At 39.6% G+C, this 144,179-nt stretch overlaps 6 protein-coding genes across 12 annotated transcripts; 3 read left to right on the forward strand and 3 right to left on the reverse strand.

Annotated features, from left to right (window-relative positions):
* Nucleotides 1-23,143: 23,143 nt before the first annotated feature.
* LOC121979405 (zinc finger MYM-type protein 1-like) lies at nt 23,144-25,038 on the reverse strand. The gene is made up of 2 exons (XM_042531397.1): nt 24,441-25,038; nt 23,144-24,357 (listed from the first exon to the last, which is right to left on the reverse strand). The coding sequence occupies exons 1-2, from the start codon at nt 25,036-25,038 to the stop codon at nt 23,144-23,146; spliced, it is 1,812 nt and encodes a 603-aa protein (XP_042387331.1).
* A 4,757-nt stretch (nt 25,039-29,795) lies between these two features.
* Nucleotides 29,796-46,736, forward strand: LOC121979974. Of its 4 annotated transcripts, XM_042531940.1 has the most exons (10): nt 30,046-30,089; nt 31,007-31,103; nt 33,109-33,226; nt 34,119-35,290; nt 39,812-40,664; nt 42,592-43,050; nt 43,123-43,451; nt 43,775-43,870; nt 43,979-44,104; nt 44,787-46,736. In XM_042531940.1, exons 4-10 carry the CDS (start codon nt 34,319-34,321, stop codon nt 46,560-46,562), a joined length of 4,611 nt encoding a protein of 1,536 aa, XP_042387874.1. In that variant the 5' UTR covers nt 30,046-30,089; nt 31,007-31,103; nt 33,109-33,226; nt 34,119-34,318; the 3' UTR covers nt 46,563-46,736. The 4 variants fall into 4 exon arrangements, with proteins under 4 accessions (XP_042387873.1, XP_042387876.1, XP_042387875.1 ...); XM_042531939.1 differs by lacking the exon at nt 33,109-33,226 and having other exon boundaries at nt 29,796-30,089; XM_042531942.1 differs by lacking the exon at nt 31,007-31,103 and having other exon boundaries at nt 29,796-30,089.
* Nucleotides 46,737-48,845: 2,109 nt separating this feature from the next.
* LOC121979975 (cyclin-dependent kinase inhibitor 3-like) lies at nt 48,846-50,391 on the reverse strand. 3 transcript variants are annotated; one of them, XR_006111439.1, is made up of 3 exons: nt 49,827-50,385; nt 49,288-49,493; nt 48,846-49,170 (listed from the first exon to the last, which is right to left on the reverse strand). XR_006111439.1 is itself a non-coding variant. In XM_042531944.1 (3 exons), exons 1-3 carry the CDS (start codon nt 50,132-50,134, stop codon nt 49,101-49,103), a joined length of 552 nt encoding a protein of 183 aa, XP_042387878.1. In that variant the 5' UTR covers nt 50,135-50,391; the 3' UTR covers nt 48,846-49,100. The 3 variants fall into 3 exon arrangements, 1 of the variants encoding a protein (XP_042387878.1); XR_006111440.1 differs by having other exon boundaries at nt 49,288-49,688; XM_042531944.1 differs by having other exon boundaries at nt 49,288-49,461; nt 49,827-50,391.
* Nucleotides 50,392-66,450: 16,059 nt separating this feature from the next.
* On the reverse strand, nt 66,451-68,059 carry LOC121982614 (3-ketoacyl-CoA synthase 12-like). Its single transcript, XM_042535753.1, has 2 exons — nt 67,152-68,059; nt 66,451-67,070 (listed from the first exon to the last, which is right to left on the reverse strand). The coding sequence occupies exons 1-2, from the start codon at nt 68,040-68,042 to the stop codon at nt 66,573-66,575; spliced, it is 1,389 nt and encodes a 462-aa protein (XP_042391687.1). The 5' UTR covers nt 68,043-68,059; the 3' UTR covers nt 66,451-66,572.
* An 18,058-nt stretch (nt 68,060-86,117) lies between these two features.
* Nucleotides 86,118-92,955, forward strand: LOC121979981 (probable methyltransferase PMT3). Of its 2 annotated transcripts, none has more exons than XM_042531951.1 (8): nt 86,118-86,314; nt 86,415-86,896; nt 86,981-87,145; nt 87,269-87,451; nt 87,612-88,206; nt 91,415-91,527; nt 91,666-91,886; nt 92,107-92,955. In XM_042531951.1, exons 2-8 carry the CDS (start codon nt 86,627-86,629, stop codon nt 92,438-92,440), a joined length of 1,881 nt encoding a protein of 626 aa, XP_042387885.1. In that variant the 5' UTR covers nt 86,118-86,314; nt 86,415-86,626; the 3' UTR covers nt 92,441-92,955. The 2 variants fall into 2 exon arrangements, with proteins under 2 accessions (XP_042387885.1, XP_042387886.1); XM_042531952.1 differs by having other exon boundaries at nt 87,003-87,145.
* Nucleotides 92,956-95,310: 2,355 nt separating this feature from the next.
* Nucleotides 95,311-97,165, forward strand: LOC121979982 (cytokinin riboside 5'-monophosphate phosphoribohydrolase LOG3-like). Its single transcript, XM_042531953.1, has 7 exons — nt 95,311-95,867; nt 95,951-96,048; nt 96,122-96,152; nt 96,218-96,317; nt 96,424-96,494; nt 96,591-96,734; nt 96,818-97,165. Exons 1-7 carry the CDS (start codon nt 95,688-95,690, stop codon nt 96,905-96,907), a joined length of 714 nt encoding a protein of 237 aa, XP_042387887.1. The 5' UTR covers nt 95,311-95,687; the 3' UTR covers nt 96,908-97,165.
* The last annotated feature ends 47,014 nt before the right edge of the window (nt 97,166-144,179 follow it).

Raw genomic sequence — 144,179 nt, forward strand, 5'->3', positions numbered from 1 at the left:
ACATAAATTTATGTGCTAAATTTTATAATAACTTAGTTAGAGTAGATGATCTTACTTATGCTACTAGGGTAGCTGGTACGGATATTACAATATCTCCTACCACTATTCAGGACTTCTTAGAGTTATGACCATCTACGTGTCATTTTCAGTGTTACCCTCCTAGGGATCTACCATTTGGTGATCCCTACTCACACATTACTCTGGATAATATTTACTCGTATTTTTTTGGAGGGGAGCGAGTACCCACTGTGACTATATTTAGGTCACGATTATGCACTCTATAGGGTTTTAGTTTTCTGCATCTTACCACTATCCACTCGCGACATAGCGATGATGCGTCCATTTCATTCCTTTCTCTTGTATGCCCTTTGCCATAGATTAGACATAGATATTAGTCTATCTATCTTTCATACCATTATCTACTCAGCTGGAGTCACTACCAGCGCTCGAGTTCATATGTCGTATTGTCATATTTTGACGGCATATTTCGCCCACCTACATATTGACGTCACCCGAGGTAATGCTCGAGCCACGACTGAGTTCGATGTCTTAGGACCTAGGAGCTTCTCTTTAGGAGGAGTCCATATAGATGATGAGGGTGTCATGTCTTGGCGGAGGGGGGCACTGTAACGACCCGACCCTTTGGCCTCTTGGGCAGCCCTTGTGGCGCCCCTTTTGTCGTCGGCCCATTTGGCGACCTCTAATGTTGTCGACCGACGACTCTTTGGCCGTGCCGTTACTCACTAGGACTTTCCACCCCTGGCAGTGGATTTTTGCCTCCCCCAGGATTCGAACTCTAAACCTCCAGACTTAAGTATTAGAGTTTATGAATCCTGGTAGCCAAGTGAGATTCATTATAACGACCCGGCCCTCTTGGCCCATTTGGCGGCCCATTTGGCGACCCTCGGGTCGTCGACCGTCGGCCCTTATGTCGTCAGCCCATTTGGCGACCTCTCATGTCGTCGACCGATGACCCTTGACCATGCCGTTACTCACTAGGACTTTCCACCTCTGGTCAGTGGATTTTTGCCTCTCCCAGGATTCGAACTCTAAATCTCCAGGTTTAAGTATTAGAGTTTATGAATCCTGGTAACCAAGTGAGATGACCAAATGTCTGACACGAAGTCCAAACGGGTTGTCGGGCTGACCTGATGTCTGACACGAAGTCCAGCTAGGTCGACAGGCTGACCGGATAGCTGGCACGAAGCTCAGACGGGTCGAAGGGCTGATCAGATGTCTGACAGGTAAGTGAAGGTAAGTCACTGGAGGGGAGTGACTGTGAGGACGCGTTCCTGGGAAGGGAACTTAGGCGCTGATCCGATTTAGAACCATTTCAGAACTCTAAGTCGAGATTTTGACTAGATTCCGGTCTCGGAGAGACGGAATCTAATTAATATTCTGTTTAAATTTAAACTGTGCTAATATTCTGTGTTGCAGGATATATATATTTTCCTCCGGACTAACATTTTCTTGCAGGAAGAAATCTGCTGGAAAATGAGGGTCCGGGCGCCCAGGAGGGTTCCGGTCGCCCGGAGGTGAAATTTTATCAGCAATGTCATTTCGCCACATGGAGCGCCCTGGTTGGCTTGACTACATCATACTCAAGGTGCCCTGGAGGTTCCAGGCGCCCCGAACCTCCTATATAAGGAGGGTAGAGGCCGAAGCTCCAACAACAACTCACGATTCGCTCTCTGGTGGTCCTGCGACGCTGCGAAGACAGTCTGACAACGCTCTGCTCTTTTCATTCTTCTTTTTCTGTCAGTATTGTTTTTTTTTTCATTAGCTTTCGTATACTTTAAGTTGTATACAATTATTTCGAATTGCTAGTGAATTTCCCATCGAAAGCACCCTTACGTGCGGGCCTTGGAGTAAGAGTCGACACAGGCTCCAAACCAAGTAGAATTGCTCGTATCATTCTTTTCGCATTTATTATTCTGCTACTTACTCGAGAGTTTTTTTTTATAAATATTCACCCCCCTCTATCTGTTGGAGTGTATACTTAAAAGTTTAGCTTTTGTACACATTTATTTTGAAATAAAGATTCACATTGGTCAAATGTTTACATTTATTTGTTAAATGTAATTGTTCAATTAATTTATATAGTAGATAACATGGAGTGTGGAGTCACACTTAGAAGATCATGTTGTCGGTTCTCTATAAATTATAAACAGTTGCTCATGACTAAGATGGAAATGAATGAACCATCAGAATAGACGTAGTGTCATTAAGTATTAGTTTATCTTGACTAATAAATTACACTGATACACTTTAAGTATATTGAGTAGGATCATTTAGGTAAGTTCTTTTTGTACTAACTTAGTAAAAGAACTAGACCTTAGTTATTATGGAAGTGTGTGCTCTTAATCCTGATATAATAACAAGCATGTATATTTAATATTTATTTCTTTGACTTATCAAAGGGTGAGGTTTAGCTCGATAAATCAATATGCCCGATAAGTTGGGAAATGATATTACTTATAGTATGTGTTGTTGATTATAGAAGGAATCTGTGTCCTAGTTATCTAGGTTGAGAATGTCCCCAAGAGGAGCTCATAAGGATTGTCATGTTAAACCCTGCAGGTGGACCTAGTCCAACATGACAATAAAGTTGAGTGGTACTACTCTTGGAGCTAGATATTAATTAAATGAGTTGTCAGTAACTCACTTAATTAGTGGACATTCGTAATCTTAAACACAGGGAGACTAACACACTTATGATAAGAAGGAGCCCATAATGTAATTTGGAATTGGTGCGGTAGTGCGGTAATAACTCTCTAGTGGAATGAGTTATTATCGATGAACTTGAGTTGTGTGTTCGGGGCGAGCACGGGATACTCAAGCTCATCGGAAGGCCAAAACCAATTTCTTCTCTAGGCCCCTGTTGTAGCCTCAATAAAGCCTCAAGTCCATCCAAAGAAAAACCTATCTTGGTGTCCAAGAAGGGGCCGGTTCATTGCTTGGTGACCAAGCAATGGCCGACCACATATTCTCTAGAACTGGCCGGCCCTTGCCTTGGGCAAGGGGGCCGACCGCAATATTTAAATTAGAAAGGTTATTTTTGAATTTTTAAATTTCCTCAGATATTTACAATTTGTAAAAAGAGAGATTTTAAAAAATTTATAAAATTTTCCTAATTTAAATTAGACCACAAGGTTTTAAAAGAGAGTTGTAAAATTTATAAAACTTTCTTTTAAAAAGAAATATTATTAGAGATGTTTTAAATTTTAAAACTTGGTTTTAAATTTTAAAACTTTCCTTTTAATATCCACATTATAAAAAAAGAGAGAGTTTGTAAAAATTTTATTAGAAGTTTTCTTCTTTTAAAATTTTATAAAAAAAATTTTCTTTCTTTTCCTTTTAATAAGTGGCCGGCCACCTTGCTTGGTGCCCAAGCAAGGGGTCGGTCAAATAATTAAACATCAACAAATAGTTGTTTAATTAATAAATCAATCTAGGATTGATTAACTAAAAGGAAAGAAAAAGAAAAAAAAGGGAAATAGGAATGAGTCTAATTTTTTATAAAACTCTTTCCATAATTTTCCGTTGGGAAACTAATATAAAAAGGGGGGTAGGGGAGGCCTTGAACAAGATAACAATTGATATTGTGTTGTTGGAGATCATCAAGTGGCCGACCCCTCTCCCTCTCTTCCCTTTGCTCTCTTTTGCTCCTTTGTGGTGGTGGTGGCCAAATTCTAGAGAAGGAGGAGAAGCTCTCCGGGTGATGTTCGTCTTGGAGGATCGTCGCCCACACGACGTCCAAGAGGAGGCGAGGGATACGGCAGAAGATCTCGAGGTTTTAGCATACAAGGAAGAGGTACAACTAGTATTTAATTTCCGCATCATACTAATTAATTTTTCTTTGTATAAATACCAAATACAAGAGGCATTCGATTCTTGTTTTTCGAATTTAATTTCGATGTTGTGTTCTTTTTCTTTTTTCCTTGTGATTTGATTATTCCTTTTGGTTAACCTAGAGTTATACAAGGAAATTAAATATTAACTTTCCTTAAAAGGCTTTGTCTAGTCGGTAGTGGTTGCTCCCATATCCAAGAAGGCCAAGTGCCTCGCCATGCAGTACTGGAAGCCAATTTTGAAAACTAATATTTAATTGAATTTATAACCTAGGTGATTTGGATCAAACGTGTTAAGTTCCGCAGGAGATCCAAATCTAAACCTAAAGGAACATATAAGTTAAACTTGGAATCAAACGTGTTAAGTTTCGCAGGAGATACAAGTTTAACTTAAAAGAACACATGGTATCTAGGAAAGGTTTAGATCACGTACAAAATTTTTGTACAGTGGAGCCATTGGGTTTTCTGAGTAGCAACCAACAAGTGGTATCAGAGCAGGTTTTGCCTCTGTGTATTTGGTATTAGTTTAATTATGCACATGTCATACATAATTTAGGCAGGTTAATAGTAGGATGTGCTAACTTTATGGATGCAGGATCCAACTATTATGACTTATAGTTTTTATGTGTGTGATTGGACCCTTGGACATGTCAAGGGCATTTATTATGTGTGCATGATTGTATTATAAAATACAGCAGGAGCTGTATTTAGTTTTATTAGGATTTTATTTTTTGATCTAGTTACATGTACATTCCGTTTATGGAATATAGGATCGATGGATGTAAATTTTTATTTTATGTTCGATCTAGTTCACATGTACATTCCTTCGAGGAATATAGGATCAAAAAATGTAAAATTCCATTTATGTCGCGGATCGAATCTTGCAAGGCATGGAACCTTTTTGAGGACCAGAGACGCAGCGGAACAAGGAGCAAGATGGATGCGACAACTAGACCCGGTGGCAGTGGCCAAAGATGACAGCAGCTAGGGTTGGCGATGTTAGGACCAAAAGTAGCTAGAGGGGGGGTGAATAGCTCGTCGCGTGCTCGTTGCTCGGTGTTGCTTGTTTCTTCAAGAATGCGCAGCGGAAAATACAGAAACAAACACAAACACGCTAACACTAGGATTTTACTTGGTATCCACCTCACAAGAGGTGACTAATCCAAGGATCCACACCAACGCACACACCCTCCACTATGAATAACACTCCTTTATGGTAACTACCAAAGGCGGAGAAGCCCTACAACACTCTCAATACAAGAAGAAGAAAGGGAAATACAAGTTAAGCAAAAGCTTACAAGATGTGCCGTAAAAACCCTAACCCTAACTTCTTCCTCTTGCAATAGATCCGCCTCTTGACTTGGAAAGCCTCCAAGAACCTTCAAGAACTGGCGATCACGTGCTTGTAGAGAGCTGTGGAGGAGCTGGAATGAATCTGAGAAGCGCTCGTGAAGAGATGCCGAAGACCACGCTCGCCTGCGGCTTTAAACCCGACGCAACGGTCGGATCCCGATCGATTCGAATGTTCTCAATCGATCGGGGAGGCTTTGGATCGATCCACGGATCGATCCAGCGCCTATCTCGGAAAGCGCTGGATCGATCCACGGATCGATCCGGCGCTTATCGCGCGAAGCAGCCGCGATCGATCGGCTGATCGATCGGGACCTCTGAATCGATCCACGGATCCGAAGCTTCTGTTCGCTGGGAAGAATCTGGATCGATCCACCGATCGATCACGCTGAATCGATCCACGGATCGATCCGGGCAGATTTTGCCCAAAACCAAGTTCCAAACCTCCCTAACCAACATCCGGTCAACCTTGACCTGTTGGTACATCATGCCTCGCATCTGGTCACTCCCTTGACCTGCCAGGACTCCCCACCAAGTGTCCGGTCAATCCCTTTGACCCACTTGGACTTTTACTCGTCATGCCAAGTATCCGGTCACTCCCTTTGACCTGCTTGGACTTTTCTTTCATGCCAAGTATCCAGTCAATCCTTTGACCTACTTGGACTTCCCAGCACCAGATGTCCGATCATCCTTGATCCATCTGGATTTTCCCTTGCCTGGCTTCACTCACCAGGACTTTCACCTAGCTTCACTCACTAGGGTTTTCATCTGCCTAGCTTCACTCACTAGGACTTTCACCTGGCTTCACTCACCAGGGTTTTCCATCTGCCTAGCTTCACTCATTAGGACTTTCATCTGCCTAGCTTCACTCACTAGGACTTTCACCTGGCTTCACTCACCAGGATTTCTATTTGCCTAGCTTCACTCACTAGGACTTCCTTCTGCCTGGCTTCACTCACCAGGACTTTTCTTCTGCCTGGCTTCACTCACCAGGACTTTCATTTTGCCTAACATCCCAGTTAGGACTTCCCAGTCAAGTATCCAGTCAACCTTGACCTACTTGACTCTTCTTCAATCAATATCTTATTGTCAAACATCTAAACCCAAACCAAGACTCAGCTTGGTTACCCAGGTCAACCTTGACCTGAGGGATATTGCACCAACAATCTCCCCCTTTTTGATGTTTGACAATACCACAATAACACTTACAATCCCATATGTAAGTTAGGCTAATCCCATAGCCTCCTTCTTCATGCCACTAGGTAATGAAAGCATAAATTAAGCTCTTCATTCTCCCCCTAAGAGGGCAATCTCCCTCTAGGTAATGAAAGCCTAACTTACTCCCTTTCATGAGTCCTTTCATTCTCCCCCTATGACCTTCCCATAGGAAATGAAGGACTAAGCTTAACCATACATTCTCCCCCTATTGGCACACATCAACCCATCGTTGGACACACATCAACCCATGCTCCAATTCTGGGCACACTTCAACAAATCCATTTGTTGAAGACTCTCCCCCTGAAGAGTTGCTCATCGTTGTTCACAACATCACTCGTTGTGATCAACACGATAATGAAGGTCCCATACCCTTCATTTATCCTTAACCTCTCCCTCAATGTTGACAGATACCCCAACCTTGAGCATTTTCAACCACTTGAGTGTCCACTTGAAATAATGAGGATATCCACTCCCCATTTTTCCCATTTCAAGTTTAAATGCTCAACATTGAGCAAGTTCACAACAGAAGGTTAACCACCTTCCAAGGTTCATGAAAAATAATTTTCATGTCTTTAAAGAGTCCCTCCCCCTAAAGACATGGTGATAACTTCTGTCATTGCACCAACAATGACTTGGAATCCCTAAACCTTTAGGAAACCCAAATTTAGAAGTTTTGAGGTTCAAATATTCAAAATTTTGAAACGACCTCAACCGAAACTTCTACTTAGTCTTCGTTAACCAATCCATCCTTGTTTTCAACATGAAAACACCCTTTGTATGTATACAAATGTATTTAAGGGGTTTGGAATGGTTACCTAGACTCAAAGAGGTTCAAAGATGCTGAAATCAGGCCTTCCGCCAAAATCAGCAACTTGGATCGATTGAGTTGGGTTCCAATCGATTGAACCTTTACGAATCGATCCACGGATCGATTCAGACTCCTGATCGATCGGCTGATCGATCCGGTGAGTCTCCTCATGCAAGCCGTTGAATCGATCCATGGATCGATTCATGGAACTCAATCGATCCATGGATCGATCGAGACTCTGATAGTTGCTGAAATTCCATTTCAGTCAACTTCAGAAACCCCTAGAAAATTCTACAAAAATTCAAAAATTATGAAATTTCGTGTAAACATTATTTAGGGCATACTTAATCATGGAAAAATAGATTTCTATGAAAATACATCATATTTTCAAAGATTGACACAAACTTGAAAACTTGCAAAAACTTTAGTGTTTTTCTTCAAGTTTGTGTCTAACTATTCAATGGTGATTACTATCAAAAGATAGCCTTCACCAAGGTTTTCCAAAAACATTTTAAAAACATTTTCAAAACCAATATCCCATCATGTTCCTTGGGCATAATGCACATGACTTGTACATTAGCTTTCCCAATGATGGGAAAACACATAACTATATGTTTTGATGAACCTAAAACTCAAAAGAATGCACTAAATCAACATCTTGAGTTTTGTTCATCATCCTAACATCTCACTTGTATCTAATGTGCACTAAAACACATATAAGTCACCTTATAGTCTTTGTGAGATGTAAAATTTGGTTTTGCCCTATTCTAGGGATCATGCATATCTATCTAGGCATTTTAGAAATATTAGACATCCACCTAGGATGTCACTTGTCAATAAGTGTCGTTAGATGCCATTCGTCCTTAATTACAAGGAATTAAACTTAATGCATGATTATGTTATGGCATACATCAAAATAAAATAGCTTTCAAAAGAAAGATTTCTATAACTACATGATGTATGTATGGCATGACATGATATTTTTGTATTTTTCATGATAAGTCATGAATGCAAAATCCAAATAAGATAAAATATGATGTCATGGCATATTATGAGCAAACAATCATGGCATGGTTTAGCATAAATAAAATATACCTAGATTACCTATCTAAGTATCATTAATCTTAGCTAATCCTAAAACTTAAACCCTAGATTGCCCTAAAGTGCTTCAAGAAAAAGCCAAAGCCTAAGTTTGCATTTCTTATTCCCTTGATTAATTTATGCCAATTAAAATAAACATGTCCTCAAATGTTGGCATATTCCATTTTTCCTCAAGAGTAGCACTTTTAAATTTAAGGCCCGGATTGCCTTAAATTGCCTAAGAACATACCATAAACCCAACTTGATAGTTCTTATTAATTTTCCAATATGTGCCATTTAAGATAAAATCAATACTTCTCCAATTTGGCACATTTACTCTTTCAAGGAGTAATCATTAATTCCATTTCATTTTCAAATGTTAACTAAAACCTTGAAAATGCTCCTTGAGTGTCAATTTCCTCAAAGTTGGGTTAACTACCCTTCTAATCGGAGTTGACACTCTCTAACCCATCTATGGGGTAGAGAAGATGCTCCTAGGAACCCAACACCTATTGGTGCTCCTTGGATGCTCTAGGTACTCACTAGGGATAACTTCCCTAGATACCTTCCTAGTGACCTTGTTGGGCTTCTTAGAAGCCTTGGTCACATTTTCTAGGTCAACTCTAGGGATAACCTCCCTTGTGACCTTGTTTGTGACTTTCTTAGACTTCTTAGAAGTCTTAGTCACATTTATTGCAAAAATACTCTTAGGGATGACTTCCCTAGTATTCTTGGCTTGACCACTAGACCTAGGGTTTGTTCCATAACTATATGGAACTCTATGGTAAGAGGGCACATCCTTCTTAGCCTTTGGTTTGTATCTCAAACCTCTATGGCCATTGGATGACTTTTGTACCCCTAAACCTAGGTTATGCTCATTTTGCCCTAATAGGATATTTTCCATCCTTTTTAGGGTCTTTTCCATTTTATCAAGTCTTGACCTCAAGACTTGATTTTCCATCACTAAGTCCTTAGTTTTTGGTTTTCCATTAAGTTCATGAGCATTTTTGTTTCTAGGCTTGTAGCTACAATCCTTAGAGTTATCGCCTAGGTTTTTACCTACATTCCTAGCCTTAGGGATAGTAGTTTTGGCATGTAGGGCCACATGCTTTTCCTTAAAGCCCTCATGCTTCCTATTCTTATGGTAAATCGCATTAAAATGATAAAAGTTAGAACTATCATGCTTTTTACCATAATGTAAAGGGATAGGCTCAATAAAGGTTACCTTCTTCTTTACCTTGGAGGCTCCCCCTTGCCTAATGCCTCCTTGAGCCTTGACCATCTTCTTCCCCTTGGGGCATTGACTTCGGTAATGCCCTTTTTGTTGACACAAAAAGCACACAATGTGCTCCTTGCTCTTCTTTGTCCCGGGGGTGGTCTCCTTGGGCTTCTCCTTGCCCTTTTGTGCCACTTGGCCCTTCTTCTTGGCCAAGTTGGGACACTTGCTCTTATAGTGCCCATGTTCCCTACACTCAAAACATATTATATGATTTTTATTATTAATTGAAATATTTATACCTTTGCTTGTAGGGGTGACATCTTTTTCTTTGGATCCGGAGGTAGAAGCTTCCTCTTGATCGGACCTTGATTCTCCTCCATTTGATTTTTCTTGACTTGTGGAGGTAGAATCTACTTCCTCCTCTTCGTCTCTTGACCCGGATGTAGAAGCTTCTCCTTCATCTTGATCCGGCGTCACCAAGGATTGCTCCCCCTCAATCCTAGAGGTGGAGGCTTCATCATCTTGAATATGAAACAAGGAGTATGCTCCCTCCTTGTTCCCTTCGTTGCATTCCCTTGAGGATGAAGCTTCTTGGATTTCCTCTTCTTGGGAGGTTGAGCATCTATCAACCTCGGAATCCTCCTTTTGGTCTTGCTCCAAAGAGTCACCCTCTTTGGATTCTTCATGATCTTGTACAGTGGAGGGGATCTCTTCATGAAGCTTGGCCAATTTGCTCCAAAGCTCCTTGGCATCTTTGAATTCTCCAACTCGAGCCAAGATGTGGCTAGGCAATAAGTTGACCAGAAGCTTGGTCACTTTGTCATTTGCCTCGCCCCTTTGAATTTGCTCTGAGCTCCATCTGCTTTTCTTTAGAAGCTTGCCCTTGGAGTTTGTTGGAGCTTTGAAGCCTTCCATTAGAGCAAACCATTGCTCTATCTCCATCATAAGAAAATTTTCGATTCTTGATTTCCAAGAATCGAAACTCATAGAAGTGTATGGTGGAGCCACCCTTGTATCAAATCCAAGTCCATCTTGGAATTGCATCTTGAAGTTGAGCTTCTTGAATTCTTTGACTTTGATGAATTTGCTCCAACTTCTTCACCCTCTAGCTTTTGTTGTTATGCTTGACCCTTCCGGCGATGATTCCGGTGAAGAGCGGCCTCGCTCTGATACCACTTGTTAGGACCAAAAGTAGCTAGAGGGGGGGTGAATAGCTCGTCGCGTGCTCGTTGCTCGGTGTTGCTTGTTTCTTCAAGAATGCGCAGCGGAAAATACAGAAACAAACACAAACACGCTAACACTAGGATTTTACTTGGTATCCACCTCACAAGAGGTGACTAATCCAAGGATCCACACCAACGCACACACCCTCCACTATGAATAACACTCCTTTATGGTAACTACCAAAGGCGGAGAAGCCCTACAACACTCTCAATACAAGAAGAAGAAAGGGAAATACAAGTTAAGCAAAAGCTTACAAGATGTGCCGTAAAAACCCTAACCCTACCTTCTTCCTCTTGCAATAGATCCGCCTCTTGACTTGGAAAGCCTCCAAGAACCTTCAAGAACTGGCGATCACGTGCTTGTAGAGAGCTGTGGAGGAGCTGGAATGAATCTGAGAAGAGCTCGTGAAGAGATGCCGAAGACCACGCTCGCCTGCGGCTTTAAACCCGACGCAACGGTCGGATCCCGATCGATTCGAATGTTCCCAATCGATCGGGGAGGCTTTGGATCGGATCGATCCAGAGCGCCTCTGTGCTCTGGAAACGCGCCTGGATCGATCCACGGATCGATCCAGCGCTTATCGCGCGAAGCAGCATCGTCCCGATCGATCGGCTGATCGATCGGGACCTCTGGATCGATCCACGGATCGATCCAGAAGCTTTCTGTTCGCTGGGAAGAATCTAGATCGATCCATCCACAGCCTGGATCGATCCAGCACTTGGTTTTTGCCCAAAACCAAGTTCCAAACCTCCCTAACCAACATCCGGTCAACCTTGACCTGTTGGTACATCATGCCTCGCATCTGGTCACTCCCTTGACCTGCCAGGACTCCCCACCAAGTGTCCGGTCAATCCCTTTGACCCACTTGGACTTTTACTCGTCATGCCAAGTATCCGGTCACTCCCTTTGACCTGCTTGGACTTTTCTTTCATGCCAAGTATCCAGTCAATCCTTTGACCTACTTGGACTTCCCAGCACCAGATGTCCGATCATCCTTGATCCATCTGGATTTTCCCTTGCCTGGCTTCACTCACCAGGACTTTCACCTAGCTTCACTCACTAGGGTTTTCATCTGCCTAGCTTCACTCACTAGGACTTTCACCTGGCTTCACTCACCAGGGTTTTCCATCTGCCTAGCTTCACTCACTAGGACTTTCATCTGCCTAGCTTCACTCACTAGGACTTTCACCTGGCTTCACTCACCAGGATTTCTATTTGCCTAGCTTCACTCACTAGGACTTCCTTCTGCCTGGCTTCACTCACCAGGACTTTTCTTCTGCCTGGCTTCACTCACCAGGACTTTCATTTTGCCTAACATCCCAGTTAGGACTTCCCAGTCAAGTATCCAGTCAACCTTGACCTACTTGACTCTTCTTCAATCAATATCTTATTGTCAAATATCTAAACCCAAACCAAGACTCAGCTTGGTTACCCAGGTCAACCTTGACCTGAGGGATATTGCACCAACAGGCGACACACGGAGGACAACAATAGATAAAAGCCATAATAGTTGAAAATTAGTTTTTCTATTTATTGCTTTTTATCCTGTGACTGTGTGCTTGTTAGTATGCATGTTTAGTAGGCTAGCATAGTCAAAATTCCTCACTTTAAATAACTAAGTGAGAGAGGGATTTATTTTTAAATAAATTCCACGGTCTCCATTACTGGTTTATAAGTGATGCAACAAGCTTGCGCGTTGGCTCTGAGTGCCTTCCTCCATATCGGATGAGCTTGTTTGCGGATCACTAGATTAAACTTCCATTCTTAGGATGACTATAGGAAGTTAATTAAGAGCGTGTGATCTTCCCCATCGGAAGGGGCACAATCTTATTAATAGACTTAGTGTCAAGTAATGGTACACACTTTAGCACGTCTAATAGTATCCTCCCCATCGGAGTCACTGCTATTATTCGTGTGACCAAAGTAAACCAACTATTAATTTTATTTGTCAAAAAGTTAGGTTGACAAGATAATAAAATTAATGGGTAAAACCCTCCTTTTACAAATGTTGAATTTGTATACGTCCACACTATCGTGGCATACAAAATTCACGGTGTTTTGAGGTGTTGGTTAATTTAAAATAGTATTGTTTGAGGAATCAATATTATTCTAAATTTAGAGTTCTGACCAAAAGTTATTTGTGATTCTTAGGATGACTTTCAACCCACTGGCCATCATACTAAAAGAGAACAGACTTACTGGTCCTAACTACATAGATTGGAAAAGGAACCTGGACATTGTTCTTACTGCTGAGGGCTATAAGTTTGTACTGTCAGAGGAATGCCGAGAAACACCTAGCAATGATTCTACCCCAGAGGAGATTCAGTATCATAGTAGATGGGTAAAAGCATGAGATGGCGCGGGGTTACATCTTGGCTTCGATGTCAAATGTATTGCAACATCAGTATCAAGACTTACCAACAACCTATGATATAATGAACAATCTCAAGGAACTCTTCGGACATCAGAATCGGGCTGCTAGGCAAGAGGCAATGAGAAAACTGATGACAGCCACCATGACTGAGGGGACTCCCGTGAGGGATCATATTCTCAAGATGATGGCTTACTTAAACAAAATACAAGTTCTTGGAGGGGAAATTGATGGGGAAACCCAGGTCGATATCATCCTCCAAACGCTGCCCAGAAGTTTTGAGCATTTTCGCCTGAACTATAATATGAATAAAAGGATGTATTCATTGGCGGAACTTTTGACAGAACTTTAGGCAGCTGAAGGGTTGTTTCGTCAACATTCTCAAATTCACTATGCTGAAAATGGTTCTACTTCTAAGCCGAAAGGCAAGAAGAAGAAGAAACAAAATGACTCAACAAAGAAGGTGAATAAACCTCAAGGTGCAGGACAAAAAGCTGGAATGAAGAAGCCGAAGGGCAAGTGCTTTATTTGTAAGCAGACTGGACATTGGAAGGCAGACTGCCCTCGTAGGAAATAGAACAATAAAGGGGTTCCAGGAAACCCGACGACTATCTGAAGGAGAGATTACCGTCTACATGGGCAATGCTACTAAGGTGGCGGCAGTTGCAGTGGGAGATGTCTACTTATCTTTTAATAGGAATAGAAATTTGGTTTTAAAAAATTATTTTTATGTACCCAGTTTTAGAAAGAATTTAATTTCAGTTTCTAAACTGTTTTTAGATGGATATTCAGTTTCCTTTAGTAACGATGTAGTTATTAAGAAAAATAAAGTGATTATCTGTTCTGGTGTATTAGTTGGCAATTTGTATACTTTAAATCTAATTTCTCCCACAAAGCATAATATGGAAATTAATAACACATCTTCTAACTCAAATAAGAGAAAAGAACCTTCGGAAATGAACCAAACATATCTTTGGCATCTAAGGCTTGGTCATATTAACTTAAGTAGGATTCAGAGGCTTATAGCCGATGGACTCTTGGGTTCATTAGAGTTGGAAAATTTTCCAACTTGTGAATCTTGCTTGGAAGGTAAAATGACCAAGAGGCCTTTTAAGGCCAAGGGGTATAGAGCCAAAGAAGTGTTAGAATTGGTTCATTCTGATTTGTGTGGTCCTATGTCTGTCCAGGCAAGAGGTGGTTTTGAATATTTTGTCTCTTTTATAGACGATTATTCAAGATATGGATACATTTACCTAATGCGCCGCAAGTCTGAGTGCTTTGATAAGTTCAAAGAATACAAGGCTGATGTGGAGAAACGTCTAGGTAAAAGTATCAAGATACTACGGTCTGATCGTGGTGACGAATACCTCTTAGGAGAGTTTAGGAATTACTTATCAGAGGCCAGGATTCAATCTCAATTATCCGCACCTGGTACACCCTGACAGAATGGTGTGGTAGAACGAAGGAATATGACTCTTATGGAGATGGTTAGATCGATGATGAGTTATTCAGAATTACCAAATTCGTTTTGGGGATACGCTTTGGAAACGGCAGCGTACATTCTGAACTTAGTACCTTCTAAATCAGTTTCTTCTACTCCCACAGAATTGTGGAATGGGTGAAAGCCCAGTCTAAGACATTTTCGAATTTGGGGTTGTCCAGCACATGTGCTGAAACCAGATGCTGATAAGTTAGAATCTCGTACAGAAGTTCGCGTGTTTGTGGGGTATCCCAGAGGAACGAAAGGTGGTTTATTTTATAGTCCTAAAGACCAGAAGGTCATTGTTAGCACCAATGTCCAGTTTTTAGAAGAAGACTATATAATGGATCACAAGCCAGTAGTAAAATTGTTCTAGAAGAACTTAGAGAGAACACGTCTACTTCAGTACCAACAGTACAAGATGAAGTACCACAAGAGACTGCAACACGTGTCACACATGATACACAACCACAGACAGTGCCTCGTCGTAGTGGGAGGGTTGTAAGGCAGCCTGATAGATTCATGTTTTTGGGAGAGTCTTCAGACTTGATCCCGGGTAAACATGAACCTAATCCCCGAACATATGACAAAGCACTCCAAGATATAGATGCAGCATCTTGGCAAAAGGCAATGAATTCTGAAATAGAGTCTATGTACTCTAATAAGGTCTGGGAGCTTGTAGAACCACCTGATGGTATAAAAGCCGTTGGATGCAAGTGGATCTACAAAAGGAAAAGAGGGACAGACAGGAAGGTGGAAACCTTCAAAGCTAGGCTTGTTGCGAAAGGGTACACTCAGAAAGAGGGAATCGATTATGAGGAGACCTTTTCACCGGTAGCTATGCTTAAGTCTATCCGGATACTCTTATCCATTGCTGCTCATATGGATTATGAGATTTGGCAAATGGATGTCAAGACAGCTTTCCTTAATGGAAGTCTTGAAGAGAACATCCATATGAAGCAACCAGAAGGGTTCATTGAAAAAGGCAAAGAGCATCTAGTGTGCAAGCTCAATCGGTCCATTTATGGACTGAAGCAAGCTTCAAGGTCTTGGAACATCCGGTTTAATGAAGTAATCCAGTCATATGGATTTATTCAGTGTCCGGATGAGTCTTGTGTATACAAGAAGTGTAACGGAAACGTGGTGGTATTTCTTGTACTATACGTAGATGATATTTTGTTAATTGGCAACAATGTCAAGGTATTATCGGACGTAAGGGTATGGTTGTCCAAACGATTTGATATGAAGGACTTAGGAGAATGTGCACACATCCTTGGGATCAAAGTTATAAGAGATCGCAAGAAAATAATATTGTGTCTGTCCCAAGCTTCATATATAGATACAATCCTTGCTCATTTTAGCATACAGGATTCCAAGAAAGGTTTCTTACCTTTTAGGCATGGAGTAGCTCTATCTAAAGAGATGTCTCCGAAGACATCAAAGGAGATAGAGGACATGAAAGCAGTTCCTTATGCTTCGGCTGTAGGAAGCCTAATGTATGCAATGCTATGTACGAGACCTGATCTCTGTTTTGCTGTGGGCATGGTTAGCAGATATCATAGTAACCCTGGACAAGGACATTGGACTGCGGTAAAGTATATATTAAAGTACCTGAGAAGGACTAGAGATTAGATGCTAGTTTACCAAGCAGACGATTTGCTCCCTGTGGGTTACACGGATTCAGATTTCCAATCAGATAGGGACAACAGTAAGTCTACATCAGGCTATGTGTTTACTTTAGGAGGTGGAGCCATTGCATTGAGGAGTGTTAAGCAGAAATGTGTTTCGAACTCAACCATAGAAGCTGAGTATGTAGCAGCCTCTGAGGCGGCTAAAGAAGCAGTATGACTCATAAACTTTCTAATGGACTTAGATGTGATTTTTGGTTTGCCCAAAATCATCATAATTTATTGTGATAATAGCGGTGCAGTTACAAACTCAAAAGAACCACGATCCCATAAGGCAAGTAAACATATAGAGCGCAAGTACCACCTGATACGAGACATCGTCAAGCGAGGAGAAGTTGTCGTTGCCAAGATAGCATCAGCAGATAACCTAGCAGATCCTTTCACTAAGGCCCTTCCGGCGAAAGCTTTTGATCGGCATGTGGAGGGGATGAGAATCAGATATATGGCAATAGATATGGCAGCTTAGACTTTTAGTATAAGTGGGAGATTGTTGGAGTGTATACTTAAAAATTTAGCTTTTGTACACATTTATTTTGAAATAAAGATTCACATTGGTCAAATGTTTACATTTATTTGTTAAATGTAATTGTTCAATTAATTTATATAGTAGATAACATGGAGTGTGGAGTCACGCTTAGAAGATCATGTTGTCGGTTCTCTATAAATTATAAACAGTTGCTCACGACTAAGATGGAAAGGAACGAACCATCAGAATAGACATAGTGTAATTAAGTATTAGTTTATCTTGACTAATAAATTACACTGATACACTTTAAGTGTATTGAGTAGGATCATTTAGGTAAGTTCTTTTTGTACTGACTTAGTAAAAGAACTAGACCTTAGTTATTATGGAAGTGTGTGCTCTTAATCCTAATATAATAACAAGCATGTATATTTAATATTTATTTCTTTGACTTATCAAAGGGTGAGGTTTAGCTCGATAAATCAATATGCCCGATAAGTTGGGAAATGATATTACTTATAGTATGTGTTGTTGATTATAGAAGGAATCTGTGTCCTAGTTATCTAAGTTGAGAATGTCCCCAAGAGGAGCTCATAAGGATGGTCATGTTAAACCCTGCAGGTGGACCTAGTCCAACATGACAATAAAGTTGAGTGGTACTACTCTTGGAGCTAGATATTAATTAAATGAGTTGTCAGTAACTCACTTAATTAGTGGACATTCGTAATCTTAAACACAGGGAGACTAACACACTCATGATAAGAAGGAGCCCATAATGTAATTTGGAATTGGTGCGGTAGTGCGGTAATAACTCTCTAGTGGAATGAGTTATTATCGATAAACTTGAGTTGTGTGTTCGGGGCGAGCACGGGATACTCAAGCTCATCGGAAGGTCAAAACCAATTTCTCCTCTAGGTCCCTGTTGTAGCCTCAATAATGCCTCAAGTCCATCCAAAGAAAAGCCTATCTTGGTGTCCAAGAAGGGGTCGGTTCATTGCTTGGTGACCAAGCAATGGCCGACCACATATTCTCTAGAAATGGCCGGCCCTTGCCTTGGGCAAGGGGGTCGGCTGCAATATTTAAATTAGAAAGGTTGTTTTTGAATTTTTAAATTCCCTCAGATATTTACAATTTATAAAAAGAGAGATTTTAAAAAATTTATAAAATTTTCCTAATTTAAATTAAACCACAAGGTTTTAAAAGAGAGTTGTAAAATTTATAAAGCTTTCTTTTAAAAAGAAATATTATCAGAGATGTTTTAAATTTTAAAACTTGGTTTTAAATTTTAAAACTTTCTTTTTAATATCCACATTAGAAAAAAAGAGAGAGTTTGTAAAAATTTTATTAGAAGTTTTCTTCTTTTAAAATTTTATAAAAAAAATTTTCTTTCTTTCCCTTTTAATAAGTGGCCGGCCACCTTGCTTGGTGCCCAAGCAAGGGGCTGGTCAAATAATTAAACATCAACAAATAGTTGTTTAATTAATAAATCAATCTAGGATTGATTAACTAAAAGGAAAGAAAAAGAAAAAAAAAAAGGGAAATAGGAATGAGTCTAATTTTTTATAAAACTCTTTCCATAATTTTTCGTTGGGAAACTAATATAAAAAGGGGGGAAGGGGAGGCATTGAACAAGATAACAATTGATATTGTGTTGTTGGAGATCATCAAGTGGCCGACCCCTCTCCCTCTCTTCCCTTTGCTCTCTTTTGCTCCTTTGTGGTGGTGGTGGCCGAATTCTAGAGAAGGAGGAGAAGCTCTCCGGGTGGTGTTCGTCTTGGAGGATCGTCGCCCACACGACGTCCAAGAGGAGGCGAGGGATACGGCAGAAGATCTCGAGGTTTTTAGCATACAAGGAAGAGGTACAACTAGTATTTAATTTCCGCATCATACTAGTTAATTTTTATTTGTATAAATACCAAATACAAGAGGCATTCGATTCTTGTTTTTCGAATTTAATTTCGATGTTGTGTTCTTTTTCTTTTTTCCTTGTGATTTGATTATTCCTTTTGGTTAACCTAGAGTTATACAAGGAAATTAAATATTAACTTTCCTTAAAAGGCTTTGTCTCGTCGGTAGTGGTTGCTCCCATATCCAAGAAGGCCAAGTGCCTCGCCATGCAGTACTGGAAGCCAATTTTGAAAACTAATATTTAATTGAATTTATAACCTAGGTGATTTGGATCAAACGTGTTAAGTTCCGCAGGAGATCCAAATCTAAACCTAAAGGAACATATAAGTTAAACTTGGAATCAAACGTGTTAAGTTTCGCAGGAGATACAAGTTTAACTTAAAAGAACACATGGTAGCTAGGAAAGGTTTAGATCACGTACAAAATTTTTGTACAGTGGAGCCATTGGGTTTTCCGAGTAGCAACCAACACTATCGACTCTACGATCCAATAAGAGGGACTTCAGCGCGGAGCAGAATTTAATCATCTGGGCGGAGATAAAGACATTGTTGGAGGCTGGCCATATTAAGGAAGTTCAATTCCCGAGCTGACTAACCAATGTCGTGTTAGTCTCCAAGCCAGGCAATAAATGATGGGTCTGCATCGACTTTCGTAATTTGAACAAGGCGTACCCAAAAGACTTCTATTCATTACCCAGGATAGACCAGATGGTGGACTCAACGGTGGACTGTGAGTTGATCTGCATGCTTGACATATACCAAGGGTATCACCAAGTGCCGCTCGCCCGCGAAGACCGAGAGAAGGTCAACTTCATTACGGCCGACGGAACATACGGCTACAACATCATGTCATTCGGACTCAAGAACACCAGAGCCACTTACCAGAGGCTAATGAATAAGGTGTTTTGTCGGTAGATCGACTGTAATATGGAGGTATACGTTGACGACATATTAATAAAATCCCTCTAAGCTGCTGACTTGTGCACATATATCAAGGAGACCTGTCGAATGTCGAGGATGTATGGAATAAAGCTGAACCTGAACAAGTGTCTATTCGGCACGAAGAGTGGTCACTTCCTGGGTTACATCGTAACCGAGCGAGGCATTGAAGCCAATCCAAGCAAAGTTAAAGCATTGCAAGACATGCCGCCTCCTCGGAACTTGATGGTGTTGGACCATTGCGACCGGCTAGAAGGGGGGTTGAATAGCCTGCAAAAATAAAACTATAACTCTTCTGGAACTCTTAAACTAACATTTGCATAAATTAGCTAAACAGAAAGTAAATTAGAAAAAGATAAGGCACACCGGGATTGACTTGGTTACAACTAGGGAGGTTGTTAATCCAAGAAAGATGATCACACTAAAAAATCCTTCAGGCAGAGAAGCCTCGTACAACGATGAAGTGCACAAAAAGAAGCTAAACTACAGACGAAGTACACAAGTGTTGAAAGAATTGCTTGAGTTCTGATTGTTGAAAAGCTTATGGACCAAGACTATATTTATAGCCTTGGTTGGGGTGCCCAGAGGGTTCCAAGCGCCCTGGGGGGATAAACTTTATTCCCCAACATTTAGATCGAGTCAAAACTCGATCCAGTGAAAAAGTCAACCCCGGACAGCTCCGAGCGCCCCGGAGGGAAAAGTCAACCCCATTGACTTTTCCAGCCCGGGTATTCTGCTTCGGCTCCGTTCGCCTCAGACCGAGTCTTCCGCTCGCTTGGGTGATCTCCGTCATCCGGAATAGGGCTCATCCGAACCCAACTTCCGGTCTTCTTGAGTAGGCTTTCGCTTGGCTTCTCGTCCCTCAGAATCGTCGCGTGCTTCCTTCTCGTCTGCCAACGTTATCATCTGTAGTCTTCATCCCTCGGTCGCACCCCGTGCCAACCTTCTCGCTAGCTGCGTCTCTTGCTCCTCGAGCAGTCTTCAGCTCCGGCTTTTCGTCCCTCAGAACCACCGCACGCTTCCTTCTCGCTAGCTGTGTCTTCCGCTCGACTACCTGTGCTCCTATGTTCCTGTACACTTAGACACAAGGTTAAAAACACACATGACCTAACTTAACTTGTTGATCACACCAAAACAACCTTGGGGTTCCAACAATCTCCCCCTTTTTGATGTGAGCAACTTAAGTTAAGATAGGGTAAAAATAGACATAATAATAAACTAATTAATTTTGCAATTAAGTGTAAAAGGATAGAAAATTTAAATTTTAGTCTAACTCCCCCTACACTTATACTTTTTCTTCTCCCCCTTTGATCACATAAAAAAAGGGGTTCCGAAAAAATCTAAGGGTTAAAAGAAATTTCTAACTTTCTTAACAAGAATTCTAAGTTAAATAAATTTTAAGTTAGAGAATTTGTAATATATTCAGCAAAAATATTCTAAGTTAAACAATTTCTAAAAGCTTTAGGTAAGAAAATTTTCTAAGGAAAAACTCTAAGTAAAATTTTTTAAAGAAATTCTGACTTAGGAAATTTTACAAAAATAAAAAATAAATTTAAGTAAAAATTTAAGCAGAAATTTTTTATTTCAGAAGAACTTTTTAACTTATTTTTCCAAGTAAAAGTTTTACAAAAGAAAATTCTAAGTGAAAAAATATTTTTGAAAATTTTAAAAAATGTTTAATAGACTTTTTAAAGTATTATTAAATTTCAACTTTAATGCTTTATCAGAAAGCTAATTAAATATTTTATTTCAATATTTTAGCTTCCAGGTCATGGCGAGGCACTAGGCCTTCTTGATTATTGGAGCAACAACCACTTTCTTAGACAAAACCTCAGAAAGAAACTCACTGTTTAATTTTCTCACTGAAAGCGCTAAGTCTAAAGTTTTAATTTAGATCAAATTCTCTAAATTTTACATTGTGATATTTAAATTTCCACTTTAGTTTATCATAATTTCTCAAATCATAATTTTTCAAATTTGAAGCAAAAAATATTGAGCATACAAAAAATTATATAATCTGCATTTGTTCCTTTAACATGTTATTTTCTATTTTTAGCTTGTCTAAATCCTTTAATTGACAAGCTATTGTTGGAATTTCTTTTATTTCAATATTCTTTGTTTTATTTTGAATTTCTAATTCATAGAAATGTTTCGTTAATATATCGATCGAATTAAACAGTTGGTCAGGAGGTGAAGGTCATACCTGACTTACCTTTTCGACTGTTAATTCTCCCCCTGCTGAGCTTCTTTCTCCCAACGTTGCTCCCCCTTCATCGATGCTTTTTGAGGAAGAGCTGATTGTGTCCTCTAGTAGATACTCGGTGGTGAGTGTTGTTCCAACAATTTCCTCCGTCTTGGATTCTTCTGACGGTGGTTCGGTGTCGATCGAGGAGTTGGATTCGACTTCAAGTGGTTCTTCGTAGAGCTTCAAGAACTTTTCCCAAAATTCTTTTGTACTTTTGTATTTTTCGATTCTGTCGAGATCCTTTGTAGGTAGTATGCTTAAAAGACTGGACTCGGCCTTACCATTTGTCATGAATTCGTCGTGCTGCTTGTCAGTCCATTGATGCTTCTCAAGTTCTTCTCCTTTTGCATCCTTTGGAGCTTCATAACCAAATTCCATTATTAATAACATATTAAAATCAGTTTTAAAGTAAACTTGCATTCATCGCTTCCAAAAAGCGAACTCCCCCTTGAATGTTGGTGGGTAGATGCTTGGTCCGGCCATTATCTTTGCTTCGATCGGCGGTTAGTTCTCCTGAAGCGCCTCGGCTCTGATACCACTTGTTGGACCGTTGCGGCCGGCTAAAAGGGGGGTTGAATAGCCTGCAAAAATAAAACTATAACCCTTCTCGAACTCTTAAACTAACACTTGCATAAATTAGCTAAACAGAAAGTAAATCAGAAAAGACGAGGCACACCGGGATTGACTTGGTTGCAACCGGGGAGGTTGTTAATCCAAGGAAGATGATCGCACTAAAAACTCCTTCAGGCGGAGAAGCCTCGTACAACGATGAAGCGCACAAAAAGAAGCTAAACTACAGACGAAGTACACAAGTGTTGAAAGAATTGCTTGAGTTCTGATTGTTGAAAAGCTTCTGGACCAAGACTATATTTATAGTCTTGGTCGGGGCGCCCTGAGGATTCCGGGTACCCGTTGAGCTTGTCCAACCGGATTATCCTTCCTAATATCAAAAAAACTATCTATTCCACCATCTTCAAAGGATTCTTGGTTATAAGATGCACTCAAAAGTTGTTCATAATTTTCAAACATCAAGCCAACATCATCGACATTGATGAAATATGTATAGAAATATAGCTGCAAATGAATAAGACAAATTAGCACTTGCCATGAAAATTCAAAATGGAAAGCTAAAAATTATACTTATGAGTGATAACATGACATATTCAGCATTAGTAAAACTACATGATTTTTTAAAGAATAAATTCATTTCAAAGGAGAGTTGTAAAGAGTTTAAGTCAAGAAGCTAATTCTTTTGTTAACAAAGCATACAATATGAAATCAAACATCACACATAATTACCTTACAATTGTTCTTTTCGAGTCTTCATATTTTGAAACTTTTGTATAATAGCTTCATTATCAACCGTTAGAAATATATCTTTCTCTACATAGACAATAAGACTATCATTCATCCAATCGTCACTCATTCGATTGCGCAACCTATCTTTCACAATTCTCATGGCAGAAAACACTCTCTCTACAGACGCAGTCGCAACTGGTAAAATTAATGCTAATGTCAAAAGCTTAAAAACCAATGGATACACCATACTTTTATTTGACATAACTAACTTCTCTGAAAGATCGCCGAGGTCTTTCAATCCTTGAAATGTTTTGTTAGAATGCATATCACATATATAAGTTTCAAGTTGATCATCAAGTACGAGAATATCAAATCTTGAGAAATCTTGTGGATAAAACTTAGCCAGTTGCAACAATTTTTTCTTGTCAAAAGCTATAAAAGAGTTTTGTGGACACAAACAAGCTACACAAAGAAGTAACTCTGTACTTGCCTTTGAGAAACGATCATTTAATTCTTGAAGTTGCATATCAATAACACCATAAAATAAATCAACTCGATAGTGATGTAAATTTGTCACTTCTGGTGGATTACGATGGGGACGACCACGTGGTGCCCAACGTGTGAACATATCATCCATTTTGAGATAATCAATGTAATGTTGTTGACAAAAATAGTGAACCTTTTCTAAAAATGAATCCCAACCATCTTCTCTCATATTTTGGAGTCGGTGTTTGCATACTTGTACCAAATCCATTGCATTTACAATATCCTGATCTTTCTTTTGTAATGCTGTCGACAATTCACTCGAAATCCCTAAGGCATGTTTCATCAAGTGTAAATTGAATACAAAATCAAATGAAAGTATTGACTCCAATAAATTAAATGCCTCAGTTTTTTTATCAGGAGAACTGGAATCATCTTCTGAAATCATTTCAAGCACATCACTGACAGCAGAGAACATAGAAATCAAACTGTTCAAAGAATTGTAATGTGACCCCCAACGTGTATCCCCAGCACGTTGAAGGGTAGTTTCTTGATTAAGCCCTCGACTACTTGAAATTTCACCTCTCTGTAGTGCCTTAACAATAAAATCTGAATGTTTCTCCTTAAGAAGATCAGAACGTTTGAAGGATGATCCAACAACATTTACCACATCACCAACAATACGAAAGAAATTAGAAATTGGAAGATTTTTCTTGGCCACAGCTATAAGAGCTAGTTGAAACTGATGGACAAAACAATGTATGTAAAATGTGGGTTCTCCTTTAAAATGAGTGCTTTTAGACCATTAAATTTACCTTGCATATTACTTGCTCCATCAAAACCTTGTCCTCTCACATTAGATATGCTCAAATTATATTTAGTGAACATCTTATCAATAGCAGCTTTAAGTGAGAGTGCTATAGTATTAGTAACATGTTCAATTCCAATAAAACGCTCATTTATATGCCCACTACTATCCACATAGCGCAAAACAACTGACATTTGCTCCTTCATTAACACATCACGAGATTCATCAACTAAAATAGAGAATAATGAATTACCAATATCTTTGATAATAACATTAATTGTTTCAGTTGCACAAGCCCTTACTATATCCTTCTGAATATCCGGTGATGTTAACTTGCAATTTTTAGGAGCATTTTTCAATATCACATCATTAATCTCTTTATTATGAGCACCTAAAAACTCCAGTTGGATAAGAAAGTTACCCGGATTAAGAGAACCTTCAGTCTCATCATGACCCCGAAATGAATTCCCTTGTCGCAACAGAACTCTAATACAATCAATCGAAGCAGTGAGATGGATACGATAATCACTTCGCATTTGCTTTGACTGTTTGTGCAAAATTGATTGGATGTGTTCATCTTGATTCATCAAAGCTTCACAATTCATTCGAGCTTTATGATGTTCACTATCATGTTGGCCAACATGAATATTTAATCTATCTTTACCCTTCCAATTTGTGAATCCTTTGCTAACAAAAGCCTCTCCTCCTGCTTATTTTCCCTTAGTTGTCTTGAAAAGATAATAATACAAACAATACGCTGCATCTTTTTTTATACTATATTCCAACCAATCGGCAAATTCCTTAAACCATGAAGGATTGAACCGTCTAAATTGGCTTACTCCAAATTTTCGTTTTGGGAATTCATAACCTGAAGGTTGACATGGGCCTTTTTGCAAATATATCCTTTGAACTTGATCCCTAATGTTAGCATTATAAGAACAAATGGGAATCCTTAGTCCAGGATCTGCTGGTAGTTGTGAAAAATCAAATTCTCCAACTGTAATATTTCCAATATTTTGTTCTTCCGGTTCTGGAGCTTTTCTTTTAAAAAATCTATGCATTGTAGACATAGTGATTTCCTAATCTAAATAAATAAAAAATGAATTAACAATCCAAACTTAAACAAAATTCTAAAATTCTAAAATTATATGTTTAATTAACATAGCAGAGATTTAATATTTATCCATACTTTTTTACCCGTGCACAGCCTTGTATATGAATAATTATTACAAAAGAAAAAAAAAATTCTCTCATAGTTAACTATCACATTAGTGGCTGTAGTTTTTAATTTTGTAAGCATTATCAACATATAGTAGAAAACAAAATAATATATAGATAACTTTTTATTGAAAATTATTTAATATGAGTTGTGGAAAGTGGAAACAGAAGTTAGAACTTAGAAGTGCTTCGCCAGTTCGCCGTTTTTTGTTTAGAACATGAAAAAAAGCATTTAGGGTTAAGGCCTTAAGGGTTACCTTGGGTCCTTGGGCTTCTTAGATTGCTATGGAGTGCGAAGGAAGATAAAGTCGAAAAGGAGGTGGCGGCCGCCGGGCGGCGAGGAAAGACTGACTATTGATTATTGAAGATGGGTATTTCGGGAGGCGTTTGTGAGGTTGCCGCAGCTTGCCGGCGTGTAGCCGACGGCGTCGTCGCACACGATACTTTTCTCCCAATTCGTGTTCGGTGTTCCTCTGAGCCTCTGGCTATGGCCTCTGCAGGTTTGGCGTGGAGACGGGAGAAGTCGTTCGTCGCAAGGTTAGAGAACGATTAATTTAATTAGGGTTGAGTGGTTGACTTAGGGTAAAAAAAAGACTAATAATATTTTTTTTTTGTCCGGGCCCAGTGTGGGCAACTGCCCACACTGGGCCCGTGTAAGCTCCGCCACTGTCGCCGGTGATTGACTTGAGCGTCGGAGGGCCAACGCCGAGGGCCCCTTCCCTGGCTCAGCATTGACGTAATCTGTATTGCAGGTGTGAGCGGAGTCTACAGACGGTCAGCAGGAGTGTCACATTCCTAACTTTCCATCTCATCGACTTTCAGACAGGATCAAATATTTTTCAACGTGCTTTTGGAAAAGTAAGTATTTTTAAGTGCATTTTTATAAATAAGTAATTTTAAAACAATGATTTTTCAAAGATTTTTTTTTTTCAAATATTGTCAAAATCATTTTTAAAAATATTTTTGAAAAAATAATTTTAATCAATTTTCAAACTAGATAGAAGAGTAAGTTTTTGAAAGCCATATTTGAAGTATTTTTTTTTTAAAAAAAAATAAGGTAATTTTTCAAAGATATACTTTTTTCAAAATAATTTTCTAAAATTTTTGCAAAACATTTTTAAATAAATTCAACAAATTAGTTTTAAAAATATTTTCAAAATATTTTGATAACAAAGTGAAAATATTTTTTTAATTCTTTTGCTCCCTTAAGTTGACACTCCCCTTAATTCATATTATAGTTTGGGCAAATTAATTAATTTGTATAACATAATTTCAAATCATGCCCTCCCCTTTACCCTAGAATCTTTTGGTTATCTTTGTTGGCCTCGGGGTTATGATGCAGCTGCAGGGCATTCAGGTTGTCACCCAGACACTTGCGGCTGGAGCTCTAGTTATGGTAAATTTGTAGGAATTTTTCTTCCAAATGGGGCACGTAACTAAAGGATGTTGGGCTCCTGGGCTGCCCGCTGTGAGCACTTCCCGATTTATCCTGGTGATCGGTAGAAAATTTTCGTGAGGCCAGGCCGGTCACCCAGGACCTAGCCTGGTTAATCATTTTTTATTATCTTTATTAGTTATAAGAAGTTCTGCCTAAGTATTTAGGAAAATTAGCATTGAGAATATTAATTTTCAAAAAATACATATTATTTTGAAAACTCGATTTTCTATTCGCCCATTAAGTTTGATTAACCATTAATTATTAATTAGTTATCCCTTAAAGATTAATCTAGGATTAAATTAATTAAATTAAATGTCAAGCTAAATGAAATAATTTGTTGCCAACTTAATAATAGTTAATCATTATCAATAATTTATTGATTACTTAACTTAAATTTTAGATTAATTATTTGAGTTAATTAATAAATGAAAGTATTAGTTTTAATTTAATTTTAATTTACTTGATTTAACTTAATTTAAATTATTAATTAAAGTTAAGTTAAAATTAAGATTAACTAATTTTAGAGTTAGTTAGATTGTAAGTTTGAATAAGTTATAATTTTATCTAGATCCAACGACAGGTTAAATTAAGCTAAATATTTTAATTTATAAAATTAAGATTAAATTAAGTTTTAGTTAAAATTTGAAGTTTAGTAAATTTAATTTAAAATCCGTTAGAGTAAAGTTAAAATTATAATTAGGTTAAATTAAGTTAGAAAAGTTAAAATTATAATTAGGTTCAATTAAGTTAAGGTGTTAATTAAATTAAGGTGTTAATTAAATTAAGTTTTCAAGGTTATTTTAAATTATCAATTAATATTAGATTATTACAATTAAGTTTATATTCAATTAGTTGAATTTAGTTAAGTTACATCAATGCTTTGAGTTTAATTTAATTAAGTTTTAATTGTTTACTTAATAATTGTTTAATTACGTTTTAAATTTAAATTAATTAAATTTTAATTGATTTAATTAATTGTTTAATTAAGATTTAAGTTTTAAGTAAACTTTAAGTTTAACTTTTTTTTATTTTAAATTAATGTAAGTTTAATTGGTGTTTTAGGTCTTATTTTATTTTAAGTTTGATTTAATTAATGTTTTAATATAAGTTTTAATTAAATTTTTAAGTTTTAATTAAGTGAGTAAGTTTTAAATAATATTTTAAAAGAACGTTAAACTAATTTTTAAAACATTTAAAAGATTTTTAAAAAATAGTTTTTAAAAATAGGTTTTAATTAAATTTTTAAGTTTTAATTAAGTAAGTTTTAAATAATATTTTAAAAGAACGTTAAACTAATTTTTAAAATATTTAAAAGATTTTTAGAAAAGAATTTTTTAAAGATTTTTAAAATGATTTTAAACTAGTTTTTAAAAGATTTTTAAAATAAATTTTTAAAAGGAACTTACAATTACCAGCAATGTGTGATTGTAAAATATTTATAAAACTTAAAAAAAATTATAAAATCATAATTAGGCTTACTATATTATATGAACTTACACATGGATAAAAGATATGAGTGATAAAGATAAAAATAAAGATGTTATGGTAAATGTATGGACGGATGGATAGAATATAAAATGAGAGCATTAGAAAAATAGTATCAAAACATACATCTATTGAGGGAAAATTCTAAAAAAAACATATTTAAGATGGTACAAATATATATTTAGACGACTAATAAATAATCAAATTAGGCGATGTGAAAACTATGAAAACATACACATCAAACGAGGAAGAGAAAAATAAAAAAAAGACTTAGTTATTAACAATAAAATATGATAAAATTTATTTAAGTATAAATGTACCAAAAGGTGAAATTGCTCGCTCCCAGTGCCCCCGCCGCACCTGACTCTAGGTCATCACGAGGGAGGTAAATCACGGCCGCAGCTGAGAGGGCAAATGGTGGTGGGGTGAGTTGCACAGGGTCTGGGGATTTACGCCCCAACAACCCTGCGGTTCAACCTTGCAACCTCATGTCGCAAGCATGCCAAGTCTAATGGTATAAAAAAATTCATATAACTAACTTCATCGACTTAGAGATGAAATCCTCTTGTCCTAACAAAATCTCTTGTCCTAGTGTCTCATTCAATTTTTTTTTTTTAAAAAAAATTCTTTAAGTTTTCAATTGTGTCAATAAAATATTGTTCGTAAAATTTAAGGATTGAATTATAATATTAAATACATAAAAAAATTTTAAATGATTTTTTTTCGCATGATACCTTAAAGGATCGTACTTCGTACCCATCCAAAAACAAAATTTCAATTTTAAAATTTTTATGTACTTAATATTATAATTTAACTTTTAAACCCTAAAGATAAAATATTATTGACATAACATAAACTTTGAAAAAATTTCAAAAGAAGTTTGAATGAACAGAGGTTTTTTTTTTTTTTTTTTTTTTTTTTGTTAACAGATGATCTCATCTCTAAGACATGTTGTTGTAATAAATTAATTTACAATTATCTATTCACAGAATAAATAGGTATTCATATCATTATTCTACTTGTTAGTTAAAAAAAATAAGTTTTATGAAACTTATTTATCTAAATTATCTTACACGTATCAAACCATATAAATAACATCTTATCAAATTAAATACAAAATTTACTCATCATAAACTTTTAATTATTTTCGCAAGTGGGCCTTAGTGGGGCCACAACTAGGACACATTAGGGCATAACACGTCATAGAAATGGATCGACCAAGTCCGAGACGGGTCCGACCTGATAACATACGATGGTGAAGGATGAGTGATCTGGTCATGAACATTGCCGCCGGAGTTCTGCATCACTTGGTCGCGGAGCGTCCATAAGCCGCTCCGCACCACTCCACTCCGACCGTGCCCGACGAGGCGGGGCAAGAGAGAGGCAACTATGGTGGACGCAAGCGACCTACCCTGGTCGAATTCCGCCGCACCTGCGCGTGCGTTCTCACCTGCTAGCCCTAGCTCCAAATCGCCGAACGCAGGGGAGGGCGAAATTCCGGCTGGAGAAAACGCTGTAGGTTTTCGTGTTTATTCTCCTCATCTCCCTGATTCCGATCAGCTCTCCCGCTCCCTGTTTCTGGGTTTGTGCATGATTTTGCCTGTGTCAATTTGACACAGTTGACGCTGGACGTTTTACTTACCTAATACTGATTTAGCATTCAAATTCTATTTATCTGTTTCTTTTTCGTCTGCTGATGATCGAGTGTTTTGTCATATCAAGTGTAGTTTGAAATTGAAAGGTTTGCGGTGCAAAAACTTAAAGGGTCATTAAAACAGTATCTGAAATAGAAGTTTTATGAAGGATAATGAAACTATCCTGCTACTTTGACCTGGATGTCAAATAGTTAAGAATCAGTATCTGAGATAGCAGCGTATGAAGCATTAATTTAGCTTTTTGTTTCATTAGTGGGAGGGAAGAAAGTTAGTGGCTGTCATATTGAAGAAGATATTTAATTAGCCAGTTAGTGAGAAGACCCTTAACAGAGATGGATAGTGGAGTTGATAGGCAGCAATAAGAGACATTAATGTTTCACATATTGTTCAAGAACCATTGTAACTCGCAAAAATATTTTCAAGAAATAGACATAATAATTGTTTAGTAGTTTAAAAACATCTATCGATACCTTTCTTATGCTCACTTTGTTCAAAATTTCAATTGGATGTAAATAATGTCTGCCATGACTCAAAGTTTTGACCTTTACTTATTTCTCTTCTTCATTAAGTTCCCATCTGGGACTATGTATTTGATTAATTCTGCTCTTTCCATATCTCATTATTCGTATCTGCTTTTAGGTGATTGTTCTAAAACAAAATTTCTTAAATCAAGGGATTTATTTGTATCTTCTTTTAGGTGATTGTTTATTAACAAACTTCCCAAAATATATATAGATATATATTTTTCATAATTTTTAATATGCTTTCTTTATCTAGGAATTGCTTACCACAACTTCTTCATTGAATAACAAAGAGATGTCAGAGCCAATTCTTGTCTCATCTAGAAACAAACTTGTTAGATATTCTCAGACAGGTAAGTTGAAGTCACAACTTTATGTTTTTTCATAGTTGTAAATTATTAACTTAATAATTGGTGACATGCCATGGATTTCAATCTTGTGCCTTAACAAGTGAGAAAGGGTAAGCATATCATTACAGCTCGCTGAGACCGATATATGGGTAGACCTAGTTGATAGACATTTTGATCCAGGTGATATTGAGCTATATATGAGATTTACAAATTTAACAGAAATTTTAGAGAAAGCTATATTATAATCACAAAATCGTGCTTGTGTGAAAAAATTAATAATTTTATCGTATATTATAATGAGAAAGGTAAAAAAGTAAGACATAATTTTCATGCATAGCAACATTGAAGCAGAACAGAAATAGAAAGGAACTCTATAATCATATAAGAAACTAAGACAGATGATAAAATAGAAAAATATCATGGAGAATTTAGTAGGAATCAAAATGTATTAGGTAGGGGATTTGTGTGATAATCTCTTTACTTCAATAAACCCTCAAACTGAAAAGTGTTGCAAATATACTGAAGACAATAACAGAAGACATCAACAGATGTTATATATTTTCTTATTATAGGCCATACTTATAATAGTAGTTTTGTGCCTCTTTTATTGAGTGATAGCCTGATAGGTACTGTTCTGCTAGAATGCTGAAATCGAAACCTATCGAGAAAGGTGAAAATTACATGTTTCATTGCTAATCATGTTGCCCCCTATCTATTGCTTGCATTGGGTGATTTCATCCGTGATTGTGGCCCATACGATTGAGACAAAGTTATACCTTATGGAGCCCTTTTAAATCATTTATGCCCAACTAATACCTGATTAGATCCAATTCCTAATACTTATTCTATTAGAAATGTAATTAAGGTAAATTAAAGGCTTATGTATGATAACTATCTAATATGTAAGTATATAATATAAAATATACATTAAATACTCAATAAGTCCAGCAAGCCCTTGTTAAATTCATAGTTGAAGTTCATTATACTCTAATCTTCCTACTACAATGGTTTTAGACTCTATGATGATTAATCAAACCATAGCTTTGAGACTACTCGTACCATATCCTATACCTATGCATGGTCTAGTTCTAGTTATGCTAGACCAACTTCCAGGTGTTGACAGACATATATTTATAGACATGTGAACCAACCAATTTAAATACTAAAGATCATGAGAGAATATTTAATGTGGGGAATGAAGAGTTAGCGTCGACCTCACTCGGATACTGCAAGAGTTGATGCTCTCATCTATTGCAAGATACTCCTTTTTCTACAAGTAGAAATATTCTTACTAGTAATATAGAACTTCAAATGTTTGTCAGAAGTTTTTCAAGTTGTTTCTTGGAAAGTTTAATTCAATTGACCGCAAATTGTTATCACACTTGTTTTAAATGTAAGCAAGCCTAACTAGAGGCTAGCTCAAAAGCATGGCCACATGATCTTAACCTTGCTTCAAACAACTCGTTTGGCCCTAGGATGACTTGCACAGTCTTTGGGATAGTAGAATGTCTGCAGTAGCTTAATGTTAGATAGACAATCCATCTAGCCCTATGGATGATCTACAAGTTCTTATGTTGATGTCGCTTTGTGCATATTCTATCTCAGTTTTTGTAAATTCAACCATGTTGACTGAATTAAAACTAAAATTTGAACCATTTGTTTGTTTTATTAGATTTAAAGTTAATGAGACAATTTTCATATTGAGAATGGGTTGCTAAAGTTGGAAAATAATCCATATGAAAGAGATTGTTTACATTTTTGTTCTACCGTTGACTGAACAATTAATTGATAAATGCTTTTATTTAGTCAGATCATTGCACATGTAAGGTTGGCAGATATCATAAATTGCCAGAACATTGTAGCGATTTGGTTGTAAAACAAAGGAATATGCTTGATGCTATAATTCTGTTTGAGCAAAGTGTATTTTGCTTGAAAGTTGAGATTGTGGTTGATTATCAATCAAGGGATGTATACTTGTATATTAATATAAAAACACATGTCAGCACAGATACAAGTCAGGGACAAGGCACACACCTTTGTGCAAATGACATAGCTATATTGAAATTTCCTCATTCTTTAATCATCTCTGATACGGGCGTGGATAAGGGATCTTGTCCATGGACCAGGTACCTCTAACATTCACAATAACCAAACTTCTATGTTGCTTGAGTTATGGCTGTCAGCTCATTAATGGATACATGAAAATTCATTGATCTTGTAACAACGCATTTGAGGAAATTTGAATCGTTGACTTTTTCGTTCATTTTCTTTCTATAAAGGAAACAGAAACTGCAATACATGGGTGTGGTTGTACTTGCATCATTTTTCTGCCCCTTCATATTACAAATAAATCTGACCATATGACACCCAAAAACCTACTACAAAGTAACATGTTTTCACAATGTGCCAACCCCACACTGCAATACATCTAAATAAATACAAGTAACTGCATCAACCAAGGCTGCCGTAGGATAACATAAGAAAACAATTACATCTTATTTCCATGCCAGTTGTTGGCTTCACTTGAACTTTCTTCTGCATCCATATCAGTCTCATTGTTAGTTTTTAGTAAGTCTCCATGATGTTCATTGTGCCTATTTTAAAGGCGTGTTTTCATGATATTACACAAAACATATAGTGAAACGACCAAAGGACATATTTTTAAAATATAAGTTGAATAGGTAATTCTTCTTATAATAACACCATTACATCCTTGTGGGCAGTGTTACTTCAAAACTGGACAAAACTGAAAATTATGCTTAGCTCTCCTATGCTTTATAAACCAGACAATTTGGCATATCTGGAGTCTTTTGGAGTCATTTCAGACTGATATGTATTGGCTTAATTTTTAATCGTTGCTTTGGCAATACATTTTTTTTTGGCATTGATAAAAAGAAATTTGACCAGTGGGATAAGGCTTGGTTGTTGTTGTTGTTGTGTTGATAAAAGGAGATTTACAGTTTACATTGTATGGATCTTTAACTTCTGTTTCTCTTACTTTTTTTGGCTGGTTTCTAGGTAATTCTTCCACTAAGCCCAATAGAAAGTTTCATACTTACAACAAAAAGTATTATAGTAAAGCATTGAGGACAAAGCAGTTACCTTTCAAATCAAGCAATAACCGTACTCTTTCTTGGCACAAGGATGATAACCTTGTGATAAGATTTTCAGATGATGACAGTGGAACCGACTCCCGAGATTCTAAATCTGTGGCAGCCATGGAAAAGAATGATCATGCAGCTAGATTAATCAAGTTTAAGATGCCAATGTCCTCTTCGCAGAGACAAGAAATACCTCAACAATCTACACAGCATGGACCAAGATTCATGTCAAAAAAAGGAGTAGCAGGGCCTATGTTTTCAAGTGTTGGAAAAATCAATGGTTCCAACTTTGGCAATCAAATGACTTCTTCATCTGAGAAGGTGGAGCACATTCAAAAGCAAATTGCTGCCTTAAAGACTTCTATAAGACAAGTACATGGCCACCATCAGGATACAAGCTCAGCTGATACTGTAGCGGAAAGTTTGCACCATAAAATTTCAAGGGAAAATGAATTTAAGGCTCAAACGAAGACATTATTTCAAAAAAAAGACATTGTCACTGGTTTTACAAATAAGCACTTTGAGCAGCTGAATGAAAAGTTAGACAACCAAGCAATGAACAGTGATGGAGCTAAAACTGCTAATGCTGAAAGGCTTTCCCTTGGTGTTCGACCAACAAAACGCTTGAGGGTAGATAAACCTTTAGAACCTGTTCATGCCTCTGATGATCCACTACAATTGCAAAAACATTCTGACACACATCTAGGAGGATCTGATCAGCTATTACTTAAGGGTCAAAGTGGTCTCTTTGCAGTGAGAAGTGGGCGTAGCTATGATGAAACAAACAAAACTTTGTCCTTAAATAATGAAGGAATTGATGGGAAGCATGGTCAAATGTATGAAAATGCAACTATATCAACTAAAGTTCCACATATAGGACTGAAAGATAATAAAATCATTATGCCTTTATCTTGTGCTCCATTATCTTCATATTCGGACCCTGATATGAATTCCAAGCCAGAAACCAAGAATGATATAACTGTTGATGCCTCATGCAACTATGCAAAGTATGCAAAAGGGCCTGCATTGTTGGCTTCTGAATTGTTAGATCAAAGCTCATATTTGGCTCAACCGGCACCTGGTCTTGAGGTTAGATTTTTCTTCTAATTGCTATAATTGCATATTTATGTTCATATTGCCCTTGCTCCTTTTGATTTTATTTTGAGAAACCAGAAAAGATACCAACTAATTCATCTATTGGTAATGTGAATTGAGAATCTTCAATACACAGGAGTCCTACAAATCTGTTTATTGGAGATAATATTTGATAAGCATTTTGAGTGAACTAATAACACTCAACATTATGTCTATGTTACTACAAATTGGTTTTGAGTATTCAATACATGTGTGGATCCAAGTGTCCCAATTACCCGATTGAATCCAAGTGTCTCGTTGAGTATGTGACCAAGCCAGTTAATTTAAATGATTCAATTGGAAATTGATGTCTAATCTGGTCTGGTTCCAGATTGGAATGCGTGAAAAAAAAAATTCTAAATTTGGGCAATTTACATTTGTCATTTGACCTTATGTACTTGGCAAAAATCATATAATTTGACATGAGTCCTTGATTTAAGAAAGAAGATAAAGAACTTAAAAAAAAAGGAGAGTGAGAATCAGAATAAAATAAGAATCAAAGCGTGAAGAAAGGAGTCTGGGAGTATTTCCAATCTATGTAAATACATGTGATATATCACCTAAGGCCATAATGTGACATTTGGAATAATAGTGAGTACGCCAATCAATATTATGAAACATTCATATAATATAATGTGTAATATCTTACTCAAAAGTGTCAACATCAACACACAAATATGCAACATTGGAATTTTATACTGCATTCATAATCCTAAGGGCCCTCACTATAGATTCTTTTGTTTTCTCTTTTAATTTCCTTATAGTTATGATGGATCATGGAGGAGAAACATCAATGCACAAATGGCTACAAAACATGTATTTAGCAAGCCATATAATACAATAACACATCTAGGAAGATAAAATATATTCGTTAGTTTTATTTTTAGGCATACTTTTTTAACCTTTTGAAAAGGTGTGTGCCTTAGCACCTTGCACCTAAGTAGAGTCTCCCACATCAAATATTAAAGGTGATTACGATATGGTGCCAGGTGCCTAGCACATCTAACATACCTTTTAATAACATTGAGTCTAGTACAATAAAGCTTGAGCCACCTATCCTATTTCCATTAGTGATAATAATTCAAATGCTTCGTTGAGATAGTTGAATTTTCCTTTAGATGTGACTGCTATCTAAAGAGACACCTTATATGGTTTCATTGAGAAAAATTATAACAAGTCTTGCATAGAAGTTATTAGATTAAGGATCTATTTAATATCTCTTTAACTATGACTATACGTTGATTGCTAACATTTCTCTAGCATGAAAATCTCCAGAATTGGAGATATTTATTTCAGATTGATTGGTGAGTTTAGGTGAAATAATTTATTGTATGAATATAGGCAACAAGGTAAGGTAAGGTAAGGCTCATGACATCATTAAGGGAAGTTTTGTAAATTAATTAAACATTTTATAGATGGAAAGTGATCCAATCAAATATCTTATGGTCAGATCACAGATAGTGGAGTTGGCTAGTACTCTTATCCCAATCTATACCTAGTTTTGGCTTATTGGCTAGAAGTGGTTAAGGCAGGAGGAGGTTGGTTGGATTGAAGTTGGAGATTTTTTGGGCTTGCATGAACTAGTTCATGTTCAACTGAAGTAGTTAAAGGCTTGAGCGAGGTTATCCTAGTTGACCAAATTGAGAAATCAACTGATTAGAAATTTGATGATGTGATTGGTGTTTCAATGGGCGAGGTAGGTTAAGGGTGAGCATAGTAGTGCTGAGGTTGTAAGTGTATGGGTATGGTTGGTTGAAGTGGGGGAAGTATTGGCAAATTGGCTGAATTAAATTTGATGTTCAAGGTAGTGAAAATCTTGCACCTTGTGCTTGGTTGAGAACTATCATTATCCTACCTTCTGTAGCCTCTAGAGCTCCCTCTTCTATAGGCCTTTGAATGAGTGCTTTCCCTATAGGGAAGCATTATGTGGTGAATCTCTATTTATCTTCCCAACTTGATTATGTTTAGACAGTTTAATTGTCTGCTGCCATTTGCTTGGATGTGTGTCAAGTTTTAATTGGCTAGGCTTGATGCACACGGATTGAACCCTAAATCCCTAAACCCTGACCCTGTTCCTGGAGTGAACTATCTCAAAGCTCACTTGTCAACATCCAAACTGCCTATGTTTTGTTAAATTAGTGTAAGTGGTAGTTTGCTTGAGTGAATGGAGGATAATATGAATTTTGCACCAAGATACTTTTTTTTTATTCCTTTTTACTAATTCTATCAAGAACCTACTTGTAAAAATATAAATACAGTGGTCAATTTGTCAATATGTTATTTATTTGATTGTATTATTCTTATTTGTAGAAGGGTTCTATTATACTTAGTGGTAGAAGGGGGTGCCTAGTTTTTTTTTTTTTGAATCATTTCCTCACCACCTGATATGGTATTGTGGCCAACACTCTCAAGCTTGTGTGACTCACCGTCTAGAATAATCATGCTGCTACTATTACTTGCAATCAAGATTGTCAGCAACTTGTATTTCCGACTTTCTATCACATGCTTTCCACTTCTTTGCTTTCTTGCAATCCTGCAGATAAGCTCATTGAATTTTTCTGGACATCTTTGCTCAGATCAGGCCAATGTGTCTGCAAATCGGACCAGATCATTCTCTTTTGCGACACACATATGACATGGCATTCAGATTGTGCAATGCCAGATCTTGAAGTGATCACAACAGAACTATGGAACCTACACATCATGCACATGGCCTCTAACATGGTTGTTAAGATTGGATGATATTGATATGGATTGTTCAAGTTGGATTAGTATCAACAAAAGGTCAATCTGCTCTTTTTCCAGAAATAGGTAATCTCAAATTGATCAATTGAGAAGTTTCAAAAAGCAGAGATTCAGATAAATAATGTAGAAATGAGTTAGGGTCACTTAAAGATATATTAAATTAATAGAAATTAGGTCAGCACAAAGAAAGAATGGAATCAATTAAAATTTTATCAAATTAGATTGATATACAAAATCAATCGATCAAACCATTTTTTTCATTGATTGTGATTTGACTCATGGCAAACACACATAGGAGGGAGAGATAGTCTCTATTGCTCACTTGAATCCAACTTAAATTACTCAACCTCGTTGACCGCTCTACTATTGTTGCTTGCAATGTGCCACTAGCTAGATCAAGCACCTGATCCATTTCACTTGCTTAATATTGATTGACTCAATCCGGAGAGAATATTGTATCTCTCTCGATCAGTTGTAGCCTCAAAAGCCCTTTCCTACATATTAATAATCTACTATTACTTGATACCTTTATATTAGTAAATATGATCTTATTATTTATTTTAATATATAACAATAATTTGATATTATTAAACTGATAATAACAAGATATAATTTTATTGAAATTTTGATTATATATTGTGCCAATAATCTAATTTTGTCAATTTTACTATTTATTATTTATAATATATTATTAATAATAACGTGTTTGTTGAAACACAATGTACATTCTTATTATGGTTAAGCAGCATTTGTTTTCTTATTCATGAAATTATTTTATTTTTCTATTCTTTATTTTTTTTATTTCCTTAAGGATTTCAATTGCAAGATCCTATTGGTTTTATATGACCAATAAATTTTTAGATCATCCAATGCTGATATTAATTCTGATTTTGAAAATTGTGGTGACTGATTTAGTTTTCGATTAAAGGACAACATTTGATTTTTGTTTGTATGTGGGAAACTGCAATGTGTGAAAATCGTTATATCTTTTGTTATATATTGACGGATTTGCCAACCATATCTTCCGGAGGTCATTTGATTGATTATATTTGAAACAAACTAATTCAGTGATGCCATTAATCAGCTTGAGGGAGGTGTTTGGAACCTACCTGTAAATATATATACAGGTAAATCTAAATATCTTCTCTATTCTAAAATACTTATAGGTAGGAGTGACCTGGGTTTGTTTATTTGATTTTCCCTGTTATTTAATACTCTCCTTAGAGTATGGTGCCAAATTACCTAGCATTTAACTTTGTCAGAGAAAAGTTTCACTTGCAAAAGCAGCCAGTCAATTAGTGTTTGGAGTTAACCTTTCTATGTCACTTATTCATCTTAGATCTATTATGCTCTTAAAGTTTCTCTCATTAATTCTCTTGCTTAATTATTAGGGTTCATCACCTCTTCATCTTCTATGTCTCCCCTCTCTTCTAACTTCTCATTTCCTTTTATCCAAAGAGTCTTTGGAACCACGCTTGCACTAGGAGGAAATCGGGGACTACTGGTTATTGTTTTTGGTGAAAAACATTTTGCAGTGTACTGCTTAAAGTTAGGATTTGACACCAAAGGTTAAGTGGAAGAATCATTACTCAATTTCTTCCTTTATGATAGTCAGAGATTCTTATCCTTAACTTTCACTTTATATCATTGTACATATCATATATAGCTAGGACTTGTATGAATAATTTGCTTGATTTTTCTGAATTTTATTTTGTTACTCTCATGGATCAGGTGAGAATCCCCGAATGGGGTATCTTTAGTTTAGAATCTTTATTGGAGTTGGAGGAGTTGCAAGATAAGGAGTTGGAAAAGGCACAGGAGTTCAGACAGAGGTGTGAGCTGGAAGAAAGACTTGCACTTAAGTCTTATAGGAAAGCACAAAAAGATTTGATCAATGCTAATGAGAGATGTGCCGTTCTATATAGGAATAGAGAAACCATCTCCACTAAGCTTCAGAATTTGATGCTGGAGTCTTCCAACTTTGTCTGGCAGTCAAGCAAGCAGGATCATGGTGGATGCGTACATTCTAGATTAGGCTACCATGTACCAGCTGAGGGTCAAACATCAGAACTTTTGTATGAAAGATCCAATCGTGGTTTGCTAGAAGATACTTCTCTTGATGTATCTTTAAGAATGACACATAGGCATGGCTCTTGTTCTAACCAGTACTCAGAAAGTGATGATAGCACGTCGGACCATAGAGACAAAAGCACTACCAATGGTCTTAGCAGTCCTGCATCATCTCCAAATATGTCTACAGATGATGACAGAGAAAATTTAGTTCTTGATAAGAGAGAGGTAGTATCAAATTTGGCTTGCTCACCAAATGTTGACAGTCATGCAGATGTAACTTCTGATTTGGATGTCAGGAAAGAGGGGAATTCACAGGATTATGATCTTGAAGCTGCCCTAAGGTCTAAGTTGGTTGCTAAGTTTGGTATGAGGACATTTTGTAAGAGTGATGGCATGAGCAGTGTTCCATGCGAAGTTGATCAAGCAGTTGTCAAAAATGAAAAGAGATCCAATACTTCTGCCAATCAGCAAATCCAGCAGCAGATGATCATTCAAAACTCTAATTCTGAAGGTATTTTATTTCTATTTTCTTAAGCATTTGTATGGCATTTAGTCTTGAAGATCTCTTTTTCATATTCTCTTAAAAATTTTAACAGTTAAGGAAATCATTTGCTTGACCCACTCAAATTGTGTAAGAGTTATGGTTTACATACTTTATTCTACTTTTGAATAGTTAATGCTCATTTTCAATAGGATGCCCTTTTCTTCTGAAGTGGATGATACACAATGATTTATCAATTTTAATACTTTATAAATTGTCCTAATTTTATTAATAACTTTGTAATTTATTTTTTTTCTAGCTTATGGTTCTTTCAAAAGACAAATAAAAACATTAATTCAACACTTAGATTTACAGTTTTTCATCTTCCATTCTAAGGCGGAACATTTTTAAAGACAATGAACCCATGAGGATAACTCTGAATACTATGAGAGAAAATACCATATGTAGTTTCAACTTTTTCTCCAATAATCAGTTGATGTTCTTTTACTTCTAGATAGACATACAAAGAACTATGAGACCATATTCAAAATTTTGCTGAAGATAAGCAGTTTACCAATCATGTTGTGCTGAGATCTTTAGCTATATGCCAAAACTATCTGGCTAAGGTCTTTATGTTTCAACCACTGAAAAATTTCTGGAAGGAATCAGATTGTGTCATATCATAGATGGATTTCTATGTTTGGGTTCTGTATATAGTTGCCAAAGTACATAGAGCATTAGTTATGCGCAAGGGATAAAGTCCATGTTGCATCCCAAATAGTTGGGACCAACTGGGTATTCATCTTAGAAAAACCAAGTGAAAATATTTCTTGGGTAATGTTTCGCTTCAAATTTCATCAAGATTTTCTCTAGGAAAGGTGTTGAAGTATGCAAGAGTATGCTTAAGATGAATGCTAGAGCCAATGAATTTTGTCGACTGAAAACTAAGTTTTGCAATTTTTTATTTTGATGTTTTATATGGGTTTGTTACTGTTTGATTTGTATGGTTAATACGATATGTTAATAAATAACATAAAATACAGAAAAGTAATACATGTGAAATTTTAAGATTTTTTTTGCTTGTAGGATCTTATGATCCTACTATATTCTAGTCTTGTGTTCTATTTCATTTTGGTTGACTTTTATCTGCTTCTGAGTAGGATCCCTAACTGCCTTGGTTTTAACATTCTTTTCAAATTTTAACTATTGTTCTCTATGCCCCTGTATCTCCAGTTTTGCCACTTCTAATGCCTCCCTGTGAGTGTGACAATGCAAGCAAATAATTTGGTAAAAATCACAATGTCTGTTTACTCTGCTTAGTAAAATTATTTTGAATACAGGTAATGTTGACCTTTCAGTTATGGTGGTTGTAATTTTCTTGCAAATTTTATAACTTGCACTTGGATTTTTCTTTCGTCTTCATTAGCCATTTGGTTCAATGTGAAAATTGTGCAATGTTAATTGCTGTTCTAGTTTCAACTTCTTTGTGTCATTTAACTAATTCCTTGACCTGATACAATGGGTGTAATATAATTTGAGAATTTTCCCCTTGAAATACTAAGCATGTCATAACTGGGTCATTGATTATTTTTCTTAAAGGAAATAATACTTGATAAGGTTATACACTTCAAATGATTTGAGTCATAGAATATGATCTTAAAGAAAATATTGCTTTATAAGTTTATATTCTTCTAAAGATTTGAGTCGTAGAATTTGATCTTAAAGGAAATAATGCTTGATAAGGTTATATTTATATGAGAACTTTCAAACTAGTTTTATTATTATTATTATTCAAGAAATTATACAGATGCCTCAGCTTTTTTGCATCCCATTTTGTGGCATGAACTGCCAGTAACTACCCAACTAGTTGGTGCCAGTGTTTCAATCATGACTGTAGCTCCGTGTTTACTTTTGAACTCTCAAGTTACTTCATGCTGTTATGCTGCAATGTGTGCAGGTCTTTTCAGGGCGGAAGGAATAATGAATTTGAGCTCTGTTAAGCATTGTGGTCAATCTCAGCAAAATGAATTTTCCTATGAAGTTGAAGGAGGCAGTAGCTTTCTAAAAGGATCTTATTGGTTAGTTTGCCAGCCTATTTTATCGCCATCTTCCTCAATTTTGCACAATGTGTTGCCACTTTTGAAGTTTAATGTCTCTGCTTATCCTAATGGGAGAACTGAAGAAAAAGATGCTAGGCCAAAGTCTCAAAAAGTTATTTGTAAGCCAGATAAAACTGATGATAGCACAAATGTGAGTGGTGTGAGCAGCTCGTGTGATAATTCGATTGATTTTTTCTTGCCATTTTGTATGTTTGAGCTTCGAGGAAAATGCAATAATGATGAATGCCCATGGCAACATGTTAAACAAAATAGCAAAAGAAGTTTAAAACGAGGGCTTCTGGTTACTCACAATTCAGGTTCGTTGTTTGAAGTGTGTAATTACTTGGTAAACAGAAATTTCATCTCATTAAAAAAATCTTGTAATGCAGATTCTTATTTTAGTGCTTTGACTGCTGAGATGTCTCAAGGAGGATTGGAGCCTAGTCATGGTCTCAGCAAAAGCTTTCTTCCAATCCCTTCTTATTATATTGGTGCAAGTCTTGTAAAACCTGAGCCACACTTCTATCATTCAATATTGGCTCGCAGCACATGGAAATATTGGCAACTTGGATTTTCTGCCTCCTTCCCTATACCTTTATCATTCCAGAGAATTCATTCTCAAGATGTTCCACTCTTACAAATTGGTGATGGTGTCATGTCGGATTATGATAGTTGGAGTAGGCATTCCTGGTATCTTCAGAGCCATGATGCTAAGATGGTAGGTCAAAAATGTTTGACACTGAAAAGTTTGATTTATAAATTAGTTGACGCTTATGATTAATTCCTGAACAGGTCTTGCTAGTTATATTGATGTTTGCTTTGTCCAAATGTTTGAGTTTTTATTTTCTAGAGTGTGCATTAGGTTCTGCTCCTTAGGACGAGTTTCCTTCAGGACGTTATGGTAATTGCAATTTGTTTATCCTTCAAATTTATTGACTTATTATTGTTATATTATTCTTGTTTTGCATTTTATAGTATAGTTATAACTGTATTTGGTTAGCAAGCATTGATTTACTCTAATTTCTTGTCTAATTTATTTAGAAAAAAATCATACAAGGGTTACCAGATTCTGATCAATCGTTGGAGTTGGCACTTAATCTTTTCTGTGGAAAATTTTACAAATCTGAGATAAAGAAGGTTATGTGGCTTCCTTTGCTTTGGAATTGATCATCGTCTAGGTATTACATATTTAGATATACAGAGAAATGCTGTTAATAAACATGTTTGTATAAAATGTCCTTGCAGGCTTTTACTGTTTTGTCACGAGCAATCGAGTCTCATCCCACTTCTGCAGTCCTTTGGGTTATTTATTTGCATATTTTCTACATGAAGGAGGAGGGCATTGGGAAGGATGATATGTTTCTCCATGCTGTATGTATTGAGAACATTTTTTATTATGTTGAAAGCTAAAAGCTAGTTCTTTTAAATTATTATTTTGTTTGGTCTTATCTGATATTCTCTAGATGTTTAACTATTGGAAATGAGCTTACTCTTTTATTGATTCTCTGCCTCAATTCTCAAGGGTAGAGAAATTTGTTAATCTGATTTAAGCAATGAGCCTAATTTGTATTATTCTGTTTCCATCCAAGATGGGGCTTCTTTTCTTTTTTCGTCATGATACTATTTCTCCATCTGTCACCTCGAGCAATCAGCCTTGTTAGGTGGAGGGTTAGTGCTAATGGATCAATTTTGTAAATATATGCTCAATAACGATATAAAAAAAATAAAAAAGTTTAAATTGAGGAGGCATAACTAATTTGCCTCCTGTTGCCGTACCAACAGTATAGCCACTGCTGATGCAGTACCAAATGAATACTGTCTTGTCTCAGTTGCACAGTAATAGATGTAATTCTAGGTTCATTCCGCTGAATAGTACCTTTCGTTTGGTTAAAATAGTGGCTTTTCTGCATTATTTTTATATGTGAGCATATATGTCTTCATCACTTGCTAGCAGTATGCCTAATGAAATCTGCTCTGAAATGGAACCTTGCATATTCTTCTGTATCATGCTTGTTACACTGGTTACCAGCTTGCTGCATGACTTATTTTTCAGGTACAACACAATCCATCTTCATATGAGCTTTGGCTAATGTATATTAACAGCAGAGTGAAACTTGATGATCGACTAAATGCTTACAAAAATGCATTGAAAACATTGTGCCAGGCAAAAGTGGTATGTGACAAGGGAAAAAGAAATAGAAGTGCACATGTTTTGGATATTTTCCTGCAGATGCTTGATTGTTTGTGTATGTGTGGCAATGTGGACAAAGCACTTTGGAGGATTTACCAACTTGTTCCTTCATCAGATTCTGAGCTTTCTAGTGATTCAATGCTCCCCGATCTTCTGTTTTCTTTGACAGTTCCTGATCAATGCATATTCTGGATTTGCTGTATATATGTGGTGATGTATAAGAAAGTCCCACAAGAAGTTGTACATAATTTTGAGTTAGAAAAGGATTTTCTATTCCGCCTTGAATGGCCTTTCATCCAGCTATCAATTGAAGAAACAAATATGGTAGGGGACCTGATGAAACTTGCTATAGAAAAGGTGGGTGTTGATGTTGATAAAGCTCCTCAGGGAAGAGATAGAGCTGCTCAGAGATCTCTGCACGTCTTAGCAGTTTGTCATGTCAGACTTGCTGCTACACTTAATGGTTTTCAACATTCTGAGGAACTATTGGTGAACTATTTCGAGATATACCCAACTTGTCTTGAACTCCTTTTGTTAACAGTACGGTCACATGAAAATTGCAAATTTGATGTATTTTGGCAAAGTTTTCAGGAAATACTTCATAGCTGGCCTACAGAAGTCCCTGGTATTCAATGTCTTTGGAATCAATGTATAGAGCACGTGTTGTTGCAAGGAAATGATTGCGCAGAAAAGCTGATTGAGCACTGGTTTCAGCAATTTGGGGAGCTCAACTATCCTGGATTTAGAATTTTAGGCAATAAAAATGCTGGTCTTTGCAGGCCATCCAAACAGCAGTTTATTGTTGAATCTGCTGTTGATCATACTGAGGTGGATGAAAATATGTTTGCATTACTAAATCTATCTCTTCACAGGCTATCAAAGAATGATGTTGAAGGAGCTTTTAGTGCTGTGGACGATGCCCTAAAGTTGTGTTCTGCAAAATACTTTGGCCACTGTATAAGAGAGCACACAGCAATTTCTCTGCTAAAACAATCGGAGTTCCAGAACAATACTTGTCTCACTATGTTGCCTCTTTTAAGCAACTATGTAGTTGATACACGTTTTTTACCTAAACCAGAACTGTTATCTAGACAATATTATAAATCCATCAAGAAGCCAAGAGTAAGACAGTTGATTGATGAGATCATGGGTTCAGTTCCTGCTAATTTTTCTCTGCTTAATTCAGTTCTTGAAGTATGTTATGGCCCAACATTTCTGCCTGAAACAATGGAACCCAGGGAGCTTGTTGATTTTGTTGAAACACTAATGGAACTTGCTCCGGCAAACTACCAGTTAGCATTGTCAGTATACAGGTTCACTGCTAGAAGCTTCTGTGATGCTGGTGTTGCTTATAATGGAATTATATTCTGGGCTAGCTCTATCTTAGTGAATTCAATTTTTCAGTCTGTCCCTGCAGCTCCAGAAAATATATGGATCGAAGCAGCTGATCTCTTAGGAAATTCAGACGCAAGGGGAGTTGCTGATAGGTTCTATCAGCAGGCTCTTTCAGTCTACCCTTTCTCCCTTCTGCTGTGGAAATCCTACCTCCATTTCGCCAAACTGACAGAGAAGACAGATGTACTTATAGAGGCTGCAAGAGAAAGGGGTCTTGAAAATAGTATTGTTCCAGATTTCTAGTTTGCCCTTTGCACCAACCTTTCAACACTTCCTATCACAAAATGAGCTGGATGAATAGCACAGGCCTAAACTATTCTGAAGACTCTTTGTGAACGGCATTTAGCTAGTTAGTGTAGAAGTTGCATATGCAAGTTTTTATATTTTAAATTGAGAGCTCGATAATATTTAAATGAATTAAGTTTAAGTCAAGTTGAAATTAAGTTCAAGCTCATAAATAAAAATCAAGTTAAATTTAAATAATTATTTTAAAAACTTAGTTTATTTTAGGCTCAATGGTTACTTTAAATAAATTTGAATACTAGTTATCAAATAAATTTAAATAAATTTGAATACTAGAAAACGACTCGGCAGAATTTGTTTACGGTCCTAAATCTGGCAATGCAACTCCCTGCCTGGTGCAACCTCGCTCCGCCCCAGCAATGCTATATCTCCATTTCATTTAAATGTGTTTAATTACAAATATTTATATTATTTAGTTTTTTCATTTTTAGATTTTATTACCTAATACATGGAAGAAGAACAAAAAGTAAGAATTTTTTTAAAAAAAATTCTAAAATTAGACAATGCTGAACCATTTCATTAACATTATTCATTTTAACTAATTTAAAGTAGAAAAAAACAATTCAATTTTTCATGTAACTTATACTTATTAGACTTGTATTTACTTCTTAATTGAGAAAATACAGTCGGAATCTACATTTGAAGTTCTCAAATTAATTTTACAAAGTAATAAGTATACTTTTTAACAAACTGTGCATTTTCACTAATTGAAAGTAAAAAAAATCTTTTTTAATTCTATCTATAAATAATCAAAAGTTTGAACTTCAGAATTCAAACATTAGCATCCAGTAAAATTGAATAATTTCAATTGAAATATTAGTATCCTACCTTTTTCATAATGATGGAGATGACAAACAAGTGTTGCCCGAACATGTCTTCCCTATACCTTAGCCACTTGTATTAATAATTAATGGTCATCCGTGATTTACTTTCTTCGTGTTGGCCTAGAGATGGGTTGGCGGGGACGCGGAGGTGCCACATGAGATGACAAACAAGTGGTCCCTCAGGACGAACAGTTGATTAGTGTATAGGGTATTATCACTATAAGATTTGGGGTTAATTTTTGACTAGTTAATCAAGTTCTTGTCCTTCTTCATGTACTAGTCATTGCTCGGGTTAGTAATTATTTGCGATTTATCTTCCTTTATATAACCTAGGATGGACTGTGAGGGACGCATGAACGTTATCATCATTTTACCACCACAAGATGACAAACAAGTGTAGAGTAGACTCGACCTTGGGCCAGATCCAGCCCGGGCCTGTAACCGGGTCAATGATAGCTGGTTGCCCGTTGACCTGGTTCGCTAGGCCAAACTAGAACCGACCCTAGTTTGGCTCGACAGTTCACCCTAATTTTTTATCTTTTTATTTTTTGCCCGTTAGAACCGCCACCAACGGTTCCTAGCAATTGGAATTGTCGATTAACCAACGGTTCATAATCGTTATGTTATGGTTGGTATTTTTTTCAATAATTAAGATCATTTGACCGTTTTTTTTTATCAATAACTATAATTTAATGTCTGTTACTATCCAAATTCTATAAATAGAGAGTCTATTTCATCATTATCACACACATCTTCTCTACTCTTAATCTAAATTTTGTATTCTCTATACGTTTTCATCTCTATCCATACATAACGTCTACAAGGATCCTTAAGTTCCACACATGAACTTGAGAATTATTTTACTTCTTTCCTATAGCAAAAATTTTGAAAACTTAAAGTGGTGGTCACAAAACGCTCAAAACTTTCCTATTTTCTCTGTGACCACCAAAAAAATTTTAACTTGTCATGATCAATTTTATCTCCCGACTCATTGGAAACCCAGGTATTACTTAACAATTGAAACATAGTCGAGAAAAGAATTCAATGAATACAACTTTCAAATGACGAAGTTGAATATTTTAATATTGAAGAAACGAATACAACAGGAACGAAAAATGAAATTGAGTGACAACGTCACTTTTAAATATAAAAGAATTACGTAGACTTTGATTCTCCTATATCCTAAAGGAAATAGGTAACTTAAATGAGTGCAAGTTATTTTTTTAATGAATTTTAAATTTTAAAAATTTTAATATAATAATCTTAAACAATGATAAACCGTGAATCGAATCATGAACAGGTGGTTCCAAATCATAAACTATAATCATCTTGGACGATTAACGTTAAGGGTCGACTTGTCAGGACCGTCGAACCAACGTTCCGAACCTTAGGTCTAGTGTAGAGCAACAACAGGGCGATCTTTATTCAGAAAGACACTTCAGTCTTCCCAGTACTTTTAATACTACACACCAACCATACACCCACAAACATCAATCAAACATCGAAGCTTCATTTAATGGATGTTCTAGGATTCTATTCTACGTTACACTAAACACTAGTCCTGGAACTCCAGTGCTTCCAGCACCACTCTGCAATCCTCACTTCTCCGTTTTTGTGTCAGTAGTTAAGTTTTGTCAGACTGGAACATCACTCGCTAGGAGTTCAATTTCACCCATTCATAGCGGCCTGGCAGGGGCTGATCCTTCACAACATCGAAGTTATACCTGACAAAAGATAACAGCAATTTTTGATGCCAATCATGTTCGAAATCACAATTTTAATGATGATTATTCATCAGACTCAAGACCAAGCTAAAACATAGCAGTAGAAACGAAACTTACTTCTCCAAGAAACTTCTTTGTTGGAGTTCTTCTGGACCTGCGAAAAGCGCTTCCATTTCGAGGGCAGATGGTTGCTGCTCTTTTGCACAGCAGTCGATAGGCAGAATTGTAGAACCAGGAGTTAGTGCTTCATAGTTACTCATCAGGCTGCATGGCGTGGTTTCTCTCTCACTCCTGAAGCCAGATGACAGACATTTATAGAAGATCTACAAATTCAATGAAAAGAAGCTTTCGGTGAAGCAGCAAAAGATTGTTTTTGACAGACCAGATCATCTCACATGACAGAATTGGAAAGGGTATCTGATAGTGCTATTAAGCTCCATTCATTTCAATGGGAAAAAAACATGGAAGTTTTGTCGGCTAGAATTGAAATCCTCAGCATTAAAGCGTCTTGAAGTAATCTAAGACTCCAGTTAGGAATTAGAACAGAAGAAGTAATCCAAATTGAACATAAAAGCAAGAATCTTTGGGGGCTTGAGAACTCGAAAAAAAAAGGGGGCAAATAATCCAGAGGATTACGAGAATTCAGAAAAATCTACCTGTTCCTGTCGAGCTCATAAGGATTTCCACCAAAAGAAGCTTGGATCCCAGAACCACCTTCGGCCGTCAGCTGGATGGATATGCGAGTCGCTGGTACCACGGAACCCACAGAGTCCATCCTAGAGAGGTCCGCCATCGCTTCTATTACCTTCTTGCCGCCTATCCGGCGGCTAGGGCCTGCTTTCGGAGTGGGCTTGTTCTTGTCGGCGGCTCGGGACCTAGCAGAGAGGGGAGGAGGGCGAGTCGGCTTCTCGAGACGGCGGCTACGGAGTTGGAGGCAGGAGGCGGGGTCCACCGGCGACGACATCTGGAGGCGCTCGAGGGCGACGTTCCTGGCCCCGGTACGCGCTCGGAGGTAGGGTTGGTAGAATGAGGCTTTCCCCTCTGCTTCCCAACCGGCCCTAGCCTTCCGCGCGTACTTGACAGCTGCCGAAACCTACGACTTCGCCATAAAAATCCGATCTTTCACCATAAAACTTCACAGAGAGGAAGAAGGTGAGTTGTCGGAGGTGTGAGCGCTTGCGGAAGGAAACGAAGCAGCGAAAACCAAACGGACGGCGAAAGGAGACGCACGAGTGGGTCTAAATAAAATAAATAAATAAATAAATAACTTACAAACAAAATCCGGTCAATTTTATCAGTAATTTATTTATTTTATTTGTTTAAAAAAAAATATGTTTTTTTTTATTAATATGGTTATTGGGCCGAATTGACCCAGCCCAAAACAAAAATCGGATAGGCAGGCCCTAGTTTTAGTATTCCATAAAATTATTTTTTTGGCATTATTATTGTGTGCAATAACTTAATCCTTACTTTCTTTAAAATTATAAACCTCATTAATTTTAAAAAATTAAACAATAATAATAATAATAATTCGGTGGAGCCAGATTGACATTTGATTCGTCACTTCGTTTCAGGCATTTGATGATCGTCGCGCTAACCGTCTGCCAGTCAACTACGTATCTAAATTGATTTCTGATTAATTGCCAGCGCATTTTTTTTTCTCTTTTCTTTCGGAAAAAATGGTTTTAATTTTGATTTTCTGGCATGAAGACGATTTATTCTGGCCATTGTGTGGGCGAAGTTATGATCAGAGATTACGATATTGCTTGTAAGTATATGAATCTAATTATTTATCACTTGTTGGCGGATGTCGGCATGTGATGTGACCCCTTCGACGATAAAGTTAGCACTGGATTAGGAATGAAGTTTGCAGGTGCACGAAAGAAAGATCAGAGAATCCTGGGAGAAAAACTTTTTTCCACAACGGTGAAGAAAGTTCACGCGGCTGCCACGTAAAAGGGGTGGCTATCAGGGGACAACGGTGAAGTTGTAGGCCCGCCACAGTCTGATCATTGGCTAGGGATCACATTCGGTACAAACTAATCCGTCAATGGCGGATACATACCATGCACAAGGTACAACGACGTGGTTGTTAGAGAAGTGATCGGAGGAAGACCCGACCTCGAGCTGAGTTTGAATCGGGTCGATAGGTCCTGATTCTTAGGCCGGGGCTGGGGTCGGGCAAGTTACAGTTCCAACTAATTTAAACCGTCGGTTTAATCCACCGGTTAAGTTTTTATTTTTAATTTTTTAATTTTTTAATTTTTTATATTTACATAGATAAAAATTTGTTTAAAAGAATTATGTTACGGGACTTAAATCCTGATCTCCTATGAGAAAATTCAACTATCGTAACCAACTACACTATAACATATTGATATTTTTGTGTGTTTGTTAATTCGATAATTTTTGTTTTTACTCTATTTCTATTCTTAATAGTTAAAAGGAAAATAAGAGAGTAAAAAATATATTTTTTTTTAAATCGATAATAGTTTATTTATATTAGTATAATTTAAAATCTAAAGGGAAGAAATAAAAGCAATTTCAACCAATAGATAGATGATTTTGATTATAAGAAAGGAGGAGAGCTTTTATTTTTTTTTAAATAAGAGTTCTTACTGATAACGATTTAGGATATTCTTATAAAATCATAAGAGATACGTATGCAACTTAGTAAGCGCAAGCTATTCTTTATATGTATTTTTAAAAAATTTATAATTTATAATTATTTTTAAATAATAATAATCTTGAACTGTGACGAACCGTGAACCATTATCGTCTTGGACGGTTAAAGTTAAATGTTGACCTGTCAGGAACCATCGAATTGATGGTTCTGAATCAGTTGTTTTGAATAATCGAACAGGCAGTTCTAAACTATCTAACCGATGGTTCCAAACTGTCGATTGCGAATCGAGGTCAAGTCTAATCGGAGGTTGACGTTGAAGAGAGAGGCTCGGTGAGGACGCTTTCGCCAAGGTGAGTACCTTTGTGCAAGTATTGGGCCTAGAGAGTTGTCTAAGGAGGACTCGGATAGGATATTCTTACATGGGGATGTTTATGCATATGGAGAATGATAGAAAATTTTTATTCAGGGATAATTGTAAGATGCCTAATTGGGGCAGCTAATGACGACAATGATAACAGTTCATGATATTAAAAGATGCTTGGTTTCAATTGCTTATATAATTTACCATATTTGGATTGTAATCATAACTATATCTGTCATGATATATTTATTATTATCATATTTATCTTAATATATTACCATGCAAGTAATTGAAATTAATTTCTGATTAATATCTTGGACTGCAATCTTTGTCGTCATTAGCAATGCCTTCTTTTCGAGGATGTTTCTAAAGGGAATGTTCTCAAGTACGTGTACGACTGAAGTCATGTGCCATTAGCAACGCCTTCTTTTCAAGGATGTTTCTAAAGGGAATATTCTCAAAGTATGTGTACGACTGAAGTCATGTGTAGCCTTTCAGAGAATGTTTCCAAAAGGGATATTATCAAAGTAAGTGCACGACTAAAGTCTTGTATGATCTTTTAGGAGATGTTTCTAGTCAGAGATTTTTTAAAGTGAATGCACGACTAAAGTCTTATATGATCTTTCTAGAGATATTCCCAAAAATGATGTTCACAAAGTGAGTGCACTACTAAAGTCTATGTGTCAATCTTTTTGGGGGATATTCCCAAAGTAAGTGTATGATTGAAATTATATGTGATGGATGCTTCCAAATGAGGATGTTTTCATATAAGAATGTTTTCAAAGTGAGTGCAGGGCTAAAGTCCTATGTGACTTCTCGCTTGGTCATGTGATCGACAAGCCTAAGATTATAAGACCGCCCAACAAGGTGGCTCATGTTATCTATAAAATTGTTTGGCTGTTAGCCGTGTGGTTAATGCGTGTAAGACTATCATCATCTACAGAACTCGGGCGCCCAACCTATAGTTGGCTCGTACAAGGCTATCATCATCTACATAATCGCTTGAGCGTCCAACCATGTGGCTAACACGTATGATGCTGTTGTCATCTACATAACTATTCGAGTGCCCAGCTATGTGGCTGACACATGTAAGGTTATTATCATCTATAGAATTGCTTTGATGCCTAGTTGTGTGGCTGGTGTCTACTGTTGGTGCAATTTGTACTAACAATCTAACTCAGATTTTGATGAATGACAAGTTAAGTTAGGTTCTGTTGTGATCTAACCACATGATTAAGTGTGCAGTACGAAGTCCAGACAAGTCGACGGGTCGACCGGATATCTGACAGAAAATCCAGCTAGGTTAACAAGCCGACCGGATAACTGGTACGAAGTCCAGATAGGCCGACGAGCTGATTGGATATCTGGTGAGAAGTCCAGCTAGGTCAACGGGCCGACCAGATAGCTAGGATGAAGTCCAGACAGGTCGACGTGCTGACCAGATGTCTAACAAGTTGGTAAGTTAAGGTAAGTCACTGGAGGAGAATGATCTAGTGAGAACGCGTCCCTGTTATGGGGACAGTAGGCGTCGGTCCAGGTTAAGTCCATTTCGGATCTCTAATCTAAGACCTTGACTAGTTCCTGGTCCTGGGAGAACAGAAACTAATTAATACTACACATTATTATTATGCTAACATTTGTCTTACAGGTTATCATTTTTTGTTATTGGACTAACGTTGTTTTGCAGAACAAAGGTGCAAAATTGCCTTCAGATGAACAGTGTCCGATGGCGCCTTCAAGCTTAATGGAAGACACTTTCATACTGTTCATAGAAGACTCCTTCCAAGGTTATGGAAGACACCTTTCGCAGGGTAAACTTTGGACGAAGTCGCAGATAGAGGTCGTGCTATTCGGAATCAACTTTCTCAAGTTGGAGGCACCTTCAATGGCTATGGAAGGTTCCTTCAAAGCCCTATATAAGCCAGTCTCGAGGAAGCTTCATTCAATAATACTTATACGAGCTACTACGCATCCAATTGAGGTTCCGAATTCTCCAGGCTCCTGCTACGACTCTGCTGAGAAGCTGCTGCACCTTACGACTATTTCGAGGACTTCTGATTGCGGCCGATAGACAGACATCGATACACGAACAAGCCACTTTGATCCTAAGTGTCGGTTATTGTACTTAAATTTTGCAAATGGGAAGTGCAGTTAATTTGTTACACTTCACCGATCTTTCTTGTACTCAATTCCCTCTTCCGGAGATACCGAAAGAGGTTGTTAGTATATTACCCATTTATATAGGTTTACGGGACCTGAGTCTTGGAGTAGGAGTCGTCGAAGGCTCTGAACCAAGTAAAACTTCTCGTGTTTTCTTGTGTTCTCATTCTGCTTTAATTTTCCATTGCGTACTTAATTTTTGAAAAGTTTTTAAGATACGTGATTCACCCTCCCCTCTCACATGCATCTCGATCCAACACGTGCAAGGTTGCAATTGTAAAACCATTTGAGCACGCATAATAGATTATTAGTTTGCCTGATCGGGGATGATGCATGGTACCTCAGATCCTTGACTTGCACTCAACCATTCGACATTTAGTCAGTGCTCGACCACTCAATCATTCAACATTCAACGCTCGACCACTCAGGACTCGACCACTTAAGTACTTGACCACTCTATCACTTTCCCTTCACTGCTCCATCAATATAGGGTCATAGGCTTTTTGGATGGGAGATCCGACCTTGATTGCTCGATGGGTATTCTCGAATACATTGTCTAGCATGAATATAATTTATTTAAATTAAGTTAGAATCAAATTAAGATATTACTTCTAAGTATATGCATCTAATTAGATGCATCTACTTAAAAGCAATATTGATTCTGTCTGGAAGTAATGAGGATGGACCATCGGTGATGTGGCACGTAGTTTGACTAGCTTGAAAAACTCCTGAGAAGCAAAAGAAATCATTAGTAAGCAAGTCATGGGAAAACCTTGGCACAACTACTTCGATGATCAAGTCAGAACAATGATAGTGGCGTAAAGCAAAGTAAGCAACAACAAAGAGGAAGAGATGTGTATGTGTTTGCGTGCGTATCTGTGCCAACGGAGAAGGATCCCCTTTTATATTGCCCCTCACAATATCTGAATTAATGAGGTATTATCTTGCAATCAGTCAATCTGTCACATCATCATGCTTATACTGCATCCATCTATAAGATCAGCATGTAGGTGGTGTAAGTGTCTACACATAGGTATGATCCTTTGACCAATCCACACGTTGTATTAATATTCGTAATTAGGCTTTTGGGCTATGAGACCTCTTAGGTTGCTAGCTAGGTGGCTTCTCATAGAGCTCGATTATGTATATGACATAACAGGGTCATATCAATATCTTAAAGAAAGTAGGGTTTTGGAGACCCAACAAGTCATTCATTGACTCTTCTAAGGCCCCTCTAATCGACAAGGCCAACTTGGAGAGTGGGAACAGAAAAGTGAGCAAATTAGGTCAAAGTAAGGAAATGAGGCTCACGAGGAATTTGTCCGACTAGCAAGGGCGATCGGGAGTGGGGGTTGTTGGGACCTTGTCGTTGCTAGAGGGGGAGTGAATAGCTCGTCACCCAAATTATTGCTTCTTGCACTTGTTAGTGTACAATGGAAATACAATACAAAACAAACAAATAGAAAACTAAAACTAGAGGCAATAACTAAGACAATCAAATGTCACATTTATGTAATATAGTTTGGAGATCATTTACTCCTACTCCATGGTTGGCCGTAAGGTGGACGATCCCAATCTGTCGGTGGATGATTCCCCGGAAAACTTCCGGTTAGCTCGCGTAGCTCCTTGTGGGCGGAGAAGCCTAACCATAACTCACACAAAACTACACTAGATCACTTGAGTCACCACTAATTTCATCAACCATGCCCAAGCACCCCGAGCTCTATTAAATAGAGCTCGATAAGAAACACCTAGTTGTATTTTCCACTACCAGTCGACTGGTCCTAAGTGGAATTTAACCGTTACAAGCCAACGACTCAATACCAGTTGACTGATGAAAACATCAATCAACTACTCCACATATATTAAGTGAACATAGACATTCTGTTCGCTACCAGTCGATTGCTATAGAAACTATTACAGTATTGTTATAGTAACTGCTATAGTAAAATCCTAAACTTAGAATTTTATCCTGAGTACGATCTCTCATACACTCGTCCCCGCTTAACCTACCTAGACCTAGCTTTTAGCCTCTTCCACCAGCCTCACGTCCCTCGAATGCCTCCCTATCCTTCACGCCTTGCCTTTTAGTGCTTCCATCAGTCTTGTCATTGTTGTCGGGTCTTCTTTTGTCAAAAGGTTGCACCTTCGGGACTTCATCCATTGTCAAGTTACACTTGGACTTACGTTGCCAAGACTACATATTTAGACTTACATCGCCAAGGCTCACCCTTGGACTTTCCTAATTCCTCCTTTGCCAAGATTACACTTGGACTCTCCATATTGTACCTATATCCTACACACTCACAATGTATATCAAATACAACAATAAATCTAACTTAAACCTTTGTCTAAACATCAAAACTAGGGTATCCAGATTGCTCTAATAATCTCTCTCTTTTTGATGTTTGACAATCCGTTTAAGTTAGAGAAATAATATAGTAATACATATGCAAATAAATATGTATATCTACTCATGCATAAGTCATGGAACCTCACCCTAGGCTCTCCCTTCACCTAAGCTCTCCCTTGAACTAGGATTTTCCGTAAAGTTAAACTTCTCCCCCTTTGCCAACAAGTGAGCAATTGCTCCCGCTTCACCTAAGCTCCCTCTTGAGCTAGGTTTTCTTGCAAGGGTGTATAGGTTTCCCACTTAAACTCAACACTACTCCCCCTTTGTCATATATCAAGAAGTGCTCCAATAATATCCCAATTATTAGACTCTTTAATCTCTAGTGACCATAAATATCATGTATTAATCTCCCATAAGATTACACACATGTTCATCATCCTTTTAGTCATTTTCTAGTGCTAAAACGTATTTTTAGACTGTATCAATCGATTGTCATTAGCTCCAGTTGACTGCCCTATTCAAAATGAGCTTACAAAGACCTTTTGTGTGCTTATGAATAGTGTTACCAGTCGACTGATTATTATATAAGTTGACTGATACACTATTTCAGCAAAAAAAATATTTCTGACCAACTTTAAAAATACGCCAGAAATTTCACAGACGTTTAAAAATTCTTAAATTTTGAGGAGAGGTTGTTTTACCAATGTCTACAGACCTTCTTGGCTACAACTCAGGTCACACGGCCATGTGGATTCACACGGTTGTGTCTTGCTTGCTCTCTGGATGAGTGGCACGACTGTGTGGGATCATACAGTCATATTCTGCTCCTCTTCTAGTTAAGTCACACGACCGTGTGGATTCACACGACCTGTGTCTGCATCAGCTCTAGAAAGTTACACGATCGTGTGAGATCACACGGTCGTACTCTGTTTCTCCTCTAGAAGGCCACACAGTCGTGTGACTCCATAGGGCTATGGCTAGCTTCTTCTCTGCTTCGTTTCATGGCCGTGTGGGATCGACACGACCAAGCCCCTTTTGCTTCGTTTATTATCTGGGATCGTCTCTAAGCATTGTTTGTGCTCCAAGAGTGCCTCCTGCCAATTGAAAAATACACAAAGAGAAGTATGCTGAAAGTAAGACAAGAGGTGTAAAAATATATAGATCAAGCATAAGTAAAGTACGTGAATATGCATCAAAACATGCATAAGAGTATATATAATCTACGTACATCAATTTCCCAATGAAAGCACTAAACGAGTGCGGACCTTGGAGTAGGAGTCGTTGAAGGTTCTGAACTAAGTAAAAAATTAATTGTGTTAGCATGTGCTTATCTTCTTCTTTCTAGTTCATTTTTGTTTTCTTTATTCTGCTGCGTAACTCGTTTTAACTTACAATTTTCGATGAACGCTATTCACCCCCTTAGCATCTTTCTAATCCAACATAAACCACTGGCGAATTGAGAGATCGTCCACCTTATAGACAATCGTGGAGTAGGAGCCTAATCTCTGAACCACATAAATCAACGTGTTAGAGGTTTGATTGTTTTGTTTATTGCCTCTAGATTTTATTTTTCCTTTGTTTGTTTGCTATTCCATTTCACTGACAAACGTAGGAAGCGATCGAATAGGATGATCGTCTATTCACCCCTCTAGCTTGACATCAAGTTCCTAACAATGGTACCAGAGCCAAGTTGCTCTTCGTTGTACTAATCGCTGGGAGGGGCAAGTGCTAGAGGAAGAAGATGAAGTCAGAAGGTCCGCTACAATAAGACATCCGGATCCCACCTCCATACGAGGACTTTGACTATTAGAGGAAGAGCTTAGAAATGTGGTTCCAAATGAATTGGAACCAATGAATTACATTAGAGGATCCATTTGAAGCTCCAATGGACAAGAAGAGAAAGTGTCTTCAACCTCGATATTGGACCAAGGAGTAAAGGGAGAAATTTGAGACAAACAAGGAGGTAACAAGAATTTTATTAAATCTTTTACATTCCAATGTGTTGGTTAGTGTAGATGATTATAATAATGCAAGTGACCTTTAAAAAAAGATAATTACATTTCATGAAAGTCTTATACAAGCATAAGAAGTAAAGGAGCCCAAGGAGAAAGACTCATTAGTCCTAGAGGAGATTGGATGTGGAGATAAGTTGAACATCTGAAGAGGAGGAAGAAGTGGATCCGTCCACATCTTCTAGTGAGGAAGAAGAGTCTAAGATAAGTGAAAAAGAGGTCTTGGAAGCTCAACCCTCAACCGCATCTACCGAGAAGAGCACTAAAGCCCACATCAAGTTCTTTGAATGTGGGGAGATAGGACACTACAAGAGTAGATGCCCCTTGCTAAAAAAAGTAACTCCTAAACTCAATTCAATTCATTTAGAATCTAATATGAGTTGAAGGAAAAAGAAGGAAAAGATGCACATCATTTACTCGACGTGGTACGAGCGAGGTCATTACCACATAAAGTTCCCAAGGAAGGGGAAAATAAAAAAGAAGCAATTGAGAAAGTGGAAGAAGCCATGTGGATGCTCGTGTCAAGGGAGAGCTCCAATGGTAAGTAGGAAGGTAATCCCTAACTTGATCTTTAATTCTAATATTAATTCAAGTTTTAGGAACATACATGCTAGAGATAACAATGTAGAATATTATTTACCTATACATAATTTTGGATTTAGGTATAACAATAGGAATAGAGTTAACAAGGTGGATAACCCTAGGAAATTATACCCTAAGGTTAGACCTTATAAAAAATAATCCACTTTATCTAAGGAGAGGAAGGTGGTGGAAAACCTAGGTGTTAATCACAAAAAGGGGAGAAACATGCTTAGGAAGGGTAGGTCTAGGAATGCCCATGATGGACAAGTGAATTCTAGGGTTAGAAATCTAGAATTAAAAAATCAAACTTTGAGGGAAAAGCTTGATAGGTTAGAGATATCCCTTGAGAGATTCAATGTTGGATCTAAGGGATTAAGTATGATGTTGGATAGTTAAAAATCCAATGGTGATAGATCTGATTTGGGATACCGATCTTTATCAAACAAGGGTAAAGGGAAGTTACCCGTGGAGCACTTTGATAGGTATGCTATAGTAGAGTTCCCTAAGGCCAAAAGAAAGTCACATGTAATGATTGTAAGTGCAAATGGCAAGGGGGAATCCCTTAAGGCTAGAGAAGAGTCATATGCTAGGGTGACATGAAACTATAGTAAGGAGAGGTCAAGAAATGATAAGAGAAAACCATTTAAGGATAAAGAGAAATTAACTAAGGATAAGATGTCTAAGGTTAAGACCCTAGTTTACATATTTATTTGCATGTTATTGCATTATATGTTTTCCTAACTTAAATAATTTGTCAAATATCAAAAAGGAAAAGATTATTGAAACAATCAATGTGACCCTAGGTTTTGATATATGGGCAAAGATTTAAGTTAGATTATTATTGTATTTGATATGTGCTTGTGAGTGTGCAAGATGCAAGTACAGCAAGACAAAGTCCAAGTATGATCTTAATAAAAGAAAGTCCAAGTGTGATCTTGACAAATGCAAAGTCCAAGTGTGGATGCTTGGCAGTGTAAGTCCAAGTGTGTAGTTTTGGTAACGTACGTCCAAGTGTGGCTTGACAAGGTTGAAGTCCAGGAGCAAGGAGCTCTTGGTAATGGAAGACCCAACAACAAAGGACAAGGTTGAAGGAAGCTTTTGTATGCAAGACGTGAAGAATGGGAAAGCATCTGAGGGACACAAAGCTGATGGAGGAGACTATAAGGCAAGGTCGAGGTTGTGTGCGAGGACGAGTGCATGAGAGATTGCACTCGGGGTAAAACTCTAGGTTTAGAGTTTACCAGTTGACTAGTGACTTTACCAGTCAATTGGTGGGAGCAAACAGAATATTTCTGTTCTCTTAACTGAAGTGAGTCAAATGATTGGTCCTGACGCCAGTCGATTGATATCGAGTCGTTGGAGTATAATAGTCAATTTTCTATAGAGTCCAATAGATTGGTGACTTTACTAGTCGACTGATAGCAAGAAAATAGCTTGGATGTTTTCCCCCAAGTTATATATAATTGAGCTTGGGATGACTGACTTGGGTGACGACAATGGACTTGGTTAAAGCCTATTAGAGTCTCCAAAGCTCTCAGTGTGATCCTTGTGTGTGATCACGAGATTATGATGATATTTCTCCATCAAGAAGGAGGATCGAGCTAGTCAGAGTTCTGGAGATTAATCCACCGACGGATTGAGAGATCATCCACCTTATGGACAACCGTGAAGTAGCAGGCCTAATCTCCGAATCACGTAAATCAACGTGTTAGAGGTTTAATCGTTTTCTTTATTGCCTCTAGATTTTAGTTTTCCTTTGATTATTTTGGTATTTCACTGCGCTAACAAACATAGGAAGCGATCAAAGAGGGAGACCGTCTATTCACCCCCTCTAGTCGGGCATAAAGTTCCCAAGACAAGCTACCTCAACGTGTTGCATAACACTTCCTCATTGAGCTGGAGGTGATTGAGCGGGGGGCTCGGGAGTCGATCGACGCTCGCTGCACGACAAAGGAGCTAGAGGAACCTTTCATTTGGCTTGAAAAGGAGGAATTGAATTAACCATTTCTTTTTTTGAGTAGCTTGAGCTTCTTCCATGTTAATGTATTTGCCCACCCATCCAAGCAAATTGTTGAAGTCTTTCATGGGCTTCCTCACCAAAGAGCGAAAGAAATCCCCGTCTAGGAGCCCTTGTAAGAAAGCATTTACCAACATTTCAGAGGTGATAGAGGGAACATTCATAGTCACTTGGTCAAATCTCTTTATATAGGTCTTCAAGGAAAATCTCTTTATATAGGTCTTCAAGGACTTCTTTGCTCCATGCTTGAGAGCGAATAAACTTAAGTTGGTCTTGCTACTAGCAAAGCATTGGAGGAAGGCATTCTTGAAGTCCTTGAAACTAGTGATCAAAGCGGTAGGGAGCCGGTCAAACTGCCTTTGTGTCGATCCAGAGAAAGTTGTTAGGAACACTCGACACTTGATGTTGTCAATGTATTGATGCAACAGAGTGGAATTTTCAAATTTGCGGAGATGGTCCTCGGGATTGGCAGAGCCTCCATATTCGTCAATCGTCAAAGGCCTAAAGCGCTTGGGTAATTTATCTTCTTAGATTTCTTATGAGAAGGGTGTTTCCAATTTCTCGGGCGAGCTAGTACCAGGTGGGGCCTTGCCCTGTTTAGGGTCCTTAAGGGGTGAATATCTAGTTGAAGATCCTTGGGATCACTTAGCTCCAAGGCAACCTTCTGCGGGCGTTCAGATAAATGCCCAGGGGAATTCCATTGACTGTTTGGCCTTGGATCCTTGCTCAAAAGCAGGTGGTTCTTTTGATGATGTGACATGTACAATGGATAATTTTGGAGGGGAAGAGACTGTTGCCCGCTGCTTTTGTGCCAGCGCTTGCGCTTTGGCCAGCAAAAGTAAATTAAGATGTTCTTGCGACAAAGTGACAGCCACTCTTCTGGTGTCATCCATCTTCAAGTTCCAGCCTAGGTGGAGAGGTTCTCACAAATGGTACCAAATTTGATTCTATCTGGAAGCGATGAGGATGAACCGTGATGCAACACATAGTTTGATTGACTCCAAGAACTCCTAAGAAGAAAAGGAAATCGTTAGTAAGCAGGCAAGGGGATCCTTGGTGTAGTTACTCTGACGATCAAGTCAGAATAATGATGGTGGCACAAAGCAAAGCGAGCAGCAACAAAGAGGAAGAGATGTGTAGGTGTGCGTGCGTGTACCTGTGTCAATAGAGAAGGACGTCCTTTTATAATGCCCCTCACAATCTTTGCATTAATGAGATATTTTTTTTTGCAATCAGTCAATCTGTCACATCATCATGCTTATATTGTGTTCATCAATCACATTGACATGTAAGTGGCGTAAGTATCTATATATAGGTATGATGCTATGTCAAATCCACGTGTTGTATTAATGGTTGTAACTGGGCTTTTGTGCCATGAGGCCTCTTGAGCTGATAGCTAGGTGGGCTTCTCACAAAGCTCGGTTATGCATATGGCCTAACAAGGCCATAGCAATGTCTCAGAGGATGCAGGATTTTGGCAGCCCAACAAGTCATTCATCGGCTCTTCTAGGGTCCCTCTGATCGGCAAGACCTACCAGGGGAGTGGGAACAAAAAAAATGAGAAAATCAGGTCAAAAGCTGTCACGCCCCTGAGGAGTCCCTGTCCGATAAAATTTCGGCAGCATCTCCCCTGTACGGCGGACAATCTGAAACTTTTCTACATCCTCATATACCTCAGCCACATGCGGCTGGAATAATAACATGTAAATAAACCATCACCACGCAGTTTATATAAATATAAGCAAACCAAAGCAATAATACCATGACTAAAAAATAACCATATTCAACTACACTCGTAAAGTTCAAATCCGACAATAAGATCAACTCACCTCTTCTGCCGTCCAGGCAGGCATGTAGTAAAACATATCCAAACACCAAAAATCCATCAAACGATAAGAATCCATACAATATCCATAAGTAAAACAATACAAAACTAAAAACAAAGTCTGATAGAGAAACTAAGATAAAATAACAACTCAAGACCAGCAGAGGACTAGAACTACGTGTAGATGGGGACTAGCGACTGGAATTGCTCCGGACAGCTTTAACCTGAAAATATCAACAATGGAGGCAGGGTGAGTCCAACACTCAGCATGTACAACTGATATGCAAAGTAAGGAAATAACACCTAGCACTAATCATGCGTACAGTCTCCTGATGTAATAAAGGTGAATACAAACTGAAGTAAACAGGAGAATACTGTACTAACTAGGACCTAGGTATAAAGACAAGCAGTCTGAGAGGTATAGAAATCATGTATGCATGTCAAACATAGGTATCCAAACAATGTGCAACATATAAATGCAGCAAACACAAACACAAACAATAAATGCATCATGCATATGGTGCCAATGTCATGGTCACCCCTGACGCCAGTGAGCCAACTCACAACAAAAGTGGGACCGAGTGGGTAGGGATGTGACAACCGTGCACTCCGCATCACTACTCCTAATGAGTGACCGAGAGAACGGGATGCTGTCGGAGTACACAATACTCCTACCCCAAATCATAAATGGGGGAGCGCAATGCTCTCATCTCCCGGTACACGATGACGGGGAGGGGTCCCTAACGTGCTACACGCTGCGTCACACTACCCATGAGCGGACCAACGGAGCACCGGAAGAGCAAACTGACGTGCTACTACGCTGCGTCACGCTATCCATAAGCGTCACAACGGAGCACCGAACAGTGATAAAACTGGCGATGTGCTCGACAATAATGGAGCAATCTATCACACAGCATGCAATCATGTGAATGGTGCATGTCACTAAGCATGGTAATATAGTAAACCAATCTATGGACATATAACGATGTGCACCATAGTGAACAAATCATATCAAAGTACACTGATCAAATAAGGTATCAAACCTAGGTCCTGAACATGGTGAAACATGGTTATATCACTACCCCTATGAGCATGTGTAATTAAGTACATAACAACACGAAATACAAAACAAATAATCAATCAATCAGGTAACAGGTAATCGGGTAGTGATTAACTGAAACAAATGAGGAACATAATTAATGCAACTTGTTAATTTCATTACTATGCATATCAAAGACAATAAGTCAAAAGTACCCACCTCCGATAAAATAGTTCAATCCGGTAATCGAGATACTCGTCTCGTGTCAAAGTCCTGTGACACAATGTTTAGTTTAGCTAATTATATTATACAACAATTAGCCAAAATAAATCCTAATCCAATTAAGAAGTTCTAAATTGGATCCAACCAATCAATCCAACGAAATTAACGAACCCTAATCCACACATAATCTACAACAAGGATACAATTCTCTACTCCTTACCTCACTGCTCTAAAGCTTCTGTCGATAGCACCACTGGAGATCGTCTTATTGCTGCTAGATCAAGATTTACAGCCGCTATTGCTGTCGACTGCTGGAACAACAGTAAGTGGCGGTGAAACACTCCCTCACTGCCTGGACTAACAAGATCAGGAAGAAAAACTCAATCCACAACCAAGAACCTCCCTGCTGGAACTCACGATGTCGTTCACCTAGGAATCAACCAGTAACAAAACTTATACCGTGACTAGATCCGAAGCAAGAAAAAAAAAACATGAACTGAGATCTTGCCACAATCCTAATTTCCTCAGCTAGGTATGGCCCTTACCTTCAAGATTCGGCTAGGGCAGAGAAAATATGGGTCGGCACTAGGGCTGAGGAACGACACCAAGTGACAGCGTCGGCTGTGGCGAAAACAGGGGTGCTAGGGCAGAGGTGACAGCGCTGCTCTAGTCCAGTGAGGGTAGCGGCTTCGACAGGGCTCAATGGCGGCCGACGGATCGTGTGCGGCGGCGAAGAGTGGCTGTCGAAGATGCGACAGTGAGGATGGGGCGTCGCACGGGCACAAGCACAGAGAGGAGAAAATCGGCAGATGGGGTGAGCGTTGCCAGCGCTTGGGGAAAAAGGAGGAGCGACGGTGGTGGCTTCGATGTCGCGGAAGGGAAGAAGGGCACAGGGACGGCGTGGAGAAGGAAAAGGAAGAAGAAGGAGATGCAACCCTCGACCACGGCTTAAATTGTGAGGAGAAGTGAACTGCTGTGGCGCCGGTTAGGGCACGCGAGGAGGATCGGGCGCGCGAGGGATTTTGGCGAGGAAGAGAAGAAGAAAACAAATAAAGAAAATAAAGAAAAAGGAAATGTAATTATAAACATTTCCTCGCTTAAATGGGGTAGCCAAAACAGGTTTTTTTTCCCAGGCCCCATTTTTATCCCCGTGAACTCGTCCATACGAGCTCCGAAAAATTCTCAAAAAATTTCCAAAAATTCAAGAAAATTCCTTTATTAATATTCGTCTATTTTTCGATATTTTACAAAAGCGGGGAAATAGGGCTCATGGGGAATATATTTGACGAGTAAGGTCAATCGGAGGTGTGGGCAGTTGAGCTCCGAGTGAGTCAAGCCTAGGCCGAGAGTAAAGTACTGGGGTATTGAGATACTATCCGATCGTTAGGGCCTATCGGGAAAGTGGGAATAGAGCTCCCAACGAATCCGGTCCAAGACAGGAATGGGGCACTAGGATAGTGTCTGATCAGTAGAACTAATCGGGAGAAGAGGAACAGAGCTTGAGCAAATCTAGTTTGGACCGGAGTAGGGCTCGTATGGTGACGACCCACTTGGGATTCGCAATAAACCTGTCCAATCGACAGTGCCGATCTGGTGTATGGGGTGCTACTAGGCCAACTATCCGCTCTGATCCTCCATGGACTTTGACCACTACATACAAACTCATTGACCTCTTTTCCTATGAGTTGATCCTTTCCCTATTCACTACATTGAATATCTCTGTGAATAAATTACATTTTGAAATTATATGATTATTTACTTGGTAAGTAATTTACAATTTATGTAGTTAATTCGCTATTTTAATTTTTTATTTGCTTTATTTGTAAACATCAATTTTGAGTCTCTTTACGATGACTTATGAGTGTGAATATTGTTTATTTTTTTTATATTTAGTAAGTTTGAGATTTTAAAATTATTTATTTTAAGTATTTTATTTATTTATATTTTTTATTCATAAATAATATTCATAAAGGTATTGTTTTTTTTTCCAAAAACAAGCCTAACATTAGGATATTGTTTTTTTTTTTTTTTTTTTGTTTAAAGAGATATTGGATGTGTGCATGTATATCCAACAAATTGCCATATAAAATTGCGAAACACTTCATTCCTTACAAATTATTACAAGCCCTCATTAAATTAAAGAATAATGATATGCATTGATATATATATCTTGAATTACTTATTAGTAGTAGCTCGTTACTCTTATCACTCCTCGTTGACCCACCCAAATTTCTTCAAGAACGGGTTGACCATGGTCTGCTGAGGGTAGCGGCCAATGCAGTCCTCCCAGACGCCGCCGTCGCCGCCGTCGAGGTCCCGCAGCACCTCCCACACGCAGCTGTTGCACTTGAACCCCGCCCCGAAGCTTATCATCATCACTCTCTCCTTCTTCCTCAGCCTCTTCTTCGCCTCCATGTACCCCAGCACGTACCACAGGCTGCTCGCCGACGTGTTCCCCCACCGGTGCAGCGTCATCCTCGCCGGCTCCACGTCGTACTTGTTCAGCCCCAGCCCCTTCCCCACCGCATCGATCACCGCCGCCCCGCCCGTGTGCAGGCAGAAGTGCTCCACCCCCGTCTTGAAGTTCACCACCCTCTCGTTCCCTGCCGCCGGCTCCTTCGAGTTCGCCGCCGCCGCCGCCTTCAGTAGCCTGTGCCGGAGCACCCGGACAGCGTGCAGCGCCAGCTCGCCGATCGGCAGCACCTGTCGATTAACAAGATGCCCGGTGGCCAACCTTGGAGAGTGTAGGTACGGTGAATTTAACGGCGGGAAATTAAATTAAACCTTGGGCGCCAGCCTCTGCATGTTCTCGGTGAAGGCCCGCACCGCCGCCTTGGGAAGGTTCTTGCCGAGGTGGAATCCGACGCGGCCGACGTCGTCCTCCTTCTGGATGGCGCAGCCGTAGGCCTCGTCGTTGGCCCCGATGTGCGTCCGCACCAAGCAGTTCAACCTCATCTTCGCCCGGTGCCTCAGGCTCCCGTCGTTGGTGAGCATGAACGAGCACCCGCCGGAGCGGAACAGGCAGTTTCCGAGCATCATCGACCGGTCGCTCCCCGAGTACCAGTTCGGCGCAATCGACTCCGACGTGAAGACCAGCGCCACCATCCCCTTCCGCGACCTGAACACGTTGCTGACGAGGTCGACGGCGATGGGGCTGGCGCTGCACCCCATCCCGGCGAGGTTAAAGCTCTTGACGTCGTCGCGCATCCCGTAGCGGTTGATGATCCTCGACGCGAGGGAGGGCGCGGGGGCGAACATGGAGACGTTAACGACGAGGAGGTCGACGCGGGACGGCGGGATTCCGGTGCGCCGGAAGAGCTGGTCGAGGGTGGCGAAGGCGCAGTCGTCAACCTCCTCGTAGCAGTCCGCCATGCTGGGCCGCTCCTCGCGCCGCCCCACGATGATGCTGCGCGGGCCATACGTCTCCTCGCTGATGCCGGAGTTGACGACGACCTTGAGCAGGAACTTGTAGTCCGGCAGCCTCAGCCGCGGGTTGCGCATGATCACCTCGCTGCACCGGTCCGTGGGAAGCTTGCGGTCGTCCGACGGCTTGTAGCAGACGTAGTCGAGCAGGTAGCACCGCCGGCACAGCCACCGGTCCACCGCCCGCCGGACAAGCGAGAGCAAGCAGAAAAGGAGGAGGATCGAGGAGACGACCGAAAGCAGCAACTCCATGAATATTAATTCTTCGACCAATTATTAAACATGCAAATTAAACATGCTTCCGGAGCTATTTATCTACAATTCTCCAGCTCGATCCATCGATCGATACATCCCCAGCGCCGTAAATGCATCCGCGTCATATCCAACTCCCCAACTAACTAATTTCTCGCGATCATAAACGAACAGCCAACAAACTGGCCGATATATATATTTTCAGATCATTGCATGCATGCCAACTAATTGTGCAGCTCGATCATTAACCAGTAACCACTCGGTCGATCTCTGCAAAAAAAAATAATAATAATAAGCACGTGCGTTCTCTACTAAGTTCACACAAAGTCAAACATCTACGGCCAGTTTGCTAAAAGGTAAGGGAATTAATTAATGCACTGAATTAATTAATTAATAGAAAAAATACGAGCATTATCTACTTTTTGTTTTAAAATAATATATCTGAAATAATCTCTTTTTTTAGTTATTTCATCAGATTCATTTTGAACCGGTTGTTTTGTGCATTTTGGATAATTAATAGCAGTTAATGGTGCAGTTGGTTTGCATTATCAGCAGCAGAAAAACTCGGATGGAGGAAAACGATCCGCTTGATCTGAAACTTAATTCGAGCATCAATGATCAGTTGACTTTTGGATGGGCATAGCTTAAGAGACAATGATGCCTGCCCTAGATGACTCCATGGATTCATAATGATCAAACTCCTCAATTATTATTAATTAGTTCAATAATAAATCAATGGTTTTTATTAGTACAAGGAGTTATGATGAAGGATCAACCAAGGGCTGAAGATTGTTCAGTCGTCATCTAAGTACTCATGGTTCAATTTCTAACTTATGATATATTTGTAGGTTTTTTTTTTTCTAAATGAGATTCATAATAAAGAGATGTTGAGTTTCTAACCCACATTACTTTTCTATTTACTCTAATGACAAATGAGAAATTTTCATAAAATCATTTAATATTATTTAATCTGATTAATTATTTTTTTTAATAAGATGAAGTATCAAATAATAATCATCCAAAAATAATCTTGAGAAATAAGATTTTCATTAATTTGATTAAAAAAAACATTAATTTCGAAATAAAAAACTATTCTCATTTTATTTTGGGTAAGTGGTCCTGGAACAGACGGATTTCCATCTAATTGAATAATAAATATCAGATGACCACAAGGTCAATCCGTTGACTTTATAATAGACGTGTGGCTCTAAAAGACTATTGGCAATAATTTAGGTTGACTTTTCTTTTTCAACAGGAAACAACTTTTTAAAGTAGACCACCTGCTTATGGCCTACATTGAATGCTTTTGAGACTTGCTGTAGTTTTGAAAGTATATAAGTGAATTGACTAAGGCAATAGAGACAATAAAATGAGAACATTTGGAATTGAAGGAATTAAAGGTTGTAATGGAGAATGAGACAATGAAGGAGTAGGATAGCTTTACAATGTGTGTAGAGCTAGGTCGAGCTTGTCGAGGTGGATCTAGTTTGACCGAGTTGGATGGGATTTGAGTTGAAGTGATTAGATTAAAGTGGAGATTTTACGATTACGAGAGGTGGCTCGAGAAGCTCCTTTCGAGAAGCTATTTTGGTTTGGTGAACTAGAGAAGGGTTGTATACTGACTATAACACTAATTTGGCCATGTTTGTCCTTCTTTAGACCTTCAACTTCCCGTGTGTCTCCCATTTAATAAAAAAAAGATAGATCGATTATCTTAATGATCCTCTAATATAGGTCCTATAGATGTAGAATGTCTCCCACTTAAAACTCTGATGGATCCTCGACTTAGTTCAGTTGGAACAAGATACTTTACTGAGCTTCTACTATCTTTTAGCTCTTATCAAGACAAGTAAGGTGTATCTTTCCCCTCCAAAACTATACAATCACTTAAAAGAATTCGTCAACTTCTCTTCCATTTAGCTTTGATTTAGATGTTAAGTAATTAGACGAGGTGGAGCCGTTGGCTAAATGGCTTCACCATGGACCTTGTAATGAATGAAAGATGTTTAGACTAGTCTACCAATGTGTCTGGCCGAGGGTTCCTACTATGTATATATTATATATATTTTATTATTATTTTTTTTAATCTAGGACTCTTACCAACTCAATTAATTTTAGAAGTGGAGGACCGTTTGCCCACCAGATAAAGCTAAAGTGCTTGTGAAAATTTGCTCAATATAGCTAGACCCGGCTCAAGGCATTGGCCAAGGTCTCAATAAAATTGGTGATCATTATAATTAAAAAAAATCTAAGTAGATTTAATGACTAAGATTTACATCTGACATAACAACACTACTGTCTAGACAACATCACATGCACCCAACTATCAATTAATTTCATATTAATTATAATTGTAATATTCTCCTAAAATTCTATCTAGAGCTATAATACAAGATCAAATTTCATTTTTTTTCATTTCATTTTGTAATTAGCTTATCATCTTATCACCTCATCCTCTCATGAGTGATAAGTGTTCCATTTTTCCTCATTCGTGGTGATTCTTTTAGAAGGCGTTCTTCTCCTCTTTGTTCCGGTAATATTTGTTTCGCTTTTTTCTTCTTTCTTGAAATGTCTTTTATTGTTTTGTATAAATGATATGGATGGAATGGATTCAGACATCTTTGGAAAAATAGATTATTAGTAATTGCATGAGAATTTTTTTTTCCTATTTATTCTTTTTCGGTGTAAGCAAATTACTACCAACACAAGCAAGCCTGATTTATGTACTTAAAAAATCATAAAATATGTTCTTTATTATATTTACGCAGGTAATCATTAAATTTTAAAATATCATCAAATTAAAACTACATGAGGTAAATTAAGTTTTATTGTTCATTTAATTTTAAGTAATTTTATTTTGATAAAATAGTAGGAACTTTTATTTTTTTATTATTATTATTTTAATATAAATATATCTAAAAAAAATATGATTATGTATATATAAAACATATAAAAATAGAAGAATTTATTTAATCTCAAAAAAGGTGCACTTGCTTGAATTATTGTTAAGAATCAAAATCAAAACTGAAAAAAAATACAATTGAAAATTTAAATAAAAATTTAATTGAATTTTCATCGGATGATACTTTAGGATAAAAAAGATTCTATCAAGAATTTTCTAATAACCACAAATATAATTCATCTAATATTAATATTAAATAAGAAGATAATAGTAATTAAGAAGAAAAAGAAGAAATAAACATATAATAGATCACAAAGATAATTTTTTTTAATAATATTGATGAAAATGTTATTTAGTATATATATATATAGGATCCAACACAATGAAAAAAATATAAATTCAAATTTAATAGATTTATTAGTTAAAAAAAGGGTTCAATTAGATAAATTAATATTTCTTTTCTAAATGATGAAAATTCTAGATATTTTTTTATGATTCATTATACTCCAAAATTACCAAATGGAGAAAAACATGATATATAATGGTTAATATATTTAAAAGAATTAGATAAAGTATTTTGCTTTTGTTGTAAATTATTTAGTCAAAAATCAATTATAATTCAATTAGCAAACGAATGTTGCAATTGGAAAAATCTTATGTCAGAGCTTAAAAGTTATTAAACAAGTAGTGAACATATTATAAATATGAATATTTAGTTTGATATTAAAATAATATTGTTTAAAAATAAAACCATTGATCAAAATTTACAAGAAAAAATAAACAAAGAAAAAGAACATTGAAAGAATATATTAATAAGAATTATTGCTATAGTTAAAAATTTTGTAAAAAATAATTTGATATTTTGGGGTACAAATGAGAAAATTTATCAAGATAACTATGAAAAATTTTTAGGCTTAATTAAAATGATGGTAAAATTTGATCCTATAATACAAGAACACCTTAAATGTATTCAAAATGGTAAAATTTATAATCATTATCTTGGTCATAATATACAAAATGAGTTAATAAATATATTGGGAAAAGAAATAAAAAATATTATAGTTAAAAAAAATAAAAGAAGTAAAATACTTTTTAACTATACTTATTGTACTCCTAATATAAGTAATTATGAACAAATATCTCTTATATTAAGATATGTAAATATTTCAACAAATCCAATCAAAATAGAAGAATATTTTATAGAATTTTTAAAAGTAGATGAAACATTAGGAAAATGTCTTTTTGATATGCTTATTAGTAGGGCTGAGCATTCGGTCAAAATTGAACCGACCAAACTGAATAGACCGAAAATCGAATAAATCAAATTTTTTTTAACCAACCGAACCGACCGAATTCTCTACAAAAACCGAACCGACCGAACCAATAAAAGATCGGTTAATTCGGTTTTTGACCAAATTAACCGAATTTTAAAACTTTATTTGATTTTAATTAAAAAAAGAGAGATTTTATTTTATTTATTATATTTTTAAATAAAAATAAATTAATAAATATTTTTATTCGGTTTAATCGGTTTATTCGGTTAAACCGAATTACAAAACTTAAAATTGAAACCGAACCGAATTCACCGAAAACCGAACCGAATTTAAAAAAAAATGAATTAACCGAACCGAATTCCTAAATTCAGTCGGTTCGGTTCGGTTAAATCGATTTTACTGAATTTTTGCTCACCCCTACTTATTAGTATAATAAAGAATATTTGAACTTGATGTAAATGACATAAGAGGACAATGATATGATAATGAGGCTAATATAAAAGATAAACAATAAGGCGTACAAAAGATATTGTTAGATATAAATTCTAGAGCCTTTTATGCACCATGTAGTTATCATAGTCTTAGTTTAGTACTATGTGATATAGGTAATTCTTGTCCTAGTGCTATAACATTTTTTGGTGTGATACTTTTTATTTACTTATTATTTTCTTCTTCTATAAAAAGTTAAAAAATTTTACATGACTATGTTTCTAATTTAACTCTTAAATCATTATCATAAACACGTTTGGGAAGTCATCTTGAAGGTGTTAAAGCAATAAAATATTAAGTTCCATAAATAAGAGAAACTTTATATAAACTTGTAGAAATTAGTAATGATCCGAAAATAAAAAGTGAAGCAAATTCTTTAGCAACATAGGAGTATTAAAATTTTAAAATTTTATTAATCATGGTTATTTGGTATGATATATTATTCACGGTTAATATTGTTAGTAAATTTTTACAATATAACGATATGAATATTGTTATTGCATTATATCATTTAAAAATGTCTTGTTTCTTTTTTTTTAAATGTGACAAAAAGTGATTCGCTACCCCCTAGCACTCCAGTTAATCCGTCTCTAGGTTAATACGGATGAGGTAAATCACGGGTGGCTACCCGCCATTAATGTTATGGCTAAGGCATCGATCCCATGACCTAATGTGACAATACTTCGTGCTTTAACTATTGCACTGTCCCGAGAGGACTTATTTCTTTTTTTTTTAATGATTATAGAGAAAATGGATTCAGTTGTGATTTCTGCTAAAAAATTATAAATAAAATGAATATATAACAAAAAAAATGTGTGAAAACATGTAATTAAAAGAAATAATCGATTTGATGAGAATAAAATTCATGAGGTTAAACTTTCACTTGAAGAATCTTTTAAAATTAATTACTTTAATTATATTATTGAACATGATATTTCTTTATTTTAAATTAGGTTTGAATAATTTAAAATATATGATTTTTTTAAAATTTTTTATATGTAGTAGAAAAGTTAAAATTGGTTAATGATGATTTTTTAAAATTATAATATTTAAAACTTGAAAAATTTTTAACACATGACAATTTATATGATATTGATAGTTTAGATTTATTTTTAGAATTAAAAGTTTTAAGGGAAATAATAAATTCAGAATTAAAAACTACTTGAGGTATTGGATCTTATAAAAAATTAAATTATTTTTTTAATACATGGATAACTTATAGAATATTATCAACTATAACTATTAGTGTAGCTTCAACATAAAAGTTTTTCAAAATTAAAATTATTAAAGCCTTATTTACCTTCAACAATGTCTTAAGATTAAATAATTTAACATTTTATCAATTAAAAAAATTATTATCAAAACTTGAATATAAAAATTGAATTAATAATTTGGCATCTCAAAAAACTAGATAACTAATTTTTATATAAAAATTTATTTTTAAATTAATATTTTATTTAAAATATTTAATCCTGTCCGAGCGCTGAGTCAACGGACGCTGGGGACGTGGCACGCTCCGCTGTCTCCGACTGGTGGCGTAGATCTCCGGCGAACCTACAAAGAAGCCGAGCCGGGAGGGGTTTCCCAGCGACGGCCTTCCGACGCTCAAGTCAGGCAACGAGAGAGGCAGCATAATGTGGCTACAGTAAAGATTTGCGCATACCTTCGTCGACGTCTGGGGGTCCTTATATAAGACCCCGGGGAGGCGCGAGCACGCTTCTCTATGCGTGCACGCTTCCCCAAACATACCTTAACAAACCTCTGTCCGAAAAGTATCTCTGGCGTCATTCCGCAATCGTCCGAGCATATCCCGGATGTGACGGTGGAAGCTTCCGCCGTATGATCCTGTGTACGGCTCGGCTGCCAACTCTGCTGCTTGTCGGCGGCAGGTGTCTCGAGGATGATGTTATCCTCTGCCTACTTTGTCCTCTTGCGTTCCCTGTCTGTTCCAGGGCCGAGCGGGTCGGCCGCTCGGCAGGCATATCACTTCTGCATCGGTCGTATGCTCGGATGAGACTGCTCCTGCCTGTGTTGCCTTGTGCACCGGCCGAACGGACAGCCCGCTAGACCCCTGAAACCTTTTTACCTTGAGTATCGGAAACCCGGCCCCTAGTCGGGTTGTCTTTCATTCGGCTCGGGGGGATTCACATCCGGTCGGCTTGATTCATCCGGTCGGTCGGCCTGCTTCGCCCGGTCGGCCGGGTCTCAGGGTTGAATCTCTTGACCTTTGACCTCTACGTGTCGTTGACCTTCCGCCAACGAGGGTCCTCCGCCCTTACCATCGGATCACATGCCTCCCCCTCAAGTCTAGTTGAAGGAGGCGCTAAGTCCGACTGACTGGACAGCCGGTCGGGCTGAGTGATACCGCCCTGCCACTCGGGAATGTTCCTCCAAACGGCCGCTCGACGGTCCTCGCCGACGCCCTTCGGATCTCCTCGGGATTCGTGCAAATCTTCTCCATTAAGACCGAGCACGCGTGCTGTTCGTCGTAATGGCGCTCATTAAATGCACCCCTATGACATGGTGCCACGTGGCGCCTCCGCTGGCGTCATCGTACGGCTCCGCGATGTGTCCGATGGGACATCGACGGTTTGAAATGAACGGTCCGATGGGGGCCTCGGTTTCTGTGACCTGCATCGGACGGTCGAGGCCGATCGGGCCCGACCTTATAAAGCCGTCACCTTCCTCCTCCGTCACACTTCTGCCTTTGCGTGTCCCGTCTCCTTTCTTCAGTGCTTCAGCGTTCCGGCGACTTCGCTTCACTGTTTTCCGACGATTCCCCACCCTCTTCCTTCGATCCCCAGCCTCTTCGTAAGGTTCCTCCGCCTTTCCTCTCTGTTTTCCTCATCTTTTTTGTCGAGTTCTCGTCTTCTGGTCGCTGTCCCTTTCATCGTCTCCTTGCCGTGTGTCATTTTCTATTCTCTTGGCTTTTGTTTTCTTGCCCGATCGAATAATGGCCAGTTCATCCCGACCCGTAGATCCCACTTTAGGTCCCTGGTATACTACCATGGAGTCTCGCTTCGATCGGCGTGACACCGAGGCTTTGCTTGACGGTTTTGACATTCCGTCTGACTTTGAACTTATTCTACCCTCACCAACCGATCGACCTCACAAACCGCCGAGCGGAGCCATTTGTTTTTTCCGCGACCAATTCACAGCCGGTCTACGGTTTCCTCTTCATCCCTTCTTCGCCGATGTTTGCAACTTCTTTGGTCTTCCGCTCGCCCAATTAGTTCCCAATACTTTTCGACTTTTGTGTGGAGTGGTGGTACTGTTCAAGATACACGGCATCCCTCTCTGACCAAATTTTTTTTACTATTTTTATTATCCCAAGCAGTCTGAGTTGGGCACCTATCTATTCCAGGCTCGGCCTGGTCTAGTCTTTTTTGATAAACTCCCTTCCTCCAATAAACACTGGAAGGAGTACTACTTTTATCTTCGTCTCCCCGAGCGGGCTCCCTTCCGAACCAAATGGAAGGTCAGACTTCCTACTTCTTCCGAGCTAAAAAGATTTAAGACCCGACCGGATTATCTCGAGGCCGCGAACATGCTTGCCGGTCTGAAGCTCGATATCAACAAGCTTCTGCCTGAAGGCGTGCTGTATATCTTTGGCCTGAGTCCGAGCCGCACTCCACTTCCGAGCAGCTTCGGTAAGAATTTCACTTGCACATGTACTTTGAGTGCTAACTGATTTTCTTCTTTTCCCTTTGCAGCAAATATCGTCATGGAGTCCGTGATGCTCAGGATTTTGAAGAGGAAGGTCGAGACGCTTGAGGCAGCAGCCGCCAAAGAGATGGAGCAATTGAGCATCACCCCGGTCGGCTCTCACGAGGGTGAGAGTGAGACAAATGCGGAAGAGTCGGCCGCTCAGGCCTCCCCCGTGGAGGTGATGGGAGGCGATACTTCAAACAGGGAGCCAGCCGCGCAAGAGGAAGGCTCCGATCGGGAAGGCGAGCGCCCGCTCAGACAAAAGAGGCGCCAGACGGAGACACCGTTGCGATCAGCTACTTCTGCTGTCCGCGTATCCGATCGGGTGGGATCCGATTCTCGAGGGAAAACTCCAATGGTGGAGGCATTATTCTTCGATCGGACTCCGTCTCAACTAAACTTGCCTGCCAACCCTATTGAGGCTGTGCCGGTCAGCACTCTTCCACCTGCCCCCCGTCGGGTCCCGCGCTCAACTATTTTGTCCAAGTTCTCCGCCCCGGCCTCTACTCCCTCCGCATCTGCTCACACGTCTCCCGGTCAGAGCCGCACCATCAGGGTCACCCTGCATCTTCCCACCGAGGAACTTTTGCCCGAGTCTAATCGACCGACCGCGCCTGAGCATATAATCACCATGAAGGGGCCCCTCGCTGAGATGTGGGCCGATGCTCGGGCTCGTGTCACGATGATTCCACTCGGCAAACTAGACAACAACCATATGCAGCAGGCCACTGGGGTAAGTGTGTTTTCTTACGAAGTCCTTTACGCCATCTTTCCGATCAGCTATCAATACTTCTGTTTATGTCAGAGATGGATGGAGGAGATTGCTGTCTCTAATCGACTGGCCATGGTGGATGAAGAGATGAAGAAGCTGAAGGGTTCCGGCGGTCCGTCCTCCCAGAGCCCCTCATATGTCGAGCTGCACAAAGAGCTCAAGAAGACCAAAAACTCGTTGGAGGCGGAGCGAAAGAAGACGGCCGGCTAGGCCCATACTCTGGTTGAACTTGAAAGACAGGTCAAGACACTTGACCAGAAAATAAGCCTAGCCTCCGATCGGAAGAAAACGGCCATTGCCGATCTGGAGAAGAAAAACGTCGAGGCGCGGGGCCTGGAACAACGAGTTAAGGAGCTGGTGGAGCAGCTGGACGGCGAGAAGGCGAGCCGCTCGGGTGAAGCAATCAAACATAAGGACGAACTGAAGAACTTGCAGGAGGCTCTTGAAGCTTCCCAAGCTGCCTTCAAGGAGTATCAAGAGGCCGAGCCAGGCCGGGTCACAACCCTGAAGCAGCAGCACATCTGTTCGAACGAATTTTCTGAGAAAGTCTGCGAGCGGATGTATACTGCCTTTGAGTTGGTCATTACCGCCACGACTGACTATCTGAAGTCTAAGGGTCAGCTTCCCGACTCCACAACCTTCCCGGCTGAAGACTACGTGGCACTCCTCTCTTCCATCCCGAAGACCGTTTATGATTTCCTTGAGTAGTGTGTTTTTGTAACCCTTCCGATCGGCAATAAGGGCCTGAATTTTAATGAAGATATGCCGTCTTTTTATTAGCTTACTCTTTTTTTGTCAATACTTGTGTCTTCCGATCGGAGCGTGAACTACTGTCGTTCGCGTCTCCCTTTTTCTTCTCGTTAATCGTTTCTCGTCCTGCCTTGCTTTCCAAAGTAATTTTTCACTAAGTATTCTCTGTAACTAGGCCGCTCGCCTGAACACCCCACTTCTTTAAATGGAATACCCGCTAGATGTTCACGAAGTACCTTTGGTAACTTGGCCGATCGGCCTCTCGACTCACAGGTCGACATTTTTATTATCTTTTCCCGACCGGAGGGTTTATAGTCGCCGGTTCGACTCCAAGGTTTAACGTCGCTGCTCGACGGTTTTAAAGCCAGGGGGTTTATAGTCGTCGGTCCGACTCTAGAGTTTAACGTCGCCTGAAGACCGTCAGAGCTCGACGGTCTTCAGGCCGGAAGGTTTATAGTCGCCGGTCCGACTCTAGAATTTAACGTCGCCGCTCGACGGTCTTCAGGCCGGAGGGTTTATAGTCGCCGGTCCGATTCTAGAGTTTAACGTCGCCGCTCGACGGTCTTCAGGCCGGAGGGTTTATAGTCGCCGGTCCGATTCTAGAGTTTAACGTCGCCGCTCGACGGTCTTCAGGCCGGAGGGTTTATAGTCGCCGGTCCGACTCTAGAGTTTAACGTCGCCGCTCGACGGTCTTCAGGCCGGAGGGTTTAACGTCGCCGCTCGACGGTCTTCAGGCCGGAGGGTTTATAGTCGCCGGTCCGACTCTAGAGTTTAACGTCGCCGCTCGACGGTCTTCAAGCCGGAGGGTTTATAGTCGCCGGTTCGACTCTAAGATTTAACGTCGCTGCTCGACGATTTTCAATAATGAGTCTATGGCTCGAATAATATATGCTAGGCCGAACGACACGGGGTCTTCACCATCGAGCATATGGCTCGGATAATATACGCCCGATCGAACGGCACGGGATCTTCGCCATCGAGTATATGACTCGGATAATATACGCCCGGCCGAACGGCACGGGGTCTTGGCCACGCCATCTTGCAACTACCCGCTTGGTGCCCAATGCTCATGTCTTTGCTTTGTTCTTATAGCTTTCATTCATGCAACCAAATGATACATTTGAACGGAATATTCATGAAATACATTACATCGGCGCACCTTTCATCCGGCCCGATAGGGCTGGAGGTGGTTTGCGTTCCATGGTCTCTCTAGCCGTCGTCCATCCTCATTCTCCAAGTAGTAGGCTCCCGATCGGAGCTTCTCGACGACTTTGAATGGTCCTGCCCAAGGCGCCTCCAACTTGCCTACGTCCCCAACCGGCTTCACTTTCTTCCAGACCAAGTCGCCCACCTGGAATGCTCGGGGAATCACGCGGCGGTTGTAGTTCTGCTTCATTCTCTGCCTGTAGGCCATCAGTCGAACGGACGCTTTGGCTCGCTCCTCGTTGATCAAGTCCAATTCTAACTCCCTCCGCTCGGAATTATCTTCGTCGTTCTCGATGCGGACGGACTCTATGCCGACTTCGACTAGGACGACCGCCTTGCCTCCATACACCAGGTGGAACGGTGTTACTCCCGTTCCCTCCTTAGGGGTCGTGCGGATGACCCATAGGACTCCCAGCAGCTCGTCCATCCAGCTTCCTCCCATGTGGTCGAGCCGAGCCCTAAGAATTCGGAGTATCTCCCGGTTGGCTACTTTGGCTTGACCATTGCTTTGGGGATACGCCACAGACGTGAAGTGCTGCTCAATGCCATATCCCTTGCACCATTTCTCGAGCTGCTTTCCGACGAACTGGCGCCCGTTGTCCGACACGAGCCGACGCGGGATGCCAAACCGACAGATGATGTGTTGCCAGATGAATTTCTTGACCATCTGCTCGGTTATCTTGGCCAATGGCTCAGCCTCCACCCACTTGGAGAAGTAATCGACGGCCACCAGTATAAACTTCCATTGTCCGGTCGCCATAGGGAAAGGTCCTACGATGTCCATGCCCCACTGGTCGAACGGGCAAGATACTGTGGACGCTTTCATTTCTTCCGTTGGCTTATGCGAGAAGCTGTGGTACTTCTGACAGGAAAGACATGTTGCGACGGTTCGAGCGGCGTCCTCGTGGAGAGTGGGCCAGAAGTATCCGGCCAACAGGATCTTCCTAGCCAAGGACCGGCCGCCCGGATGACCTCCGCAAGATCCTTGGTGTACCTCTTGGAGAATGTATTCTACGTCCTCTGAGCTGACGCACTTTAGCAGCGGTCGGGAGAAAACCTTTTTGTAAAACTGATCTCCGATGAGAGTGAACCGGCCCGCTCTCCTCAACAGTTGGGCTTCCTCCCGATCGGACGACGTGGCACCTGAGCGCAGAAACTCCATGATGGCTGTTCTCCAATCGCTCGGGAATGTGAGGCCTTCCATCCGGTCCACGTGCGCTACCAAAGATACTTGCTCGATTGGTTGCTGGATGACGACCGGCGATATCGAGCTTGCGAGTTTGGCTAACTCATCTGCCGTCTGGTTCTACGCTCGGGGTATCTTCTGGACCACCACCTCGGTGAAACTGGTCTTGAGTTTCTCAAAGGCCTCTCCGTACAACCTGAGTCTTGCATTGTTTATCTCGAAGGCACCCATAAGTTGTTGAGCGGCTAGTTGGGAATCTGAGTGAATCACCACCCGGTAGGCTCCAACATGCAGTGCGGCTTGCAGCACGGCTATGAGGGCTTCGTACTCTGCCTCATTATTTGTTGCCCGATAGTCCAGCCGGACGGACAAATGCATTCGCTCTCCCTGAGGCGAAAGTAGCAGGATCCAAATTCCGCTTCCAAGCCGAGTGGACGATCCGTCCACATATATTTTCCATGTAACTTCGGGCTCGGACTTTTGTACCTCGGTCACCAAATCTGCCAAGGACTGTGCCTTGATCGCCGAGCGGGGTTGATATTGGATGTCGAATTCTCTAAGTTCCGTTGTCCACTTGATGAGCCATCCGGATGCTTCAGGGTTCAGAAGTACCCTTGCCAACGGGCTGTTCGTCATCACAATAATGGTGTGCACCAAAAAGTAAGGGCACAACCTCTGAGCGGCAAGGACCAAGGCGAAAGCCAACTTCTCGAGATCGGTGTAGCGAGACTCAGCATCCTTTAAGATATGGCTGGCTTAAAAAGTACACTGGTTGTTCTTCGCCGCTCGACCTTACTAATGCTGAGCCCACAGCATGCTCAGTTGAAGATAAATAAATGCGGAGTGGCTCACCTACAGCCGGCTTCACCAACACAGGCAAGGAATTCAGGTAAGTCTTTAGTTCCTCGAATGCCCGATCGCACTCCTAGTCCCATTGAAACTTGGTAGCTTTACGGAGAATCTTGAAGAATGGAAGGCTCCGGTCGGCGGTCTTAGAGATAAACCTTGACAGCGTCGTTATCCGACCGGTGAGACGCTGTACCTCTCGAAGATTTCTGGGAGGCGACATGTCTTGTAATGCCTTTATCTTGCTGTGGTTCGCCTCTATGCCCCGCTCGGTCACAATGTAACCCAGGAAGCGCCCGCCTTTTGCTCCGAACAGGCACTTCTGAGGATTAAGCTTGACTCCATATCTTCTTAATGTTTGGAAGGTCTCCTCCATATCCGTATAGAGATCGGCCGCCCGGAAGGACTTGATAAGTATGTCGTCCACGTACACTTCCAAGTTGCGTCCGATCTGCTCCCTGAATACCTTGTTCATTAGACGCTGGTAGGTGGCTCCTGCATTCTTCAGCCTGAATGACATTACATTGTAGCAGTAGGTGCCATCCGCCGTGACGAAGCTGACCTTCTCCTGATCTTCTCGGGCGAGCGGCACTTGATGGTAGCCTTGGTATGCATCCAGCATGCATATCAGCTCGCACCCGACCGTGGAGTCCACTAGTTGATCGATCCGGGGCAGGGGTAGAAGTCTTTCGGGCATGCCTTGTTCAAGTCCCGGAAATCGATGTAGACTCTCCACTTGTTGCCCGGCTTGGCGACCAGAACCACATTTGCAAGCCAACTCGGGAATTGTACTTCCCTTATGTGGCCGGCCTCCAGCAGCTTTTCTACCTCCGCCCGGATGATTACATTCTGCTCCGTGCTGAAGTCCCTCTTCCTTTGCTTCACCGGCAGAGCGTCCGGCCGAACGTGAAGTTCATGCTGCGCTACGCTTGGCGAGACCCCTGGTAGCTCATGGGTCGACCAAGCGAAGACGTCGCAATTTCACTGTAGGCATTTGATCAACTTCTCCTTTTGCTTCTCCTCCAGATCGGATGCTATGAAGGTGGTGGCCTCCGATCGAGAAGAGTCAATCTGCACCTCCTCTTTTTCTTCATAAACCAAAGAAGGTGGTTTTTCGGTTATAGTATTTACCTCGACTCGCGACACTTTCCGAGCGGACTTGGATTCGGCTCGGACCATCTCCACATAGCATCTCCGAGCCGCTAGTTGGTCTCCCCGCACCTCCCCTACTTGATCTTCCACCGAAAACTTGATCTTCTGGCAGAAGGTAGAGACGACCTCCCGGAACTCGTTGAGCGCCGGTCATCCCAAGATAACGTTGTATGCAGAAGGAGCATCAACCACGATGAAGGTGGTGGTCCTTGTCCTTCTGAGCGGCTCCTCGCCCAACGAGATAGCTAACCGGACTTGGCCGACCGGCAAGACTTCGTTCCCAGTGAACCCGTAGAGGGGGGTCGTCATTGGCAGTAGTTCAGCTCGGTCTATTTGCAGTTGATCGAAGGCCTTCTTGAATATTATATTGACCGAGCTGCCTGTATCAATGAAAATGCGGTGAATAGTATAGTTGACTATTACCGCTCGAATGATCAGGGCGTCATCGTGTGGGACTTCAACTCCTTCGAGGTCCCTAGGCCCGAAGCTGATCTCGGGTCCGCTCGCCCTTTCCTGGCTGCAGCCGACCGCGTGGATCCTCAGCCTTGCGTGCGCCTTTCTGGCTCTGTTGGAATCTCCGTTGGTCGGGCCTCCGGCGATGATGTTGATCTCGCCCCGAGATGCGTTGCCCATATTTTCCTCCTCCCGAGCGGAAGGTCTTGGTCGCTCATGCGACGCCCGATGGTGGACTCCGGGCTGCTGACGGTGCTGCCGCTCGGGGGATCTCCTTTCTATCCTTTGAACGGGGCTCCGTTGTCGATGTTGCCGGTCTGGTGAAGGTGATCGGCGACGGTAGCTCCTTTGCGCGGGATGAGCAATGTGAGGGAGGCTCCGACAGTCGCAAGTGTTGTGAGTAGCCGACTGATGGAGTGAACAAAACATCGGGGTCCATACCTTCCCCCTGGGCTTGGGTCGATCAGCCGCGACTTTCTGGACGGCGTGCGGCCGAGTGTGCTGATGAGGACGGGCGGCTTTGGCTCTCGGTCCTCTGGGTGGCTGGTGACTGATGGACTGCTTCCGCTCAGCAGAAGCTGGTTGGTCACTCAGGGCTTCTTTTCTTCTTGCCGCCTGTGCTTCCTCCACATTGATGTATTCGTTGGCTTTATGCAGCATGTGCTCGTAGTCCCGGGGAGGCTTCCGGATGAGCGAGCGGAAGAAGTCACCGTCCACGAGCCCTTGCGTGAACGCGTTCATCATTGTTTCTGAGGTGACCGTTGGAATGTCCATGACCACCTGGTTGAAGCGCTGGATATACGCTCGGAGAGGCTCCCTTCCGCCTTGCTTGATGGCAAACAGATTGACGCTTGTCTTCTGGTGGCGCCTGCTGCTTGCAAAATGATGGAGGAACGCCGTTCGGAATTCCTTAAAACTTGTGATGGATCCGTCCGGCAGTCTCCGAAACCACCGATGCGCCGATCCCGAAAGCGTGGTGAGGAACACTCGGCATTTCACACCATCTGTGTATTGATGCAGAGTGGCGGTGCTGTCAAACTTACCTAGGTGGTCGTCTGGGTCGGTTGTCCCGTTGTACTCCCCGATCGCAGGGGGCACATAATGCCTCGGCAGTGGATCACGAAGAATGGCCTCTGAGAACTGTCTGTTGATCCGCTCGGGTGACGAGTCCGTTCGGGGCGCATTTCCTTTTCTGACGTCCCGGACGGGTGCTTCGTCCGATGAAGATCCCTTATCTTGATTAGCTTGCGCTACCTCCGAGGGCGTCTGGAACAAAGCCCGATGAAAAGGTATCGGGGCGGGTGGCGCCCCCATCTGGGTGCCGACCGGTCCCTTATTTTGCCCCCATATTGAGAGCTGCTCCTGCCTGTCTTCGGGTGGCGCTCGGCCCCCCGAGGCTGATGTCGCCTGCTGCGCTGCCCGCTCGGCCTGAGCTTTCTGCTGCTGCTCCACGATTTTTGCTGCTCGCGCTTGGACGAGTGCTTCGAGCTCCTCGGGAGAGAGCGTTACCAGAAGTTGACGTCCAACTTCTTCCATCTTCTTGGCTCGGATTCAGGTGCGTTCCCACAGACGGAGCCAATTTGATCCTGTCCGAGCGCTGAGTCGACGGACGCTGGGGACGTGGCACACTCCGCTGTCTCCGACTGGTGGCGTAGATCTCCGGCGAACCTACAAAGAAGCCGAGCCGGGAGGGGTTTCCCGGCGACGACCCTCTGACGCACAAGTCAGGCAACGAGAGAGGCAGCGTAATGTGGCTACAGTAAAGATTTGCGCATACCTTCGTCGACGTCTGGGGGTCCTTATATAGGACCCCGGGGAGGCGCGGGCACGCTTCTCTATGCGTGCACGCTTCCCCAAACATACCTTAACAAACCTCTGTCCGAAAAGTATCTCTGGCGCCATTCCGCAATCATCCGAGCATATCCCGGATGTGACGGTGGAAGCTTCCGCCGTATGATCCTGTGTACGGCTCGACCGCCAACTCTGCTGCTTGTCGGCGGCAGGTGTCTCGAAGATGATGTTATCCTCTGTCTACTTTGTCCTCTTGCGTTCCCTGTCTATTCCAGGGCCGAGCGGGTCGGTCGCTCGGCAGGCATATCACTTCTGCATCGGTCGTATGCTCGGATGAGACTGCTCCTGCCTGTGTTGCCTTGTGCACCGGCCGAACGGACAGCCCGCTCGGCCCCTGAAACCTTTTTACCTTGAGCATCGGAAACCCGACCCCTAGTCGGGTTGTCTTTCATTCGGCTCGGGGGGATTCACAGTCGGTCGGCTCGATTCATCCGGTCGGTCGGCCTGCTTCGCCCGGTCGGCCGGGTCTCAAGGTTGAATCTCTTGACCTTTGACCTCTACGTGTCGTTGACCTTCCGCCAACGAGGGTCCTCCGCCCTTACCACCGAATCAATATCCATAATTATCGACCCCAAATTCAAATGAAAAAGGGTGAGAGAAAATTTTATTTTTTTTAAAAAAAAATTATTAAAGGCCTAAAAACTTTTTAGCCAAGGGTCTCATATAACCTTGAGACGTCCTGCCAACTGCCCACCTTCACAATTCAAAAATCTACAATAAAGTCTCTCTTTGTTCCAGCTAAGTTTTGAACCGTGATACTTTGTGATTCTACTAAACACTTTACTGTTGCACCTTGCCAGAAGAGGGGGCAAAACATTTGAATCATGTCTTCCATATAACAAAAGACGATTCACTCATCCCCAGACCCTCACTATTCCATCTTTAGGTTAACACGAAGGAGTTAAATTATAAGTAGCTACTAATCATTAATATAAATGATAAAATATAAGGAAAGATAGGATCAAACGCGCTAAATTTTAACCTCAAAATCTGATATAACAATACTCCCTATTTTAATCGTTCCAACTCATGGGGAACGATTAGGAATTAAATTATGATTCAAGGCGACCATTCCAAGGCGCCTTGAATCATGTCTTCCATCCTTTTACGATTAGAGGACCAACTAATCCGTATTTCATCAAAAGGTCAAAACATCCTACTCATTTTCCACTTAATGAGTTTGTTGGAATATTTAAAACCCGCTAATTTGTTATCTTGCTAAATCTTATAGCAAGTGAAATTAGATATATACGCACTATATCAATAATATTTTATATATCGATATTTTAATTTGTGATTTGTATATGGAATTTGTACGTCTCAGACTTTAATTGTAACTATACATTAATTAAAGTGTAAAAATTAAAACAGCTATCCATTTTATATGTTATCAATTGACTGTTAAAAAAATATATATCTATTTAATTGGGCAACGTGTGAACTATTTTCCGTCTTATTATTAATGTAACTAAACCAAACCATGTAAAATTACTTTTGAATGCTCCTCGCAAAAATAGCCGTGCGAAGTGGAGCAGAACCGGACATCTTCATCTCTCGCTCTCCAAGCTTTCCGGATCTGCCTCCCCGACGCATCTCCTTGTTCTCCCGCTTCCCTTTTCCATTCCCTTCTTCTCAGGTCTCTTCCGCTTCTGCCTTCGGCTCGGCGATCTCGGCGGATCCCTAGTAAGTGCTCCTTTCACCGGCTTCCGCTTTCTAGCCGGATTCTCGCCGTTTCTTCGATGAATTCGATCCAGATTTGATAAGTGCCTTCTGATTATTGCAGATCGTATTTGCTTCGATCTGGAATCTTGACACCCCGCCGCTCGAGTAGTTTGCTGATTACTGGTTGATAGCATGGAAAATAGAAAAAATAGTGAAGGATTGTAGTTAGGTCACTCGATCTGATGGTTGGAGCTTATCTTGGAGTTTTGATATGTTTGATTAGGGTACTTGAGAGTTCTAGATAATATAAAGGTACCTATTGGATCGCTGTCCATGATGATGAGGGGACGAGACGGATCCCAGAAGAAACATTTGCTCCCGTCATTGTGTGTTGCTTTTCTCTTTTTTGTTTTTCTATTTCTGTACTATGGGTCTTACCTTAGCAACCGGGGACATCATGCTAACAATGCTTTAGAGTATGGTAGTAAAATTTCTAGATCCATTGGCTGGATAAGTGAGAATAATGCAGAATTAGGCAAATCAGAAGACCAAGTTTTCACTCAGAATGATGAGGAGGAAATTTCCATTCCTAAAAGTTTTCCTGTGAGTGTAATTTCATCTGAATGCTAACTTCCTGATCGTCGATCGTTGTATGTGTGTTAGTTTGTCTTGTCTTTTCTTCTAAAGGTTTGTGATGATCGTCATTCAGAGCTCATTCCATGCTTGGACAGAAATTTTATTTACCAGTCACGACTTAAGCTTGATTTGTCTTTGATGGAGCATTACGAGAGACATTGCCCTCAATCTGAAAGACGATTCAACTGCTTGATCCCCCCACCATCTGAATACAAGGTTAAATAATGGATTGCGTCCTGTAAAGACGCTATTGAATTTCTTCTATATCTGTTTGCATAGTTGTGTTGTCTGAACTTGTCTTATGTTTCTAAGTTGGGTTTTGTCAATTTTTCATGTTAGGTTCCGATAAAGTGGCCAAGGAGCCGAGATGAAGTTTGGAAAGCAAATATTCCGCACACACACCTCGCACATGAGAAGTCAGACCAGAACTGGATGGTAGTCAAGGGTGAAAAGATTGCTTTCCCTGGAGGTGGCACACATTTTCATTATGGAGCTGATAAATATATTGCACACCTTGCAAATGTATGTTTACTCTAACATGAAATCTTATCTTGAATTAGTTTTATTTCTGTTCTTGTTTATGAAAAGTTTACAAAGTGTAGTTACCCTTCTTACTATTTCATTCAACTGGTATCTGTAATGATTTATTAATAAAAAAATATTTTCTTGTTTGGATCAACAGATGCTTAACTTCAAGAATAACATTATAAACAATGAGGGAAGGATCCGAACGGTTTTAGATGTTGGTTGTGGAGTTGCAAGCTTTGGTGGATATCTTTTATCATCTGATATTTTAACAATGTCTCTAGCACCTAATGATGTTCATGAAAATCAGATCCAATTTGCTCTGGAAAGGGGGATCCCTGCTTACCTTGGCGTGTTGGGAACAAAAAGACTTCCTTATCCTAGCAGATCGTTTGAGTTTGCTCATTGTTCCCGGTGCCGAATTGATTGGCTTCAAAGAGATGGGATCCTTCTCCTTGAGTTAGATAGAGTGCTCAGACCCGGAGGCTATTTCTTTTACTCATCTCCTGAAGCATATGCTCAAGATGAAGAGGATTTGAGGATATGGAGGCAGATGAGTGCATTAGTTTCACGCATGTGTTGGAAAATTGCTGCCAAAAAAAACCAAACTGTTATATGGGTTAAACCCTTGTCAAATGATTGCTATTTAAAGAGAAAGCCAGGAATTCTACCACCACTATGCAGATCTGACGATGATCCTGATGCAGTTTGGGGTGTCTCAATGGAGGCCTGTATTACCCCTTATACTGAACGTGAGTGTTCTTCTCTCATGATGATTACTTATATTGCTTCCTATAAAGTTTTTCCTGGAAACTTTTTATGTCCTTTGCATTCAGATTTGCCAAACATGTGCTAATTTATAGTCTTTAAGTTGATCAAAATGTCGTGAGATCAATTTTTAGCATATTCATAATCTGTTGTAGTATGTAATCCATGAACATCAAGGATTGGATTACCTCGTCAATTGTAGTCAATTCCTGTTTTCTAAAATATACGATGTGTTGAATCTTGTTGAGGGTTTCAAATCTTTGTTTGACATAGTGTTTATTTCTCATAACAAAAGTACAAGTGGTTTATGATGAAATATAAAATTAGGTGAATAACCTATAACTAATAACTTGGATAAAAGTATTTTGAATCGCATGGATCTTGACTAATGATACTAAAATTAGTTCTGTCAATCAATGAAAGTTGGTCCTCAATAGAGAAATTAATACACTTTAAAATTTTGAGCCACTTCAATCACAAGGCCAAAATCCTACCATTCCGCTTGTAGATCGAAACTAAAACTGGACAACACTAAGGGATCAGAAGAACCATGCACTGTTGTCCCTATCTTGCTAAGTTTCATCTAAAATTGGAGCTTTGGTTCCAAAGGGAGCCTAGAGAAGGAAGCTTTGTTTGTGAAACCATAGGGGATCAGGGCAACTAAAAGAGCGACAACAATGATAATTTGTGCATCAATGGTAGCAACCTAAGTACGTTGCATTATGTGGTGAAATTGAAATGGGTGTCAATTTGTCTGTGCATAGAGAAGGTTATGGGTACCAACTAGGGGTGCAAACGAATCGAATCGAGTCGAATAATATGGAAATAGTGATATTTGAGTTCGAGCTCGAAAAATATATATGATATTGGAAGCTCAATTCGAAACTCGAAAATACAAATAATTTTGGCTCGAGCTCGATTTGAATTGTTCGAACTTGATTCAAGCATATTCGAACTATAATTCGAAATGACTTATATTTGAATTCAGTTCGAATTATTTGAACCTTAATTTGAATATATTTAAGTTAAAATTGTGTAAAAATTATTAGAATTCAATCCGAGTTCAGCTCGCAAGTCATGAGTGGCTCGTGAACAATCGAACAAAATATTATGGGTTCGAATTCAGCTTGAAAAAATTATCGAACATGTTTGAGTTCAGCTTGAATTCGATAGTTTCGAATACGAATCGAATATTTTTCAAGCCTGGCCGAAAAGTTCACGAACTGGCTTGATTCATTTACACCCCTAGTACCAACTGATTGTCGCATGAAAAGGAACTATATGATTGTGTTATAATTTGCACAGATGAGGAAATCGTGTGGGTTCTAATGAAAGTAGTGAAATGTAGGTTACTAAGTTGATTTATAATTTAATTTTTCTTGAATAAAAAATTATTAATTTTTAACATCATTTTAATTTAGCAGATTAATATTAAAAGCTATATTAATTCTGTAATTAACTTAGCATTTATATTAAATTAGAAGGTCAATTATAGTTGATCCTGTCCAAAATCGATGAAGGTGGTTGGCAACGTGGCTTTGATGTTGACCAAACGAAGACTCCAAGCTGTCCTGTGTGTCACAAAAAGCGTTAGCTGCTGGGCCAAATAAGGGGTCCTTGACATTAACCCTCCGACGCTAAGTCAATGATCGACTAGATGAATAGTAGAATGAACAGTAGCTACAAGCTTGTCTAAAGAATATAGCATCACATATCTGCGCTTGTAGATGGCGACTCCTTTTTATAGTACCATGTAGTGTCTATGCACAAATCTCAAAACATTTCCCAAAAAGGTCAGACCATAAAGAGGTTTTGACACCTTTCCCAAAATGGGCCCGCAATCTCTACGATTGACAGGGTGGAAGCTTCGAACGTGCAGATTACATGCAGAATATTCTGTCCTTTGTGACACAAAATGTGAAAAAGGAATACGAGGCCAATGGGCTATGGAGCCCACAATAACCTCCTTTGGCCAACCGACCGAATAGTCCGATTGACCATCCTTCTCAAGGGGTACCCGATTGGTTTTTATGAATTCGGTCGACGACTCGGCCTTCACTTGGCTTCTTCAGTTGAGTCAGAGAGCTTAAACAGACTGAGTGCCCAAGTTGGTTCAATCAGACATATGGTTTGATCGACTAGACCACTCTACTGAGTTGACTTCTGAATCAGGGATAAGGTTGGAGTGTCGATTTGGCTCCAAGCTCCATGAACGTTGCGTGGATGAGCGTCCGACCGAATTCTCAGTTCGGTTGGCTTGATGGCCCAGTTGGCTATCTCTTGGCCGAAGTTATCATCTACGCTGGCTTCAAAGGTTGACCATTCATTGACTTTGACTGTCTTGACTTTAATCCAACTCAGAGGCCCCCACTTAATCGCCGTGTCAATAGTTATATTTGATTGTCATCAATTTATATTAGTATCAATGTTTTATTAATCTTAAAAGGATCACCTAGCAATTAGATAAAGCTGTCTCTTGCCTAACACACCTAGATAACTGCCTTTTAAAACAATGGTATATAACCAATTATCTTAAAAGGCTGGATACATCATTAAGTGATAGCTTCAAATTTGATTCTAATACCAACACCTTTCGAGGCTTAAACATATATGATGATATCTAACTAATGTACTTAGCACTAACTGTTTGGCACCAAAACAAAATTATAATATACTGTACGCATTACCCTGTATGATATTTTAGTGGTACCTTGGAAAAAAAATATATAGTTGCTACCTTCCATCATCAGATTGGTGCATTAAAAAATTACTGAGTAATCTAATATGAAGTAAAACCATGTTCAGCTGCATTTATAAATATATGGCATCTCAGAATGATAATTTGGAAATTGCTCCTAAAACAAAATATAAAATCCTGTAAAACTATGACATTGTTCCAAAGTTGTCTAACCAAATCAGGACTTGGGGAAATAGTTACTGTTGGCAGGGGTATCAAAATTTTGCTGTATGGTATTCATTTAAAGATAGTTGTTAAAATAATTGATGAACTATTGCTGGTTTACTAGGTTAGATTCTTATTCTGAACTGGTCGTGAAGGCTAAAGAAGTACATGTTCTCAAAATTGGTTTCAGTTCTGTGTATAAATGCCAATTAGTCTTACTGTTTCTATTTTTCTATAAAAGAACATAGTCAGTCACCAGTTCATACTGATGATTTTTCACCCTTCTGCAGAAATTGAAAGAGATGGTGGAAGTGGATTGCCCCCTTGGCCATCTCGTCTAACAACCCCTCCTCCACGTCTTTCTGACTTTGGTGTGTCAAGAGAAATGTTCGAGAAGGACATGGTAAATAATATTATGCATCGTCTGCAATACTAAACTATATTATTTGTAATCTGAGCTGCTTTTAGGTGCACTTGCATTACTAAGTAGAACCTTGAGAATGATCCTTCAGATTTAGGTTTTGATGATACACATTCACAGGAAACTTGGCGACGGAGAGTTGAAAGTTATTGGGGTCTTTTAGGTACACATATTCAGACAAATTCACTGAGGAACGTGATGGATATGAAGGCTAACATGGGATCATTCGCTGCCGCTCTCAAAGATGAGCCTGTTTGGGTAATGAATGTTGTACCAGAAGATGGACCTAACACCCTCAAGATTATATATGACAGAGGACTAATAGGCACCATGCATGATTGGTAATCTTATACTCCTTATGAGAAACATGATCATTGAACTGTGGTACTATCTAACAATTAGCAAAAACTGTTGACCGGTTGCATACTGTTTCCTCGCCTATCTCTTGCTTATCAAGTTACCCAAAAATCATAGGTTCTTGCAATTCTGTTTTGAGTGAATTTCGTTTCTTGCTGGAATAGGTTCTTTCAATTTTCCCCTGATGGGCTCAGTTCTTTGCAGGTGTGAGGCCTTCTCTACGTATCCGCGAACTTACGATCTCCTTCATGCTTGGGCCATCTTCTCTGACATTGAGAAGAAAGGTTGCAGCGCTCAGGACCTTCTGCTCGAGATGGATCGCATCCTGAGGCCCACTGGTTTCGTGATCGTTAGAGATCGCCAACCAATCATTCGATTTATCCAAAAGCATCTAACAGCGATGCATTGGGAACAAGTGGCCGCTGCTGATGCTGAACCCGACTTGGATTCAGGGGAAGCTGCCGAGAAGGTCCTTGTCATACAGAAAAAGCTGTGGCTTATAGATGATGATGAAAGCGCAAAGGATGAAACAGCATGAGAAGCCCGTGTAAGTGCATTATCCTTTGCGAGATCAATTATAAATTGCATGGACACATTATTTTTTATTTGTTATTATTTTTTTTTGTTCCTCCTATAGATTCTCGTTTACTATTTTTGGCTGTTGCAACTTTAGCATTGAGTGACTAAAGCAGAAAAAGTGTTGGGATTTTAACACGTTCTTCAGAAAAATAGAAAAAGTTTCCTGTTGGACCTATTCTTGATAGTTATAATTCCTAGGTTTTATATATTGGCATAATAAAATATTCTGTTTATATTGATTAATTTTAGGATGATCGATCTGATCCCATAGAAGTTTCTCACTGACCACCAAATAAATCGAAAAACGCTCGTAACAAGCAATCCATCCTCAGCATGCTTAAGTAATTACATATTAAAGAAAATTCATTCATTAATTAGTCGAAGTTGGACTCGGACTTGATCTCTAGATGTTGAGGAAATTGAGAAGATATTGCCACTCCACCATTATCTCGAGGGCTAATTATCAAGTCTTGCTTTATACAAAAGTGGTGTGTGAAGTGTGATTTACAATATCCTAATGATGTTGGGATAGTTGCATCTTAAGTCATTGAACTATGAAATGATTATCACATAAATCACATATGTTATGATACAACAACAACAACAATCAACCCTCGAGTAATGGTACAGTAACATAGCGTCTTTTTAGTTTTTTAGATATTTAAGGATTCAGTCTCAGTTTTAATGAATCAATGGATTAGTGGATGATTTTCTTTTAATGAGTAATTGATCTAAGAACACTAGGTTGATGATCCGTCCATTACAAGTGCTTCCCGATTTATTCTGATGGCTGATGAGAAATATCCGTGAAACCAAGTTGGTCAATATTAATCGACGTAAAGTTGGATATTTGATGCCAATTAAAATTTATATATATATATATATATATATATATATATATATATATATATATATATATATATATATAACAATTAAGTCTTATCCTTGGTATATATGTTATGATAAATAATATAAATTAGCTTTCCATGTAACTCCATCAATTAGGATAGGTTAATTGAGTTGGTTGATTAGGGCAAGCGAGTGAACTAGACGATCAAGTTAGCGAATTAGTGGATAAGATCAACAAGCCAAATTAAACAAGTTGGTTGGGTCAATCAATCTAAACAAGTTGGCGGAGCTTATTGGTTCAAATGCATACTACTAGTCAATCCGATAGGGTCAGACAGACCAGCCGGGCCGGTGGACTAACCAAATTTTATTCCAACCCATCAAAAGCATAGCAGAGGTGTGACAATGCATACAATTTTGCATCTCCTGAATCTTAACGTCTACCTGAAGTCACCTACCACAAACCCATTGAGCTCTCCAACAGAGTGCAGCCCCTAGAAATGGTAGACTCTCTGTAAGAGAACAACCACGCAAAGTTTCAGATGGTCCTAGCTGATGGTCCAGTATTATAATTGGTTCGAAGACAACGGACATATGAGATATTTTGTATGAGTTTCGAATTCTCGTTGTAGGAGAGTCCGTATTATTTGTTTTACTATCGCACTGTCTATAGTTTATTAAAAAAAAACCTCCTCGCGCAATGCACTGGAGTACTACCCTGCTACTGTAGATGGAAATGATGATTTAACAAACCACACAGGCATCTGGTGTTAGAAGCAAGCCACCCCATGGAATTAATAATGCAGAACTCCAGCCCAGGGCACGCTTGCAGGGGATTCCCAACAAACAAGAAACATACACGCCAAGGCAACACGCAGCTAGGCAGTACTGCATGCAAGGCCATGGCCTCGAACAAGAACAATCCAAAGGAATCCCAAGATTTCAATCTTGAACTACCCAACAGAGAAAAGAGCTTTTGATCAATGCAATGGTGGAACCACATATCGGATCTCTTATCTTCATGAAGAACCATGCAGGCATGCAGTGCGAGAAGAGAGAGGGGGGTTTTGGTGATCTCAAGAACATGTTTTAAGTTAAAATCTTTTCATTAGCTCGTGAAACTCGACATGGGAGTGGGTTTGAGATTATAATAAACCGAGTGCGGCAGAGGAGTGCGAACATTGGTTATTGGTGCACGAGTTTTTAATAGGCAGCAGCAGCAGGAGGGAAGTGTTGGAAGGAGGAAGAAAAGGAATGATGAGGAGAGAAGAAGCAAGAGTAATCAGTGGGAGGGATGGGAGAGAGCATGCTTGGTCTGGCGATGGGGGAGTTGGTGGTCTGGGAGAATGGAGAGCGTGTGTTGAATAATTTTACAATTTGTTTCCTCCGCATGTAGCAAAAGGAGAGGAGAGGAAGCTACAGCAGAGGTGCTTTTAATATAATGCATCGAGCTGTTCACCACCACCATGGAAGGAAAGAAGGAAGGAACTCCAACCATGTTCTTCATTTTTTCTTTCTCTTGATAATATATCTTTTAGTTCGTACCAAGAACTATGAATGCTTCATTTCTCGCTCTTGCTGTCGCACATAATGATTTGTCAACTGGACATGTGAGATGCTGAGATGACATGATGTGGTTTGTGGAATGGCGGATAAGGCAGCCACCACCACCACCTTCATGAACAATGTGTGTTTTTCAATGTGGCATGTTCGCAAGACAAGTACAAATGGAGAAGCCAACAATCATAATTCATGGTCCAGAGCGGCCACTGGTCCACTGAAAACGAGCTTTGAAGAACAGAACAATCGGTCCGATTTCAGTAAAGATGAACGAACAATTACATGACTTAATCTCCTGTCAAAGTCTAATTTTTTTTTTACTGTCGCTCTGTTCTCTCCCTGCCATGATCCATGTCTTCTAGCTACCCTCGAGCGCTTTCTGCAACTTTCTTGGGGAAGCATGATTAGCAACTCTTTGTCCTTGTCCAGCCTAATGGAGTCCTACTAGACTTCACTACTCCCTTCTCTCTACTCGATCCTCATGGTAGCTTTTGGAGGTGACGAGCAGGGCAAACATCCCAGATAGACTCGCCATGGAGGAGGGCAATGGGAATCAGTGCATGAGGCTGCCAGGGGACACGTGGGCCTCCCTTGTTCAATCCCTCCCTCGCAATAATTTCACTCTGTCTCTTGTGTTTTGTGTGTCTCTGTGTGGGTCAGAGAGACAGTGTGTGCGTTGTGTGTGCGCGCGCGCAGAGTTCTTGCCTTTTATAGCAGGCCTGGAGAGAGTGCGAGATAAAGGCGCTCGTTTGTGGGTGTTAGTGCTCGGCCAATAAGCAAGCACAAGGGAGAGAGGCATGCAGGGGAGCCTGGAGAGCTACAGCCTGTGCCAAGTCGCAAGCGCAAGAAGAGAAGCCATGGAAGGAGAGAAAGCTGTGCGGCCTTCCAAATTTAGAAGAATTTGCGTCTTCTGCGGAAGCAGCCAGGGCAAGAAGAGAAGCTACCAGGATGCCGCCGTGGAGCTCGGCCAGGAACTGGTATGCACACATCTCCATTAACCTTCCCATTCCACTTGTTTCAGGGATTTTTTAAAACTGCTCGGCTACTCTGTTAATTTCAGGTGTCGAGGAACATTGATTTGGTTTATGGCGGTGGAAGTGTAGGCTTGATGGGCTTGGTTTCCCAAGCTGTTCATGATGGGGGAAGGCATGTCATGGGGTGAGAAAGCTTTCCTGTTCGTGGTTAACTCTAAATCTATTCCTCATTCAAGCAATTCATTTTGCTATTGCAGGGTCATTCCCAAGACTCTCATGCCTCGGGAGGTATGTTTCTGATACAAACAACACAGACACAAACTTCTTGTCTGATTTTTCAATGCGTTCTGCAGATAACTGGCGAGACTGTAGGAGAAGTGAAGGCAGTGGCAGGCATGCATCAAAGGAAGGCAGAAATGGCTAGACATTCTGATGCCTTTATTGCATTGCCAGGTTATTGTACAACCTTGCGTGCTGTATTCCATTCCTTTGTCGTTACCATTTTGTCTCTTGAATCATTGCAGAGCTCTTTAATGTGATTGTTTGAGTCTTGATGCAGGGGGGTATGGCACACTGGAAGAGCTGCTTGAAGTTATAGCATGGGCTCAACTTGGAATTCATGACAAACCAGTAAAAACTCTTGCACTGGAGATTGATTGATTTCTTTCTTTCTTTCGTTCTTTCCTTTTGTTTTATGTATCTGTTTTATCATCACATTTTTTGTAGGTTGGATTGCTGAATGTCGATGGATATTACAACTCCTTGCTGTGTTTCATAGACAAAGCGGTGGAAGAAGGTTTCATCAGCCCAAACGCCCGCCATATCATTGTCTCTGCTCCGACAGCAAAAGAATTGATGAAAAAACTGGAGGTAAACATGATTTATTAAAGATCTTTAAGCAGAAGAAGAAAAAAAGCTTCAATTCTCATACTTTTGTTGCGTCGATCGATCAGGAGTACTTCCCTCGACACGAGAGAGTTGCTTCTAAGATGAACTGGGAGATGGAGCAGCTCGGCTACTCGGAGTTCGAGATGTCGAGATAGACCGGGAGGAGCAGCCATGGTGGATGATCAGGTAGGGTATCAGGCAAGGAAATGCAGCAGCAACATTTTGGAAACACAAGGAGATGAGAGATCAAACTGATTGCTTTTGGGATTCTTTCTTTTTGTAAAGTTTGTATGACAAAAGGCCTGAGTATATAAAGCTTTACTTTCTTCTTCTTCCATGGATGTCTGAAGGAGATGCTTATGGAACTAACTTTTGAAGAACTGTATTTCCCCGTGCCTAGATTTTGGTGTGAATTGTTCGGTGTCATCTGTTTTTTTTTTTTTTTGCTTAGATATTTTGCCCACACCTAGAGTCGTGCCATTGATACGAGTATATTAGAGTGAAAGTGACTGAAACATTATCCGATTGCGACGCATTGAGTATATATTATAGAAAATGTTGTTTCTCTCCATTATAAATGCTCAAGGCATCTATTGTAGAACGTGTATAATTACCAAAAAAGCTTAGAGTTTTAGTGGGATTTATAAATGTCGTTGATCCTGTTTGAAATTAAAGAAGATGGTATATTAGATAGGTGATTTTGATGTTGATTGTGAGAAGATTTTTAGCAGGAAGCAGAAGGCATTGAGTGATCTTGTGTGTCAAAAAAGGAAAATAGAGAGAAGAAAACGTCAGTAACCGAACCAAGGAGGGGTCCACGACATAGGCACTAAGACATTCAAGTCAAACAGATGATCGAGAGAAAAAAAATATAATAAACAATAGAAAAGAACAGTGAGCTCTGAGTGCGTAATGTTTCTTACCTGCTCTTTTAGGAGGAGACCTCTTTTATAGTGTTAGTTTCTGTTGGTGAAAGTTGCACTAATAATCAGATTTTGATATATGATAAATATATTAAAGTTAGATATGTTATTTGTCTAACCTTTTACCAAGTGTGTAGGACTTAATAGGTCTAGAGGACCGAAACACAAAGTTGAAGTCTAGCTAGGTTAATAGCTGGCACGAAATCTAGATTAATTGAGATCTAGCAGAAAGAGGTCCATATTGGTTGAGATCTAGCAGAAGGAAGTCCAGATTGGTTGACATCTAGCAGGAGGAAGTCTAGTTGGATTGACAACTGGCTGAAATCCAGAGTGGTTGAAATTTGGCAAGAAGTCCTTGTGGGTCGAGGGACTTGACATCAAGGAGGTCTGCATATGGTAAGTGAGGTAAGTTACTAGAGGAGAGAGATCCAGTGAGGATGAGTCCCGGTAGAACTATAGGCGCGGTCCAGCTTAGAGCCATTTGAGAAGTTTAAGTTGAGACCATGACTAGATCCTGTTCTTGGGAAGACAGGATTTAAGTCATAATTTGATCATATTTTTAATGTGCTAACTTTATTTTGCAGGATAATTTTTATGCATGAACTAACTTTTTATTGTAGAAAAGAGAAAGAAAAAAGTGGTCCGGGCGTCCGAAGTGCTCCGTGCGCCCAGAGTTGCTCTAGGTGCTCAGGAAAGGGTCAACGAGGAGCAACCCCGGGCGAGTGCTTGGCCAAGCACCCGGGTGGTACGGGAGCCTGGAGTTCCTCCAGGCGCCCAGACAGGGGAAAGTTGATCTTTGCGATGTGGTGGAGCACAACAATTGGTTGGCCAACGTCAGTGGTCCAGGCGCCCGAAGGGGGTCCGGACGTCCGGAGGTGGATAAACTTCGAGGATGAAGTTTTGACAAGAGTTCGCCACACCAGCATAGTTCAGACGCCCGAGAGGGGCTCCAGGAGCCTAAACGGGGCTATAAAAGGAGGTTTCGACTAGCAGCTTAAAAATAACATTCTCTACAACTTTTGTACTCACAAGATACTCCAAAAAGGCCTCCAGGATACCAAAAAGCTACTTCGACAAACTACGCTTGCTCCTACTTTATATTGTCAGTATACTTTTATTTCTTGCAATCTGTATTTAATATGTGTATTCATCATTCGTAATTATAGTGATTTCCCAACGAAAGCACTCAACGAGTGCGAGCCTTAGAGCAGGAGTCGTCGAAGGCTCCGAACAAAGTAAAACACTTGTGTTAGAGTTTGTCTTTGACTTTGATTATTTCTGTTGCGTATTGTTGACTTTCGAAAAAACGACAAACGCTATTCACCCCCCCCCCCCTCTAGTATCTTTATGATCCAACAAGTGGTATCAGAGCGAGGTTCGCTCTGAGTTGGTACAACCACCAATCGAGGAAAGGGGGGTTATTTTATTTTCTTTCTTTTTAAATCCCGTTTGGTCTTAAGATTTTTGACCTAGTTCAAATTGGTGCAATCACCTATTTTGGACAAGTTTTCACATTGCAAAATAATCTAAATTGGAACAACTCCAATTGAGTTTCTTTTTGTACCTATCATCTACCACATAACTAATCCAAGACCTAGTATTGCGACTTCTTTGTTCATTTAATTTTTTGTGTGCAAGATTCTATCTTTAATGGTCTAAGGTGAAGGTTATAGCATTGCTTGGCCTCCACTCGTTAGCGAGGATGACTTCCCTACTAGAAGAGTGTTGGAGTGTATACTGAAAGCCTAAGCTTTTGTAAACATTTGTCTTGAATAAAGAATCACATTTGGTCAAATTATCTACATTTGTTTGTAGTTGTTCAATTAATTTATATTGTAGATAACATAGCATGTGGTGTCATATGCAGAAGATAATGTTATCAGTACTTTATAAATTATAAACAGTAGCTCACGACCAAAATGGAAAGGAACAAACCATTAGAAGGTCGTAGTGTAATTAGGTATCAGTTTATCTTGACTGTATAATTACACTAGTACACTTAGAGTGTATTGAGTAGGACTATTTGAGGTCGTTTCTTTTATACTGATTTTATAAAGAAACAAAAACCTCGGTTATTATGGAAGTGTGTGCTCTTAATCCTAATATAATAACAAGCACATATATTTGATATTTATTTCTTTAATTTATCAATGGGTGAGATTTAGTTCGATGAATCAATAAGCCCGATAAGTTGGGAAATGGTATCACTTATAGTGTGTGTTGTTAATTATAGAAGGAAACTGTGTCCTAGAGATACTAGGTTGATAATGTCCCCAAGAGGAGCTCATAAGAATTGTCATGTTAAACCCTACAGGTGGACTTAGTCCGACATGACGATAAGGTTGAGTGGTACTACTCTTGGACTAAGATATTAATTAAATGAGTTGTCAGTAACTCACTTAATTAGTGGACATTCGATATCTTAAACACAGGGAGACTAACACACTCATAATAAGAAGGAGCCCAAAAATGTAATTTGGGATTGGTGCGGTAGTTCAATAATAGTTCTCTAGTGGAATGAATTATTATTGATAAAATTAAGTTGTGTGTTCGGGGCGAACACGGGATGCTTAATTTTATCGGGAGACCAAAACCAATTCCTCCTCTCGGTCCCTATCGTAGCATCTTATTTATAGAGTTCTATACCCACCTATACCCACCTTCTATACCCACCTATACCCACCTTCTATACCCACCCAATAGGGGCCGGCCAAGCTAGCTTGGGAACAAGCTAGGGCCGGCCTAGGTATAAGATTGGGTGGCCGGCCCTAGCTTGAACCCAAGCTAGTAGGGCCGGCCAAAATAAATTAAAAAGAATTTTAATTTTATTTTTTATTATGTGGAAGAAATAATTTATTAAAGAGAATTTAAATTAAATTATCTCTCTTGTAAAATTTACAAAAGATTAAAGAAAGAGATTAGATCTCTTTCCTTATTTGTAGATTGGAGAGATATTTTATTTTCTCTTTAAAAATTATTCACATGTTGTAAAATTAAAATTATGGAAATTTCTTTTTATTAACCATGAAGAGATTTTTTGAAGAGAAATTTTATTTTTAAAATTTCCGGAAACAAATAAGGAAAGTTTTAATTGTTGATTGAAACTTGTCCAATTTGCTTCCTCTTGATGTGGCCGGCCATTAGAGATTAATTGGGGAAATATTATTTTATTTTTCTCAATTAAATCATGTCAAGGGAATTAAGGAAATTTTATTGTAATTAAATTTCCTAATTTGCCTAGGCCAAGGAATATAAAAGAAGGGGTGAGGGTGCCTTCACAAGACATAACCTCTATTATTTTCTCTTCCTCTTTGTTCCTTGGTGTGGCCGGCCATCATCATCATCCTTTCCCTCTCTTCCTCTTGTGGTGGCCGAACATCTCTATTCCTTTGGAGCTCTTGTGGTGGCCGGATACTACTTGGAGAAGAAGAAGAAGAAGGAGAGAAAGCTAGCATCTCTTGGAGCTTGGTTAGTATTTGATTTTCTTCCTTGGTGAAGCTTCCTCTTTGTTGGCCGAACCTAGCTAGGAGGAGAAGAAGGTGATTGGTGGTTTCTCGTCTCGGAAGATCGTTGCCCACACAATGTCCAAGGTTAGAAGAGGAATACGGTAGAAGATCAAGAGGTTTTTCTACAAGGTATAACTAGTAATTTTTATTTCCGCATCATGCTAGTTATTTATGGAAATAATACCAAATACAAGAGGCTTACGTTCTAGTATTTCGAATATGTTTTTCGATGTTGTGTTCTTTTGTTTTCTTTCTTTTCCTTGTGATTTGATTGTTCTCTTTGGTTAACCTAAAGTTATTTTAGGAAATTAAATATTAGCTTTCTATTAAAGGTTTTGTCTAGTCGGTGGTGGTTGCTCCCATATCCAAGAAGGCCATGTGCCTCGCCACGTCAGTACTGGGAACCTTTTATGGAAATTAATATTTAATGGAATTAATAACTTAAGGAGACTTGGGTCGAACGTGTAAAGTTCCGCAGGAGATCCAAGTCAAAAACCTAAAAGAACAAATAGATTAAGTTTTGGATCAAACGTGTTAAGTTCCACAGGCGATCCAAAATTTAATTTAAAAGAACACATGGTAGCTAGGAAAAGGTTCAGACCTTTGTACAAAATTTTTGTACAGTGGAACCTATAGGTTTTCCGAGTAGCAACCAACAAAGAGAAGAATAGAGATATATTTGAAGATGGATATCGATCAATAGTTCACCATCCGACAAGGATACAAGGTGCTGGTAGACGAAGCAGCTGAAGTACCTCTCAACTCAAAAAGATAGAATCCAAAAGACAAAAAGAAGGCTCAGATCGACTCAAAGACACTGAATACACTTCGATATGGTTTGACGAAAGAAGAACTCAACCGCGTCGGCCTGCACAAGAATGTGAAGGAGCTGTGGGACAAGTTGGTCGAAGTACACGAGGGCACGACTGATTTAAAGGTAACCAAGAGAGAGCTACTTTTGAACAGTTTATTTAACATTAAAATACAAGATGGTGAGACCGCAAGTTAGCTTCTCGCTAGAATAAAGTCTAGCTTTTGGTATAAACATTTATCTAGTAATAAGAATCACATTGGTCAAATGTCTACATTTATGATAAATGTAGTTGTTCAATTAATTTATATTGTAGATAACATGGTGTGTGGTGTCACACACAGAGGATCATGTTATCAGTACCTTATAAATTATAAACAGTAGCTCACGACCAAAATGGAAAGGAACAAACCATTAGAAGGTCGTAGTGTAATTAGGTATCAGTTTATCTTGACTGTATAATTACACTAGTACACTTAGAGTGTATTGAGTAGGACCATTTGAGGTCGTTTCTTTTATACTGATTTTATAAAGAAACAAAGACCTCGGTTATTATGGAAGTGTGTGCTCTTAATCCTAATATAATAACAAGCACATACATTTGATATTTATTTCTTTAATTTATCAATGGGTGAGATTTAGTTCGATGAATCAATAAGCCCGATAAGTTGGGAAATGGTATCACTTATAGTGTGTGTTGTTGATTATAGAAGGAAACTGTGTCCTAGAGATACTAGGTTGATAATGTCCTCAAGAGGAGCTCATAAGGATTGTCATGTTAAACCCTGCAAGTGGACCTAGTCCGACATGATGATAAGGTTGAGTGGTACTACTCTTGGACTAAGATATTAATTAAATGAGTTGTCGATAACTCACTTAATTAGTGGACATTCGACATCTTAAACACAGGGAGACTAACACACTCATAATAAGAAGGAGCCCAAAATGTAATTTGGGATTGGTGCGGTAGTTCAATAATAGTTCTCTAGTGGAATGAATTATTATTGATAAAATTAAGTTGTGTGTTCGGGGCGAACACGGGATGCTTAATTTTATCGGGAGACCAAAACCAATTCCTCCTCTCGGTCCCTATCGTAGCCTCTTGTATATAGAGATTTATACCCACCACATACCCACCTTCTTACCCAATGGGGCCGGCCAAGCTAAGCTTAAAACTCAAGCTTAGGGCCGGCCAAGAACAAGTGGATGAGCCCAAGCTTAGGTGGCCGGCCACCATATTAAAAAGGATTTTTATTAAAATTATTTCTTATGTGGATATTAGTTTAAAGAGAGTTTAAAATTAAATCTTTCCTTTTAAAGCTTTCTACAAAAGATTAAGAAAAGATTTGAAATCTTTCCTTATTTGTAGATTGAAAGGAGATTTTATTTTTAAGAAAAACTTTCCTTTTTAACCATGATAAGAATTTAAAAGAGAAGTTTAAAAATTAAATATTCTCTTTTATTAGTTTCTACAAAAGATTAAGAAAAGATTTGATATCTTTCCTTATTTGTAGATTGAAAAGAGATTTTAATTTTTAGAGATAACTTTCCTTTTGGAAATTATCCACATGTTTAAAAGAAGAATTTTAATTTATAAAATTTCCTTTTTATTAACCACATGAAGGGAAAATTATTGGAGAAATTTTTTATAAATTTCTGGAGACAAATTAGGAAGTTTTAATTAATTAAAACTCTCATTGTTTATAGCTTGATGGTGGTCGGCCATGTAAATTGAGAAAAGGAAAATTGTTTTTAATTAAAATAATTTTTTTTTATGACAAAAGAATTAAGGAATTTTTTATTAAAATTTCCTTATTTGTCAAGACCAAGGATTATAAAAGAGGGGGTAGAGGTGCATTCACGGGTGATCAACTCTATTATTCTTCTCCTCTCTTTTCCTCCTTGGTGGCCGGCCCTAGCTTCTTCCTCTTCTCTTCTTCTTATGGCCGGCGGCAACCTCTCTTGGAGCTCTTGATGGTGGCCGGTTCTAGCTAGGAGAAGAAGGAGAGAAAGGTGGTTTTGTTTCTTGCATCCCTTGGAGCTTGGTGGTGGTGGCCGGACCTCTACTTCTCTTGGAGAATTGTGGTGGCCGAAACTTGTAAGGAAGAAGAAGGTGCTTGGTGGTTCTCATCTCGGAAGATCGTTGCCCACACAACGTCCGAGGTTAGAAGAGGAATACGGTAGAAGATCAAGAGGTCTTTTAGAAGGTATAACTAGTAATTTTTCCTTTCCGCATCATGCTAGTTATTTATGGAAATAATACCAAATACAAGAGGCTTACGATTCTAGAATTTCGAATATGTTTTTCGATGTTGTGTTCTTTTGTTTTTTCTTTTCCTTGTGATTTGATTGTTCTTTTCGGTTAACCTAAAGTTATTTTAGGAAATTAAATATTACCTTTCTATAAAAGGTTTTGTCTAGTCGGTGGTGGTTGCTCCCATATCCAAGAAGGCCATGTGCCTCGCCACGTCAGTACTGGGAACCAATTATGGAAATTAATATTTAATGGAATTAATAACTTAAGGTGATTTGGGTCGAACGTGTTAAGTTCCGCAGGAGACCCAAGTCAAAACCTAAAAGAACGAATAGATTAAGTTTTGGATCAAACGTGTTAAGTTCCGCAGGCGATCCAAAATTTAATTTAAAAGAACACATGGTAGCTAGGAAAAGGTTCAGACCTTTGTACAAAATTTTTGTACAGTGGAACCTCTAGGTTTTCTGAGTAGCAACCAACAACTGAAGTACCTCTCAACTCAAAAAGATAGAATCCAAAAGACAAAAAGAAGGCTCAGATCGACTCAAAGACACTGAATACACTTCGATATGGTTTGACGAAAGAAGAACTCAACCGCGTCGGCCTGCACAAGAATGTGAAGGAGTTGTGGGACAAGTTGGTCGAAGTACACGAGGGCACGACTGATTTAAAGGTAACCAAGAGAGAGCTACTTTTGAACAGTTTATTTAACATTAAAATACAAGATGGTGAGACCGCAAGTTAGCTTCTCGCTAGAATAAAGTACATCCTGAATGGTCTTCACCTAATCGAGCATCAACTTGCGAACTGTGATCTGATTAGGTACGCCTTAAATTCTTTTCCTCGAAACGAATTGTGGGCATCTATAGTTGATGCCTACAAGGCTTCGAAGAATTTATCTAAATTAAAATTAGATGAACTCTTTTGTAAACTTGAACTTCATGAGCAAACTAACTCCAAAAGGTCTGAGAAAGGTGTTGAACTTCTTGCAAGTCCCTTAAAAGAAGTCAAGAACAAGAATAAATTGGAGCCAAAATCTAAGTCTGATCCAGACTCAGATACAGAAGAACAACTGGTAAACATGATAAGAAAGATATTTTCCAGATGAAAGAAGGACTTTAGCAAAAAGGATATTCAGAAGATAATCAAGTTAAATAAAGCAAGAGTCACTTGCTACGGGTGCAACAAAAAAGGACACTATAAGCACAAGTGTCCGAAGCTAAAAGAAGACAAACACAAGACTACTAGAAAAAAGAAGGCATTAAAAGCAACTTCGGATGAATCATCCTTTGAAGAATCAGGCACTTATGAACCAAATCAATAGAACTACCTCACGCTGATGGCATCTGGACCGGAATCAGAAAGTGAAGCAGATGAAGATGATGAGTCAGAATACGAGTCAAGCCATGAGTCCGTATTCATTTTCGAATGTCTCAACGAGATAAATTCTAACCTAACTACCAGTTTTTTTTTCAAAATTATTGCATGCTTGAACAAAAAGTTAGGAAATTTAGAAACTCAAATTAATCAACTTCTTAAAGAAAATGAAAACCTAAAAGAACAACTTAAAACAAATCCAATAACTAAACCAGCTCAATCTGAAATTCTAACTCAAGTCCTAAACTTGAGGAAGAAAATTTCAAATTGAAAAACAAAGTAATTGAACTAAAAGATCTTCTAGAAAAGTTTACAACAAGATCTAATTGTTAGAGTGTATACTAAAAGTCTAGATTTTTGTAAACATTTATTTTTAAAATAAAGAATCACATTGGTAAAATGTCTACATTTATATGCTAAGTGTAGTTGTTAAATTAATTTATATTATAAATAACATGGTGTGCGGTGTCACACACAGAAGATCATGTTATCAGTTCCTTATAAATTATAAACAGTAGCTCACAACTAAGATGGATAGGAACAAATCATTAGAATAGTCATAGTGTAATTTGGTATTAGTTTATCTTGAATATAAAATTACACTAGTACACTCTAAGTGTATTGAGCAGGACCATTTAAGGTAGTTTCTTTTTATATTGACTACATAAAAGGACAAGACCTTTGTTATTATGGAAGTGTGTGCTCTTAATCCTGATATAATAACAAGCGCATATATTTAGTATTTATTTCTTTAATTTATCAAAGGGTGCGATTTAGTTCGATAAATCAATAGGCCCGATAAGTTGAGAAATAATATTATTTATAGTGTGTGTTGTTGATTACAGAGGAAAACTGTGTCCTAGGAATCTAGGATGATGATGTCCCCAAGAGGAGCTCATAAGGATTGTCATGTAAACTCTGCAGGTTGACTTAGTCCGACATGACGATAAGGTTGAGCGGTACTACTCTTGGAGCTAGATATTAATTAAGTGAGTTGTCAGTAACTCATTTAATTAGTAGACATTCTATATCTTAAACACAGGGAGATTAACATACTCATGATAAGAAGGAGCCCATATAGTAATATAGGATTGGTGCGGTAGTTCAATAAAAACTCTTTAGTGGTATGAGTTATTATTGATGAACTCGAGTTGGGTGTTCGGGGCGAACACGAGAATCTCAAGTTTATCAGGAGACCAAAACTAATTCCTCCTCTCGGTCCCTGTCGTAGCCTCTTAATTATAAAGTGTTATACCCACCTATACCCACCTTCTTACCCACCTTAATGTGGTCGGCCAAGCTTAGCTTGGAGCCCAAGCTAGGGTCGGCCAAACCAAGGTTAGATGGGTCAAGTAGGTGGTCGACCCTAGCTTGAGCCCAAGCTTAGATGGCCGTCCACAATTAAATTAAAAGGAATTTTAATTTTTAAAATCTTTCCTTATGTGGAAGTCATGGTTTTAAAAGAGAGTTTAAAATTTAAATCTTTCCTTTTATAGCTTTCTACAAAGGATTAAGAGAAATGTTTGATATCTTTCCTTATTTGTAGTTAAAAGGAAGATTTTAATTTTTGATAAAACTTTTTTTTTTTGTAATCATCTTCATGGTTTTAAAGAGAGTTTTAAAAATTATAAATCTTTCCTTTTATAGCTTTCTACAAAAGATTAAAAGAAAGATTTAATATCTTTCCTTATTTGTAGATTGAAAGGAAGATTTTAATTTTGGAGAAAACTTTCCTTATTGTAATCATCCACATATTTTAATAGAGAGATTTTAATTTATAAAAGTTTCCTTTTATAACCAACCATGAAGGGAATTTTTAAAAGAGAAATTTTTATTTTAAAAATTTTCGGAAACAAATTAGGAAGTTTTAATTTTATGTTTAAAACTTTCCTTGTTTGGAAGAGTTGTAGGGGCCGACCACATTAATTAAGAAAAGGAATTTTTAGTTAAATTTTCCTTATTAGTCATTGGCAAGGAAAATAAGGAAGTTTTAATTATGTTTAAAACTTTCCTTATTTGCCAAGACCAAGGAATATAAAAGAGAGGGTAGAGGTGTCTCACCTCATAACATATCATCTAGTATTCCTCTCTTCTCTTCCTTGGTGGTGGCCAACCCTCTCTTCTTCCTCTTCCCCTATTCTTCTTCTTGAGTGGCCGGCGGCATCATCTTCTAGGAGAGATCTTGGTGGCCGGATTTTGCTTGGAGAAGAAGAAGAGATAGGAGGCATTATTTTCTAGCATCCCTTGGAGCTTGGTTGGTGGCCGAAGTTCTTCATCTCTAGGAGATTGTTGGTGGCCGAAACTTGCAAGGAGAAGAAGGAGGCTTGTGTGGATTCTCGTCTCGGTAGATCGTCGCCCACACGACGTCCGAGATAAGAAGAGGAATACGGCAGAAGATGATGAGGTCTATGTAAAGCCCGAAAAATTCCCGAATTTATTTTAGAATTATTCTACGATTTTTCTGGAATTTTTAGATAGTTTTCCAGAATTTTCCGAGTAGCGGAAGCAGCAAAAATAAATAGAACCGCAAAATAGCTTAGGCGGGAATCGAACCCGAGACCTATGGTTTAGGGATAATGTTAATAACCGATTGAACCCAGCAGGGCCGTGCTGAAATAAAGAGGGACCAATTATATTTATATTGGAGTTGGGTTCAATAATTCAACTAATATAAATTAAGACCTTAAGTTGGGTTTGGTTTATTTTTTTTAGATTTTGGTTCGGCACCGAAACCCTCACGCCACCCTCCTCCTCTTCCTCCTTCTCCCGGCGCCACACCAAGCCAACACTAGGGTTCCATCCCTAGGGTCAAGGGATCACCTTCCGGCGACGACTCCAACACGAAAAAGGTTCTTCTCCGCGAGAGGAACGCGAAGACGCGAGCGGATCGTCGAGAAGATTATCTCCACCGGAATTCTAGCGATTAGTTTTGTAAGAAATCTAGCACACAAGGTAAGAAACCCCTCACCTGCAGTATAATAGCTCCGTTTGATTTCCTACGCATTAGTTTTAGCTATATGCAGGTTTTTCGGCACGTAGGGTGTGTTTAAACCCTCCTCGAGGATTAGGGATCTAGTTGAGCACCTCTAGACGGGCCGGACACGTTGTTCTCCTTTAGTTGGAGATTCTAGACGTTGTCGGGTGCCTAGAGGTGACCTCCCTATTAGAGGAGAGAGTTGGAGCACACCAAGTGTTCGGTAAAATGTTAGTGTAGCTAAATACCACCTCGGTTATGTTTAATAGCTCAGTAAATGCATTAGAAGCGTTTAAAACAGTAAATCAGTGTATTTTAGCTTATATGGGACTACGGTCCAATGGGTGGGCTCCCATAGTCGTCTCTAGGTTCAGACAACCTAGCTCTAGGTTCAGATAACCTAGAAACAGCAAGTTAGAACAGTTAGCTATATTCAGTATTTTATTTTCAGTGGCACTGTACTGGATCAGATATCCATTGGGTTGGACTCCCACAGTCGTCCCTAGGTTTAGATAACCTAGTTAACCCTACTAAATTCGGGACTTGCAAACCCGGGTCTAGTTAGGGATGCGCGCATAGCAAGTACAGTTGCCGGGCCCAAACAGCATGATTATGTATTTTCACTTATTATGAAATAGTTTTCAAAACTCAAAAATTAGTTATATTAGTTGAGGTTGATTTCAGTATCAGTTTAGCTTCAGTTTAGCTCTTCCTTGTTTATGCCTTATGATAACTTATGTTCAGCTTATGTTATGCCATGCTTTGTATGATACTATGCCATGCCATGCTTGCATATTCAGTATGTTTTTCAAACAGCATGATTTAAAATCATATCTGCATCGTGTGCATGATTTAGTGAGGTAGATGGTTTCTTACTAAGCTTTAAGCTTACAGATTCTACTTTTCCTTATACTGCAGATAAAGGTAAAGGAAAGATGGACTAGCAGTGGAGGCTGGAGGACAATGCAAAGGATGGTGTGTGTGGCAGGAACTGGAATGAAGATCCTAGGGATCTAGTTTTATTTTACTACGCATTAGAACTTGTAGCAAGTATAGTTATTAAAGTCTTGTCTCTTTTCCCTTATGCTTCGCATCCTGGTATGGTTAATGGTATGAACTAGTGAACATGCTTAATATTATGTCTTGAATGTTACCCAATGCATGATAGAATAGTTATTAGCATTTGTAGAGTGTTTCACTGATTTTGGCACGAAATCTGTTGAAATCAGAGTTTCAGTCTGAAATCAGAATCCCCTGATCGGTCAGTAGACCGATCAGGGAGTCTCTGATTGGTCAGTAGATCGGTCAGTAGACCGATCAGCGATCTGGTTTCTGCGAACAGAACTTTCTGTTCGTTCCCTGATCGATCCGTGGATAGATCAGGAGCTGGATCGCGGCTCACTGATCGGTCGGCAGTCCGATCCAGCAGCGTACAAAATTACAGCCTAGTTATGGATCGGTCGGTTGAACGATCCGGAGTCTCCTACCGTACCAGTATCAGTAGATCGGTCTGTGGATCGATCCAAAGTTAATAGTTTAGCAAAAATTTAAATTATATCAGCTTTCCGCACAGTATAGCACAGCATAACTGTAGCGATTCGACCTTACAGCCTAGTAGTAGAAGGCGGGTCGTTACAGTCTATAAGCTACAAAAGGTATAACTAGTTATTAGTTTCCGCATCATAACTAGTTCATCCTTTTGTTTAGATCTTGAAATTACAAACACAAGAGGCTTGTAACACCCCACCCTCCTCGCTACTAGTCTGCGAGGGCGGAGCGTTACTGGAATACTAACTTTACTTAACTATCCTTGTTCACATGTTGATAGTAATTCCTAAAACTCTCGGAGAACTCAAAACATACAATTAACTAGCAGCGGAAGACTAAATGACTCATCTAATACATTCTACTCAACTCTTTGTTAATAAATTCTTATGCTAAATCCCAAGGCTTCTATAGTCCTGGCATCACACATCCTTCGAACACCTCCTTGCCGCCTTCCTTTCTATATCTTTTCTTTTCCTGTATCTGCAGTAAGAGGAAGTGTAGTCTATAAGCAAAATTTGCTTAGTAAGCGCTATCTAACTCACAAAATCTCGATATGCATGAGGATATATTGAAATCTAAAACTGAATGCTCAAAAGGAAATCTACTCATGCTCATCTACTAGTGAAAGAAACATACTGAAAGGCTAAACATGTAGAGTAAATCTATACAATCATGCTAGCATAAAGAACTAAGCTTACTGAATTCTAAACGCCTTCTGAATCTTATTTCACTTGTTTAAAGACTTATTCTTTAAATACTTTATACTATGTAAAACTTGCTTTACTTGTTCAAAAACTTATACTTATAATACTTCAAAATAATAAACATCTTCTTCTTGGGCCCGACAACTATGCTTTTTCTTTTGTAACGACCCGACCCATTCGGCGGCCCATTTGGCGGCCCATTTGGCGACCCTATGGTCGTCGACCGTATACCGTCAGTCGAGTCGTTACTACTAGGTTATCTAAACCTAGGGACGACTATGGGAGCCCAGCCCAAGGACAGAGAGTCCAGTACAGTGCCACTGATAAAAGTAAAATACTTGTTATCTTTTAATACTTCTATATAATGCCTCGGCATTTTCTTTAGCACCTTGTGTGCCTAAAACCCCTAAAGTCTTGACTTTGGGATCTACTTAAGGCCTCGGCCTTTTTTTTCTTTTCTTTATCTTTCTTATACTTTTCTTTAAAAGAATGCTTCTTACAAAACTGAAATGTTTAAACAAATTCTAACACTGAAATGCTTAAACAAAATCTGCATACAAGTTTAACATAAATCGCATATAGCTTAACTAAAATCTGCCTATTAAGCTTATCTAAAATCTGCATACTAAGCTTATCTAAAATCTGCATACTAAGCTTATCTAAAATCTGCATATTATGCTAGTCAAAATTCTGCATACTATACTAATCAAGATTCTACATTCTATGCTACACTATTTCTGCATACTATGCAAACATAAATTCTGCACTATAATACTTAACCAAACTGCACTATAATCTTTTTCTTTAAAAACTGTACTATAAGTTCCACCAAAAATCTGTACTACAAGTTCCACCAAAAATCTGCATTATAAATTCCACCAAAAATCTGCACTACAAGCTCTAAAGAAATCTGCATTTTAAGCTCTAAGAAATTTGCACTATAAGCCTACATAAAAATCTGCACTATAAGCTTAATTAAAATCTGCACTATAGGCTTAATTAAAAATCTGCACTACAAGCTTAATTAAAATCTGTACTATAAGCTTAATTAAAAATCTGCACTATAAGCGCTTCTTATGTTTCGAATTCAAGAAGAACAAAGGTCCGAAACTACTCCTACTGCAGGTCAGAAGCACTTACCTTGATTCTTGGACTCACAACCGAACAAAAAGGGCATCTAGGACCTTGGCCGCTCGCCGGAGATGATACCCTAACTCCCTTTCATTTTCTGCCCGAGCTCCGCCATCGTACGCAGAAGAGAAGGAGAGAATGGTTTAAGTCACGGGAAAACAGAGCATCAACTTATCCCCTTTTATAATCTAATATTCTGTTAATTATCTTAGATAAATTTGCTACTTTTTCTAAACAAACAAATCCAACATCAACTTATCCCTTTTATAATCCAATGTTCTGTTAATTATCTTAAATAAATTTGCTACTTTTTCTAAACAAACAAATCCAACATCAACTTATCCCTTTTATAATATTCTGTTAACTATCTTAAATAAATTCGCTACCTTTTCTAAACAAAAAAATCTGTTTGCCCACTTGGTCAGTCGTGTTTTGACCGAGTCAAAGGTTGCGGGTTCTATTCTCGGCTTGGACATTTTTTTGTCGAAACTTCCTTCGTTTAATAAAATTAAAAGAAATGTTAGAAATTAACAAATTAAAAGAAATGTTAGAAAAAATTACAACTAGATCTAAGAATTTAGATCTAATTCTAAATAATCAAAAAGCAATTTACAACAAAACCGGACTTGACTACAAGTCAAGTTCGAATAAAACATTTAAATCATTAATAACCCAACACAAACAATCAAGTAAAGCTTGGGTTCCGAAAGCGTGCTTAACCACGCAAGTAGGACTTAACCAATACTACATACCTAAAGAAAAGATATACTATATAAATTAAAAACCAAAATACAAACCTAGACCAACAAATTTCAAGTCTAAAACCCACCAAAACTTAGAATATCATCAAGTTAAATATAACTATAAAAGAAATAGACACAAACCTAAAACCAAAAATTAAGTTAAAGGCCAATAATTCAGGGGAGGCTCCAGAATAGCTAGCACCTCCGAAACTAACCTACCCAACAGGGTAACCAAAACAAAATCTACCCAGCAGGGTAATTAGGACTAGTTAAAGGGACTAAGTTTAACTCGACTTATGGTACTGGTGAAGTTTTGGATGATAGTACGTTAGGGAAGCTTAGTCTATGCATGTATAGGAAGATATGACTTCGACCTGGTGCATTTGGCTAAGTGGAACTAACCGAATCTACCCTTTATGGATCCTAACCAGTTAGACCAAGATTTTGTATTAAGTCTAGTGGATAGGACTATTTGGAAAACCTCGAAGGCATTGTTACTCTAATGATGTCCAAGTGACTCATCATAGCCCAGAAGTTTATCCAGAGAATGTCTATTTGTTGGACCCAAAGCTAAACCTGAATTTAACACAAAGTTAAACCAAACCCTAAAACTGAACCTAATTTATCTCACAAAATTATAGAATTTCCTAATTGAAAACGTAGATCGGGTGAGATGACTAAGGACTCAATTAAAATTATAATTCAATTAAATAAATTAAATTAAATTAAATTAATTAATATAAATTAAACTCTTGTAAAAAAAATCACTTAAAAATTTATATTAAAATTAATCTTAAAAATTTATTTTAAAATTAACTTAAAATTCATTTTAAAATTAACTTAAAATTTTATTTTAAAATTAAACTTACAAATTTATTTTAAAATTAACTAAAAATTTTAAATTTAACTTAAAATTTTATTTTAAATTTAACTTAAAAATTTATTTTAAATTTAACTTAAAAATTTATTTTAAATTTAACTTAAAAATTTATTTTAAATTTAGCTTAAAAATTTATTTTAAATTTAGCTTAAAAATTTATTTTAAATTTAACTTAAAAATTTATTTTAAAATTAACTTAAAAATTTTCTTTAAATTTAGCTTAAAAATTTATTTTAAAATTAACTTAAACATTTTAAAATTTACTTAAAATTTTATTTTTAAATTAAACTTAAAAATTTATTTTAAAATTAACTTAAAAATTTTTAAATTTAGCTTAAAAATTTATTTTAAATTTAACTTAAATTTTATTTTAAATTTAACTTAAAAATTTATTTTAAATTTAGCTTAAAAATTTAACTTAAAAATTTATTTTAAAATTAACTTAAAAATTTTAAAATTAACTTAAAAATTTATTTTAAAATTAACTTAAAAAATTATTAACTTAAAAATTTATTTTAAAATTAACTTAAAATTCCTTTTAAAATTAACTTAAAAATTTATTTCAAAGATAACTTAAAATTTATTTTAAAACTAACCTAAAAACTTTTTTTTTTTAAAAAAAAAGGTTAATAATTATAATAACTTAAAATTTTATCAGCCTGACCTTAGACTAATTCTAGTTCCTACCTATTGTAGGAAACCAAGTGAATTTTTGACAGTGGTTGCTCCAAATATATGATTGGATATCACTCCAAATTCACCCAACTTACTTACAAAAGATTAGGAACAGTTGTCTTTGGAAACAATGACAAACTCAAGGTAATTGGTATAGGCAACATTGAGCTAAAATTTAACTTCATTATTATGAATGTTTTACTTGTTGAAAATTTCAAGTATAATCTTCTAAGTATCAGCCAATTGTGTGACACTAGGTATAAGGTTAGGTTCTTATCTACAGAATGTTTAATCAAACACCTAAATAATCCTACAATAAGTCTAACAGGGTTTAGAAAAGACAACATCTATGCAATTAACTTAACCACTTCTTCAATTAAGTGTTATTTAACACAAAAAGAAGAAACTTGGTTATGACATAGAAGAATGTCACACACAAATTTCAGAAATATAAGCAAATTAAATGGATTAGTTAGAGGCCTACCAAAATTACCTAACTTAGACTCAACCATATGTAATGCTTGTCAACAAGACAAACAAACAAAATCTACTCACAAACCAATTAATCAATCTCAAACTAATTCAATACTAGAACTTTTACATCTAGACCTGTTTGACTCCCATGGGGTCAAATCAATAAATGGTAGTTTATATTGCCTAGTAATAATAGATGACTACTAGGTTCACTTGGGTAAAATTCTTAAAAAACAAGGATGAAACCTTTGAAATTTTTACAAACTTTTGCAAACAAGTTGAAAACGAAAAAGATCTTAAAATTAAGAGAATTAGAAGTGATAACGGGGGAGAATTTAAAAATCATAACTTTAATAAATTTTATCTTGAAAATGGCTATCATCATGAATTTTCCTGAGCTAAAACTCCTCAACAAAATGGGATTGTAGAAAGAAAAAATAGAACTTTACTTGAAGCCTCTAGAACTATGTTAAATGAATATAATCTTCCCAAATATTTTTGGGCAGAAGCTGTTAGTACAGCTTGCAACGTGCAAAATAGAACAACCCTAAATAAAGTACATAATAAAACCTTTTTCGAAGTTTATTATAATAAACAACCCAATATAAAATATTTTAAAGTATTTGAGTGCCCAGCCTTCATCTTAAACATAAGGGAACATTTAGGAAAATTTACTTCTAAAGTAGAAAATAGAATTTTTGTGGTATATTCACTCAACAGTAGGGGATACAGAATATATAATAAAGTTACATTAAGAATTGAAGAAACCACCAATGTAAAATTTGAGGAATCCAAACCAAACTTAGATCAAACCCAACTTCAGCCAATTGAGTTCATTCAAAGCAATACTAATCAAGAAGGAACCAATCAAGACTTAAATCATGAAGAAGAAGAAAGAACTCAAGAAAATCAACCTCTTAAACCCATAAGAGTCAACCAAAATCATCCAATTGACCAGATAATTGGTGATCCAGACCTAAGGGTTCAGACTAGGTCATCTTTTAGAAACCTAAGTCAAATTTCTTTAATTTCAAAAGTCAAACCTAGAACCATGCTGAATCCTTACTTGACCCAGACTGGGTCATAGCTATGCAAGAGGAACTAGCTCAATTTGAGCGAAATGAAGTTTGGGATTTAGTACCACCACCTAAAAATAAAAAAGTAATAGAAACAAAATGGGTATTTAGAAATAAACTAAGTGAAACTGGGAAAATTACTAGAAATAAAGCTAGGCTAGTTTCTAAAGGATTTAGTCATATAGAAGGACTTGACTATGATGAAACTTATGACCCAGTAGCTAGATTAGAGTCCATTAGAATGTTACTCAGTTATGCAACCCATAAAGGGTTCAGATTGTATCAAATGGATGCTAAATCTGCCTTCCTAAATGGATTAATAAAAGAAGAAGTCTATGTAGGACAACCTCCTGGGTTTAAAAGTCTAGAACATCTTGATTGTGTATTTAAATTAAAGAAAGTCTTATATGAACTTAAGTAAGCACCTAGGGCATGGTATTAAAGGCTAACTTCTTACCTAATATCCAAAGGGTTCAACCAAGATCAAATTGACCCAACCCTATTCGTTAAGTTAATAAAAGAGGATATTTTTATAGCCCAAATCTATGTAGATGATATAATTTTTTATTCAACTAATTCAGAATTTTTAGATGAATTTACAAATCTAATGGAACAAGAATTTGAAATGAGTCTAGTAGGCAAATTAACTTACTTGTTAGGATTACAAATCAAACAAACAAATGAAGGTAATTATATTTATCAACAAAAATACACTAAAGAATTACTTAAAAAATTTGGAATGGAAAATACTAAAGAAATAAAAATACCTATGGCAGTAAACACAATCCTAGATGACGACGCCAATGGAAAACCAGTTGACTTAAAATACTATAGGAGTGTCATAGGTAGCCTACTGTACTTAACTGCAAGTCGACCCGATATTTTATTTGCAGTGAGTATGTGTGCTAGATACTAAACATGTGCTAAAGAATCTCATTTGACTCAGGTCAAAAGAATCTTTAGATACCTTAAAGGAACAACAAATGTAGGGATTTTGTATCCTAGGACTAACAATTTTGAATTAATAGGGTATTCTGACTCAGATTATGCTGGATGTAAATTAGACCGCAAGAGCACAAGTGGTGGATGTCAACTACTAGGTCCATCACTTGTCAGTTGGTTTAGTAGAAAGCAACACTGTATTGCTCTGTCTACAACTGAGTCAGAATACATAGCCATAGGTGAATGTGTTGCCCAACTACTATGGATGATGCACACTTTAAAAGACTTTAACTTAAACATTACAAATGTAAAAGTATTAATTGATAATATTAGCTCAATTAATTTAAAAAAAAATCCTGTGCATCATTCCAAAACCAAATACATTGAAATTAAGCACCACTTTATCAGGGATCATGTCACTAAAGGAGAGATTGAACTCAAGTACATTGAGTCCAAATCTAACTTAGCTGACATATTTACCAAACCCTCCCTGAAAGTGAGTTTAGTAATCTACGCAGAAAACTAGGAATGTGTTTAATAGACTAGGATTACAAAAATGTTTTCAAAAATAATATTTTCAAATTCTAGGATAAAATCTTTGTACTTTCTTAAAATCTTCCATTCTAGAATTTTAAATCAGCTTTAGCCTTAGACTAGAATAATCCCTTAGAAAGCATGTTCCCCTAGGAATAGTACTTGAGCATCTCACCAATACCCTATGATTCCCTTGTTTGTAATTGTCAAACATAGAAAGGGGTAAGATACATAGGCGAATTGCCTTGACTTAAGATGCTTATTTCAGTGCATCGACATAAGTCTAGGCGTTAAATACCAAACAGATATTAATCAAGTTAAGTCATTCAGTTTAGTCAAACACTAACTGATGTTTAGACTTAACTTGACTAACCAAGTAAAAGTTGTTATCCTCCAATAGTCAGTAAATAGCTAACTGGTTAGACATACATTGTAATGTCAGGTTTAGGGGGAGGTTAATTACTTTTATACATATTTTAAAATTAATTTTTAAAAAATACCTCTTTATAAATCAAGTCAAAACTAAGTGTTTTAAAAATTTCTTCGGATTTTTCAAAATTAGTTTTGAAAGTTAAAATTGTTTTTTGAAAACTAGCTTTATTTTCAAATTTTAAACTTTTCAAAATCCAATGACACCATCTAAACTTAGTTTTTTATTTAAACCTTCCAAACTTAGTTTTAATAAGTTGGTTTTGAAAATTGGATTCTTCATTTTGAAAATTATATTTAGGTTTCAAAACATATCTAAAAGGTTACAAAGTCAGATTTAAATATAAATTTTACTTCATTAAGTTTTACAAACTAAAACTTGATCTTACTTAGTTCCAAAAACAAATTGAACTTAACCCTAATATTTTTTTACTATCTTTGCAAATCATGTTTTCAAATTGCAAAGATCTTTTCGAAAGATTAAGTTAAAATTACAATTATCTTTCTAAAAGTTAAACGTAGCTATTTTTTGCAAAAGATAAAATTTAAAAACTTAAAATTATTTTTCTAAGTTTTTAGCTTAAATTCCCGCAAGATAATCTGACTTACATTTCTAGATTCTTTTTCCTTGCAAGCTATTCTATGTTTTTTTTTTTTTTTGATGAATGCCAAAGGGGGAGGGTTAGATGGTTAAGTTAATCAAACAACAAAATTTAAAAAGCTAACTTAACAACCTTATGCTTGTTTTTACTTGCATATTTTTCACTAACTTAACCAGGTTGTCATTGTATCAAAAAGGGAGAGATTGTTGGTGCGGTTAGCACTAACGGTCTAACTCAAGTTTTGATGAATGACAAAATAGGTTAAGTTAGTCTCATTATTATCTAACACTCTGACCGAGTGTGCAGGAGAAGCCCAAACAGGTCGACGGACCGATCGGGTGTCTGGCACGAACCCCATCTAAGTTGATGAGTCGACCGGATAGCTGGCACGAAGTCCAGCTAGGTTGACGGGCTGACTAGATAGCTGGCACGAAGTCCAGACAGGTCGACGGGCTAACCGGACGTCTAGCAGGTAAGTTGAGGTAACTCATTAGAGGGGAGTAACTGTGAGGACGCGTTCCCGGGAAGGGAACTTAGGCGCCGATCTGACTTAGAACCATTTCAGAACTCTAAGTCAAGATCTTGACTAGATTCCAATCTCGGTGAGATGGAATCTAATTAATTTTCTGTTTAATTATATTCTATTCTAACTCTATTTTGCAGGAGACTACCATTTTTTGCAGGGTTAGAACTGTCCGGGATTGGTCGACCGAAAGTTTGGATCAGTTGACCGAACCTCCAAACAGCAGATCAGAGCTCCAGCAGATGGACCGGGTTCGACCAGGGGATCAGTCGACCAAACCACTCAATCGGTCGATCGAACCAGGCCAAGTGGATTGGGTCAGACCAGATCGAAGCGGAGCAAGTGGATCGGATGAGGTGGAGGTTATCTGATCGGTCGACTGAATCGGGGATCGGTCGACCGATCCACTTCAGGTTAACAGAGATCCTGAGCTTCGAGGATCTAGATCAGTCTTGCAGAGGCTATAAAAGGAGCCTCAAGGTGCAGCTTCAAGACACAACTTGAACAGATCAATTGGTGCTCATGTACGCTGCTCTGAACGTTTCAGCTACACTCTTCCACTCCGACGAACCAAAGCTTCAAAGTTCTTTGTTTTTCTTGTTAGAGTGTATACTAAAAGTCTAACTTTTTGTACAAACATATAAGAATCACATTGGTCAAATGTCTACATTTATATGCTAAGTGTAGTCATTCAATTAATTTATATTGTAGATAACATGGTGTGTGGTGTCAGACACAGAAAATATTATCGGTTCTTTATAAATTATAAACAGTAGCTCACGACTAAGATGAAAAGGAACAAACCATTGGAATAGTCATAGTGTAATTAGGTATTAGTTTATCTTGACTAATAAATTACACTAGTACACTTTGAGTGTATTAAGCTCCTTAAGGTAAGTTCTTTTTATACTGACTTAATAAAAGAATAAGACCTTAGTTATTATGGAAGTGTGTGCTCTTAATCCTAATATAATAACAAACACAAATATTTAGTGTTTATTTCTTTGACTTATCAATGGGTGAGATTTAGCTCGATAAATCAAAAGACCCGATAAGTTGGGAAATGATATTATTTATAGTGCGTGTTGTTGATTATAGAAGGAAATTGTGTCCTAGTAATCTAGGTTGATAATGCCCCCAAGAGGAGCTCATAAGGATTGTCATGTTAAACCCTGCAGGTGGACTTAGTTCGACATGACGATAAGGTTGAGTGGTACTACTCTTGGACTAAGATATTAATTAAAGAGAGTTGTTAGTAACTCATTTAATTAGTGGATATTCAACATCTTAAACACAGGGATACTAACACACTCATAATAAGAAGGAGCCCAAAATGTAATTTGGGATTGACGCGGTAGTTTAATAATAATTCTTTAGTGGTATGAATTATTATTGATGAAATTAAGTTCATGATTTAAAAGAGAGTTTTAAAATTATAAATTTTTCCTTTTATAAGTCTCTACAAAAGATTAAGAAAAGATTTGACATCTTTCCTTATTTGTAGATTGAGAGGAAGATTTTAATTTTAAATATAACTTTCCTTTTTGGAAATCACCCACATGTTTTAATAGAAAATTTTTAATTTATAAAATTCCTTTTATAACCAACCATGAAGGGAAAAATTAATAGAGAAATTTTTATTTAAAAATTTCCGGAAACAAATAAGGATGTTTTAATTTTTGTGTTATTAAAATTTTCCTTGCTTGGAGCTATGAGGTGGCCGACCATGTTATTTAAGAAAAGGAAATTGGTTTGAATCAATTCAATTTTCCTTTTCATGGCAAAGAAAATAAGGAAGGTTTTATTTAAATTTTCTTTATTTGCCAAGACCAAGGAATATAAAAGAGGGGGTAGGGGTGCCTTCATGAGATACAACTCTATTCTATTTTCCTCTCCTCTCTTCCTTGGTGGTGGTCGGCCCTTGCTCCTTGCTCTTCTCCTTTTCTCTTCCTCCTTGGTGGTCGGTGGCATCAACACAAGGGGAGTCCTTGGTGGCCGGTTCTAGCTAGGAGAAGAAGAAGAGAAAGGAGGCTTTGTTTCTAGCATCCCTTGGAGCTTGGTGGTGGTGGCCGAAACTCTTCATTTCAAGGAGAAGTGCTTTGGCCGAAACTTGCAAGAAAGGAAGAAGAAGGGTTTGGGTGGTTCTCATCTCGGTAGATCGTTGCCCACACAACGTCCGAGATAAGAAGAGAAATACGGTAGAATCAATAATGTTAAGTTTCGTTTATGATTCTGAATTTAATTTCTAAAGAACACAATAGGTTGTTAGGAAAGGTTCGACATTTGTATAAAATTTTTGTACAGTGGAACCGATACGATCTTCCTAGGACCAACCAACAATTGGTATCAGAGCTAGGGTTTACCTCTGTGTGTTTGGTTTTAAGTTTTAATTATGCACATGTCATACATAATTTAGGCAGGATAATAGTAGGATATGCTAACTCTGTGGTTGTAGGCTCCAACTATTATGGCTTATGGTTATTGTGTGTGATTGAACCCTTGGACATGTCAAGGGCATTTTATTGTGTGTATGATTGTATTTAACTAATACAGCAGGAGCTGTATTAGCCCTAGGATTTTACATTTATGTTCGATCTAGACTTGATGTGCATTCCCTTGTGGAATATAGGATCGATGTATGTAAAATTTTATTTTCTGTCGTGGATTGTATCCTTGTGAGGCGTGGTGCTATTGGAGGACCAGAAGTGCAGCGGAAAAGGAAGCTCGATGAACCCGACGACATGAACCCTAGGGCTGACAGCACGCGAAGGACAGTGATGGAAAAGGCCATAATAGTTGGAAAATTAATTTTCATATTTATTGCTTTTATTTACTGTGATGTGTGTGAAGTGTGCTTGCTAGGTTAAAATTCCTCACTTTAAATAACTAAGTGGGAGAGGGATTTTTAAATAAATTCCACGGTCTCCATTACTAGTTTGTAAATGATGCAAACAAACTTGCACGTTGGCTCTGAGTGCCTTCCTCCATATCGGATGAGTTTGTTTGTGGATCACTAGATCAAACTTCCACTTTGGATGACTATATAAAATTAATTAGGAGCGTGTGATCTTCTCCATCGGAAGGGGCACAATCCTATTTAATGGACTAAGTATCAAGTAATGGTATACACTTAGACACATTCAATAGTATCCTCCCCAACGGAGTCACTGCTATTGTTTTGTGTGACCAAAGGAAAACCAACTATTAATTTATCATAAAGCTAGGTGAAACCCCCTCTTACAAATGTTTAAATTTGTATACATCCACACTAACGTAGCATACAAAATTCACGGTGTTTGAGGTAATTTTATTTGTCATAAAGTTAGGTTGACAAAATAAAATGGGTAAAATCTCCTCTTACAAACAATTGAATTTGGATACATCCACACTAACGTGGCATACAAAATTCATGGTGTTGAGGTAATATAAGGTTGACAAGATAATTAATGGGTAAGACTCTCCTCTTACAAATGTTTGAATTTGTATACGCCCACACTAACATGACATACAAAATTCACGGGGATTTTGAGGTGTTGATCTTGACCAAATATTTTTGTGATTCTTAGGATTTCAAATGTTAGTCAATCCCCTAGCTGTTATACTATAGAATAGACTTAGTAGTCCCAGTTATGATTGGAAACAAAACTTGGACATTAAGGTGGACTGTCCTCTCAGAACTAAGAACAACATAGGTGTATTTTATTCATTAGTTGTTGAAACATGTTTAGTGGTGCTATCTATCGGTACCTGATGTATGGGAGTCACTGATCATGTCTGCAATTCATTGCAGGGGTTCCAGGAAATCTGACAACTATGTGAAAGGGAAAATACCGTCTACATGGGAACTTCTGCAAATATAGCAGTTGTTGTAGTGGGAGATGTTCATTCTCTGATAGGAATAAAATATGGATTTTAAGAAATTGTCTTTACGTACCAAGTTTAGAAAGAACTAGATTTCAGTTTCTAAACTATTCAAAGAACTTGATATTCTGTCTCTTTTGATAACCAAGTTGTTATCAAGAAAAAGAGGAAAGTTATCTGTTCTGGTATATAAATCCAATAAATTCCACGATGCAACAAATGGAAATTAATAACATATCTTCTAACTCTAATAAGAGAAAGCAACCTTCAGAAATGAACTAATCATATCTTTAGCATCTAAGGCTAGGTCATATTGACTTGAGTATGATTCAAAGGATAATAACCGATGAACTTTTGGGTTCATTGGTGGTGGCAAACTTTCCAACCTACGAGTCTTACTTGGAAGGAAAAATGACCAAGAGGCTTTTTAAGTCTAAGGGGTATAGAGCCAAAGAAGTGTTGGAATTGGTTCATTCTGATTTGTGTGGACCTATGACTATCCAGGAAAGAGGTGGTTTCGAATATTTCGTCTCTTTTATAGACAACTATTCGAGATACGAGTATATTTACTCGATGCGCCACAAGTCTAAGTGCTTTGATAAGTTCAAAAAGTACAAGGCTGATGTGGAGAAACATCAAGGTAAAAATATCAAGACACTACGGTGAGATCGTAGTGGTGAGGACCTCTTAGAAGAGTTTAGGAGTCATTTATCAGAAGTCGGGATTCAATCCCAACTGACTGCACCTGGTACACCCCAACAGAATGGTGTAGTAGAACGAAGGAATATGACTCTTATGGAAATAATTAGATCAATGATGAGTTATTCAGAATTACCAAATTCGTTTTGAGGATATACTCTGGAAACAAAAATGAACATAGTACTTTCTAAAGTCAGAACCCTCTATTCCCATAGAATTGTAGAATGGGCGTAAGCCTAGTCTAAAGCATATTCGAATTTGGGATAGTCCAGCACATGTGCTGCAGGGAGACATTGATAAGTTGGACAGGTGTTCACTTGTTTGTGAGTTATCCTAGAGAAACGAAAGGAGGTTTATAGTCTTAAAAAAAATCAGAAGGTTATTGTTGGCACCAATTCCCATTTCTTAAAAGAGGACCAAACCACAAGCCCATAAATAAATTTATTCTTAAGGAAATAATAAAGGACACGTCTAATCTAGTACCAACTGTATGAGATGAAATATCATAAGAAACTACAATGATCCTGTCCGAATGCTGAACCAACGGACGCTGGGCACGTGGTGCTCCCCGACTGCTGATGTGGATCTTCAACTGGTTGCACAAAGCTCCGACGAACCTGCACAGAAGTCGGGCCGGGAAGGGGTTCCCGGCGGCGACCCTCCGACACTCAAGTCAGGCAAGCAAGCAGTGACAAGTGGCTCTCGAAATATTAGAACGCGTCCCTCTGGCGAAGTATGAGGCTCTTTATATAGAGCAGTGAAAGAGCTCCTGCACGTCCACCGAGGTACATACGTGTCCGTAGCCCATACCTCGGTATGTGTCTATCAGAAAGCTTACCTGACCCATACTGCTACAGTCCAAGCATGTCCTCGATGGGACAGCGGAACCCCGTCATAAGATTTGGAGTATGGCCTGCATGTGGAGCATACCCGCTATCAGAAAAAGATGTCACTTGTCCTTTTGCCCTTTCTCCCTGGAGGGCGTCCGGCCGGCCAGCTTCCGCGACATCCGGACGGACATATACGGTGGTCTACTTGGGGAGATTCTCAATCGGGCTTTGTGGAGACTATTAGCAGTATGCTACCTTATGGCTTTGGCCGAGCGTGCAGTCCGCTCGGCCCTACGATCTTATCCTCTGAGCACCGGAACCCTGACTTTCGACAGGGTGCCTTTATCAACTAGACACCGGCCTACCGCCCGGCCGGTCGAACGCATCCCTCTCCGGCCGGGCACCTCCCACTTTGACTTCCACGTGGCGCTGACTCCACCGGACGGGGGGCCTCTGTTCTTACAACCGGATCACTTGCCTCCCCTTTAAGTCTAGTCGAAGGAGACGATTAGTCCGACTGACTGGACTGTTAGCCTAGCCGGGCGGCACCTTCAGGCACGCTAATCCGCTCGACTTTTCACAGGGATGGCCTTAAAAAGGTTAGTCAACAGCAACCTTCCTCGGATCTCCTCGTAACCTGTGCTAATCTTCGACATTAAGGCTGAGCATGCGCTCATTAAATGCATCGAATGATCGAACGCCATGTGGCGCACTGTCGTCATCGTACGGCGACGACGGTGTGGTGCTTTAATGGGATCGAGGCGGTTCGAAATGGACGGCGTGATGTGCACTTTGATTCCCGTGACCTGGATCCAACGGCGGAGGCCGCCCGGCCCCCGCTATATAAAATCTTCGCTTTCCCCTATTCCCCTCACTTGCCTTCGCGATTTCTACCTTTGTCTTCCGGTGTTTCGGTGCTCTGGCGATTTCATTCCTGTTTTCCGACGTTCCCCGGCGCCTCTTCCTTGATCCTTTTTCCTCGCAGTAAGGCTCTATACCTCTTCTTTCTTGTTTCTGGTGTTTACTCCGTATTTCTCTACCCAGTTTCAATCCTTGAAACCTCCTTTCGTTTGCTGCTGTTTTTCTCCTGCCTTTTCGCCTTTTTGATTCCTTCCGATCGGCCCATGGCTAGCTCTTCCCATCCCGAAGACCAGTCCCTCGGCCCTTGATACACTACCATGCAGTCACGATTTGATCAGCGTGACTTTGACATTCTAACCGATAATTTCAAAATTCCCGAAGATTTTGAACTTCTTTTAGCCGGTCCTTCCGCTCGGCCGCACAGGCCGCCGCGCGGAGCTTTTTGTGTCTTCCGCTCGGCGGGTTTATAGACGCCGGCTCATCTCTCGATATTTAACGTCGGAGCTCGACGGTCTTCCGCTCGGCGGGTTTATAGACGCCGGCTCGTCTCTCGATATTTAACGTTGGAGCTCGACAGTCTTCCGCTCGGCGGGTTTATAGACGCCGGCTCGTCTCTCGATATTTAACGTCGGAGCTCGACGGTCTTCCACTCGTCTCTCGATCTTTAACGTCGGAGCTCGACGGTCTTCCGCTCGGCGGGTTTTTAGACGTCGGCTCGTCACTCGATATTTAATGTCGGAGCTCGACGGTCTTCCGCTCGGCGGGTTTATAGAAGCCGGCTCGTCTCTCGATATTTAACGTCGGAGCTCGACGGTCTTCCGCTCGGCGGGTTTATCGTCTCTCGATATTTAACGCCGGAGCTCGGCGGTCTCCGCCGGAGGGTTTATAGACGTCGGCTCGTCTCGCGATTTAACGTCGGAGATCGGCGGCCTTCCGCTCGGAGGGTTGAGACGTCGGCTCGTCTCGATATTTAACGCCGGAGCTCGACGGTCTTCCGCTTCGGCGGGTTTATAGACGCCGGCTCGTCTCTCGATATTTAACGTCGGAGCTCGACGGTCTTCCGCTCGGCGGGCTTATAGACGTCGGCTCGTCTCTCGATATTTAACGTCGGAGCTCGACGGTCTTCCGCTCGGAGGGTTTATAGACACCGGCTCGTCTCTCGATATTTAACCTTGGAGCTCGACGGTCTTCCGCTCGGAGGGTTTATAGACGCCGGCTCGTCTCTCGATATTTAACGTCGGAGCTCGACGGTCTTCCGCTCGGAGGGTTTATAGACGCCGGCTCGTCTCTCGATATTTAACGTCGGAGCTCGACGGTCTTCCGCTCGGCGGGTTTATAGACGCCGGCTCTGTAAACATAGGGAGCTTAGCTTCCGCTCGGAGGGTTTATAGACGCTGGCTCGTCTCTCGATATTTAACGTCAGAGCTCGACGGTCTTCCGCTCGGCGGGTTTATAGACGCCGGCTCGTCTCTCGATATTTAACGTCGGAGCTCGACGGTCTTCCGCTCGGAGGGTTTATAGACGCCGGCTCGTCTCTCGATATTTAACGTCAGAGCTCGACGGTCTTCCGCTCGGCGAAATTCCGGGCAGCTCATGCGTCTACCAGACGAAGACGTCACAATTTCTCTGGAGGCATTTGATCACTTCATCCTTCTGGTTGGCCTCCAGATCGGACGCAATAAAAGTCGTGGCCTCCGCTCAGGTTGGGTGAATCTGCACTTCCTCTTTTTCTTCATAAACTAAAGAGGGAGGATTTTCAGTTATAGCATTCACCTTGATCCGTGGCGACTTCCGACCGGAATTTGCTTCTGCTCGGACCATTTCGATGTAGCATCGCCGAGCTGCCAGTTGATCTCCCCGTACTTCTCCCACTTTGTCTTCGACAGGGAACTTGATCTTATGGTGGAAGGTAGAGACGGCCGCTCGGAACTCACTGAGCGCCGGTCGTCCCAAAATGACGTTGTATGAGAAGGGGGAGTCTACCACCACGAAGTTCGCTGTCCGCGTCCTCCTGAGCGGCTCTTCTCCCAGTGAGATGGCCAGCCGGATTTGTCCGACCGGTAAGACTTCATTGCCCGTAAACCGGTAGAGGGGGGTTGTCATGGGCAGCAGCTCGGCGCGATCAATTTGTAGTTGATCGAACGCCTTTTTGAATATTATGTTGACCGAGCTTCCTGTGTCAATAAAAACGCGGTGAATAGTATAGTTGGCTATTACCGCTTTGATGAGCAGAGCGTCGTCGTGGGGCACTTCAACTCCTTCTAAGTCCCCGGGCCCGAAACTGATTTCGGGTCCACTCGCCCTCTCCCGGCTGCAGCCGTCTGCATGGATCTAGAGCTGCCGGACGCTCGCCTTTCTTGCTCGATTGGAGTCTCCTCCGGTCGGCCCACCAGATATGATGTTGATCTCGCCTCGGGAAGTATTGCTTCTGTTTTCTTCTTCCCGAACGGAAGGTCGGGACCGTTCTCTTGACATACGGCGATTCTCCAGCCTCGGAGAGCGATGCCGATCGGGAGTATGTTGTTGTCGCCTATCGGCTTGCGTCCGATCGGCTTCATGAGTTCTCTGTCGCCTGTCGACTGAGGGAGACCGTCGGCCGCTATTCCGGGGAACGGGATGAGCAATTAAGGGAAGACTTCGACAATCCCTTGTGTTGTGCGTATCCGTCCGGTGGAAGGAGCAGAACATCGGGGTCCATTTCTTCTTTGGCTTGGGCCGGGCGGCAGCTACCTCTTGCACGTGAGACCTGGCATGGGGGGAGCGGATTGCTTCGGCCCTCGGTCCTCTGGGCGGCTGATGAGCAGCGTGCTGTTTCCGCTCGGCAAGAGGAGCCTGCTCGGTTGGAGTTTCTTTTTTCCGGGTTGCTTGGGCTTTCTCCACGTTGATGTATTCGTTGGCCCGGTGTAGTATGTGGTCGTAGTCTCGGGGCGGCTTCCGGATGAGCGATCGGAAGAAATCCCCATCCACTAGGCCTTGTGTGAAGGCATTCATCATGGTCTCCGAGGTGGCCGTTGGAATATCCATGGCCACTTTGTTGAATCGCTGGATGTAAGCTCGGAGCGATTCACGGGCTTCTTGTTTGATGGTGAACAGACTAACGCTGGTTTTTTGATAGCGCCGACTGCTTGCGAAGTGGTGGAGGAAGGCTGTTCGGAAGTCCTTTAAATTTGTGATTGACCCATCCGACAGCCTCTGAAACCGTCGTTGAGCCGATCCAGAGAGGGTGGTTAGAAAAACTCAACACTTCACCCCATCTGTATATTGGTGAAGGGTAGCAGTGTTGTCGAATTTACCCAGATGATCATCCGGATCGGTGGTCCCGTTGTATTCACCGATCGTCGGAGGAACATAGTGCTTGGGCAAAGGATCCTTCAAGATGGCTTCTGAGAATTGGCGATTAATCCGCTCGGGCGATGCGTCCGCTCGGGGGGCTTCCCCTTTTTTGTCGTCTCGTCTTGGCCTTTCATCAGAAGAAGATCCCCTATCTCGATTGGTTGATGCGGCCTCAGGAGTGCGGAATAGGGCCCGGTGGAATGCAACGGTGGCTTGAGGTGCTTCCGCTCGGCCATCAGATGCTGAGGTTGCTTGCTGCTCTGGCCGCTCGGCTGTTGCCTTCTATTTTTGCTCCACAAGCTTGGCGGCCCTCAACTCGATAAGAGCGTCGAGTTCCTCCGTGGAGAGTGTTACCGTGTGCTGTCGTCCAGTCTCGTCCATTGTTTCCGTTCGGATGCAGGAGCGTTCCCACAGATGGCGCCAATTTGATCCTGTCCGAATGCTGAACCAACGGATGCTGGGCACGTGGCACTCCCCGGCTGCTGATGTGGATCTTCGACTGGTTGCACGAAGCTCCAGCGAACCTGTCCCGGCGGCGACCCTCCGACGCTCAAGTCAGGCAAGCAAGCAGTGACAAGTGGCTCTCGAAATATTAGAACGCGTCCCTCCGGCGAAGTATGAGGCTCTTTATATAGAGCGGTGAAAGAACTCCTGCACGTCCACCGAGGCACATACGTGTCCGTAGCCCATACCTCGGTATGTGTCTGTCAGAAAGCTTACCTGACCCATACTGCTACAGTCCAAGCATGTCCTCGATGGGACAGCGGAACCCCGTCATAAGATTTGGAGTATGGCCTGCATGTGGAGCATACCCGCTGTCAGAAAAATATGTCACTTGTCATTTTGCCCTTTCTCCCTGGAGGGCGTCCGGCCGGCCAGCTTCCGCGACATCCGGACGGACATATACGGTGGTCTACTTGGGGAGATTCTCAATCGGGCTTTGTGGAGACTATTAGCAGTATGCTACCTTATGGCTTTGGCCGAGCGTGCAGTCCGCTCGGCCCTACGATCTTATCCTCTGAGCGCCGGAACCCTGACTTTCGACAGGGTGCCTTTATCAACTAGACACCGGCCTACCGCCCGGCCGGTCGAACGCATCCCTCTCCGGCCGGCCACCTCCCACTTTGACTTCCACGTGGCGCTGACTCCACCGGACGGGGGGCCTCTGTTCTTACAACCGGATCACTTGCCTCCCCTTCAAGTCTAGTCGAAGGAGGCGATTAGTCCGACTGACTGGACTGTTAGCCTAGCCGGGCGGCGCCTTCAGGCACGCTAATCCGCTCGGCTTTTCACAGGGATGGCCTTAAAAATGTTAGTCAACAGCAACCTTCCTCGGATCTCCTCGTAACCTGTGCTAATCTTCGACATTAAGGCTGAGCATGCGCTCATTAAATGCATCGAATGATCGAACGCCATGTGGCGCACTGTCGTTATCGTACGGCGACGGCGGTGTGGTGCTTTGATGGGATCGAGGCGGTTCGAAATGGACGGCGTGATGTGCACTTTGATTCCCGTGACCTGGATCCAACGGCGGAGGCCGCCCGGCCCCCGCTATATAAAATCTTCGCTTTCCCCTATTCCCCTCACTTGCCTTCGCGATTTCTACCTTTGTCTTCCGGTGTTTCGGTGCTCTGGCGATTTCATTCCTGTTTTCCGACGTTCCCCGGCGCCTCTTCCTTGATCCTTTTTCCTCGCAGTAAGGCTCTATACCTCTTCTTTCTTGTTTCTGGTGTTTACTCCGTATTTCTCTACCCAGTTTCAATCCTTGAAACCTCCTTTCGTTTGCTGCTGTTTTTCTCCTGCCTTTTCGCCTTTTTGATTCCTTCTGATCGGCCCATGGCTAGCTCTTCCCATCCCGAAGACCAGTCCCTCGGCCCTTGATACACTACCATGCAGTCATGATTTGATCAGCGTGACTTTGACATTCTAACCGATAATTTCAAAATTCCCGAAGATTTTGAACTTCTTTTAGCCGGTCCTTCCGCTCGGCCGCACAGGCCGCCGCGCGGAGCTTTTTGTGTCTTCCGCTCGGCGGGTTTATAGACGCCGGCTCGTCTCTCGATATTTAACGTCGGAGCTCGACAGTCTTCCTCTCGGCGGGTTTATAGACGCCGGCTCGTCTCTCGATATTTAACGTCGGAGCTCGACGGTCTTCCGCTCGGAGGGTTTATAGACGTCGGCTCGTCTCTCGATATTTAACGTCGGAGCTCGACGGTCTTCCGCCTGGGGGTTTAGCCGGCTCGTCTCGATATTTAACGTCGGAGCTCGACGGTCTTCCGCGGGGAGGGCTCGCCTCTCGATATTTAACGCCGAGCGCGGTCTTCCGCCGGCGGGTTTATAGACGCCGCCTCGTCTCTACGGAGCTCGACGGTCTTCCGCCGGAGGGTTTATAGACGCCGGCTCATCTCGATATTTAACGCCGAGCTCGACGGTCTTCCGCCCGGGTTGTGACGCCGGCTCGTCTCGATATTTAACGTCGAGCTCGACGGTCTTCCGCCGGCGGGTTTATAGACGCCTGGCTCTCGATATTTAACGTCGGAGCTCGACGGTCTTCCGCCGGAGGGTTTATAGATGCCGACTCGTCTCTCGATATTTAACGTCGGAGCTCGACGGCCTTCCGCCGGAGGGTTTATAGACGCCTCCTCTTGATATTTAACGCCGAGCTCGGACGGTCTTGGCGGGTTTATGACGCCGCTCGTCTCGATATTTAACGCCGGAGCTCGACGGTCTTCCGCCGCGGGTTTATAGACGCCGGCTCGCTCTCGATTTTTAACGCCGGAGCTCGACGGTCTTCCGCCACGGGTTTATAGACGCCGCTCGTCTATCGATATTTAACGCCGGAGCTCGACGGTCTTCCGCCGGCGGGTTTATCGATGTGTCTCTCGATATTTAACGCCGGAGCTCGGCGGTCTTCCGCCCGGGGGTTTATAAGCGCCGGCTCGTCTCTCGATATTTAACGCCGGAGCTCAACGGTCTTCCGCTCGGGTTTATGGCTCATCTCTCGATATTTAACGTTGGAGCTCGATGGTCTTCCGCTCGGCGGGTCTATAGACGTCGGCTCGCCTCTCGATTTTAACGTCGGTCGACGGTCTTCCACTCGGCGGGTTTATAGACGCCGCTCTCTCGATATTTAACGCCGGAGCTCGACGGTCTTCGGCGCGGATATTTATAGCTCGTCTCTCGATATTTAATGTCGGAGCTCGACGGTCTTCCGCTCGGAGGGTTTATAGACGCCGGCTCGTCTCTCGTTATTTAACGTCGGAGCTCGACGGTCTTCCGCTCGGAGGGTTTATAGACGCCGGCTCGTCTCTCGATATTTAACGTCGGATCTCGACAGTCTTCCGCTCGGCGGGTTTATAGGCGCCGGCTCGTCTCTCGATCTTTAACGTCGGAGATCGACGGTCTTCCGCTCGGCGGGTTTATAGACGCCGGCTCGTCTCTCGATATTTAACGTCGGAGCTCGACGGTCTTCCGCTCGGCGAAATTCCGGGCAGCTCATGCGTCGACCAGACGAAGACGTCACAATTTCTCTGGAGGCATTTGATCACTTCATCCTTCTGGTTGGCCTCCAGATCGGATGCAATAAAGGTCGTGGCCTCCGCTCGGGTTGGGTGAATCTGCACTTCCTCTTTTTCTTCATAAACTAAAGAGGGAGGCTTTTCAGTTATAGCATTCACCTCGATCCGTGGCGACTTCCGAGCGGAATTTGCTTCTGTTCGGACCATTTCGATGTAGCATCGACGAGCTGCCAATTGATCTCCCCGTACTTCTCCCACTTTGTCTTCGACGGGGAACTTGATCTTCTGGTGGAAGGTAGAGACGGCCGCTCGGAACTCACTGAGCGCCGGTCGTCCCAAAATGACGTTGTATGAGGAGGGGGAGTCTACCACCACGAAGTTCGCTGTCCGCGTCCTCCTGAGCGGCTCTTCTCCCAGTGAGATGGCCAGCCAGATTTGTCCGACCGGTAAGACTTTATTGCCCGTAAACCCGTAGAGGGGGGGTTGTCATGGGCAGCAGCTCGGCGCGGTCAATTTGTAGTTGATCGAACTGTTGGAGTGTATACTGAAAGCCTAAGATTTGTAAACATTCATTATGAATAAAGAATCACATTTGGTCAAATTTTCTACATTTAGTTGTAGTTGTTCAATTAATTTATATTGTAGATAATATAGTATGTGGTGTCACATATAGAAGATGATATTATCAGTACCTTATAAATTATAAACAGTAGCTCACGACCAAAATGGAAAGGAACAAACCATTAGAAGGTCGTAGTGTAATTAGGTGTCAGTTTATCTTGACTGTATAATTACACTAGTACACTCAGAGTGTATTGAGTAGGACCATTTGAGGTCATTTCTTTTATACTGACTTTATAAAGAAACAAAGACCTCGGTTATTATGGAAGTGTGTGCTCTTAATCCTAATATAATAACAAGCACATATATTTGATATTAATTTCTTTAATTTATCAATGGGTGAGATTTAGTTCGATAAATCAACAAGCCCGATAAATTGGGAAATGATATCACTTATAGTGTGTGTTGTTGATTATAGAAGGAAACTGTGTCCTAGTAATCTAGGTTGATAATGTCCTCAAGAGGAGCTCATAAGGATTGTCATGTTAAACCCTGCAGGTGGACTTAGTCCGACATGACGATAAGGTTGAGTGGTACTACTCTTGGACTTAGATATTAATTAAATGAGTTGTCAGTAACTCACTTAATTAGTGGACATTCGATATCTTAAACACAGGGAGACTAACACACTCATAATAAGAAGGAGCCCAAAAATGTAATTTGGGATTGGTGCGGTAGTTCAATAATAGTTCTCTAGTGGAATGAATTATTATTGATAAAATTAAGTTGTGTGTTCGGGGCGAACACGGGATGCTTAATTTTATCGGGAGACCAAAACCAATTTCTCCTCTCGGTCCCTATCGTAGCCTCTTATTTATAGAGTTCTATACCCACCTATACCCACCTTATATACCCACCGGTGGGCCAAGCTAGCTTGGGAACAAGCTAGCTTGGGAATAATCGGCCCTAGCTTGAACCCAAGCTAGTAGGGCCGCCAAATTAAAATAAAAAGAAATTTAATTTTAATTTTATTATTATGTAGAAGATATAATTTAAAGAGAATTAAAATTAAAATATCTCTTGTAAAAGATCTATAAAGATTAAAGAAAGAGATTAGATCTCTTTCCTTATTTGTAGATTGAGAGATGTTTTATTTTTCTCTTTAAAATTATTCACATGTTTATAAAATTAAAATTATAGAAATTTCCTTTTATTAACCATGAAGAGATTTTTAAAGAGAAATTTTATTTTTAAAATTTCCGGAAACAAATAAGGAAAGTTTTAATTGTTGATTGAAACTTGTCCAATTTGCTTCCTCTTGATGTGGCCGGCCATTAGAGTTTATTTGGGAAATTTTATTTTATTTTTCTCAAATAAATCATGTCAAGGAAATTAAGGAAATTTTATTGTAAATAAATTTCCTAATTTGCCTAAGCCAAGGAATATAAAAGAAGGGGTAGGGATGCCTTCATGAGACACAACATCTATTATTTCTCTCCCTCTTTTGTTCCTTGGTGTGGCCGGCCAACCTCTCCCTCTCTTCCTCTTGTGGTGGCCGAACCCTACTCTTCCATTGGAGCTCTTGTGGTGGCCGGATACTACTCGGAGAAGAAGAAGAAGAAGGAGAGAAAGCTAGCATCTCTTGGAGCTTGGTTAGTATTTGATTTTCTTCCTTGGTGAAGCTTCCTCTTTGTTGGCCGAACCTAGCTAGGAGGAGAAGAAGGTGATTGGTGGTTTCTCGTCTCGGAAGATCGTTGCCCACACAACGTCCAAGGTTAGAAGAGGAATACAGTAGAAGATCAAGAGGTTTTTCTACAAGGTATAACTAGTAATTTTTATTTCCGCATCATGCTAGTTATTTATGGAAATAATACCAAATACAAGAGGCTTACGTTCTAGTATTTCGAATATGTTTTTCGATGTTGTGTTCTTTTGTTTTCTTTCTTTTCCTTGTGATTTGATTGTTCTCTTTGGTTAACCTAAAGTTATTTTAGGAAATTAAATATTAGCTTTCTATTAAAGGTTTTGTCTAGTCGGTGGTGGTTGCTCCCATATCCAAGAAGGCCATGTGCCTCGCCACGTCAGTACTGGGAACCTTTTATGGAAATTAATATTTAATGGAATTAATAACTTAAGGAGACTTGGGTCGAACGTGTTAAGTTTCGCAGGAGATCCAAGTCAAAACCTAAAAGAACAAATAGATTAAGTTTTGGATCAAATGTGTTAAGTTCCGCAGGCGATCCAAAATTTAATTTAAAAGAACACATGGTAGCTAGGAAAAGGTTCAGACCTTTGTACAAAATTTTTGTACAGTGGAACCTCTAGGTTTTCCGAGTAGCAACCAACACGAACGCCTTTTTGAATATTATGTTGACCGAGCTTCCTGTGTCAATAAAAATGCGGTGAATAGTATAGTTGGCTATTACCGCTTTGATGAGCAGAGCGTCGTCGTGGGGCACTTCAACTCCTTCTAAGTCCCCTGGCCCGAAACTGATTTCGGGTCCACTCGCCCTCTCCCGACTGCAGCCGACTGCATGGATCTGGAGCTGCCGGACGCTCGCCCTTCTTGCTCGATTGGAGTCTCCTCCGGTCGGCCCACCAACTATGATGTTGATCTCGCCTCGGGAAGTATTGCTTCTGTTTTCTTCTTCCCGAGCGGAAGGTCGGGATCGTTCTCTTGACATACAGCGATTCTCCAGCCTCGGAGAGCGATGCCGATCGGGAGTATGTTGTTGTCGCCTATCGGCATGCATCCGATCGGCTTGCGTCCGATCGGCTTCATGAGTTCTCTGTCGCCTGTCGACTGAGGGAGACCGTCGGCCGCTATTCCGGGGAACGGGATGAGCAATTAAGGGAAGACTTCGACAATCCCTTGTGTTGTGCGTATCCGTCCGGTGGAAGGAGCAGAACATCGGGGTCCATTTCTTCTTTGGCTTGGGCCGGGCGGCAGCTACCTCTTGCACGTGAGACCTGGCATGGGGGGAGCGGATTGCTTCGGCCCTCGGTCCTCTGGGCGGCTGATGAGCAGCGTGCTGTTTCCGCTCGGCAAGAGGAGCCTGCTCGGTTGGAGTTTCTTTTTTCCGGGTTGCTTGGGCTTTCTCCACGTTGATGTATTCGTTGGCCCGGTGTAGTATGTGGTTGTAGTCTCGGGGCGGCTTCCGGATGAGCGATCGGAAGAAATCCCCATCCACTAGGCCTTGTGTGAAGGCATTCATCATGGTCTCCGAGGTGGCCGTTGGAATATCCATGGCCACTTTGTTGAATCGCTGGATGTAAGCTCGGAGCGATTCACGGGCTTCTTGTTTGATGGCGAACAGACTAACGCTGGTTTTTTGATAGCGCCGACTGCTTGCGAAGTGGTGGAGGAAGGCTGTTCGGAAGTCCTTTAAATTTGTGATTGACCCATCCGGCAGCCTCTGAAACCGTCGTTGAGCCGATCCAGAGAGGGTGGTTAGAAAAACTCGACACTTCACCCCATCCGTATATTGGTGAAGGGTAGCAGCGTTGTCGAATTTACCCAGATGATCATCCGGATCGGTGGTCCCGTTGTATTCGCCGATCGTCGGAGGAACATAGTGCTTGGGCAAAGGATCCTTCAAGATGGCTTCTGAGAATTGGCGATTAATCCGCTCGGGCGATGCGTCCGCTCGGGGGGCTTCCCCTTTTTTGTCGTCTCGTCTTGGCATTTCATCAGAAGAAGATCCCCTATCTCGATTGGTAGCTGCGGCCTCAGGAGTGCGGAATAGGGCCCGGTGGAATGCAACCGTGGCTTGACGTGCTTCCGCTCGGCCATCAGATGCTGAGGTTGCTTGCTGCACTGGCCGCTCGGCTGTTGCCTTCTGTTTTTCCTCCACAAGCTTGGCTGCCCTCAACTCGATCAGAGCGTCGAGTTCCTCCGTGGAGAGCGTTATCGTGTGTTGTCGTCCAGTCTCGTCCATTGTTTCCGTTCGGATGCAGGAGCATTCCCACAGATGGCGCCAATTTGATCCTGTTCGAATGCTGAACCAACGGACGCTGGGCACGTGGCGCTCCCCGGCTGCTGATGTGGATCTTCGACTGGTTGCACGAAGCTCCGGCGAACCTGCACAGAAGTCGGGCCGGGAAGGAGTCAGGCAAGCAAGCAGTGACAAGTGGCTATCGAAATATTAGAACGCGTCCCTCCGGCGAAGTATGAGGCTCTTTATATAGAGCGGTGAAAGAGCTCCTGCACGTCCACCGAGGCACATACGTGTCCGTAGCCCATACCTCGGTATGTGTCTGTCAGAAAGCTTACCTGACCCATACTGCTACAGTCCAAGCATGTCCTCGATGGGACAGCGGAACCCCGTCATAAGATTTGGAGTATGACCTGCATGTGGAGCATACCCGCTGTCAGAAAAAGATGTCACTTGTCCTTTTGCCCTTTCTCCCTGGAGGGCGTCCGGCCGGCCAGCTTCCGCGACATCCGGACGGACATATACGGTGGTCTACTTGGGGAGATTCTCAATCGGGCTTTGTGGAGACTATTAGCAGTATGCTACCTTATAGCTTTGGCCGAGCGTGCTGTCCGCTCGGCCCTACGATCTTATCCTCTGAGCGTCGGAACCCTGACTTTCGACAGGGTGTCTTTATCAACTAGACACCGGCCGGCCGCCCGGCCGGTCGAACGCATCCCTCTCCGGTCGGCCACCTTCCACTTTGACTTCCACGTGGCGCTGACTCCGCCGGATGGGGGGCCTCTGTTCTTACAACCGGATCATACAACATGTATCACAAATGATACACAATTATAGACAGTGTCTCATCATAGTGGGAGGGTTGTTAGGCAACCTGAAAGATTCATATTTTGGGAGTCTTTGGACTTGATCCCTGGTCAACATGAACCTAATCCCCAGGCACATGACGAAACACTCAAAGATAAAGATGTAGCATCTTGGCAAAGAGCGATGAATATAGAAATAGAATTTATGTATTCTAATAAATTCTCGGAGCTTATAGAACCACCAAATGGTGTAAAAGTCATTGGGTGAAAATAAGTCTACAATAGAAAAAAGGGATAAATGGGAAGGTGGAAACTTTCAAAGCAAGTCTTGTTGAAAAAGGGAAACCTTTTACCGGTAGCCATGCTTTAGTCTATTCGGATTCTTTTATCTATTGTTGCTCATATGGATTATGAGATTTTGTCAAGTGGATGTCAAGACAGCTTTCCTTAATGGAAGTCTTGAAGAAAGCATCCATATAAAGCAACCAGAGGGGTTCATTGCAAAGGGTAAAGAGCATCTAGTATGTAAACTCAATCGGTCTATGGACTGAAGCAAAGCTTCAAGGTCTTGGAACAACTGGTTTGATGAAGTAATCCAGACCTATGGATTTATTCAGTGTCCAGATGAGTCTTGTGTATACAAGAAGTGTGATGGAAACGTGGTGGTATTTCTTGTAATATACATAGATGACATTTTTGGTAGTTGGAAATAATATCAAAGTGTTGTCGGAAGTAAGGGTATGGTTGTCCAAACAAATTCGATATTAAGAACTTGGGAGAATGCACACATATTCTCGGGATCAAAGGGATCACAAGAAAAGAATGTTGTGCTTATTCTGAGTTTCATATACCAATACTATCTTAGCTCATTTTGGCATGCAAGACTCCAAGAAAGGTTTTCTACCTTTCAGGCATGGAGTAGCATTATCTAAAGAGATGTCTCCGAAGACATCAAAGGAGATAGAGGACATGAAGGCAGTTCTTTATGCTTCGGCTGTGGGAAGCCTAATGTATGCAATACTGTGTACGAGACCGGATATCTATTTTATCGTGGGCATGGTTAGCATATATCAAAGTAACCCTAGACAAGGACATTGGCCTGCTATAAAGCATATATATGAAGTTCCTGAGAAGGACTAGAGATTATATGCTAGCTTACGAGGCAGATGATTTGCTCCCTGTGGGTTACACAAATTTTGACTTCTAATCAGATAGGGATAATAGTAAGTCGACCTCAGGGTTTTGTGTTTACTTTAGGAGGTAAAGCCATAACAATGGAGGAGTATTAAGCATAGATGTTTTTCAGACTCCGCCATAGAAGTTGAGTATGTGGCAGTCTCTGAGGCAGCCATAGAAGCTGAATAACTCAGAAACTTCATGATGGACTTAGACATGATTTTTGATTTGCCTAAAAATTATTACAATTTATTGTAATAATAGTGATGCAGTATCAAACTCGAAGAAACTATAAGTCCATAAGGCAAGTAAACACAATAGAGCGCAAGTACCACCCAATACGAGACATCGTATAATGAGGAGAAGTTGTTGCCACCTAGATTGCATCAGATGATAACCTGAGAGATCCTTTCACTAAGGCCCTTAAGGAAAGAGCTTTTGATGGGCATGTTAAAGGGTTGAGAATCAGAAGTATGGCAGGGTACATGGCAGCATAGTCTTTTAGTATAAGTGGGAGATTGTTAGAGTGTATACTAAAAGTCTAGCTTTTTGTAGAAACATATAAGAATCACATTGGTCAAATATCTACATTTATATGCTAAGTGTAGTCGTTCAATTAATTTATATTGTAGATAACATAGTGTGTGGTGTCAGACACATAAAATGTTATCGTTCTTTATAAATTATAAACAGTAGCTCACGACTAAGATGGAAAGGAACAAACCATTGGAATAGTCGTAATGTAATTAAGTATTAGTTTATCTTGACTAATAAATTACACTAGTACACTCTGAGTGTATTAAGCAAGACCACTTAAGGTAAGTTCTTTTTATACTGACTTAATAAAAGAACAAGACATTAATTATTATGGAAGTGTGTGCTCTTAATCCTAATATAATAACAAGCACATATATTTAGTGTTTATTTCTTTGACTTATCAAAGGATGAGATTTAGCTCGATAAATCAAAAGACCCGATAAGTTAGGAAATTATATTATTTATAGTGTGTGTTGTTGATTATAGAAGGAAACTGTGACCTAGTAATCTAGGTTGATAATGCCCCCAAGAGGAGCTCATAAGGATTGTCATGTTAAACCCTGCAGGTGGACTTAGTCCGACATGACGATAAGGTTGAGTGGTACTACTCTTAGACTAAGATATTAATTAAAGAGAGTTGCCAGTAACTTATTTAATTAGTGGGCATTCAACATCTTAAACACAGGGAGACTAACACACTCCTAATAAGAAGGAGCCCAAAATATAATTTGGGATTGTTGCAGTAGTTCAATAATAATTCTTTAGTGGTATGAATTATTATTGATGAAATTAAGTTGGGTGTTCAGGGCGAATACTGGAAGTTTAATTTCATCGGGAGCCCAAAATCAATTCCTCCTCTCGGTCCCTATTGTAGTATCTTATTTATAAAGTATTATACCCACCTTTATACCCATCCTAAGGTGGTCGGCCAAGAAAACTTGGAACCCAAGCTTGGGCCGGCCAAGAAAATAGGATGAGCCAAGTTGTGTGGCCGACCCTAGCTTGAACTCAAGCTTGGTGTGGTCGGCCACATCAAATTAAAAGGATTTTAATTTTTAAAAATTTTTCTTATGTGGATTCCATGGTTTTAATAGAGAGTTTAAAATTAAATCTTTCCTTTTATACCTTTCTACAAAAGATTGAGAAAAGATTTGATATCTTTCCTTATTTGTAGATTGAAAGGGAGATTTTAATTTTGAGAAAATTTTCTTTTTTGTAACCATGTTCATGATTTAAAAGAGAGTTTTAAAATTATAAAATTTTCCTTTTATAAGTCTCTATAAAAGATTAAGAAAAGATTTGACATCTTTCCTTATTTGTAGATTGAGACGAAGATTTTAATTTTAAAGATAACTTTCCTTTTTGGAAATCATCCACATGTTTTAATAGAAATTTTTTAATTTATAAAATTCCTTTTATAACCAACCATGAAGGGAAAAATTAATAGAGAAATTTTTATTTAAAAATTTCCAGAAACAAATAAGGAAGTTTTAATTCTTGTGTTATTAAAACTTTCCTTGCTTGGAGCTATGAGGTGGTCGACCATGTTATTTAAGAAAAGGAAATTGGTTTTAATCAATTAAATTTCCCTTTTCATGGCAAAGAAAATAAGGAAGGTTTTATTTAAATTTTCTTTATTTGTCAAGACCAAGGAATATAAAAGAGGGGGTAGGGGTGCCTTCATGAGATACAACTCTATTCTTATTTCCTCTCCTCTCTTCCTTGGTGGTGGCCGGACCTTGCTCCTTGCTCTTCTCCTTTTGTCTTCCTCCTTGGCGGCCGGCGGCATCAACACAAGAGGAGTCCTTGGTGGCCGGTTCTAGCTAGGAGAAGAAGGAGAGAAAGGAGGCTTTGTTTCTAGCATCTCTTGGAGCTTGGTGGTGGTGGCCGAAACTCTTCATCTCAAGGAGAAGTGCTTTGGCCGAAACTTGCAAGAAAGGAAGAAGAAGGGTTTGGGTGGTTCTCATCTCGGTAGATCGTTGCCCACACAACGTCCGAGATAAGAAGAGGAATATGGTAGAAGATCAAGAGGTCGTTGCATACAAAGAAAGGTATAACTAGTAATTATTTTCCGCATCATACTAGTTTTTCTTTATATGAATTCCAAACACAAGAGGCTAGATATTCTAGATTTTCGGATTTGTAATTCGAAGTTGTGTTTTTTTTGTTTTACTTTTTAGATCTTGTGATTCGATTGTTCCTTTTGGTTAAACCTAAGGTTATATAAGGAAATTAAATATTCAATTTCGTTAAGAGGATTTGTCGAGGCAGTGGTGGATGTTCCCATACCCAAGAAGGCCAAGTGTCTCCCCATGTTTGACCTGGGAGCCGATTTTTGAAATAAATATTTAATTAAATTTGTACCCTAGGTGGATTTGGATCTATAATGTTAAGTATTGTTTGCGATCCAAGTCTAAACCACTATGAATAGATAAGTTAAATTTAGAATCAATAATGTTAAGTTCCGTTTACAATTTCGAATTTAATTTCTAATGAACACAATAAGTTATTAGGATAAGTTCGACACTTGTACAAAATTTTTGTACAGTGGAACCGGTACGATCTTCCTAGGACCAACCAACATTTCTTTTCATCGGTATACTTTATTGCTTTCTAATTGTACCTCATCTTTGTAATCATTCACAAATTGATAGTGTTTGTCCATCGAAAGCACCCTTGTGCGCAGACCTTAGAGTAGGAGTCGGCAAAGGCTCCAAACTAAGTAAATCATTGTGTTCTCTTTGGCTTGTTTACTTTTCCGATGTGCTTAACTCTTTATGAAATTTTTAAATCGCTATTCACCCCCCCCCCCCCCCCCAGCGAAACTCCACGATCCAACACTAGCAACCAAGAGTGATTTCGGCCAAGAGAGGAAGAAGAAGAGGAAGGATAATGAAAAGTGAGGGAAAATGAGAGTAAAATGACTTAAGTATTTTTCATCCAATGAAAACACTTAATGTCATTAATTTCATTAATGAGCCTGAATGAGTATTCACTCCCCATTAAGGGCCATTTTGAAACTCCTCATTTTTCATTCAATTTCGAAAATTGAATATAATGATTCATTGAATTTAAAAAATTCAATGAATGTCTTCTCATTTATCCTTACTTAAGTCTAACTCAAGTATAACTCACTTGAGTCTAACTCAAGTCTAACTCACTTGAGTCTAACTCAAGTCTAATTCAATCGAGTCTTACTCAATTAATTCTCATGCAATTCAAATTCAATGAATTATTATTTCATTAATTTAAATTGACTTCCTCAAGTCTAGTTTGAATTGGACTTGATCCAATAACTAGATCCAATTGAGTCTAACTCAATACATCCAATTCGGATTAGACTTAATCCAATGATTCATCATATGAACCCATCTCCAAATCTACTTGTTCTTTGTGTGTGACCCAATAGGTTCTCGTAACATTGGCAATGTACCCAAATCAACATTTAGATACATAAGCAATGAGTGGCATCTAGCAAGGCATCATTGCTACCTAAGTGACGAGAAAGTCGAGATCTGACCTAACCTGTCCGTGGCTATTATCTTGTATGACTTGGTCCCTCTATCCTTGATATCTAGATTGATCAATGAGGTATAGACCGTGTCATCCTCTTATCAACCTTTGTATTTCTTGATAGACACACTCAATCAAATAAGCTCAATATCTCATATTGACTCATTTGAACATGGTCATGCTTTCTTTGTGTCCTACTAATCAAGGGGCTCATAGATATCGCTTCCATCATATGGAAGGGATAGATCTCATCTACATCCCTCCGCATAATTCATTACATACCCAGTAATCGACTTTATTGTCCACCTTGTTACAGTTGGCATTTACCGATACCAAAGTATACAATTCCTTATGTAGGGAACCGTAGTGACTTCAGTTCTAAGGACTATTCATACCAATAGTCACATGAGAATATTTATGACACTCATATAACGATCCATAAAATATTCTCATGGTGGGTCATTCAGTATATATTCTCTAATATATACCCATGTGTCAACCTGATATCCCATATCCATGACTTGTGAGATTAAGTCATCCGTTGACCTACATGCTAGTCTCAACGCATTAATATCATTCTTATATATTAATACTTGACTAGGAATAGTTAAGAGTAGTATCCTATATATATATCTACATATCTCACTATCAATTCAACTAATTGATATGTTGTAGATAAGAACCTACTACTCAAGGATATTATTATACTTATTCAATCAGCACTGAACTGAAATAAATATAATAACCAACTTTACCTTTTATTAGTAATGATATATGATACAAAATGTGCCCTTTACAATCATCTCATAATTGGTACTAGGGTTAATACTAACAGATTAAGACTCGAGCGGATCCTACATGATTTGTGGCTTGCAGATTGGTTATCAATGCTTCATACTCTACTTCATTATTGGTGGCTCGATAATTCAGCTGAATGGACAATTGCAATCTGTAATCACAAGATGATATCATAAGAATTCCAATCTCGCTGCCTTTCCGACTGGACGATCCATCCACATAGATCTTCCAAGCTTCTTCTTGCTTTGGGCCTTGTATCTCAGTTACAAAATCGTCTAAGACCTGAGCTTTGATGATTGTTCGAAGCTGATACTGTATGTCATATATGCTAAGTTTCGTGGTCCACTTGATCAATCTTCCTGAAGCTTCTGGGTTGAGGAGTACTCAACCTAGGGCGTTGTTGGTTAATACTATGATTGGATGCGAGAGAAAATAGGGATACAACCTCCAAGCAACTAAAACTAGCTCATATGCCAATTTCTCAAGAGCAATATAATGACATTCAATGTCATTTAATAAATGACTTAAGAAATACATGGGCTGCTCCTCCTTGCTTTTCTGCCCTACTAACATCGACCAACAACGCTTTCAGTGGCAGACAAATACACCCATAACGGCTTGGCCACTATTGGTTTAGCAAGTACAGGCAAGGCGGATAAGTAATTCTTTAGTTCTTCCAATGTTTTATCGCACTCGATATCCCATTGGAGCTTAGTCGCTCGACGGAGTATTTTTAAGAAGGGTAAGATATGATCAAATGCTCTCGAAATAAAGTGGGACAATGCCATGATCCGTCCTGTTAGTCATTGTGCTTACTTTAGATTACATGAAGGAGTCATGTCCTAAAGAGCCTACACCTTGCTTGGGTTTGCCTCGACTCCCCGCTCTGTCAC

The sequence above is a fragment of the Zingiber officinale genome, chromosome 5A (assembly GCF_018446385.1).
Source record: "Zingiber officinale cultivar Zhangliang chromosome 5A, Zo_v1.1, whole genome shotgun sequence".
Classification (NCBI taxonomy): domain Eukaryota; kingdom Viridiplantae; phylum Streptophyta; class Magnoliopsida; order Zingiberales; family Zingiberaceae; genus Zingiber; species Zingiber officinale.

What these genes read in the sequence shown, in the direction of transcription:
- LOC121979405 (XM_042531397.1), bottom strand. Translation starts at nt 25,038, where the DNA reads ATGAATTGTGAAGCTTTGATGAATCAAGATGAACACATCCAATCAATT. An exon ending in TGGAGCAAGTAATATGCAAG is followed by an intron (nt 24,358 to 24,440) that starts GTAAATTTAATG and finishes AGTTTCAACTAG; the next exon opens with CTCTTATAGCTGTGGCCAAG.
- LOC121979981 (XM_042531951.1), top strand. Translation starts at nt 86,627, where the DNA reads ATGATGATGAGGGGACGAGACGGATCCCAGAAGAAACATTTGCTCCCG. An exon ending in CCATTCCTAAAAGTTTTCCT is followed by an intron (nt 86,897 to 86,980) that starts GTGAGTGTAATT and finishes TTTCTTCTAAAG; the next exon opens with GTTTGTGATGATCGTCATTC. An exon ending in ATAGGCACCATGCATGATTG is followed by an intron (nt 91,887 to 92,106) that starts GTAATCTTATAC and finishes AGTTCTTTGCAG; the next exon opens with GTGTGAGGCCTTCTCTACGT.
- LOC121979982 (XM_042531953.1), top strand. Translation starts at nt 95,688, where the DNA reads ATGCAGGGGAGCCTGGAGAGCTACAGCCTGTGCCAAGTCGCAAGCGCA. An exon ending in TGGAGCTCGGCCAGGAACTG is followed by an intron (nt 95,868 to 95,950) that starts GTATGCACACAT and finishes TGTTAATTTCAG; the next exon opens with GTGTCGAGGAACATTGATTT. An exon ending in GGGGGAAGGCATGTCATGGG is followed by an intron (nt 96,049 to 96,121) that starts GTGAGAAAGCTT and finishes TTGCTATTGCAG; the next exon opens with GGTCATTCCCAAGACTCTCA.
- LOC121979975 (XM_042531944.1), bottom strand. Translation starts at nt 50,134, where the DNA reads ATGTCGTCGCCGGTGGACCCCGCCTCCTGCCTCCAACTCCGTAGCCGC. An exon ending in TATGAGCTCGACAGGAACAG is followed by an intron (nt 49,462 to 49,826) that starts GTAGATTTTTCT and finishes ATCTGGCTTCAG; the next exon opens with GAGTGAGAGAGAAACCACGC. An exon ending in CAAAGAAGTTTCTTGGAGAA is followed by an intron (nt 49,171 to 49,287) that starts GTAAGTTTCGTT and finishes ATCTTTTGTCAG; the next exon opens with GTATAACTTCGATGTTGTGA.
- LOC121979974 (XM_042531939.1), top strand. Translation starts at nt 29,964, where the DNA reads ATGGTGGACGCAAGCGACCTACCCTGGTCGAATTCCGCCGCACCTGCG. An exon ending in ACAAATCTGAGATAAAGAAG is followed by an intron (nt 43,871 to 43,978) that starts GTTATGTGGCTT and finishes ATGTCCTTGCAG; the next exon opens with GCTTTTACTGTTTTGTCACG. An exon ending in ATGATATGTTTCTCCATGCT is followed by an intron (nt 44,105 to 44,786) that starts GTATGTATTGAG and finishes CTTATTTTTCAG; the next exon opens with GTACAACACAATCCATCTTC.
- LOC121982614 (XM_042535753.1), bottom strand. Translation starts at nt 68,042, where the DNA reads ATGGAGTTGCTGCTTTCGGTCGTCTCCTCGATCCTCCTCCTTTTCTGC. An exon ending in TGCAGAGGCTGGCGCCCAAG is followed by an intron (nt 67,071 to 67,151) that starts GTTTAATTTAAT and finishes GTTAATCGACAG; the next exon opens with GTGCTGCCGATCGGCGAGCT.